General features: G+C 37.0%; 17 protein-coding genes and 3 pseudogenes across 23 annotated transcripts; 8 read left to right on the top strand and 12 right to left on the bottom strand.

Moving 5' to 3' along the window:
* The first annotated feature begins 1,253 nt into the window (after positions 1 to 1,253).
* LOC103955017 (protein-tyrosine-phosphatase IBR5) lies at positions 1,254 to 5,014 on the top strand. 2 transcript variants are annotated; one of them, XM_048578197.1, is made up of 6 exons: positions 1,254 to 1,396; positions 1,586 to 1,868; positions 2,586 to 2,685; positions 3,760 to 3,817; positions 4,185 to 4,291; positions 4,462 to 5,014. In XM_048578197.1, the coding sequence occupies exons 2-6, from the start codon at positions 1,632 to 1,634 to the stop codon at positions 4,776 to 4,778; spliced, it is 819 nt and encodes a 272-aa protein (XP_048434154.1). In that variant the 5' UTR covers positions 1,254 to 1,396; positions 1,586 to 1,631; the 3' UTR covers positions 4,779 to 5,014. The 2 variants fall into 2 exon arrangements, with proteins under 2 accessions (XP_048434154.1, XP_009365154.1); XM_009366879.3 differs by having other exon boundaries at positions 1,583 to 1,868.
* Positions 5,015 to 5,193: 179 nt separating this feature from the next.
* Positions 5,194 to 9,321, bottom strand: LOC103955016. The gene is made up of 12 exons (XM_048578462.1): positions 9,165 to 9,321; positions 8,538 to 8,786; positions 8,006 to 8,212; positions 7,835 to 7,915; positions 7,608 to 7,694; positions 7,415 to 7,510; positions 7,202 to 7,255; positions 6,673 to 7,106; positions 6,162 to 6,584; positions 5,862 to 5,910; positions 5,718 to 5,757; positions 5,194 to 5,537 (listed from the first exon to the last, which is right to left on the bottom strand). The coding sequence occupies exons 2-12, from the start codon at positions 8,778 to 8,780 to the stop codon at positions 5,392 to 5,394; spliced, it is 1,860 nt and encodes a 619-aa protein (XP_048434419.1). The 5' UTR covers positions 8,781 to 8,786; positions 9,165 to 9,321; the 3' UTR covers positions 5,194 to 5,391.
* Positions 9,322 to 10,331: 1,010 nt separating this feature from the next.
* On the bottom strand, positions 10,332 to 12,067 carry LOC103955014 (mitochondrial pyruvate carrier 4). Its single transcript, XM_009366876.3, has 5 exons — positions 11,880 to 12,067; positions 11,224 to 11,322; positions 10,907 to 10,959; positions 10,737 to 10,810; positions 10,332 to 10,589 (listed from the first exon to the last, which is right to left on the bottom strand). The coding sequence occupies exons 1-5, from the start codon at positions 11,932 to 11,934 to the stop codon at positions 10,538 to 10,540; spliced, it is 333 nt and encodes a 110-aa protein (XP_009365151.1). The 5' UTR covers positions 11,935 to 12,067; the 3' UTR covers positions 10,332 to 10,537.
* A 565-nt stretch (positions 12,068 to 12,632) lies between these two features.
* LOC103955015 lies at positions 12,633 to 14,581 on the bottom strand (annotated as a pseudogene).
* Positions 14,582 to 16,946: 2,365 nt separating this feature from the next.
* On the bottom strand, positions 16,947 to 18,693 carry LOC103955011 (mitochondrial pyruvate carrier 4-like). Of its 2 annotated transcripts, XM_009366874.3 has the most exons (5): positions 18,519 to 18,686; positions 17,865 to 17,963; positions 17,545 to 17,597; positions 17,363 to 17,436; positions 16,947 to 17,216 (listed from the first exon to the last, which is right to left on the bottom strand). In XM_009366874.3, exons 1-5 carry the CDS (start codon positions 18,619 to 18,621, stop codon positions 17,168 to 17,170), a joined length of 378 nt encoding a protein of 125 aa, XP_009365149.2. In that variant the 5' UTR covers positions 18,622 to 18,686; the 3' UTR covers positions 16,947 to 17,167. The 2 variants fall into 2 exon arrangements, with proteins under 2 accessions (XP_009365149.2, XP_048434155.1); XM_048578198.1 differs by lacking the exon at positions 16,947 to 17,216 and having other exon boundaries at positions 17,223 to 17,436; positions 18,519 to 18,693.
* Positions 18,694 to 21,265: 2,572 nt separating this feature from the next.
* On the bottom strand, positions 21,266 to 24,479 carry LOC125468266 (probable lipid-A-disaccharide synthase, mitochondrial). Its single transcript, XM_048578196.1, has 8 exons — positions 23,929 to 24,479; positions 23,574 to 23,673; positions 23,343 to 23,448; positions 23,036 to 23,259; positions 22,753 to 22,828; positions 22,229 to 22,467; positions 21,773 to 21,999; positions 21,266 to 21,646 (listed from the first exon to the last, which is right to left on the bottom strand). The coding sequence occupies exons 1-8, from the start codon at positions 24,183 to 24,185 to the stop codon at positions 21,460 to 21,462; spliced, it is 1,416 nt and encodes a 471-aa protein (XP_048434153.1). The 5' UTR covers positions 24,186 to 24,479; the 3' UTR covers positions 21,266 to 21,459.
* Positions 24,480 to 25,312: 833 nt separating this feature from the next.
* LOC103955008 (G-type lectin S-receptor-like serine/threonine-protein kinase At2g19130) lies at positions 25,313 to 27,802 on the top strand. Its single transcript, XM_048578461.1, has 3 exons — positions 25,313 to 25,919; positions 26,222 to 26,304; positions 26,417 to 27,802. Exons 1-3 carry the CDS (start codon positions 25,313 to 25,315, stop codon positions 27,800 to 27,802), a joined length of 2,076 nt encoding a protein of 691 aa, XP_048434418.1.
* Positions 27,803 to 32,691: 4,889 nt separating this feature from the next.
* On the top strand, positions 32,692 to 35,407 carry LOC103955007 (GDSL esterase/lipase At2g42990). The gene is given in 4 exon segments (XM_009366865.3): positions 32,692 to 33,274; positions 33,276 to 33,305; positions 33,614 to 34,106; positions 34,930 to 35,407. Coding segments are annotated over 4 exon segments (1,053 nt in total). The 5' UTR covers positions 32,692 to 32,938; the 3' UTR covers positions 35,124 to 35,407.
* An 18,090-nt stretch (positions 35,408 to 53,497) lies between these two features.
* On the top strand, positions 53,498 to 57,023 carry LOC103955005 (GDSL esterase/lipase At2g04570). Its single transcript, XM_009366863.2, has 3 exons — positions 53,498 to 53,926; positions 55,522 to 56,011; positions 56,596 to 57,023. Exons 1-3 carry the CDS (start codon positions 53,561 to 53,563, stop codon positions 56,787 to 56,789), a joined length of 1,050 nt encoding a protein of 349 aa, XP_009365138.1. The 5' UTR covers positions 53,498 to 53,560; the 3' UTR covers positions 56,790 to 57,023.
* Positions 57,024 to 57,680: 657 nt separating this feature from the next.
* LOC103955079 lies at positions 57,681 to 59,284 on the top strand (annotated as a pseudogene).
* Positions 59,285 to 63,261: 3,977 nt separating this feature from the next.
* LOC103955006 (GDSL esterase/lipase At2g04570) lies at positions 63,262 to 65,627 on the top strand. Its single transcript, XM_009366864.3, has 3 exons — positions 63,262 to 63,723; positions 64,118 to 64,607; positions 65,161 to 65,627. Exons 1-3 carry the CDS (start codon positions 63,355 to 63,357, stop codon positions 65,352 to 65,354), a joined length of 1,053 nt encoding a protein of 350 aa, XP_009365139.2. The 5' UTR covers positions 63,262 to 63,354; the 3' UTR covers positions 65,355 to 65,627.
* Positions 65,628 to 74,944: 9,317 nt separating this feature from the next.
* LOC103955003 lies at positions 74,945 to 76,187 on the top strand. Its single transcript, XM_009366862.3, has one exon. The coding sequence runs from the start codon at positions 75,126 to 75,128 to the stop codon at positions 75,825 to 75,827; it is 702 nt and encodes a 233-aa protein (XP_009365137.1). The 5' UTR covers positions 74,945 to 75,125; the 3' UTR covers positions 75,828 to 76,187.
* A 2,176-nt stretch (positions 76,188 to 78,363) lies between these two features.
* On the top strand, positions 78,364 to 83,228 carry LOC125474432 (centromere/kinetochore protein zw10 homolog). 2 transcript variants are annotated; one of them, XM_048578195.1, is made up of 14 exons: positions 78,364 to 78,947; positions 79,111 to 79,248; positions 79,422 to 79,595; positions 79,832 to 79,993; positions 80,207 to 80,440; positions 80,519 to 80,656; positions 80,831 to 80,923; positions 81,384 to 81,479; positions 81,779 to 81,907; positions 82,019 to 82,096; positions 82,216 to 82,374; positions 82,460 to 82,607; positions 82,722 to 82,804; positions 82,917 to 83,228. In XM_048578195.1, exons 1-14 carry the CDS (start codon positions 78,390 to 78,392, stop codon positions 82,995 to 82,997), a joined length of 2,271 nt encoding a protein of 756 aa, XP_048434152.1. In that variant the 5' UTR covers positions 78,364 to 78,389; the 3' UTR covers positions 82,998 to 83,228. The 2 variants fall into 2 exon arrangements, with proteins under 2 accessions (XP_048434152.1, XP_048434151.1); XM_048578194.1 differs by having other exon boundaries at positions 80,186 to 80,440.
* A 351-nt stretch (positions 83,229 to 83,579) lies between these two features.
* LOC103955002 (protein disulfide isomerase-like 2-3) lies at positions 83,580 to 86,632 on the bottom strand. Its single transcript, XM_009366861.2, has 9 exons — positions 86,405 to 86,632; positions 85,723 to 85,881; positions 85,412 to 85,525; positions 85,072 to 85,229; positions 84,843 to 84,942; positions 84,577 to 84,753; positions 84,349 to 84,494; positions 84,100 to 84,246; positions 83,580 to 84,011 (listed from the first exon to the last, which is right to left on the bottom strand). Exons 1-9 carry the CDS (start codon positions 86,534 to 86,536, stop codon positions 83,837 to 83,839), a joined length of 1,308 nt encoding a protein of 435 aa, XP_009365136.1. The 5' UTR covers positions 86,537 to 86,632; the 3' UTR covers positions 83,580 to 83,836.
* A 3,463-nt stretch (positions 86,633 to 90,095) lies between these two features.
* On the bottom strand, positions 90,096 to 92,872 carry LOC103954998 (triacylglycerol lipase 2). Its single transcript, XM_009366859.3, has 9 exons — positions 92,550 to 92,872; positions 92,337 to 92,447; positions 92,087 to 92,227; positions 91,880 to 91,990; positions 91,616 to 91,759; positions 91,469 to 91,506; positions 91,215 to 91,291; positions 90,979 to 91,074; positions 90,096 to 90,818 (listed from the first exon to the last, which is right to left on the bottom strand). Exons 1-9 carry the CDS (start codon positions 92,703 to 92,705, stop codon positions 90,499 to 90,501), a joined length of 1,194 nt encoding a protein of 397 aa, XP_009365134.2. The 5' UTR covers positions 92,706 to 92,872; the 3' UTR covers positions 90,096 to 90,498.
* A 796-nt stretch (positions 92,873 to 93,668) lies between these two features.
* LOC103955078 lies at positions 93,669 to 99,717 on the bottom strand (annotated as a pseudogene).
* Positions 99,718 to 100,555: 838 nt separating this feature from the next.
* LOC103955077 (triacylglycerol lipase 2-like) lies at positions 100,556 to 103,049 on the bottom strand. Its single transcript, XM_048578193.1, has 8 exons — positions 102,903 to 103,049; positions 102,679 to 102,792; positions 102,432 to 102,572; positions 102,225 to 102,335; positions 101,947 to 102,128; positions 101,522 to 101,607; positions 101,310 to 101,405; positions 100,556 to 101,029 (listed from the first exon to the last, which is right to left on the bottom strand). The coding sequence occupies exons 1-8, from the start codon at positions 103,047 to 103,049 to the stop codon at positions 100,710 to 100,712; spliced, it is 1,197 nt and encodes a 398-aa protein (XP_048434150.1). The 3' UTR covers positions 100,556 to 100,709.
* Positions 103,050 to 104,542: 1,493 nt separating this feature from the next.
* LOC103954997 (triacylglycerol lipase 2) lies at positions 104,543 to 109,675 on the bottom strand. Of its 2 annotated transcripts, XM_018649359.2 has the most exons (13): positions 109,426 to 109,675; positions 109,221 to 109,293; positions 108,434 to 108,498; positions 108,079 to 108,188; positions 107,833 to 107,956; positions 106,364 to 106,474; positions 106,140 to 106,280; positions 105,894 to 106,004; positions 105,636 to 105,779; positions 105,511 to 105,551; positions 105,313 to 105,392; positions 105,135 to 105,230; positions 104,543 to 105,013 (listed from the first exon to the last, which is right to left on the bottom strand). In XM_018649359.2, exons 1-13 carry the CDS (start codon positions 109,540 to 109,542, stop codon positions 104,700 to 104,702), a joined length of 1,527 nt encoding a protein of 508 aa, XP_018504875.2. In that variant the 5' UTR covers positions 109,543 to 109,675; the 3' UTR covers positions 104,543 to 104,699. The 2 variants fall into 2 exon arrangements, with proteins under 2 accessions (XP_018504875.2, XP_009365133.2); XM_009366858.3 differs by lacking the exons at positions 107,833 to 107,956; positions 108,079 to 108,188; positions 108,434 to 108,498; positions 109,221 to 109,293; positions 109,426 to 109,675 and adding an exon at positions 106,577 to 107,383.
* Positions 109,676 to 111,199: 1,524 nt separating this feature from the next.
* LOC103954994 (zinc finger CCCH domain-containing protein 12) lies at positions 111,200 to 116,060 on the bottom strand. 2 transcript variants are annotated; one of them, XM_018649358.2, is made up of 8 exons: positions 115,928 to 116,060; positions 115,425 to 115,615; positions 114,606 to 114,775; positions 114,341 to 114,394; positions 113,278 to 113,394; positions 112,875 to 113,168; positions 112,035 to 112,292; positions 111,200 to 111,877 (listed from the first exon to the last, which is right to left on the bottom strand). In XM_018649358.2, the coding sequence occupies exons 2-8, from the start codon at positions 115,570 to 115,572 to the stop codon at positions 111,530 to 111,532; spliced, it is 1,389 nt and encodes a 462-aa protein (XP_018504874.2). In that variant the 5' UTR covers positions 115,573 to 115,615; positions 115,928 to 116,060; the 3' UTR covers positions 111,200 to 111,529. The 2 variants fall into 2 exon arrangements, with proteins under 2 accessions (XP_018504874.2, XP_009365130.2); XM_009366855.3 differs by having other exon boundaries at positions 115,425 to 115,982.
* Positions 116,061 to 121,141: 5,081 nt separating this feature from the next.
* On the bottom strand, positions 121,142 to 128,519 carry LOC103954992 (protein argonaute 16). 2 transcript variants are annotated; one of them, XM_009366852.3, is made up of 23 exons: positions 128,353 to 128,519; positions 127,019 to 127,267; positions 126,730 to 126,935; positions 126,433 to 126,630; positions 126,202 to 126,338; positions 126,011 to 126,108; positions 125,821 to 125,918; positions 125,565 to 125,736; positions 125,327 to 125,443; positions 125,136 to 125,243; positions 124,922 to 124,984; positions 124,677 to 124,790; positions 124,425 to 124,590; positions 124,230 to 124,342; positions 124,006 to 124,143; positions 123,788 to 123,918; positions 123,526 to 123,591; positions 122,986 to 123,049; positions 122,513 to 122,624; positions 122,361 to 122,434; positions 121,950 to 122,044; positions 121,819 to 121,850; positions 121,142 to 121,695 (listed from the first exon to the last, which is right to left on the bottom strand). In XM_009366852.3, the coding sequence occupies exons 2-23, from the start codon at positions 127,235 to 127,237 to the stop codon at positions 121,520 to 121,522; spliced, it is 2,697 nt and encodes an 898-aa protein (XP_009365127.1). In that variant the 5' UTR covers positions 127,238 to 127,267; positions 128,353 to 128,519; the 3' UTR covers positions 121,142 to 121,519. The 2 variants fall into 2 exon arrangements, with proteins under 2 accessions (XP_009365127.1, XP_048434149.1); XM_048578192.1 differs by having other exon boundaries at positions 127,019 to 127,259; positions 128,353 to 128,518.
* Positions 128,520 to 136,625: the final 8,106 nt, after the last annotated feature.

Here is a 136,625-nt window from a genome sequence, read left to right as displayed (position 1 = left end):
AAATATTGATACTAAACTTATTGAATTGAACAATAATTCGAATATACAAAACAAAATAATATTTTTATGTTAAATTGACCAAAATACTGATACCAATAGTCATAACTCGTATTGTTGTAGTTGGATTATTGTTTAGTTTAACAATAACCCTAAACTCAATACTACAACAATAGAACTTGAGTCTTAACACAAAACGATTCAAGCAGAAATAATCGTAAAGTGTTGTTTCCTCTGTATTTATGATAAGAGCTCGACTCTCATGTTTTCATTTTGTTGAATAAAACTAACTTGCATCATAAATTACAATGCAAGAGAAACTGGTAATTACAAGAGAAGTGATGCAGCTAAAGGATTGGGGGCTTGAGGATCTGGGCTTGGTTGTGGGGATATAAAAAGTCCACCATCACTAGAGCCTTAGAAGCAACAAAAGAAGGAAAAAGCAAATTTGAGATAGTGAAAGAACCCACTATTTCTCATTGGAATATTTGAAAAGCTTTGGTCAATTACGTAAATGTCAAACCGTGAACAATAATTAACTTTGACTTTGTTACGGGGGAAGTACTTTATACACTTGGAATGTCGCGGTGAAAGAATTACTACCATGCGTAAAGATAAGCGTTGAATAAAGTTTTGTCATCATATAAGAAATCAAACACAAATAAATACATGATTAAGTTGAAATATGGCTACCGGGACATCTAATTCCAGGTAAGCTTCTCCATTATCCATGTGAGACTGTGAGTTGTTTCTGTCAAAAAAAACAAAAGACAATGAAAACACTAGAAGTTATCATGAGTCGTGAACAGAACAATCCACATGTCATCATGTTATTGGAGGAAAGTGTAAATGGCTCCCAAACAAGGGAAGGGATCATTAAATAATTCAGACCTTTTAAATTTGATCAAACGGTTAAAAATAAGAGATTGTTTTAAAAGTTATAATAACTTTAGCCGTTTGATCAAATTTCAAGAATCCGGAGTACGTGGTCCAAAGGAACACCATGATTGGGTACTAATATGGGTGAGGCTTTGGGGGAAATAAACCCTCCTGTGGATTGAATAATCAGAAGAAAAGGAAATCTGGGCTTTTCTGCGCGGCCTTAACAAGAACCAGGAGGAAGCAGAGCATCATACAAAATCAAACCAAACCATAAATTCTCTCTCATCTTTCTCTTTCCATTATAAATACGGAATGATATATAATATGTGCAATAAAGATAAACACGTACTGCAGTGATCTCTCTCTATCTCCTCTTTGCTTTCTCTCTCTTCTACTGTTTTGTCTCCCACCGCGGTAGGACAGCTTTGTCAGTGAGAGACGCCCAAAAGCCAAAAGCCAAAACGCGAATCCGAGCGGTCAATAACCTTCATCAATCTGATAAAATCGACGCTTCCTTGTAACGCCTCCTACTTCTCTCTCTTCCCATCTCTCTCTGTAACTCTCGCTCTTTTTTTTTTCCCACTTTAGGCTTTATCAAAGACGCAAATTTTGAATTGACCAAAAAAAAAAAAAGACAATTTTTGACGAACCCAATTCGATTTCTCCGGTTTTTGATCTGGGTTTTGCTTGTTTTGTGATTTAGAAGTCGTTTTCTCATCTGGGTCGGGGCGAAATCTCGCTGCAACTAGGCTATGAGGAAGAGGGAGAGGGAGAACCCATGTGGGGTTTGTGGGCACTATCACAAATACGAAGAGGGCGAGGTCTGTGGGGTCTGCGGCCATCGAATGCCGGCGGTAGCTGAGAGAACTTCGATCCAAGTTAGTGCTTTTCCGTCTGAGATCTTGCCGGAGTTTCTCTATTTGGGCAGCTACGATAACGCTTCTCGCTCTGAACTTCTCAAGACTCAGGGAATCTCTCGTGTTCTAAATGTAATATTTTGTACCTTTGATTTTTATGCCTTGGTTATAGAATTGTAGATACAAAATGCGTTTCTGGACCGGTTTTTCTCTTTGGAATGAATCAGTTTAGTTCAATGGTTCGATGTTTGTAGCCGAAATCGTTTTTAGTATGTTGGTTGTGCTAATTAGACTTTCATCTGGAGACTGTATTTAGGATGGATAAGAGATACTAAAGCTGTAATCTTATATATGATAGGGGATCGATCATATCTGCGAGGGGACTTGCAGTATTCGGAAGTGCATTGTTTATATAAATAATAGGGAAGTCAATGAGATAGCTACAAGATCATCCCTTGTTAAATTGAATGGTTGAGATCAAAAGTTATCTTGTCTATTAGATTGAAATGGTTGGCTGTTGAGATAGATAGCAGAACATGAAGAAGCGAATAGTAGCATTCAAGGATATGCTGCTTAGTGGTCATCGGGATGGGTAACTCCTCTGCAGTAGAAGATTCATAATTCAAGATGAGAAGTAAGAAAGGCGGATTAAGGCTGTGTCTAGGGTTATGAATAGATATGGACTTGGATAATGACTTAGTTGTTCACTACTTGACATCAACTGATTTATGATCTTTGGGTTGATTTTAATGATTTTTACCTTGTGTTGTGTTGGTTGAAATAGCAATTCAGTCTCCAACATTCGAAGGCTTGACGTTCTTGTGTGATGTTTTCTCCCTCTATGTGCAGACGGTTCCTGCTTGTCAAAATCTCTATAAGAATTCGTTCACTTATCACTACCTCCAAGATGACAAAATTTTGCAATTTGAGGATGCAAATCAATTTTTAGGTGTGTACTCTCTTTGTGACCATAATGACACATATGTTGTTTAATGTATTCTAGATTTCAGCTCGTTGTATGGTTTTGATTTTTGGATATTTGTCATAATATGTTTCACTAATACAGATTTGCCCTTTCAAACTCAGTCTTTATATATAGCTGTGGGGACCTACTGTTTACATCAGTAACTGACATGCACACATTTAACATATTGTTCACTGTCACTTTCATTTTATCCGAGTACATTGACAACTTCAATTGGTTCCTTGTTTTTCTATACATTTTCCTCCTGACATAGTATTTAGGTCAAAGAATATACGGAGCCACTGAAACTTGGTTATGGAAACATTAAATATTTGTGTTGATGGGTTATTCAATGCGGGATCTTCATAACTAAAAGGATCAGTTTTTAATGAATAGGATTATTAATAGTTTTTTTATTTTTGGTAATTAGATTATTGATGGTTGAATTTGATATGTTTGATCATTATGATAGCACGCCACCGAATGGTTTCTTGATTCGCATTTGCCTAATTGCCCCCCTTTTGCATTCTGGTACCTTCCACTGGTTCAGCGGATTTGCAACCTTATAGGTTTATGTGTCAGCTTTCCCAATAGAGAATTAGAATCAAGATATGGACAAAGGGCCATAAATCAATCTTGACTTATGGAGGATTGGAATAACGAGACAGGCTTTTTTCGTACTGGCAGTCTGGCACCTTTCTGATAATTTGTTGAAAGAATTCTTTCTAGTAATCTTAAATTGATCAATTTTAGATGAGACACATGAACCACACTCTACTAGGTTAAGTTAATACAAAAATTAACTAGTCCACGCTTTGCAGTTGCTGATCTATTGTGTTTTTTGGTGGCAAAACATCATTCAAGTGTATTTATAGCATTTAATTACTGTAACTGACCTGAAAATTTTAACACTTACTAGTGAAGCGCGAATGGCTTCACTATTGAATTTCAGAATTGCGATGCTAGCTTGGATATTCTTAGTATAATTAGCAATTCAAAATTTGCATTGTTTGCTTAATTTTCCTACTGAACGAAGTGAAACTGTGCTTAATCTTGCAGAGCAATGTGAAAGGGACAAAGCTCGCGTTTTAGTGCACTGCATGTCTGGGAAAAATAGGTGAACCACTGAAAATCAAGTTTTTTCTTTTTAGTTACTAGTGTACATAACGGTGCACTGACATGCACACACATGAGCTATAGACTGTTTCATAAATAGTGCATCACATAGCTTGTGCAATTAATATGGTGTAGTGCTATCCACACACCCTTTTTTACCTTCTACACACCCCCTGTTAATTTCTGTCCTTTGATCTTCTTGAATTCAGTCGATCTGATGGCTAGAGGGGTGTGTGGAAGGTAAAAAAGGGTGTGTAAATGGCACCACCCTTATATTTTGCTAAACCACCAGTCTAGTGGTTTTTAAGAAAGATAAATCATCTTTTTATGTTTTGCTTTTGAGATAATAACTATGTTGATTCTTACAGGTCTCCAGCTATTGTAATAGCTTATTTGATGAAATCGAGGGGATGGAGACTTGCACCGAGTTACCAGTGGGTGAAAGAACGGAGACCTGCTGTTGAGTTAAGTGAAGGTATGCAATGAAGATTTGTTGCAGCATTTCTTAGGAGGAGCAGAAAGCAATGGAATTCCATGATTGTCAAACCTTCTGAATATTACCTAGCAATATTCATGCATAAAGGTAGTGTCACTTCTTCTGAACAATTATACATCTCTGACTTTCATTTGTGTTTATGGATGCAGCAAATTACCGTCAACTGCAGGAGTACGAGGAAAAGATCTTTGGATCAACTGACAGTAGCAACCCAACCTTGCCAGCCTTCCCACCGGCAGCTCCACCTTCGTTTAGCTTTGGCTTCCCAAGAGCCAATGATCCAGTTCCCCTACCTGCATTTAACAATGTTGGCGCTACCTCCATTTTTGCCCGGCCTCCCTTAGACATTCCTCCTCAAGACTTTACATTCGGAGCCAGCCAGCCTCAAAATGTCATCTCAGGAAGCGCTTTCAGTGCAAACCTGCAGAATTCAAACCCCAGTGATATTCCAATGGATAGTTCTTGAGTTTCCTGTTTTCTTAAACCCCTTTTGCGGATCAAAGTGTTGGTGCATAGTATCCCGACTCGGATGAGTTTTATTAATATCTGGATGTAAAGTGGGAGTGGCTGCTCATACTTTTTTAGCTTATAAGATTTCACAGGGTGATAAAAGATGGTTTCCTTTTTCTGTCTCTAGTTTCAGTTCTGTAAGTTATATTTGTCCATGAACGCGTGATCCAATACAAAAGTTTTCTTACGGTATATGCACCTCTTTTTTGGTATGTTATTTTAAACGCAAATGCAGTTCGAACTTGAGACCTCTTTGAATAACATAAGTATTACTTCACCAAAAACTGTTGGTGGGCGGCGTTTGAATCTAAAAATGGAACAGCCGCACTATAATTGAAATGAGGGCGTTGGACCGGCAGTGAGTGGCGGCGGAGTCTAAAACAGCCATTTTTATTTACAATGTTGACCTGACATGATCTTAAGCCAAGTAATCATATATTCAACAATGTTCTACTCGGATATGTTACAATGTAAGGCAAAAAGTGCAGCCAAGCAGGCATTACAGGCAACGCAATACAGAAGAGATCACACACACAGACATTGCAGACTCTTTGCTTGGAAATGTGTCTTTAGGAAACAAATGTCTCAAGGGTGGACTTGGCAAGCCATAATAAGCCCGGATCATCTCGCTTCAGCACAAGATAAGTCTCTTGCTTTCCAACTTCATCCACGACGCTTTCGTTGAAGCCAATCAGGAGAAGGAATTCCATGGCAGCTGATATGGCAAAATTGAAAAAGGGCAAAAAAAAAAAAATGGTTATTACAAAAGCTCGATCATTAGATGTACAAGCATGACCGTCCCTGTGATTATTATCCAACCCTTCAGGGTTCCATTAAGGTTTTTCCCAAGCCAGGTCAATAAATACAGAATCCAAATGTACGGGAAGTTGCATACCTTTGTAGTTTGCCACATTCCTCTGGATTGCGGGGTTCGCCTGCAATGTATGTCCATCGGCTATTAGGAGAAATATTTAAGAGGAAACTCCACCTGTTGAAGCTAAATTTAATGAAAGACTATTAATGGTAACAATGTCCGTACCTTGCGAAGTTTCCTGTATTTCATCTCACCTGGGTGTTCAAGCACATTCCTACAAAAAAAGTGTATGGATAAGCCACAATCAACAACTCAATGCATAAAGGTCTACAGATGACCCAACAATGCATTTCTATCTACTTCAGGTGCTACCTGAGTTCTACATTGCTTCAGAGCAACAAGTTCAATATAACCGCGACCCTATCATGATGTTTCTAAAAAGATAAAACCAGCTGGTATGCACTGCCCAGAATTTTTTACGTGTATGGAGAAAGGCAAGAAGTTAACCAAATTAGATTACTGTACCTTATTATCTTAAAGAGTGTTTGGAGGACTCTGGTAGCCTGTGTGGGATTAACCTCAGCTTGCAGCATCATAATGTTCTCCTGCAAGCGTTTACAAAAAATTGTAACAGGGTCTTGAATTCTCTGAAACTCTTGATCATCTGGATCGGGTTCATCAATCTGCATTCTGGATGTATCCTGTGGATGCACCAAATTAGTATCAGGATCAAGATCTGCCTGATTGACTCCATTTGATTGAGAATCATCAGGATCAGGTTCATAATAAGCCTTCCTTGGATTGTCTTCATGTTTGATGGTTTCAGTAACCAAAGAACTGTCGTGTTTAGGTCTTATAATATTTCCAAATGAACCATATCCTAAATTATCTGCTTTTGCATCCAAGTCATCAGGATCAGGTTCATCCACATTATTCCTTGCTTGACCCCTGCTTTCCATAATATCCATATTATCAGGATCTGGTTCTTCACGAGACTCGGTCCCCGCTAACTCAGGTTGACAGATCATAGACTCACCTGAAATCTTTTCCAAATAAGGTCCCGCTTCCTGTAAATTGTGAGGATGATTCATTAGTTCCCTGAGAATCATCAGGACTGGGCTCAAACTTGTTCTGATTATCAGACTGGGCATCAGGATCAGGCTCTATATCAGGGTTCTTCTGAAGTTTGGATTCTTTTTGCATATTTGACCCGGAATCATCAGGATGTGATTCTTCATGTGCTTCAGAGACACTATCATGAGAAACAGTTGCCATACGGTGATAAGCAGCAACCACTGAAGCTGAACGAGCGCTTGGCAGCCGATCAGATATATTTCCTCCAAGCTTCTGAGAAGAATTACTTCTGTCTCCAACAATGAAGTCTTCTTCATACCGTTCCGGGTACCGCACTCCACTCAGTGTGTGACTTGTTGATCTCGTCCAATCTAAACTCTCAGCTTCTTGGTTCAACTAAACAGAGACAATTTTAAATTAAAAATGAAGGCAACTACACTGGAACATTACCATGGAAACTTAAAAGAACATGCATCCACTGTATTTGTTACCTGTTTATCCAAAGCATAAAAGTTCGCATCATGTTCAGAATATACCATGTGAGCCTGAAATAAATAGAAGAACGGTATAAGGTCCCTAAAACCACAACACCGTGTAATGTCATCATGCATATACTACAAAAAGCTTCTGCAGACATATAATGTACCAACAAAAAATGCGCGCACACACTGAAAATGTAGAGTACATAACTATAAATAGCTTACAAGTTCATGCAGAAGAGTTTTCTTGATACTCTCATATTTCCTGAAACCCTTGAGGTCATCTGTTCGAAGACGCAGAGATATCTCCTCTCCATGGTTCTGCAACAGTAAGCAAGCGACGCCAAGAAATGTAAAGCAAAGAAAATATACTTGTTCTCCTATTTTCATAATTTATTATGACATGTAGAGTGATTACCTTATTGAAGCCGAGGATGCATTTGGGACTTATGCCAACATAACCAACAGGGGCCATTTCAGTCATGATTCCCACACGCCAACGATGCTTTAAAAAGAACAATGCAAAGATAAATTATCAGCAGTGGCATCTGAGTACAAGGGAATTCAATTTATCAATACAGAGCAAATGCACTGCATACTGGACAGTCTGTTTATACGAGTGTGGGAATATGCATTCCATGGTACCTTGTTCATGACAGAAATAATTCCAGGATCTGCAGCAAGCATGTGCATTCTTTTCAACGCCTCTGAAGCCGGAGGGTTCAACTACAGACATTTAACTACAAAGTTGAAGTTCCACGCCTCTATCAAAAATTGATAAAGCAATAAATTTGGTCATATATAATGTTAGAATACCTCAATTCCTGGAAGTTGAAGTGTCTGGAATTCACAAAAGATATAAGGTCCTTGCGGTAGTTTCAGACTCTGAGGCCTGCCTGTCATCCGCTGCCTCAGTCTCTTTTCCTCTTCATCAAATCCAGCTATCCTTAAGTTTGCCTTTGCATTTTGTAAAACTTCATCAACCTCGTTTTCAGACACTCCCATCATTCTGATGGACTTCCCCTAAAAAAGAACAAATCAATCAGTTAGCATGCAAGAACTCCGAAAGTTCAGTTATAGAAATTTAATCAATCAAAGTCACATCCATCTTATCCCCTTTAATACATTCATTGCACATATATTCATTAATGAAACTTGAACAGAAATTAGAAGGGTGCTAAAGTTTCCTTGTCGTCTAAGTCGCTGACATAAAACTTCCGATAGGACAGTTCACGTCTTATAGACAAGTAGAACAACCAAACTCCAAAAGCAGTAGCAATATCTAGGTAACTATTTAAGTATTCAGAAGACATGAACCGAATACACAAACACCAACTAAATACGATACCTCAACGATGGAAGCTTCCTGTAAACTCAAGTTCTGATGCTCATCAGAGAAGGGAGACAACATTTTTGAGCTTTTATCCGAGAACTGCGGAATAATTAGCCTCATCGTATCTGCTTTAACATCCGTTAACTTTTGCAGTTCATGCCCGAGATCCTTAACAGTAGCATCCGAACTGATCTCCACATTAAACCTTTTACCTCTCCATATGACCCAAATATTGTGCTCCACTTGTGGATCTTCCATGTTATCCTACAAAGCCAAAAATTTCAACTTTTAATACGTAACAATGTATCCAGAACTACCAATAAACCAAAATTACCAGCCTTTTCAAAGAAATAATCATTTTTTCAGTTCCATCATCAAACTATTGAAATCACAAACAAAACCCACATCAAGTTTTCAACTTTATCCACTGAAAAAAAACCCCCAACAAAACCCACATACAATTAATATCAAATTTCAACGAAAACCAGCTCAAAGCTAAGAAATTTTAGAAACGGGCACACAGTTTTCACAGAAATGAACGAATTTAATTGAATTGCACATAGATTTTGGAACTAATCGTGGAGATTATGGAAGCATAATCCGTAATTGAAGTAACCCAGATGGAGAATTGGGATGACTTACTCGGATTATGATCGAGCTCTCTGGTTTTTTTGAGAAGCGGATTTTCTGAGAATCGCGTTTGTCCTAAATATCAGGTGAAAATGTTTATGCCGTAAGAAGGTAAAAGGATTTGGACGTTGAAGTATTTATATAGGCAACGGGAGGGTAGGATAAGAGGCGGCGCATTCTAGTGTCTGTGATTGGGACATATGCTAAAATTAACGGCAGTGGGTGGTTGACCGCCTGTTACGTATGTGCTGGCGTATCGCCATAGGGGTTATTGAGAAGAGAAAGTTCATCAGTTGCTAGTACAATGCAACCATGTTGACTTAGCACATTTCCTAGATTTTCTTTCTATACTTTTCTTTCGTTTTGATCAAATTTTCGAGCATTTTGTTGGGACGTAGGCGTAGCCCTTAATACTAAACCATCCATGAACTCTTATATAACAGTTGAATGATTAAGTTGTCTTTTTCGGAGGATGCTAACAACCTTCTCATTTGAACCTTCTCATTTTACTTATTTAACCTGTCTCTCTTTCTCATCTTGTAATATTGTACGATGATCTGAACTATCTATTTTCTAGGCGAGCCTCTAAAGATTATCTATGAAAAAACATAACTAAATTCGAAATTGTTTAGCCATCTTTAAACCATTAATTGACCGGTTAAACAATTTTTAACTTAGTTAATTTTTTGCAGCATTAACCTTTAGAAGGTAAACCGGGATGATCTGAGTGAGAAGGTTGTCATCTTCTTCTTCATGATCATCCTAAAATTTGACATACAAAAAAAAAGAATGTTGGGTTGACCACTTGACACCCTTCCCCTCCTCTTATTCGGGCTTGAGACCGGCAGCGTAAGATAAACCTATACATGCAAAATACCAAGTTTCATTCATCCCTAGTTAAGTCAAAATCTACGTGTTTCCAGGAATAGGTTTATGTAATAGGCAGATCATGCTGCGAGACAGCTTACAACGCAGCAAAATCTGCAAACACAGGACATGTACTGGAGGAAAGTACACGAAAATTGTTTTCCCTAGGCATATAACCATTTTTAGTACCTGCATTACTGCAAGTCCAAAGCTATACAAGCGGAGATTCGGTTTTGAGTGTGGGGATAAATACTCTCTATTGCGTAATTAGGCTTCTCTCAGTGGCTAGTAATTAAGCGCACTGAGTAAATGTGCCGAATGAAGATGTCGCTATTTATAAACAGAATTTATGCTACAATATATTTTTCATTAGCCTTAATTGAACCATGAGGTTCAAGCATAATCCAACGTTAATCCATGAGAACGAATATGTTTTACTGTAATTGTTACAAGATTGAATCGGAGTGCGCTTAACTCGAAATCAGCACGCCAAGTTTATTATGCAATTGAGGTTTTATTCATTCTTCTTCTACAACAGCAACTTCTTGGTTTTTTATAGACAAGTCATGCCTGGAAAATATGAAAATTGGTGATAGTCAATTCATTGTAATTACTTGCCACTCAAAATAAGACAGACACGAGAGCAGTTAATTGCGCTATAACGATTAATTTGAAATGCTAATAATAATTTTCCAATATGAGGGTACATGAACATACTGGATTTTACGCGAAAGTTGATACATGGCGGTTACAGACAAAGCGAAATTGACACTCACAAAATTCCAGTTCTTCTGCAATACCAAAATGGACTACCATGAGAAGGTGAAAATCTATCTCAAACTTATTTGCTGTAATTAATTATTAACTTGAGGTTTAGAATCACTTACTGGTATAATTACTGTGCCGTATCTTGTCCATATTAGTCCACTGCATGCAAGGACTGGAGATCATCAAATGTGGACGCCAAAAGTTTCTATCAGTAATCAATTAATGAAATAATCACCAACCAGTAAGTAAACTTTTCGGCAAAACTGACAATACGGAGATATATTCCTTTCTTCTTATATCGCTCAACACTCTCATTATGTGACAGTGATTAAGTCATGTGATGAGATATATAAAAAAATAAAGAATATATCTCTGACTGTATGTTAGAATCCGGGAAGACGGAGGCCATCAAACAAATTAGGGAGTCATGGCCAACCTGATTGCTGAGGATAGGATAGTTTCTCTGGTGGTGTTGCTGAGTCAAGAATATTTGCAATGGTTAGACCCCATTTAAATGTTGGGGCCCAGAAATGAACTGTAAAATTAGAACAAATAGCAAACCTTTTAATATATGAGAAAATGGTACATCAGGTACCAAGTTATAGTGTTAATTGAGTTTTTAATTTTTTATGAAACGAAATAACTTCATCATCAGATAAACTTCAACTTTACATCGAAGTTGGATACTGGACAAAAATTGAAAACATACCAAGTTAAATAAGACAACACATCCACAAGCTCAAAAAAGCAAAATTAGAGCGGGCAAACGCCACACAAACAACTAAACAGCCTACGGTACCATCAAATCATTGAGTTTCATCCTCAAAATTATCAGTAAAAGGCTTAATGATGTCATAATACTCTGAAGGCAGATATTTGCTCAATTTTCAGTAAAATTTTAGTTTTCATCTAAGAAATCAATAATCTCGATAATATGTTGTTTAATCTCGATAACTTTGATGCTAATCAAGAACAACCTATGGGATTAAGATTAACTCTACCAACAATATTCGATTGAGAAGTTGAGAACAATATAAGTAAATAACCAACAGAAAATTAACATGTATAAACTTATGGAGTAAGTAAACAAACTCGTTTTGGGGCCAGCTGGGTGGTTCCAAAATGCTTGCAGCTTGGAATTTGCCATGAAATGATTCTCGGATCCCTTCTGGAGATCTGATTGAATATACAGCAGAACTGAGGAAGAAGAAGATAAGAACTTACATGTGAAATCATTATATAGTGGTCCTTCCAATAATATGGGGTTGAATTCAAATAAAGTGACTGTATAAATATATAAGCAAAGGCATTTTGTGCAAGAAAAAGAAATCTAAGCAAAGGTATTCCACAAAAAATATATTTTAAAGGATAATGCTAGAAAAATCATCTGTTTAAAGCATATTTTGTAAATCATATGATATGATTATTGATTACTGGATTGTTACTTAAAAGTTGATTTACGTTTTTTCTTATAGGTGACACTTCAAATAGTTATATATGTGATCTAAAAAGTTAGTTTTTCGTATTATATTATTCTAAAGAGAATAAAATAAAACATTAAAATAAAATGCAGCCTCAATTTTATTGGCCACAGCTTTTATACACTTGTATATCCACTGTCAACTACTTTGAGTGACCATCCTTTTTAATTAAAAAAAAAAAATAGCCATAAGTTTTCATTTTTGGGTTTATAAATTGTTCCTTTTTCATGATCCAGTGGCTAGTAATACTCTCTACCGCGTGTGGGGATAAATACTCTCTACCGCGTAATTAGGCTTTTCTCAATAGCTAGTAAGCGTGCTAAGTAAATGTGTCGAATGAAGATGTTGCTATTTATAAACAGAATTTATGCTACAATATATTTTTCATTAGCCTTAATTGAACCATGAGGTTCAAACATAATCCAACGTTAATCCATGAGAACGAATATGTTTTACTGTAATTGTTACAAGATTGAATCGGAGCGTGCTTAACTCGAAATCAGCACGCCAAGTTTCCAATGCAGCAAGTGGAATTGAGGTTTTATTCATTCTTCTTCTGCAGCAACTTCATGGTTTTGATAGATAAGTCATGCCTGGAAAATATGAAAATTGGTGATGGTCAGTTCATTGTAATTATTTGCCACTCAAAATAAGGCAGATACGAAGCAATTCATTGCGCTATAACAATTTTGGAGTACTAGTAACAATTTTTCAGTACGAGGGTACATGACAACATACTGAATTTTACGCGAAAGTTGATACATGGCGGTTACAGACATAGCGAAATTGACACTCACAAGATTCCAATTCTTCTGCAATACCAAAATGGACAACCATGAGAAGGTGAAAACCTATCTCAAACTTATACAGTAAATTATTTGCTGTAATTAATTAATAACTTGAGGTTTAGAATCACTTACTGGTATAATTACTGTGCCGTATCTTGCCCATATTAGTCCACTGCATGCAAGGACTGAAGATCATCAAATGTGGACGCCAAAATCAGTAATCAAATAATGAAATAATCACCAACGAGTAAGTAAACTTTTTGGCAAAACTGACAAGATGGAGATATATCCCTTTCTTCTTATATTGCTCAACACTCTCATTACGTGACAGTGGTTAAGTTATGTGATGAGATATATAAAAAAAACAGAGAATATATCTCCGACTATATGTTAGAATCCGGGAAGACGGAGGCCATCAAACAAATTAGGGAGTCATGGCCAACCTGATTGCTGAGGATAGGATAGTTTCTCTGGTGGTGTTGCTGAGTCAAGAATATTTGCAATGGTTAGACCCCATTTAAATGTTGGGGCCCAGAAATGAACTGTAAAATTAGAACAAATAGCAACCCTTTTAATATATGAGAAAATGGTATATCAGGTACCAAGTTATAGTGTTAATTGAGTTTTTAATTTTTTATGAAACGAAATAACTTCATCATCAGATAAACTTCAACTTTACATCGAAGTTAGGTACTGGACAAAAATTGAAAACATACCAAGTTAAATAAGACAACACATCCACAATGTGACATCCCACATCGTCCAGGGAAGTGATCCTTATATGTATATTCCTATCTCTACCTAGCGCGAGGCCTTTTGGGAGATCACTGGCTTCAGGTTCCGTAGGAACTCCGAAGTTAAGCGAGAAGGGGCTTAGAGCAATCCCATGATGGGTGACCCATTGGGAAGTTACTCGTGAGTTCCCAAAAACAAAACCATGAGGGCGTAGTCGGGGCCTAAAACGGACAATATGGTGCTATGGTGGTGGAGCGGGCCCGGAAAGTAATCCGTCCCGGGCCGGGATGTGACACACAAGCTCAAAAAAGCAAAATTAGAGCGGGCAAACACCACACAAACAACTAAACAGCCTACGGCACCATCAAATCATTGAGTTTCATCTTCAAAATTATCAGTAAAAGGCTTAATGATGTCATAAAATTCTGAAGGCAGATATTTGCTCAATTTTCAGTAAAATTTTAGTTTACATCTAAGAAATCAATAATCTCGATAATATGTTGTTTAATCTCAATAACTTTGATGCTACTCAAGAACAACCTATCGGATTAAGATTAACTCTACCAACAATATTCGATTGAGAAGTTGAGAACAATATAAGTAAATAACCAACAGAAAATTAACATGTATAAACTTATGGAGTAAGTAAACAAACTCGTTTTGGGGCCAGCTGGGTGGTTCCAAAATGCTTGCAGCTTGGAATTTGCCATGAAATGGTACTCGGATCCCTTCTGGAGATCTGATTGAACATACAGCATAACTGAGGAAGAAGAAGATAAGAACTTGTATATAAAATCATTATTATAGTGGTCCTTCCAATAATTTGGGGTTGAATTCAATGAACGTGACTATAATTAAATATATAAGCAAAGCATCTTTTGCAAGAAAAATAAATCTAAGCAAAGGTATTCGACAACAATAATATTTTAAAGGATAATGCTAGAAAAATTATATGTTTAAAACATATTTTGTAAATCATATGATATAGTTGTTGATTACTGAATTATTACTTAGGTATTGATTACCGTTTTTTTATAGGTGACACTTTCATACAATTATTTATGTGATGTAAAGAGTTGGTCTACCGTATTGTTTTATTTTAAAGTAAGAGAATAGAATAAAACGCAGCCTCAATACTATTGGCCACAGCTTTTAAACATTTGCATATCCATTTCGAACATCGCATAAAGACCCTTTCAACTACTTTACATGACCATCCTTTTTATTTCAAAAATATAGCTATTAGTTTTCATTTTTGGTTTATAAATTGTTCTTCTTTCATGATTCAGTTAGTGCCATGCGGTTCTGCAAGTCTCCAGTATAGAGGAGGGGAGATTTAAGCTTGACTTTGAGTGTGGGGTAAACGCTCTCTACCGCTAATGTTACATGACCCCAGTATTTCAGCCTCTTCCGAAGGCATATAAATGCCGGGGGAAAAGTTCTACAAGTACCACATTTGTTGACCGTCATCCATTTGAGTATCACTTTCTTTTGTCAACACAAATTGAAATATTGCAGATTGAAATTTTGAAAACAGCAAATGAGGCTGCATTATTCATTGGAGATATGATATGTAACACAAAAATGGGTTATTTAACAGCAAGAACATATGATCACTTTGATCATCTGTAACATCGAGAAACATGCCAACTTGTCTAGATATGCACCAAAAATCTTCATCTTCCAAAGAACAAAATCAAGGATAATCCAGAAGAGTCTGATTCCGACCATTGCGGCATCGTTGTTTAGGCTGACATCCCCTTCGATATGAATTTACCATCTGTCTGTAGCAGTTTTCCGGATGCTAGCTTGAAGCTGCATCCAGGCATGCCATCTCTTAAAGTAACTCCATAGCCAATAATCCTCATGGCATCTACTTCTACTTCAACAAAAATTGCTGAGATGAGGAGAGTGCCAGGGGAGAAAACAGTCATTGCCTTGGACACATTCATTTTTGCAATTGCATAGGGTGAGTTTTCTGGAATTTTTATAGGGAGAGAACTGCGCGTGTGCAAAAATATGGTGGAAGGAATTGATTGATCTTAATTTTATTCTAATTACCTGTGATTAAGCTGATTAAGCTGATTAGGCTTGTAATTACTTTGATTGCTGCACTAAGAGAGAACTTTTTTGTAGGGATTGATAATTGAAATCAATCACTAATATGTGAATTAACTTACACACTGAGAGAGTACAAAAGGTTATCGTTAGTTATTTGTACCATATTTACTGACAATATTAGTGAACGTGTCTCTGTTTGAGATGAGATCTACGTATACAAATGAGTCTCATCTCTATTACACAAGTGAAAGGTGAGATTAAATGGGAAATGTAATTCAAATAGTGTGACTCGATCTAATGAGAAATAACTTGCACCTCTAGACCAAGTATACATATGTGATCAGGAGCTACTTCATCGTGAGTTGAAGAATGACTTAACCAACAAGCGACCAAGAAAGAAATTTTTTATGACAATGGACTCATCTCAAATTTGTTCATAGCTAAAATTAATTAAAACCAGCTCCTGAACAAGAAAAGAAAAACGCACTGCTAAAGCAAGAAATATACGAAAGAAATGAACCAAATGCGAAAAAGATAACCCTGCAGAGCACTGCTGTAACCCTAGCTAGCTAGCTAGATTATATCAGTGTCCCATTACAATGACATGACTCGATTCATTGTCTTCAGTGTCATCTGCGTCTGGTACTTCGTCTGCACCTGGCTCAACTTCGCCGGTTCTGGCCGAAAAAGTCACTGCAACCTTGTTCACAATCTTGTATGTGTCGTCCACATCATCATCCCCGACTGCATCAGTCTCATCGTCCCGGCATTGGTCCCCATTATTCGGGTCACTGTGGCAGTCGCCATGGTTCTCATGAGCCTCAGCCACCTTGACCAAGAACACACCGGCCAAGAGCGTCCCTAGGCAAAGCAAAAGCAGTCTTCTTGATACAGCCATTATAGTGACGAAACGGGATCTTTCGAGCTTTTTCGCAAGAGATTGCGCGTGGAAAATTGGGATTTAGGGTTTGTGTGGAGTTTGATAGCGTGAAGTGTGATTGAAAGGAGTTGTGGGGATTTTAAAGTGAGTGTTGTTTACTATAATAAGAAGTGGGTTTTGTTTGTAGCCTTGAGGAGTTTGTAAACGCGCTAAGTAAATGTGCCGAATGAAGATGCCGCTATTTATAAACAGAATTTATGCTACAATATATTTTTCATTAGCCTTAATTGAACCATGAGGTTCAAACATAATCCAACGTTAATCCATGAGAACGAATATGCTTTACTGTAATTGTTACAAGATTGAATCGGAGTGTGCTTAACTTGAAATCAGCACGCCAAGTTTACTATGCAGCAAGTGGAATTGAGGTGTTATTCATTCTTCTTCTGCAGCAACTTCTTTGTTTTTGATAGACAAGTCATGCCTGGAAAATATGAAAATTGGTGATGGTCAATTCATTGTAATTACTTGCCACTCAAAATAAGACAGATACGAGAGCAGTTAATTGCGCTATAACGATTTTGGAATGCTAATAACAATTTTCCAATACAAGAGTACATGACAACATACTGAATTTTACGTGAAAGTTGATACATGGCGGTTACAGACATAGCGAAATTGACACTCACAAGATTCCAGTTCTTCTGCAATACCAAAATGGACAACCATGAGAAGGTGAAAATCTATCTCAAACTTATACAGTAAATAATTTGCTGTAATTAATTAATAATTTGAGGTTTAGAATCACTTACTGGTATAATTACTGTGCTGTATCTTGCCCATATTAGTCCACTGCATGCAAGGACTGGAGATCATCGAATGTGGACGCCAAAAGTTTCTATCAGTAATCAATTAATGAAATAATCACCAACAAGTAAGTAAACTTTTCAGCAAAACTGACAAGACGGAGATACATCCCTTTCTTCTTATATCTCTCAACACTCTCATTACGTGACAATGGTTAAGTCATGTGATGAGATATATAAAAAAAAAACAAAGAATATATCACCGACTGTATGTTAGAATCCGGGAAGACGGAGGCCATCAAACAAATTAGGGAGTCATAGCCAACCTGATTGTTGAGGATAGGATAGTTTCTCTGGTGGTGTTGCTGAGTCAAGAATATTTGCAATGGTTAGACCCCATTTAAATGTTGGGGCCCAGAAATGAACTGTAAAATTAGAACAAATAGCAAACCTTTTAATATATGAGAAAATGGTATATCACGTACCAAGTTATAGTGTTAATTGAGTTTTTAATTTTTTATGAAACAAAATAACTTCATCATCAGATAAACTTCAACTTTACATCGAAGTTAGGTACTAGACAAAAATTAAAAACATACCAAGTTAAATAAGACAACACATCCGCAAGCTCAAAAAAGTAAAATTAGAGCGGGCAAACGCCACATAAACAACTAAACAGCCTACGTCACCATCAAATCATTGAGTTTCATCTTCAAAATTATCAGTAAAAGGTTTAATGGTGTCATAAAATTCTGAAGGCAGATATTTGCTCAATTTTCAGTAGAATTTTAGTTTTCATCAAAGAAATCAGTAATCTCGATTATATGTTGTTTAATCTCAATAACGTTGATGCTAATCAAGAACAACCTGTCGGATTAAGATTAACTCTACCAACAATTCTATTGAGAAGTTGAGAACAATATAAGTAAATAACCAACAGAAAATTAACATGTATAAACTTGTGGAGTAAGTAAACAAACTCGTTTTGGGGCCAGCTGGGTGGTTCCAAAATGCTTGCAGCTTGGAATTTGCCATGAAATGATTCTCGGATCCCTTCGGGAGATCTGATTGAATATACAGCATAACTGAGGAAGAAGAAGATAAAAACTTATATATAAAATCATTATCATAGTGGTCCTTCCAATAATTTGGGGTTGAATTCAAAGAAAGTGACTGTATAAATAAATATATAAGCAAAGCATCTTGTGCAATAAAAATAAATCTGAGCAAAGGTATTCGACAAAAAAGATATTTTAAAGGATAATGCTAGAAAAATCATCTGTTTAAAGCATATTTTGTAAATCATATGATATGGTTGTTTATTACTGGATTATTACTTAAATGTTGATTAACATTTTTTCTTATAGGTGACACTTCATACATTTATATATGTGATCTAAAAAGTTAGTATACCGTATTGTTTTATTTTAAAGTAAGAGAATAAAATAAAACGCAGCCTCAATACTATTGGCCACAACTTTTAAACATTTGCATATCCATCTCTGAACAGTGCATGTAGACCCTTTCAACTACTTTACATGACCATCCTTATTAATTTAAAAAAAAAATAGCTATAAGTCTTCATTTTTGGGTTTATAAATTGTTCTTTTTTCATGATCCAGTTAGTGCCTGCAGTTCTGCAAGTCTGCAGTATAGAGGAGGTGCGATTTAAGCTCGACTTTGAGTGGGGGGTAAACGCTCTCTACCGCATTTGTTGACCTTCATCCATTACAATATCGCTTCCTTTTGTTCAACACAAACTGAAATATTGCAAATTGAAATTTTGAAAACTAGAAGCAAATGCGGCTGCATTATTGATTGGAGATATGATATCTAACACAAAAATGGGTTATTTAACACCAGGAACATGCCAACTTGTCTAGATATGCACCAAAATCTTCATCTTCCAAAGAACAAAATCAAGGATAATCCAGAAGAGCCTGACTCCGACCATTGCGGCATCGTTGTTCAGGCTCACATCCCCTTCGATATGAATTTACCATCTGTCTGTAGCAGTTTTCCGGATGCTTGAAGCTGCACCCAGGCATGCCATCTCTTAAAGTAACTCCATAGCCAATAATCCTCATGGCATCTACTTCTACTTCAACAAAAATTGCAGAGATGAGGAGAGTGCCAAGGGAAAAAACAGTCATTGCCTTGGACACATTCATTTTTGCAATTGCATAGGGTGAGTTTTCTGGAATTTTTATAGGGAGAGAACTGCGCATGTGCAAAACTATGGTGGAAGGAATTGATTGATCTTAATTTTATTCTAATTACCTGTAATTAAGCTGATTAATTGATTAGGCTTGTAATTACTTTGATTGCTGCACTAAGAGAGAACTTTTTCGTACGGATTGATAAGTGAAATCAATCACTAATATGTGAATTAACTTACACACTGAGAGAGTAAAAAAGGTTATCGTTAGTTATTTGTACCATATTTACTGACAATATTAGTGACCGTGTCTCTGTTTGAGATGAGATCTACGTATACAAATGAATCTCATCTTTATTACACAAGTGACAGGTGAGATTAAATGGGAAATGTAATTCAAATAGCGTGACTCAATCTAACGAGAAATAACTTGCACCTCTAGACCAAGTATACATACGTGATCACAAGAATTGGAGCTACTTCATCGGGAGTTGAAGAATGACTTAACCAACAAGCGACCAAGAAAGAAATTTTTAATGACAATGGACTCATCTCAAATTTGTTCATAGCTAAAATTAATTAAAACCAGCTCTTGAACAAGAAAAGAAAACGCACTGCTAAAACAAGAAATATACGAAAGAAATGAAACAAATGCGAAAAAGATAACCTGCAGAGCACTGCTGTAACCCTAGCTAGCTAGCTAGCTAGATTATATCAGTGTCCCATTACAATGACATGACTCGATTCATTGTCTTCAGTGTCATCTGCGTCCTGGTACTTCGTCTGCACCTGGCTCAACTTCGCCGGTTCTGGCTGAAAAAGTCACCGCAACCTTGTTCACAATCTTGTATGTGTCATCCACATCATCATCCCCGACTGCATCAGTCTCATCCTCCCGGCATTGGTCCCCATTATTCGGGTCACTGTGGCAGTCGCCATGGTTCTCATGAGCCTCAGCCACCTTGACCAAGAACACACCGGCCAAGAGCGTCCCTAGGCAAAGCAAAAGCAGTCTTCTTGATACAGCCATTATAGTGACAAAATGGGATTTTTCAAGCTTTTTCACAAGAGATTGCGCGTGGAAAATTGGGATTTAGGGTTTGTGTGGAGTTTGATAGCGTGAAGTGTGATTGAAAGGAGTTGTGGGGATTTTAAAGTGAGTGTTGTTTACTATAATAAGAAGTGGGTTTTGTTTGTGGCCTTGAGGAGTTTGTAAGGAGTTGAGCTAGTCTTATGGCTTTGATGTGGAAGAATGCCCTATATGTCAGCCTTGTTTTTTGAATCAGTGTTACCATTGTCTTAGATTTTGTGTTTCTTAGGTGTGATTTGGTCCAAATTCGTTATCTTAACAAATCAAACCAGACTCCAAATTAATCGGGTTGATGATAATTCGATTCGACTTAAAATTGCGTACATGTCAGAGGACTTTAAGTTTTTGTATGAACTAGAAATATACCTGTTCATTTACTTGTACAAGTTCAAGCAAGCAAAGTAATTAGAGCTTATGTTTACGACATTTTTTGAACATAGGTCAATATTATCCATGTCCAATCTGTTTAGAAACAACGATTGTCAAAAGAAAAACCAATCAACATAGGGTTACTTCTTAAATTTGCAATTTTGGTGTTACATTTTCAGTTTTAATACACCTTCAATTGAGTGAAGAACTAAAGCGAAACTCTCTGCCTTCATTTCGAATGAAGTGAGATACAAACTTTTGGATAACAATTTGTGCATAAATAATGACATCCCACAGATAACAACTATGGCTTTGCTTGGTGCAGTATTGCAGTTGCTGCTATCATACTTGGTGTGTTATGGGGAAACCTCCCCCCTTGATGCTGCTCTACCAACTCATCTGAATTTCTGGCCGGAGCGCAAAGAAGTCTGATAACCTTACCAGCGGCAATAATCTGCTTTTCTCGGAGGCCATCGTCATGTATCAAATCCCTGCGGTGGATCAGATATACTTGGTTTACGTGCGAACTAGGGAAATATCAGGCTTTATACTTATAATATCCGGTATGCCAGTAAGTATGCTAAAAATTGAAGAGATCATGCTTAAATGAAACTTACAAAATCAATGACGCTAGGTTTGTCGGAGTGCACGCTTGAAAGAGAGCTTCGGGTATAATAGGTGAATCAATGAGAATATTTGGGAGGGAGATGTAAGGTATCTTGGCTTTATAACGAATAATCCACTCAGTTAGGAAATGAGCTCGATAAGCGACTACACATGGTAGCCGTGCAAGCTGCATCTCCAAGGCAACTGTTCCAGAAGCACACAATGCAACACTACTTGCCTGCAAGTTAATATAAGTAACAAGTTTGAGCAAGAACAGACATATTCAAATATGCTCAGATATGAACATCCAAAAACTTGGTTTCAGATTCATGCTCTGTTAGATGGTGATGTTAAGTGCATCACCGCTATCAAACGAGGAGACAAATTTCACTGTGTAGGAGGTAAAAGGATACACAAGCAAATAATTTATAGCATCCATAGTACTCTTTTAGGTTTTTTTCACTCACACTGAATGCATCATATTTTTGGTGCAGGGATCCTCCTGGAATCAATATAGCGGGCACCGGCCACTTGTTAGTGATTCCGGCAACATAGTTCTTCACATGCTGATTTGGAGCGACGTGGATGACTGTTACTAACTCAGGAAAGGACACTTTTAATAATCCCATAGCGTTTGCGAAGATACAAAGCATTCTGGTGACCTCTTGTAATCTGCTTCCAGGAAGCAAGGAAATGACTTTGGCTCCTTTGCAAAATAAAAATCACAGAATATTAATGAACGTTCCAATTTTGATAGAGAAAGAAACGTTTATACACACAGAAAGGAGCTCCTTGGCAATGATATGGAGCTTGGAATAAATTTATTTAAAAAAGGAGAAGAAAGGGGAAGAAATAATCAATTGATGGAGCAAGAAGATTTCAGAAACGGTTTCATTGTGGAACCTTGATTCTTAGGCCACTATAACAGAATTATTCTTAGGTACTGCCAAGGATAATCAAATAAATATTACAAATGAAGATTAAATTTCACCTGCTGGTATTGCATATCTCCTTCGGAAATCTTCACAGTTTCCTTCTATCTTCCATTCATGGGGTGAAGTGTCCTTCTAGAAACAAAATTGTGTATTAGTACTTGACACTTAAAACAAAAGTCGATTTTAAAAGCATCAAATGGTTCTGAACTATGTTTGTATTGTTTTCTACTGTTTAAAAGAACGAACAGTGAAGCTAATGATCCAATGAAATCTTAAGTATGATCTGTAATGAAAACTATCAAGTACATCTATTCCAAAAGGAGAACAAAAAAATCATACTGATTTCAGCTCCAAAACATCCTCCAAAATGGGGTGGCCCACAAAGGTTGCAGCCAGTCCATTTGATCTGCAAACTTCTTCTTCATTTGGAAGTATACACAAGACATGATCCACAAATCCAGCCAGGCCTCGGAGTCTTGCTTCACCCCCTTTCCAAGCCCAGAATGACGGTGCTACATAGTGGAAGTGTACTGGAGCATCGAATCGTTGCTGATTGTATCTAGCTGCAAAAAGCATGTCCCTATTTTCCAACACCATATGTATCACTAAAGTCTGATTATAACACCAAGAAGGTGGTGCATATTACCCCGTAACTGTTTTAAGAGGCGGAAAGAGAAACCCTTTGAATCCACTGTCACAACAACATGAGGTTGAAACAGAAGAACAGCCTCTACTGTCTCCAGCAGCTTCACCTGGCACAATACAATAACCAAATAAGATGCCAGAATGTAAAAACTTTTTTGCCCTTGTACTAAAAGATGAAACACTATTTGTCGTCAAATTTGTTCAGTAAAGTCTTACTGCAGCTCATACTCACTCTGATCCTATTCAGATGAGGCAATAACTCCAATAATCCCATCACTGCAATATCCTCCATTGGAAACAGCGACTTTAATCCTTGCTTGGACATCATCAACCTAAACACATTATAGACACAAAACAAACACCCTCCTGTTTAACCAATGTCATTCAAACAACAAAACTTCAAAAACCACAGTTTTGTCCAAAGCGTCTAAAATGTTATCCATGTGAAGATTGTATTCTCTTAAGAAAAGCAAGACAACCCAATTACTTAAATGCACAGACAGAGGCTGCTAACATAAACCTATGTAAAAGTACTTCTGCAAAGAATTACAGTTTCCAATAAAACCGCAGGGAAAGTAATAGATTACCCTCCAACACCGGAAAAGCGGACAGGAACAGGACAGAGATTCTTCAGAGATGCCATGAGACGAGAGCCAATGGTGTCCCCAGAAACCTCTCCAGAGACTACGAAAACCCTCAGCTCCCCATCTCTAACAGCCATGTCTATCACACTTCTGCTTGAACCTGATGCATTTCTTCTGATTAGCCTTGAAAACCCCACAAAATTCTCACCATTCACATTCCATAATTTTCTGAACCACATTCCTGAAGATCTCCTGAGCATTCTGGTTTATGTACACAAGAAAATAAGTATTTTAAAAATCTTGGGCAATGAACAAATTAGAGCTATCTCATAAATTAACATACACAATAAACCCCAAGATAAAAAGTGAGTGTGAAAATGAAACGTATCGAATTTAAGATCCCATGTAAGTGAAAGCAGCCATTAGAATTGAAGAAAATAATTGCTTTTCTACGACATTCAATGGAAAAAAGAAAAGGAAAATGCCCAGTAAAGTGTTGGTTATGAATTTAAACACAGAGCAATTTGAAATATTGAAACAATAAATGAGAAAAACAGTTGGAAAGGAAGAACTTACAGTTGAGCAGCCGAGGCAAAGCAGTAGGAACAAAGCAAAAGGGTTTCTTCAGAAAACTGCTGCAATTTTTGGGTGTACAGATCTTAGCTAAATTTGTGCAAGGCCCATATATTGATTTCTTTCTCCTAAAGGGCCCATATATACACACCAGAGTGGCCCAATAGGCTAAGAAGAGCAAAAAACACTGTTCTAAAAATTCCCGTTTGGACGCTAGGCGGTTGGCCACCGTCTCGATTGATGCCTAGACATTTGAAAATTAAGAAATAGCGCTTAGACCTATTGAGGTGTCCGCCTAGGTTGCGACTCACTTAGACAAAAAATAGATAACTTTCATTTTACATTTTATTTTTTTCAATAAATTGTAAGAAACTTGTTGAATACTTAAATAAACAAACATTATATGCTTATTCCCTATGTTTTCATGATGTTCCAATACTTCATAATATATATGTCCTTCTATTTTATGGTTTATGATGTAATTATATATATTTTAAGTATAAAAATATACTTATTTACATGAAATATAATAGATTTATTTAAATCTACCTAATCCGCGCACCCGCATCTTTGTCAACCTTGCAAAAAAGAAATTGAAGAGTCTCAGCAAAAGTTCCAACTAGTCAAAAAATTCATATCATCTTTGTCTGGTGCGCTGGTTGACTTGGTGGACTTGGCAACTTCCAACTAGTCAAAAAATTCATACTGGTATAATCTACAATAATTCTGGTTAAGCTCCGCTCATAGCAACAAAAACAGGAGAGGCAAAGTTAAGTTTGGCATCAGCTTGCAGAAAATCCAACTCTTCGAAGAGATGGAGATCATTAGCAACAATAACCTCATTTCTCAGTCTGTTGTTCTGCTTCTGTTATGTTTTACCTTCAATGGAACTTCCATGGCATCTGACACCATCTATGCAGGCCGCACTCTTTCGGGGACCCAGACAATCACCTCCGCAGGTGGCATATTTGAGCTGGGTTTCTTCACAGCAGGTAACTCTCGAAACTATTACGTAGGCATTTGGTACAAAACTCTCCGCCCTCGAACTGTAGTTTGGGTAGCAAACCGAAACCAACCTGCCTCTGGTTCATCTCCTTTGACACTGCAACTCTTCCGAAATGGAAGCTTAGCGTTGCTGGAGCAAACGAAATCTACAATTTGGTCAACTCAATCTATGTCAGCGGTTTCTGATTCCACCATGGCAGTGCTTCTTGACAACGGGAACCTTGTCATCAGAGATGAATTGGATTCATCCGCTGTTTTATGGCAGAGTTTCGATCACCCAACTGACACTTGGCTTCCGGGTGCCAAGCTTGGATACAATAAGCTTACGAAGGAAAAACTAGTTCTTACTCCCTCGAGAAACCCACAAAATCCAGCCCCTGGAATATTTTCTCTTGAGATGGAACTAACTGGAACAAGTTTTTCCTTATTTCGAAACGGTTCCGTCACTAGTGAGCAGAATGTTGGAACCACTTCTTACATTATTCACCGACAATTATGATGAGAAGAATGATATCGATATTCCTCTAGTAAATTTTACTTCTGTTGCAAATGAGAATGGAAGCTACGTAACTTATGTTACCACGAATCCTCATTCATTTATGAGATACAAACTTTTGATCAATGGTCGACTCAAGTTTTATGACGGAGTTGAGACAAAAGAGTCTTGGGGTGTTCAGCTTGGACAATGTACTGACGATGCTTCATGTGGTGCTTTTAGTATCTGCGACTCTCAGAATTTGCCTCGTTGTCGATGCTTGGACGGATTTGAACCCCAAATCCCAGAAGATTGGGATTTTGGAGGTTATTCTTATGGTTGTGTGAGGAAAACTCCTTTTCAGTGCAGTGATGTAGGAACTTACAAATTTTTGGAGTGCCTGATGTTTATTATTCGCAACATGCTGAGTCTTTAAAGGTTAAAAGCATTGAGGAATGTATATTAGCATGCTCAAGAGATTGCTCAATCACCGCCTTTCTTTACGATAACGACTGTAAGATTTGGAAAGGGGATATATTCAATCTGATTCAACTACCATCTTCTCTGACTAAACTAATAGATTACAGAAAAATGCATTTACGAGTTGCAGATTCTACCAACGAGGTAAAGAGAAAGATTACTTGGATTGCTGTTGGAGTACTTGCGGGGTTCCTTTCAATCTCAACCATTCTCATGGTATTTCTCATAAGGAAGCGGTCAAAAGGAGCATCGCCAATAGTTCAGGATTCCTTGGTGCTGTTCAAGTATAAAGATTTAAGAAGAGCAACAGATAACTTCTCAGAAAAACTTGGGGAAGGAGGTTTTGGTTCTGTTTTCAAGGGGATATTGCCTAATTCAACTGATATAGCAGTGAAAAAACTTAAATATCTGGAGCAGGGAGAGAAACAATTTCGTGCTGAAGTGGGAACCATTGGCGCTATCCACCACATTAATGTTGTTCGCCTTTGGGGTTTTTGCACAGAAACTTCAAAACGACTTTTGGTCTATGAGTACATGCCAAATGGTTCTCTGCAATCTCTTTTTCATCAAGAGAATGCACTAATGTTAGATTGGGATGCCAGATATCATATTGCAGTAGGGACTGCCAGAGGATTGGCTTACCTACATGAGGAGTGCCGAGACTGCATAATACACTGTGATATTAAGCCCGACAACATTTTGTTGGATGCAGAATACAGTCCAAAACTGGCTGATTTTGGTCTTGCAAAACTTGTCGGAAGACACCATAGCCGCGTTCTGACAACCATGAGAGGAACTGTAGGTTATCTTGCACCAGAATGGTTTTCAGGTGAAGCCATCACACCAAAAGCTGATGTCTTTAGCTATGGCATGTTGCTGATTGAGGTTATAACAGGAAGGAGAAATAGAGAAGGGTTAGATGAGGGGTTAGAAAACTACCGTCCTCTCATGGTTGCCAATGTAGTTAATAAGGGAGAAGATGTTGGTACTTTGTTGGATTACAGGTTGGAAGGCCGTGCTGACAAAGATGAACTCGCTCAAGCATGTAAAGTCGCTTGTTGGTGCATTCAAGAAGATGAGAAGGATAGGCCAACGATGAGGCAGGTTGTTCAAATTCTCGAGGGAGTTTCAGATGTCAACATACCCCCAATCCCACAGTTCCTCCAGCGCCTTGTACAGTGTCCATTAGAAGGTGTTAATCACCTGAAGACTACTTGCAGTTCAGGCTTGTGGTCATGCTCTGACGATCAAAGTGCATTTCAAGCCAAAATCAACAACCGTGAAACGAATATTCACGAGGATGCACCTGAAGGGGAACATTGTACATCTCTTTGTACGCGTTGAGAGCGCATTTGCTTCTATAATTAGAGGCTCACAGACTCGTAGAGTCGCTTGTTGAAGTGAGCACGATAAGCAGTTTGTATGTACTATTGAAGAAAAACCTCTTCGTCTAAATAAGATCAGTTGTTTTTTAAGTACTTTTTTACAGCATTCGATATGCAGGACTAGACTAGACTAGCTAAATGACTAGATTTCATACGCAATCAAGGAAGAATACAGATATTGTCTTCTAACTTGAAGGATTAAGACGGACAATTCATACGAGATCAAAATACACATTTAACATTACAAACCAACAAACTTGATAAAGCCCAAGAATTAAAATGTGAGTAAATGAAAGCAGCCATTAGAACTGAAGAAAAATAATTGCTTTATCTTCAAGAAATAAGCAGAACACAGAGAATCTAATAACAACATTCAATGAAAAAAAATACCCAGTAAAGTGTTCATTAATACATAGCAATTCGAAACATTAAAAGCAGTGGAGGAAAAAGCAGTAGGGTTTCTTCAGAACACACTGCTTCAATTTTTAGGTAATTTTTCACTTGATTTCGTGAAAATTTCAATTGGGGTTTAGGGTCTCTGTTTTAACCTAAAAATAACCTTTAATTTGTATGATTCAAGATTTAAACTTTGAGGGTCTCTATTTTAAAGGTTTAAGCTTTTTAGATAAAAAACAGAGCACTAAGGCGCATAAAAAAAATTCACTGAGGCATTTTGTTGAACACTTTGTGGGCTTGTTGTAGTTAGCCGAACCAAGTTGTGCACATGTCAACATGTATTGACATAGGTCGGAGTAATCTGATGAGTGTTATTGAGAGAATTGGTGGGCACAGAAAGGATGTGTACCAAACATTCAAGAGTCATCAAAAGACCTTCACATGCATATTTTTTAGACTCCATGTGATGTCGAGACCAGTTTGGTTCCAATATGCATCCGCCACTTATCTGTATGCATCCAATTGTTAACAGTAGCGGGTTGGGGAGCGTTGTGCTCCCTAAACACTTTGATTTTATTTCAATGAGATTTTCATTCCCTAGTTTTCTAATTCTGTTTTTGGTCTGAAAAATGTTAAGGACATCACATTTAAAAAGACATACTATTTATTTAATAAAGATGAGGCCTACTTTTATTAAAGAACCTATCTCTGTGGAGAAAGTTGTTCAATGTTATATATCTAACATCACTCAATAATTAAGCGAAAATTATAGATGCATTGGAATTTATAGATGTTTATCTACAACTACAACATTCATTATGTGACAATGATACGTTGTTAATTCCCGATCCAGTTGCGCGGTCTATAACCCTATCACGCAACCAATGATATACCGGAGGTGTAACATATGATCAAGTATTGATATACATCACTCTTTTCCCTTTTTTTTTTTTTTTTTTTTTTTTTTCAAACACTAATATACATCGTGCCACACATTATTTTCGACTCATTACACAACTAGAGACGGAGCAGGGGCGGACCCACCTTGGGATAAGGTTCCTAAGATTAGAAACCTTCCATGGAAGAGTTGGGTGTTACCCTTCTAAAATTTAAGATGCCCTTAAAAGCTGTCCTCCAACTAATTGACGAATTGTCTGTATGGGCACTAAGCAGGAAGTTGCTAGCCTCATGCCATTGTATGTGTTGGTATGGGCATCTGCCGATAGGCTCACTCGGCATGCTCGCTCAAAAGTTATTAACATTTGTCTCGTAAGTTGTTGGCATTTATCGATAAGTGTGCAATATCACTTGGCAAATAACCTCATATCTACCAAAGATCGATGAAATGCCAATTTGCACTCTATTTCGTTCACAAAGTTTTGCACCCTAATCGTGCTATTCTTGCTAACCATCTCCCAAATAATATTTTTTTGGATCCACCACTAATGACGTAACCTTGAATTTTTTCGCGGATGGCTGCAACTCTAAGCCACCAATAACTTGTGACCCACGGGCCACCAATAGTGGATCCAAGAATGGAAGTGGTAATTTAAGTGAGTAGCGTGAAGTTAACGGTGCAACACAACGTGATGCCACGGCTTGAATCAAGAACATAGATCAACTTAGTATAAATTCATTGTGGCATTTTTCCGAGCACATTGTTCGCGCTGTCGAGTTCTGCCCATGCCTACCGACTGATGCGCGCATGGCATGCCAAAAGTTGTCTACAGATGCGCAGTTGCGCAGGGGATCACAACTTACAAGAGCTGCCGACGTCTGTTCAGCATTTGCTCCATTCCATTTATATGCAAACATTCATTACAAAACCTAAATCATGTTTTCCAACATTTGGAGGTTAATGATCAACTAACTATGTGTCTGTGTCTTACACCATCGCTATTCCGATTTCTGCTTGGTATAGAAAATATATAATTGATGCTTTCACAGAAAGGGTTTTGTAATTAGTCTTACTACTCCGATGTAACAACAAATATACCCTTGAGTATTGGATTAACTAAGAATTTAATTATTGATTTATGTACAAGAGGTTTGATTCTGTAACTAACAAAGTTTATACCACTACCCACGAGATTTGTGTTCGATTTCTCTCTCAATATCGCTTGTATAAAACAATATATATATATATTAAAAAAAAAAAAAAAAGAGATGTTAATTTTTTTTTTTTTAAGAAACTTCGACAGTGCAAGAAATTTTTTATTGATAACGAAAAAAAAATGTTATACCTAGTCAGGAAGACATAAATTTTACTTCTCCTAAAACAAAAATATAAAATATAAAAAATACATGAAAAAGAAGGGGGACAAAATTTTTATCTCTTTAGAAATGAAAACAAGAAAGATATAAGGAAAATGGGAGACATAGAATCTAACTCCTCTAAAACAAAACCTAAACGATATAATAACCTGCAAAACAAACAATCAAGAAGATTAGGCAAAAATAAAAAAAAAAAAAAAAAAATCATCAAGAAGAGGAGACAAATCTGTATAGATTGGGATGCCCAAAAAATTCGTGTGCAGAAAAGGGGGAGTCTCCAATGATGGAATCGCATGCCACAAATGGAAGACTAAAGCAGCCCTAAATTTGCCAATTCATCAACGACCTTATTCCTTTCTGGAAAAATATGAGAGCAATAAAAAACCATATGCTTCACAAGGGAAAGGCAGATTTTCCAATGAACCCCGAAGATGCCGAGGAGAACAAAAAAAAGTCAGGATATCACCCTGGAAGAGTTGCTTTTGAGCCACAAATTTCGCCTAACTCCACGCATAGGCCAACTCCACAGCAAGGATGATAGCATGAAGCTCAACATAGAAGGAAGGTATGTTACCCCAAACTCTGAGAGAAACCACTAGGAAAATAACCCGTAGAATCACGAAATACTTCACCACAAGCCACGGGACTCAGGTTACCCTTAGCAAGCCCATCTATATTCACATTAACCCAATTATATGAAGGAGGATGCCAAAGAATGGGAACAATAGAAGGAACATTACATAACTTAAAGGGAATCTCAAAAGAGACTAAAAATTGCTCATCTAAAATCCGTGGACATGACAAAAATAGAAAGCTTCAAACTGCCTAATCCAAGTCAAAGTACAACAACAAAAGCAGATATAAAAAATATATTTGTTATTCATGTAACAAATTTGATTCATATATTTGTTAATCATGTATGATTGGAGTATCCCGATCACAGATATAAAAAATGAAGAGTCATTTATGTTCATATATTTTCTAAGAACAAGCAAATTTCTCACAGTTCATTGTGTCAATTTTCATCACCCCCGCGCATGTAACATTTTCATGTAAAGAGTGCTTCCAGTTTTTTTCAGTAAAATGCAAATCGAATCAAACTCCCAACCATTTTTTCACCTCTGACAAAGTCTCACCCGCAACATGTGTTCAAACTTGATCAATCCCATCCAAACAAAAAGAAACTCAGAAACTATAGAAAACTGGTTTACGATTTACTGAATCCTTGTAAATTGTAGCACCAATTCATAGCAGAAAACGTCCATAAATGAGCATCAAAAGAAAGCCAGCTTTGTTTTAGGGTTTCAGAACAATGTTACAGGTCACTTAACTAGGACCTGTCACTTTCTCAGCCCCCATTAAATGTATTACAACCACCACCTCTATTTCTTAAAAACTCGTAATGGGAGCATTTTTACGCATCACTATTTAATGCGGTGTATGGTCATCATCATTTAGTGTGGTGTATGCTCACTATCCTATTTATCACCGTTAGATGAGTTTGAATTTCGAGATTCGTGTAGTGGATAAGTACAAATCTCAAAATTCAAACTCATCTAATGGTGATAAATAGGATGGTGAGCAAAAATGAACTCAAAATTAGTTGGGAATTTATATTCAGTTACCTTCCTAACCATAAGGACCACATCTCTTGTTATTAATTCGTGTATTCATTTTTATACTATAGATTGCTTTTATATATCGACTTTGACATTCTTTGAAATTGTAAGCTATAAATTATTAGTAATACCACATGACAGTTTAACTTTTATACTACAAAATTGTTGCCCCCCTAAAAAAAAAAAAAAAAAAAAAAAAAAGCCTTGATTGGTACAAAGCGCTGAATTTATTAACGTGTTTACTGAATCCAAAACATTGTTTAAAACCGATTATAATTACCATCGCCTAAATCTAGATTGTTCTTAACATATAGGAATAGGAGACCGTGCAAGTGTGTTGCTGCTCCACGTCAACGAGAAATTTTTAGTTATGACAGGAACATGAATGGTACATCAAGTGTTTTTATGTAAGTGGTGAAAATTTTTAATTTAAGTTATTAACCTTTTAACACGCATAACCCACCATTTATATAAGATCACGTGGTGTACCACCTTGTGTGACGGTTACACTGAAAAATCTCTCCACATCAACCTATAAATAGTGCCCTCTTGGAGCCTTCTGGGATGGGTAATTGTCTGAAATCTTAAACCACCAAGGTTAACCAAACATAACTGACATAATTGAATACTGTCCTGCAGACTCATGGCCTTGCAGCTTGCTTGCTTCTAGGTTTTGATTGCTTCCACAAATCCCTCCAATTTCTCACATGATTATATTTATTACAATCCCATCTCTAAATCCATCTCAAATATCTTCCAACTTTTGCCAGCCACTAGCCACTGACACAAAAAGTAGCTAGCTAGCCATGGCATTCGTATACATTTCATGGTTTCTTTTAACTCAAATCCTGCTTCAAGTTGCAAAACATGAGGCTAAAGTTCCAGCAGTTATTGTGTTTGGGGACTCATCTGTGGATTCTGGGAACAACAATGGGATTTCCACACTTCTGAAGAGCAACTTCAAGCCGTATGGCCGTGACTTTGACGGTGGTCAGCCGACAGGGAGGTTCTCCAATGGCCGAGTTCCACCGGATTTTGTTTCCGAGGCTTTCGGGCTCAAAACTTCGGTCCCTGCATACTTGGACCCCAAGTTTGGGATTTCAGATTTTGTCAATGGTGTTTGCTTTGCTTCTGCTGGAACCTGGCTATGATAATGCAACTTCTGATGTGCTAGTAAGTCCCCTCTCTAACTGTATCATAATTTGGATTTGTCTAGTCATAATCCTGCATGTATGCACATATAATGCCCATTTATTCTTATATTTTGCTCAAAATGTAGTACGTTATATTATCAGACTATCAATCAAATTTCTTTGAAATCCTAAATTCATGATTCATACAATATAAATAACACAGTGCGTTCTGTTACCAACTTTCAATAATCTGTACAAGTTTTACCTGATTGACGCTTCAAAATTTGAAGCAACATATGTGGGTAAAGAAAATACACGATAAAAAAACTAAGCATGCTATATATGCAGAATGTGATACCACTGTGGAAAGAAGTGGAGTACTACAAGGAGTACCAGAACAAACTCAAAGCCTATGTTGGCCATGACAAGGCAAAAGAGATTCTGACAGAGGCCTTATACTTGATAAGCTTAGGAACAAACGACTTCCTCGAGAACTACTACGTATTGCCCCGCCGGCGATTGCAATTCACAGTCCGACAGTACGAGGATTTCCTCGTTGGACTTTCCGAAAACTTCATTAGGGAAATCTACAGTCTAGGGGTCAGGAAAATATCCCTAACCGGGCTTCCTCCGATGGGGTGTTTGCCATTAGAGAGAGCCAGCAATTTCATGGCAATTGATGAATGCATGCAGGAATATAACAATGTGGCTGTGGAATTTAATGGGAAATTGAAAAATATGGTGGCAAAGCTGAATCAAGAGCTTCCAGGGCTTAGAATGCTATTTACAGAAAAAATATATCCGCTGTTCTACCAAATCATCAAAACACCTTCATCATATGGTAAGTTTTATAGTAAATATTTGTATTTATCAACTATTGATCTACATAGATGCTTATAGAACTGCAATGATGCATTAGCAATATCTTGGCTTGCCTTAATTGTGTATTAACCATAAGTCATGACAGCATCTTTCTACTTTAGCAAAGTTCCAATCAGGGCACACTCATTGGAAGCTTTGTTGCCACACTTTCTCTGTGGAAATATCAGATCTTTGGTTTGGAACTTGTGGATACATACATGACACATCACATTATCATTTGTATTTATATCTCCTGAACTTTTTAGAAGAAAAACTATGTGTCGCATAAAACAGGCGTCTCACATTAGCACTTGACTTGAAGGTGTGAAGTCATCCAACAGCAAAAAACATCCAGAACTTACTAGCAGTAGATATGTGGTTATAAAAATTTAAAGATATCCTCAATTTTATTTTTATTTATTTATTGTTGAAATTTGAAACTCAATATATATTACAGCAGATTAAACTGTGATATATGGGATTATAAATAATCCTGATACTAACCAGATTACCAGAAACTGGTAATAAAGGGGAGCTATTGGTGAAAGCATGTATGCGTGAACTAGACATGAAAGTAGTTGAAAATGTTTGGTGGGAAACTTTAATATGGGATTTTAAATAAGCATGCAACCAATTAATCAAATCTAGTTGGGTACACATGGCTTCTGTGTTTGTTGCAGATAGCAGGGTCTGATTTTTCTGAAATTTTTAACTTCCCTTTTTGATAAAACATTTCCTATTAGTTCTAAATTAAATTAATTAATAATTTAATTATGATATATTGTTTGTTGTTTGATTGGAAGGATTTGAGTATGCTGACAAGGCATGTTGTGCTACTGGGACATTCGAGATGAGTTACCTCTGTAATCAGAACAACCCATATACGTGCGCAGATGCAAGTAAGTTCGTATTTTGGGATGCCTTCCATCCAACGGAGAAAACAAATAAGATAATCGCAGACCATGTAATTGGCGATCTTTTAGACACCTTTAATTGATTTATTATTGGAAAACAAACAAAAAGGCCAAATGGCACACGCGTGAGCGAGCTTTCTTTTTGAAGAAAAATCATTTCTTCGCTGTGGTAAAATAGTAATGCGTGTGGTTTCTAAGGGTAGCAGTCTAGTAAAGTTTACGGTAGATCATCCATCTATACAACCACTATCGTTACTATTTCATCTGAATTAATTATATCTCACAAATCGTGTGATGATCTTTGCTTGTATTGTATTAATGTATATTTCATTGAGCTTTCAAATGGTAATGTATGAACTAATATTTCTGTGGTGTGTTTTATTTGTAAGCAATCATGTGTTGTAAATTAGATATTCACCACAAGAAAACAAGGTTTATGTGGCGATAGTGATTTGGCCATGAATACAAAGATTCATCATATTTGATTTTATGTGACGAATTTTCAATGTAGTAGCTGCACCAAATCAAGTCTCACTATCATTAGGATTGTAGGTGCAGCTAGGACTTTAAATCAGCAGTGGAGGCAAAGTATAAACATGAAGGCTATAGCTAAAATCTTTTGTTGTTTCCCTTAACAAACATGCTTAGTGCGAGTCATTGCCGTTTCCCTAAACAAACATTCTTAGTGCGAGTCGTTTTCCGGATAAAACTGTTGACATATGTAAAACCCCCACCGTTTTATTTAAAAAAAATGGTTTTTGGGTCTTAATTGAGGAGGCAGATTGTCTGCCCTCTTGTTTGGGTGCTATTCCCATCTCCTCCTATTTGTACGATCACGGTTAAGCTACGTTAATATTTTATATTTCTATTGCTTTTTGTCTTATTATTTCTATAAAAAAAATTCAATATAAAATGTTGACGCGCCTTAACCATGACCGCACAAAATAGGAGGGGATAAGAAAGGCACCCAAACAAAAGGGTAGACAATCTGCCTCCCTTAATTGGTGAGCCTTTGGGCCCACCTCCTCATTTGTGTCCTCCGGATCAAGATCCTCTCCTGAGCAAAAGGTGAGAATCCTCCTGACCAAGCCCATCGATTCGTTGAAATTGCATCTAATGGTTACAAATAGAGGACCTTCTAAAGTTATAATTATTGTAGCCGTTGGATAAAATTTTAACGGCCCAATGAGCTTGATCAAGAGGATCGTCACTCTTTGCTCAAAAGAGGATCCTGATCCGTGTCCCCCCGGTCCCAATCTCTCTTCATCCTCTCCTTTTCTCTCATTTCCCTAACTCTCTCTCCCCGAAACTCTCTGCAACTCTCTCCTTCCCTCTTCCCCGAGACATACACACACACACAGAGCAACCATCACCACCATCACCTGGGCTTGAGACCTCAAGAACCTCAGGCCAAGCACGACCCTCCACCGTGGCAGCCATGGTGCAAGCTTTCCCGACTGAACTCCAGTGACTTTAGAGGAATTTGACGACGTAGGTAAGTTTTGAGACTCCTTTGATCTTCCTTCCTCGTTGTCTACATTACTTGGTTAGTGATTAAAATGGCTTTGGTGAAGGTTTTAGCATGAAAAACAACTCGAATGGCATTTTCCAGAAATCTGTAAACTTCAAAACCGTGGTCGTTTGGCTATCTTGCCAACTCCGGCAACTACTCGGTCCTCACTTGGTATGAATATCTTCTCCACATTCCTGACTACATTTTGGCTTTTGAATCACTCATTTTGGTTAAGTAACGAAGAAGTTACGAAGCTTTGAAATTTCTAAAACATTCGGCCAAAATCCAGTTTTTCCAATGAGCACCGCCTCTTTCGAGGCGTTTTCCGGAAAAAATACCATGATTTGGTCGGCGTACAGGATATCAATCTCTTCATCTCGTCGAGTACTACAACTGTCATTTTCATTTCACTTGATTTCGTTGAGTAACAAATAAGTTATGGGCGTTTGAAGTGGTGCCCAGAAACCGGCCGATTCATTGGCCTGAAAACGGGTCAACCTGACCTAAGTCCTTTGAAACCAGCCCAAAACCCATGGGCCTCCAGACCAACCCGTGACCCTTTTAAGCCCAAACCCAATTATTTACCCCAGGCCCTTTTATCAACCCAATTCCCTAACCCATTAACCCTTTATCCTAAGTCCAACCTACCTAGACTTAACCCTAACCCAAGTCCAAAACCCTTAAAACGGAACCCTTCCTAGATTAATTTCGACGTCCTAAATTCGTTTTCAACATCCATTTCTCCAAATTAAATCATTTTAATATAGTTTTATTAATTAGACCCTTTATGTGCTTAGGTGCATATATTATGGTGTTTCTGTTTTCGCTAGTTTGCGTGGCTCTCTACGGTGAAGTATCTGTGAGTGGCCCATTCTAAAATGCATGTTTTAATAGTAGAAATCCATACATGAAAAAACATGATTTAATGATTACGTTTTATGAGATAACATGCTTATTGAGGCTAGTTTGAATTATTACTATTTTTCCTACAACATGTGTTCTTTATATAATATCTGATGGATGACGATATCATATTTAGAACATGTTTCGAACATCTCTTTATAGTATAGATGATGGATAACTTTATACTATGAAGTTGCTTTTCAAATATATGTATGTTCAATGGTTTTGTACTTACCTAATGGTCCCTATTCCGTTACGGGGCAAGGGATAAATTCCGTCACGGGCGAGGTTACGGTGTTGGCATAGGCCTGAAGAAATAATCTCTAGCTACGGGCTGAGAGACACGAGAAGCTGGCACGGGGCCTGAATGTGATTTTTCTCTGACAATTGGCACAGGGACGGGGAGTTGGCACGGGGCCTGGAGTGAGATTAGACATTCACACTATATATGTACGAGAAATGTTTTGAGACATTGCGCGACATGCTAGGTTTCGGAAAGCCTATTTTATTTATCATGCTATATGAGTTTTCATTAAACTTTGGGGGTTAGTATGTTGATAACTATTTTATTATATATATATATATATATATCAATTTGGTCCACTCATGTTTGTTTTGCGCCCCCTCAGGACTTAAAATCGAGGCGTACAATCCTGGCATCAAGGCACTTCCGCATTGGCATCTTCGAGTCCTTTCGGTGTAGGACCCATCCTTTGTTTCATTCAATTTTATATTCTTTTTTTTAGTGTTCTAGTTAGTTGTATGCTCTTAACACGTTTCTCACTTGCATATTCATTATTTTTAAATTCACAAGTCTTATTCATTCTTGTTCTCATGCATTCTAAATGGTTTTTGTCATCCTTGGGTGTTGGCCAGCATGTGCCTATCTTGGTGTTCGGGGAATATCGAGATCGTGACGTGTCAAAATATCTCACATTTACCGTATCTTTGAGAAAAGAAAAGTTTAAATATCTTAACTACACTCCAACTAATACCAAGGTCTTTTAAGGTACAACCCCACACTTGTCGGACTGTGCAGGCGTTAGTTAACAAGTTGGGAACACTATCGGTGTTGTTGGAAGTGGGTCTTAGACTCGTCTCTCTGATAATTCTTCATGGTATCAGAGCTACGGAGTGGGCTTGTACTGCCACGTGATGGGTTGGGTTGGGTCTTCGGTCCGTCTCTCTGATAATTCTACATAGTATTAGAGACAGGGAGATAGCTCGAACTGCCACGTGATGGGTTAGGTTAGGTCCCACATGATGGGGCGTTTTGAAATTATCAGAGTTAGAGAGCAGGCCTGTATTGCCACATGATGGGTTGGGTTGGATTCCACATGAGAACACATGTTGAAATATCCCATATTGACCATTTCTCTGAGAAAAGAAGAGTTTAAATATCATAACCCTACTATTACTAATACCAAGACTTTTTGTGATAAAACCCCCACACCTGACGGATTGTGCAAGTGGTAGTGGGTTTTCGGTTTGTCTCTCTGATAATTCTACATAGTACAAGAGCCAGGAGCGGGCTCGTACTGTTATGTGATGGATGTGTCTCCTTGGACCCGCATGTAGTGTAAATTCCCTTAACTCCACGTGGTTGTCGATGTGCAGATCTCCCACGTATGACCCATTAATTTGATTTTGTGTGACGAATTTCCAGTGTAATGGTTGCACCAAATCAAGTCTTATTATCATTAGGGTTGTAGGGTGCAGCCAGGACCTTAAATCAGCAGTGGAGGCAAAATATAAACATGAAAGCTATAACTAAAATCTATTGTTGTTTTCCCTTACAAACATGCTTAGTGCAAGTCATTGTCGTTTCCCTAAACAAACATTCTTAGTGCGAGTTGGTGTCCAGATAAAATTGTTGAAATATCCTATAGTTACCATATCTCTGAGAAAAGAAGAGTTTAAATATCTTAATTTCGCTCAAACTAATACTGAGGCATTTTGAGATAAAACTCCACACCTGCCGGACTGCGCAGGAGATAAAACCTCACACTTGCCAAACTGTGCACACTTGTCGGACTGTGCAGGTGTTGTTGGAAGTGGGTCTTTGGCCCGACACCTACCAGATTGTGCAAGTGGTAGTTTATAAGTTGGGGATAATATCGATGTTGTTGGAAATGGGTTTTCAGCTTGTCTTTTTGATAATTATGTACGTTATTAGAGCTAGCATGTACTGCCACATGATGGGTTAGTTGAGTCTTCGGCCCGTCTCTCTGATAATTCTACATAATATCAGAGCTGGAAGCAGGCCTGAACTGCCACGTGAAAGGGTTGAGTAGGGTCTCATGTGATGGGGCATGCCTGTATTGCCATGTGATGGGTTGGGTTGGATCCCACGTGAGGGCACATGTTGAAATATCCCATATTGACTATATCTCAAGTTGAGGATATTATCGGTGTTGTTAGAAGTGGGTTTTCGATCGGTCTCTCTAATAATTCTATATGCTATTAGAGTAAAAGAGCGGGCCCGTACTGCCAAGTGATGGGTAAGGTTAAGTCTCTGATACTTCTACATGGTATCAGAGCTAGGGAGCGGGCCGAACTGCCATGTGAAGGTTTGGGTTGGGTCCCACGTGAGGGGCGTGCCTGTATTGCCACGTGATGGGTTGGGTCCTACATGAGGACGCGTGTTGAAATATCCCATATCGACTATATCTCAAGTTAGGGATAATATCGGTGTTGTTAGAAGTGGCTCTTCGACCCATCTTTGTGATAATTTTATATGCTATTAGTCTAGGAACGGGCTTATACTGCCACATAATGGGTTGGGTTGGGTCTTTAGCCCGTCTCTCTGATAATTCTACATGGTATGCGAGTCATGGAGTGGGCCCAAAAAAATTAAAGGGTTGGGTTGGGTCCCACGTGAGGGGGCATGCCCGTATTGCCACGTGATGGGTTGTGTTAGGTCCCACGTGAAGGAACGTGTTGAAATATCCCACATCGATCATATTTATGAGAAAATAAGAGTTTAAATATCCTAACCTCACTCCAACTAATACCAAAACCTTTTAATTCCCAAGTTAAGGACCCTCATACCTGATGGATTATGCAGGTGGTAATTACCAAGTTAAGGACAATATCAGTGTTAAGGACAATAAAGACCCTCATACCTGCATCCTAACCCCACTCCAACTAATACCGAGGCTTTTTAATTACCAAGTTAAGGACCCTATACCTGATGGATTATGCAGGTGGTAATTACCAAGTTAAGAACAATATCAATGTTGTTGGTAGTGGACTTTTGGCCCGTCTCTGATAATCTACAAAAGTTGTTTAAGGCCAACTCTACTACTTAATAAGTTAGGATTAAAGAGATTCGTAACTAAATTCACATCTTCAATTCATAACTCTATAAATATGGTACTCCCTTTAATTTGTTCACCTTGTGCATTTTGGTTTGATCATGCGAATTGGAGATTTAAGGTCTTGAAATCCTCAAGAACACCATCAGTTTGAGGAGTTCTCGCATCATCACCCACTAGGCCATTGTTTCACATTTTAACAGTTTTAATTAGGAGGAAGCTCATCTCTTTCTCATTAATGTAGATAATATCATTTGTTCACAATTAGGAGAAAGCTCGTTCTTCTACTGTAGCATTAGCATTATAATTACGATATAAAAAGGTTGGTCACTTAGTGTTTTTATACATTTAGAGATGTTAATTAGTATTAATAGAGAAGAATGAAAGCATTGCTTAAGCAGATTTAGAGAGAGATATTATAGAGAATACTATTTTATTGAGTTTCTTTAGAGAGAGAAGAAGACAATGGAAAATGCCTTCCAAGGTTTGTTTATGTAAAGAAACTAACTACTACAAAAGTACCATACTACCTTTTCATATTCTCATCCTTTCTAACAAACCCAATCCTACTTAATGCATAACCGACTATTATGATTATTACTCCCCCTTCAAACTAAGCATGGAGCAATCTAGCTTAGTTTGTTGCATAACTGGTGACAATCCTAGACCAAGATATTGTTGGAAGTATGCCCACAAAGCCACTCATTTGATGTAATAGCTTTTTGGAATACTTATTGTGTTAAACTTTTATATGTTTAATAGAGGGCAAAGCTTATTGTTAATCACTATTTATAGTATCTTGTGTTTAAGCAATAAGGGAATCCAAGGAATGTATTTGATCTAAGAGACAAGTGATTTAAGTTAGTTAAATTAACGAGACCTTTCTCTTATGTTCATTCCTAAAACGTTCCTAGCCATAGGATTGCCAATTGGGCATTGACAATCCGCTAAGGTTAGTATGTGTTATGTCGACTCAAGCGTGAGTATGAACTAGTCTCAAGTCATTTGGTGTTGGACACTAAGGCAAACACATAGGTGCTCGAAAGAGTAATCGAGTACACTGAACAACGATCAAACGAGAGTTCGAACATACATGTCATGTGAGAACTCAATAGTTGCAATATGCAAAGTAGTCCTTTGACCTGAGGCATCATTGATGTCTAATGGTTAGGTCCTTGATCTTTGATTATGTCAACGGCATTCCATTGGAGTGTCCACGGCATTGTTGGGGTCAAGCTATCTAGTTATGTAGGCATATGAATGCACAACAAGGGATCTCTAACCTTCCATGGTGGAAGGAGAATACTCTAAGATATGATTCGAGAGTCTTTGGCCAAAGCATATGAATATGACTAAGGAAGCTTGTTCCAAATCTTATTCAATTGAATCATATAGAGAAGTATCACATTGGATAGTAGACATGAAACAAACTATCACTTAAACAATGTGATTAAGAGTATTGTATTAGAGAAGGACCGTATTGCATTGTAGTTGTAACTGGATAGGTTCTCCAACCACTTCTACTTAGCTTGGGTAACCATGACATGCTGCTAGGCGTCACCCATGGTTTGTGGAAGCCCTAAAGATTAGCAAACACTAATTTTAAGGGAGAATTGAAATGTGGTTTCAATTCACAATCGATCGTTAAGAGTAACATCGCCCACTGCCTCGCTAATTGGAACCTAATGGATCGTACACCGAGTAAGGATATAAGTGAAGAAATTATATGAAATGGATAAGCAATTAAATGGTTTAATTGAAGAATGGTCAAGATTAATTAAATAGTTAATTAATTATACGAAACATTCGTATTGGGCGTTTAAGTTAGTTTTGGGCTTCGGGGCGCAAAAACGTTTTGGTCCACAAGGCCCATTATGTTTAAGTTGTATGACAACTAAAACAAAATGGGCAATTAAGCCCAATAACTACATAGAGGCCGGCCATAAGGGTGAAGGGTAGCAAACTTGTATTAATTACAAGTTTGCCACTCACATGAAATGAAGTATAAAATCAACATTATAGCTTTGTTTCAAATTAGGGTTTTCTAATTGAATTTGGGTGAAACATATTCTCTCATTTTCAACATAGAGGCCGGCCACTTAGGGGAGGAACATCTAGCAATCTTTTCTTCCCTAAGTCATCCATTTCATCTTCACACTACATCTTTGGTGTGGAGACTTAGAGACACCAAACCTTTGGTGTTTTGGAGAACAAATCCTCAAATCCTCAAATCCTCAAAGAAGAAAAGGAGCACTAAAAGGGAGGAAATCACAAGGAAGATCCAAGGAGCAAGGAGGTGACTTGAAGGCCCTCCACTTGGGTGAATCCCTTGTGCAATCAAGGATGAGTTTCAAGGGTAAAGAATCTCTAAATTCTTATTCTCTTTAATATTGTTAAAGAGTCTTATGGTTCACCAGATACTAGGCTTTGAAAGTCATGGGTTTTATGAATTGTTTTTGAATGCATGCCTACTTTAAAGTGTTATTAGTTTGCATATGTATTCAAATGTTCTTACATGTTCTTAGCTAGGACAAAATTTTTCCTTCAGATATCTGCAATGCTTCAAGAAAACAGGACTATGTAGTCCATTGATGAACACATCAGCAACCTGATCATCTGTTAGAATATAATGAACACTGATGTCACATTTTTATACTTTTTCACGAACAAAATGGTAATTTGTATCAAGGTGTTTAATCTTAGAATGAAACACCGGATTAGAACTTAATGCAAGTGCAGACAGGTTGTCACAATGAAGGGAATGAGGACTAGAGAGAAACTGATGAATATCTTTGAACACAGACCGAATCCAAGACACATCAGTTGCACATTGTGCCAAAGCTTTGTATTCAGCTTTAGTAGAGCTTCTGGAGACTGTAGATTGCTTCTTCGATTGCCATGAAATAGGATTGGATCCAATATAGACCACAAAACCAGAAATGGATCTTAGAGTGTTAATATCAGCAGCCCAATGTAAGTCTGAATAGGCAGTGACCTGAAAATTTGAACTTTTTGTATAATGTAAACCATAGTTGACAGTTCCCTGAATATACCGGAGTATTCTTTTGACCAAATAAAAATGTGCATCAGTCGGTTGTGTCATAAATTGACAAACCATATTCACTAAATATGCAAGATCAAGTCTGGTGAATGTCAAGTACTAAAGAGCACCAACAATACTTCAATATTGACTTGGATCAGACAATATGTACCTTCACCAACAAGAATTTGTGTGTGTGTGGCTTGGAAAGAGTATATGTGGGCTAACAAGACTCCATGCCTGCTTTCTTCAACAAGTCTTTTGCATACTTGGATTGGTTAATAAACAAAGAACCATCATCATTGTAATGGATATGTAAACCCAAAAAATAGCTCAGTCGTCCCATATCTTTGAGGTCAAACACTTCTGCCAAATTGTTGATTATGTCTTGTACCTTTGTTGGATTTGAACCAGTAAGGATGATATCATCCACATACAATAGCAACAAAATAATATCTCTATTATCAGACTTGACAAACAAACTTGTATCTGAAAGTGATGGTGTAAAATCCAGTGCTGGAAGATAGCTTGTAAACTTAGAATTCCAAGCCATAGGAGCATGTTTTAAACCATAGAGAGATTTCACTAATTTGCAAACATGAGTTGGATTCTTATCATCAACAAACCCTTGAGGTTGCTGCATGTATACTTCATCTTCTAACTCACCATGTAAAAATGCGTTTTTGACATCCAATTGTTGCAAGGGCCAACCAAATTGAGCAGCAAGTGCAAGTATAATCCTGACTATTATATGTCTAACAACAGGACTAAAAGTTTCAGACTAATCAAGACCATGTTCTTGTGTAAATCCCTATGCAACCAATCTGGCTTTGAATTTGGAAATAGACCCATCGGGATTCTTCTTAATCTTATAAACCCACTTACTACCAACAACAGTTCTATTTAATGGGTGTGGAACTAAAATCCAAGTACCCTGAGCTTTGAGGGCATCAAATTCCTCATGCATTGCAATTTTCCATTCTTTCGTACTTGCAGCACCTTTGAAAGTCTTTGGTTATTAGCAAGGAATGAAAAACTAACTTAATATGGATGTAAACATTGATTATCAGAATTACAATCCATTAGGTGTAAAGAAGACAACTCAGGTAGTAATGCCAAATAGCTAATATAATTCTTCCTTGTAATTGCACCTGTTTATAACTGAGTTTGCATCCCATGTGATCTTATAAGAATAGTATCTGATGCACTAGATGAAGGAAAAGTATTAAAAGGTAGAACTACCTGTAATTGTGCAGAATCGAGGACAGGAAGCAAGGGAGTAGTATCATTGTGAGAGGAAAGAGTAAATCCTGTTGTTGATGCTAATTCATCGTCCTGAGAATCTGATATTGATGCAATACCATTGTCTGACATAGATGGATAATGATGTCTACTTACATTGACCTCAGCTGAAATTGAAGCTTATGGATTTGGAGATGAGGATGTTGTAAATTGAGATTCATGAATTGGACCATCGATAGGCTCTTTGTGATATAAAGAAACTGGTATAATAACCGGTGTACATCTCTGTGAATCTTGACTTTGTACCCCAATACTCTTGACCACATTGTTTGGTTTGATAGTTTATTCATGTCTACTATCCAATGTGAGTCTTGTGCTTATATGATTACCTTGAATGTGATTTGGAACACATTCCTAAATCTCATTCATACTTTGGCCAAAGATTCTCAATCATATCATAGAGTATTCTCCCTCAAACAGTTTGAAGGTTAGAGATCCCTTGTTGCGCATTCACTTGCCTCCATGGCTAAGTGGCTTAACCCCAACGATGTCATGGACACCCTCCTGATGGAGTGACTTTGACATAATCAAAGATTAAGGACCTAACCACAAGACAACTGTGATGCCTCAGGTCAAAAGACTAATTTGCATTATCCCAACCATGAGTTCTCATGTGACATGAATATGAGAACTCTTCGTTGATCGTGTTCAGTGAACTCATTCTCTATTGGGCACCTACGTACTTGTCTTGATGTCACACACACCAATGACTCGAGACTAGTCACTCTCCCTGAGAGAAGACATAGCACGTACTGATCTTAACGGATTGTCAATGCCCAATTGGCAATCCTATGATCAGGAACGTTTAGGATGTGTCTACGAAAGAATGGTCTCATGAATCTAACTTCTTTAGATCGCATTCTCCCAATCACATATTCCTTGGACTTATCGTTTAAGCATATAACATTTATATGAGACGGCTCAAACAATAATGTTTGCCCTTAATATTAAACTAGATTAGTTTAACATGTGAAATGTCCATAAAGTATCATCATATGATTGGTTTTAGGGCACATTTCCAACAGGAAGCTGACCTTGATATGAGTAATTGCTTATTTGATAACAATCAAGAGTTGAATGTCCTATCTTGCCACATATTTGGCATTCAACAACAAAGCTTGAATTAGAAACATTGTTGTTCCTGTGATAACAATTGACTGCAGTATGCCTCTTTTTGTTACAGATTTGACATTTTATCACAGTATTTATCCTTGTAGTAGTATTCCCAGACCAAGAATTATTGCCATTCTGCCTTGAGTTACTTGAACCAAATTATTGCTTCTGTATCGATTGCCATGTGATGCTCGAGGTCCAAATTGAACTCCCACATTAGACTGTGCACCAAGATTACTTTGATCACTAAGATGACCAATAAAACCATATCCATAAGATTCACCAGGATACATAGCAGATGGTGATGGTTGAAAATATGTTGCAAGATGTTGTGAAGGAGCATGATAAAATGGATGTTGGAATGGTGGTAAAGGCAAAGACTGATGAAATGAATTTTGTTGACCCTGAGAAATGGAACCTTATGGTACTGCTGTAATTGTCCCCACAGTACTAGCAGTAATATGATTATGTGCCTGAGAATTTGAAGATGATGCTGAACTCGAACTAGCACTTGAATTGGAACCTTGAACATATAAAGCAGATAAGTTCTGAGACAAAACATTAATCTCTCATTCAATCTCCCTTTCTGCCCCCAATAGTTGTGCTCTAAACTCCTTCAAGGTAATAGAGGACTCCCTAGCCAAAATGATTGTACGAATACCCCATATTCCTTTGGCAAACCAGCAAGACCATCAATCATTATATCATTGTCAGATACAGACTCACTTGCAGCAGTGAGTTGATCCCTAATACCTTTTAGCTTTAAGAGATACTTATCAATCGTATCAGTTCCTTTTTGAATTGTATGTAACTTGGTTTTGAGATGGTTGACCCTAGACTTAGAAACAGATGCAGATCTATCAACCAAATTGACCCATGCCTCATGAGCAGTCCTACAACCAAGAACATACTCCATTGCCTCATCAGTTAAAGTGGCAAGAAGCAAACTGAGCAACACTATATCTGTAGACTCCCAATCCATAAACAACTCAGTAATCTCCTTTGTCACCCCAGCTTTTGTACCGACCATATACTTTGATGGACACACAATTGTGCTATTGAAATGCCCAAACAATTTATACCCCCGCAAAACAAATTGAAATTGAAACGCCCATTTGGTAAAATTATCATCTCTCAGTTTGATTGTAAGCATACCCAATATTTCATCAATTTTAAAAGTCGAACTACTCATGATTGTCCTTCAAACAATAGCAACTAATCAGCAATGGAGAATATACATAGAGAATGACACTTTGGGAAGAAAGAATGACACTTTCTTGAATCTACAACTTCTTGATTGCGAAAGAATGACACTTTCTTGAATGCATGAAAGAATGACACATTCAGCAAAAAAATAAATAACAAATCACAAATTATCCCCAATCAACATACAGATCAACATATAACCCAAATCATGAATTATCCCAAATCACTAATCTACAGATACCAATATGCTTCAAATTTACAAGATTAAGTAATCAGAAAAGAACAAAACCACCTGAAACTCCAGTAAAAATCAGAAGTATCCTCGCACAACAATCGCACAACACCTCATTCATCAATCGCACAACAAATCCTCAGCACCCAAATCGAACCACCAGCGAAACAGCGAACAGCGGAGCTGATAGGAGCATATTCATGCGACTTAAATGGCTTGTTCTCGTGCATTTACGTTATGTTTCTTTAGTTATTTTAGTCCTTTATGCTTCTTTTGTGTGTTTTCAGGTTCTAAGGGCAAAGTATGCAAAAGGATGCATTTTGGAGCATTTTGGAGCAAAATTGGGCTTGGAATGGATAGCTTACGTTTGGAGCAAAAGGAATGGACGAAATTGAAGAGGATTCCTAATCACATGAGTTACATCCTTTCCTAAACTAAGTAATAAAGCCTTAGGATATTTTCTGCCCAAAATTCCCACCATAGCTGCACCCACATGCTCTCCCATCATCATTCCACACCTCCATTGCAGCCACCAACCAACCTAGCTGTCACCCACATGCTTTCCCATGTGATTATTCAGCCACATCCATGCACTCTTCATGATGGCAGCCACCAACCAACCTAGCTGTCATATTCCCTCTTTAATCATTCATCCACCTATAAATAAACATCCATTGCAGCCACAAAAGATTCATTCATTCACCATTCACGCCAGAAATTCATCCCCTCTCTATAACACATCCATACTTCACAATTCTTCATATTTTCTGCCCAAAAATAAGCCTTGAAGTCCCCTACATCCATCCCTATCCTAAACACATCATTCTACACCATCCATAACCCCCAAAACCTATCCTTAGACCTTGTGCCGCAACAAAGAGGAGGAGAAGGGCCTAAACGTTCATACAATTCAAGTTTGAGTTGTTGGAATTTTTAGGTGTTTCTTTTCCTTGATTTCAATGTTTAATTTCAATTCTCTTTGTTTTGTGCGTATGAGGAACTAAACCCCCCTTGGCTAGGGGGGGATTCGAAATATATGTTTATGCTTGCAATATGATTTGATTACTTCTAATTACGTTTCATAAGTTGTGGATTCAATTTGTTTAACTATTTGATTGATAACCTATTTATGTATGTTTATTGAGAGTGTACGCTTAATCTTCATGCATGAATATGACGCTAGAATATAAGTGAGTTTCACCTAATAGTTATGAACTTATATTCACAAGTAGTGGAGGTTGCTTATAAACAATCGCGTTAAATAAATTCTTGGCATGAGTTTCATGCAATCATAGTAACAAGTGCTTCGTCAATGCTTATGGTTTTCAAAGAACTTAATGATTCTTGCTTGTATCTCTATTATGCAATCATGTGGGGGACTTGTGGGAAATGTTTTGGGTTGTCGTATGCAATCATCCAATTCAATAACATTAGGAAAATCTGAGGGTTAATTAGTGCAATCACGGTTAACCTGGGGCGTTGAGAATTCATGGTTTATTGAAAAGCAATTAGAAATCGTTTTGTATGCAAGTATGGCATGTGTGGAGATGAACCCCTTAGCTAGCTTCCATTCCATTCATTAAATCCAAATTCGTTTTAAAATCTGTTCGTTTTACAAAGTTTTAAGTTTTGTTTTCAAATTCGTCAAAAACTCAATCCCCCTTTGCTTTAGTGTCCAACTTAGTTAGAAAGTGTCTTAGTTTGTGTTTTTAAGTGTTTTGATTCATTTTATTACCCAATTTCGTCCAAAGTAGTCAAAGTGCTCAAAACTGCCCAGAAAGTGTTTTTAAGGCTGTTTTGAGTGTTTTGGGTGCTGTTTGAGTCTTTTGGTTTGTTTTAGTGTTTTAAGTGTTTAGTTTTGCATTCTTTGAGTCTAGTTTAGTGTTTTAAACTTTATTTTACGTTTTTGAGTCAGTTTCCAAGTGATTTTGCAATCCCTCCTAATCCCCGGTTAAGAACAATCCCTACTTACATACTTACTACAATTGATAAAAAGAGGGTTAATTTGTGTGCGTATAATTCTCGCATCAGGAGCAAGTCAGGATCGAAATCGGTGTTAACCAATGCTGGCAATGATACCATATTAACAGAGAAGAATGAAAGCATTGCTGAAGCAGATTTAGAGAGAGAGAGATTAGAGAGAATGCTGTTTTATTGAGTTTCTTTAGAGAGAGAAGAAGACAATGGAAAATGCCTTACAAGGTTTGTTTATGTAGAGAAACTAACTACTACAAAAGTACCATACTACCCTTCTCATATTCTCATCCTTTCTAACAAACCCAATCCTACTTAATGCATAACCGACTATTATGATTATTAATTAGTTTGATTTTATTTTAATTTTTTTCCAGTAGAATTTTGGGATATTTTTCAGCATTGATCCACAGACTAATTAATGTTGTGAAAATAATAAGCTGCCATATTTGTTGGTCTTTGACAGTTGCATAAAAGGATTGAGATCAAAGAATATCTTTGGGTGATCCATTATCGTTTTCATAATGTGATACTAGCATATGGGCATACACTTTGTGTGTGAGAATTTTTATTTTTATTTTTTATTGAAATAGAAGGAGAAAGGAAGAGAATGATAGAGAATATGGGAGTGGGAATTTTTTTTTAATTAGAGATATGTTAGGATTACATGTAGGTGAGGCTTTGAAAAAAAAAAAGCAAAATTTGGTTGTGTGAAATTACGTTTCTGCCCCATATTTCTTATTCATGTTTGTTTTAATTAGAGGATTAATGTCACATCCCGGCCCGGGGCGGACCACTTCTCGGGCCCGCTTTACCACCGTAACACAATATTGTTCACTTTGGGCCCCGACTACGCCCTCACGGTTTTGTTTCTGGGAACTCACATGAGAACTTCCCGATGGGTCACCCATCCTGGGAATGCTCTCGCGCGCTACTCGCTTAACTTCGAAGTTCCCCTGGAACCCGAAGCCAGTGAGCTCCCAAAAGACCTCGTACTAGGTAGAGATGGGAATATACATATAAGGATCACTCCCCTGGACGATGTAGGATGTCACAATCCACCCCCTTAGGGGCCCAACGTCCTCGTCGGCACACCACAGCCAGGGCTAGGCTCTGATACCAAATTGTCACATCCTGGCCCGGGCAGGACCACTTCCGGGGCTCGACTCCACCGCCGTAGCACAATATTGTCTGCTTTGGGCCCCAACCACGCCCTCACGATTTTGTTTTTGGGAAATCACACGAGAACTTCCCAATGGGTCACCCATCTTGGGAATGCTCTCGCGCACTACTCACTTAACTTTGGAGTTCCCATGGAACCTAAAGCCAGTAAGCTCCCAAAAGGCCTCGTGCTAGGTAGGGATGAGAATATACATATAAGGATCACTCCCCTGGGCGATGTGGGATGTCACAATCCACCCCCCTTAGGGGCCCAACGTCCTCGTCGGCACACCACGACCACGGTTAGGCTCTGATACCAAATTGTCACATCCCGGGCCAGGACGGACCACTTCCCGGGCCCGCTCCACCACCGTAGCACGATATTGTCTGCTTTGGGCCCTGACTACGCCCTCACGGTTTTGTTTCTGGGAACTCACACGAGAACTTCCCAATGGATCACCCATCCTGGAAATGCTCTCGCGCGCTACTCGTTTAACTTGGAGTTCCCATGGAACCTGAAGCCAGTGAGCTCCCAAAAGGCCTCGTGCTAGGTAGAGATGGGAATATACATATAAAGATCACTCCCCTGGGCGATGTGGGATGTCACAGTTAAACTGGTAATTTCATAGGATTTTGGTTGACAATAAGTGTTTTATTAATTAGTAGAGATATGTGAGGATTAATTGATAACGATAACTGTCCAAATCTTCTGTATAAACTAACGTAATTAACATATCTCACAGATGAAGCTCAGGCAAAAGCACTTATACAACACTGCACATCAAATATGTATGGCCAAAACTAAACCCTAATAATGATAAGTATATCGCTTTGAAGGACACATAAATGATGTATTTAATAATCAAGCTTAGCACCTCCATTTCTGTTGGGAAAGCTTCAGAGAACTAAACCCTAGGCTGGAACTAGTCACTTTCATGGGAGGTAGCAACCACATGGTTTTAATCTCCAACTCTCTCTCTCTCTCTCTCTCTCTCTCTCTCTCTCTCTCTCCCTCTCTCCCTCTCTCCCCCCGCATTTGGCTGTATTTTTGGTGTAGTAGTTGTGAAGGCCAGCGTAATCGTTAAAGTGAGTGACATGAAAAAAAGTTAAGGCTTCACCATTTATTGGCAATTGGAAGTAGCCCAACTTACTTATAAGTTCATATAGAGTCCTTCTTTTTATCATTGTGGGTGATGGGAAGCACGTGTGACCGTTGGCTTCAAACGTGGGATAATCTGCTTTGATACATTAAGGAAGTTGAAACTCTACTATAAAACCAATTAACAAGATGTAGAGTAATTCAATCGCTTATAAGTCCTTACACAATTTAGTGTGTGGAATTTCGCCCTCACATTCTCACATCACTAATGATTTCTTAATCGAAATATTCATATGATCTTTTGGTACATGCCTGCCATGATAATGTGCGATCAACATGATATTTTGAAAACTCGGCGCCTATTGAGAGAACTTTCTTCGTACGTACATGGTTTACGCGTTTGCATGGTTAATTGCATTTGGTAGATGTCATTCAACGTATCTTTACACCCAAAGTCTAACCTCGTGAAGGAAAAAGAAGCGACGACATTAATCGTCGCAACATTTATTGGTACAACAATGAGGTTCCTCTGTGCATACGTTGCTTGCAAGACGACTCGTAAATGTGTATGGTACAAATATCACGTTATTGAAACAAGAAAATTAATAAGGGTTCTCTTCGTTAGATAAGGTCTAGGTTCGAATTTTACTGTCGGCAATTCTTTTTTGTGGGCGATCTATAAAAATCGAAAAAGAGACTAAGACCCCTTTGTAAGCCCTCAAAGAGACTTGTTATACGACCTGCCCTACGATAGAGTAGTTTCCCCTCTCCCTGAACATTTTCACACACCTGAGAAAGTTAATAAGGGGAAAATCTTGAGAAATATTCTTTTTGGACGCGAACCTCATCAAACTGAAATATTTTTATTTATAATTTTTAGCTTTTACATTTTGTGTTTGAAATATGGGAGAAATGAGAGATGAATAAGAGTTGAGGAAGGAATGTAGGAGGAAAGGTACACAAAATGAAAACTTAAGGAAATTATTATTGGCAGTCCAAAAATCTAATTATGCACAATTATCAGTTCCCAAACTTGAAAACAAAAACTGTTTTAAGTTGTTTTCAATTTCAGGAATTTGTTTTCATTCACTCATCTTTATTTCTTCACCTCCCCTCCCACCAACGTTCTTCAACCATCCTTTTTCTCTCCATATCTCTAACACCAAAGATGAAAGTTAAAAACTAAAAACGATATGATTATCAAATTAACATCCGTCTAAACATACATTGTACTAGAAGTTTGGTCGTCTACAACAAATATAATAGAAAATATAGATAGCCACCTGCCTTTGCTGTTTGAATCAATTGGTTGTATCAGCACTCGGCAGGAATATATATTGCTTTAAATATATTCTAGAACCAATTTGACAATTTGTATTTTAGATTATGTAGGACAGTGCGTGTGCAGTGGTTCAATTAATGGTACATCCATATCTCTTGTAAAACAAAGATTTTTTTTTTTTTTCCAGTTTAGAAAATTAGATATCTCCTTGCAGACCAATCAGAGTGTAGTACTAGCGACAAAATTAAACTCCCAACAACTTCTCCACTCTGACGCCTGTAATTTCGAACTTATATTTATGTTCCAAACAAGGTTATTTATACGCGAGAAGCTCCCCTCCTCACTCCATGTAATTCTTAACAGGCAAAGCAGCTGATCATGGCATACATGCACATTTCATGGCTTCTTCTAATTCAATGCCTACTTCTGGTCACCAGAATTGGTGCCAAAGTTCCAGCAATCATTGTGTTCGGAGACTCATCGGTCGATGCTGGGAACAACAACCAGATTCCCACAATTGCCAGGAGCAACTTTCAGCCTTATGGCCGTGACTTCGCCGGTGGCAAGCCTACTGGGAGATTCTCTAATGGCAGAGTTCCCACGGACTTCATCTCCGAAGCTTTTGGACTCAAACCATTCGTACCTGCCTACTTGGATCCTACTTATAACATATCAGATTTTGCAACTGGAGTCACCTTTGCTTCTGCTGGCACTGGCTACGACACTGCAACTTCAGATGTTCTAGTACGTACTATATATTTAGCATAAAGATTCCTCGTATAGTTATTTATTTGTTCATCTTCTAAACATATAGAGAATATTTTCTGCAAAATTTGTCCTTTTATCACCATTGGCTACCATAATGTGTCTATTACTCTCCTCACATTACTAATCATATATGTGATTCGTCACTAACAACAGAGATAAACATATGGTTGTATACAACTGGTGACATCCAAAAATCTTTTCTATTGATTGTCTAATACAAAATTAAAGTTCTGTCTACTTCGTAAAAAATTGTTTGGTATTGAGTGTCAATCTACAATATGTTATTACATTATCAGTATTAGTCAATATATTTTTTGTCAATACTCTACTTATTTGGTAATTAATAGCAACAAAAAATTAATGGTACCCCATGCCAGTCAGTCAATGGCTATCAACAAGCTACTAACAAGGCAAAATATCTATGATGTTAAAAAAAAAAAAATTAGGGTTCATCAGATATTGGTCCTGAAAAATCATGATTTCTAAACAGAAACCCACATATAATTCAACATCCAACAAAAACCCAAAAGTTAAATAAATTGCCGCATAAGAATATAAGTAACCTACTAATACAAATTATTTACAATTTTTGCCACAACCCACACTTGAAAATTAGCTTCAATCAAGGGTTTTAAAATCTGATTAATCATCCTGACGTTTTTTTTCTATTTATTTATTTTTAATTTCTACAACAATCTAGTTCATTACTTTAAATCATGACTACATTATCATTCGGTGTAAATTATTCTCCTTATATATAATAGTTAAACGTCCCTACTTTACCTATATAAATAATATCGCCCTATAGTCTGTAATTTACCTACAATATATAAACAAAATATTCTCATATTTCTTTTGGCAATTTACCTATGATATATGCAAATAATATTCTCATGTTTTGTTGGCATTTTTCCTATAATATAATAGTAGGTAAATTATGCAGGTAGGTAAATTAATATATTAGTAGGTAAATTATGCAAGTAGGTAAATTTCAATAATAGTAGGTAAATTATGTATGTGATTTACCTACATTTTTTATGTGAATCAAATATCTAGACTATATATGTGAATAACTTACCTATAGTTGGTTCTTTTTCTTTTCTTTGTCCTAAAATAATTTACCCGCAATTTTATCTCCTTTTATTTATATATTTTTACTTTGACAACAAAATTTTTTTATATATTTTAAAGTACAATAATTTACCTATGTATAATATGGACACGTTGTGATGGTAAATTGGAATTCGAGAGCCAAACTAACCAACAAATCCCTAATTTATATGCAAAATATTATTTTTGTAAAATCATTGATCCCCTTACAATTTGCATAGAATTAATTGTGTACAATAAGCGTGTTTTAGGCATCCAAAAATTTTTAAACGGGTAAAGTCAAACATAATTAATGAATTTGCTTATGTGGAGTCTAGTTTATGTGAAGTCTAGTCAATGGGTTTTATTCGAGCAAAAAATTTCATATTTTCAGACAAAATTATTTCAAAATCTGAATTCATCATTGTAGGCCTTGTAATTCAACATGCTAATGGTTTTGCACCCCCTACCCCTGTTCGCAGTCTGTGATACCACTATGGAAGCAAGTGCAGTACTACAAGGAATACCAGAGCAAACTGAGACTTCATCTAGGAGGAAACAAAACAAGGGAAACAATCCATGAAGCTTTGCACATGACAAGCTTAGGAACCAATGATTTCCTTGAAAACTACTACTCATACCCCGGCCGGTCGAATCAATACTCTATCGAACAATACCAAGATTTTCTCATTGGAATTGCAGGAAATTTCATCAAACAACTCTACGGTCTCGGAGCTCGGAAAATATCCTTAGGAGGCCTACCTCCGATGGGGTGCTTGCCATTGGAGAGAACCACCAATGTGATGGGTGGAAATGACTGCATTTCAAGTTACAACAATGTGGCCTTGGAGTTCAATGGCAAGTTGAAGACCTTGACTACAAGCCTTAACAAAGAGCTTACTGGGATCAAATTGGTTTTTTCAAACCCGTACGATATTTTCATGCAGATGATAAGAAGGCCTTCTTCGTATGGTAAGTGATTAGTGACTTATGAAGTGTGCTCTGCTTACAAGAAACATCAATAATATGAATTTCACCCAACCACTAGACCAAAACTTTAGAGCCCCATTTTTCCCACTTTAGCATTTAAGTTGTCACATATTAATTACATTCTTTGGGTGGTGGATATCATGTGATAGTTAATTTTTATTTTTACAATTTGACATGTATAAATAATTGTAAATATACCTAGCATATGGGCACACATAAAGTGTGTGAGAAAATTTTTTATTTTTGTTTTTGAACTAGAATGAGGGAGGAAGATAGTGGTAAAGAATGTGGGAGTGAGAAGTTTTTTTATTTTTTATTTTTTAATTAGAGATATGTTAGCATTACATGTAGGTGAGTTTTTGAAAAAAAAAAAATTGGTTGTGTGAAATTATATTTATGCCCCATATTTCTTATTCATGTTCTGTTTTAATTAAAGGATTAAATTGATAATTTTATAAAATTTTGATTAACAATAAGTGTTTTATTAATTAATAGAGATAAATTATAATTTGTCTATAAGAATGAATGACCATCTTTGGTTATTAAATTTGCTTCGTGATTGACAGGACTCGAGGTGACAGCGGTGGCTTGCTGTGCTACTGGGATGTTTGAAATGGGCTACGCATGCAATCGAAACAACCGGTTCACCTGTACGGATGCAAGCAAATACATATTCTGGGATTCTTTTCATCCAACCGAGAAAGCAAACCATATAATCTCTGATTATGTGGTGAAAAATGTATTAGCCCAGTTTCTTTAATTCTCTTTAAATTCAAGAGCACTGTACACCTTATATGCTTAATTAGTGATCATATATATATGTTCTACAAAACACTCGGTTTAGCATGTTTAATAAATCCAAAAAATTGTTGAACCCCCACAACTTTGGTGAGTAACTTTATGTGATCGTCACACATGCAGTTACTTGGTACACGCGTATTGATGTATTTATTAAATTATATCTTGGTCCTTAATATATCAATCTTATTGTTTACTTACAGTATTGTAGGGCATGGATTTGTAAGGCGCCATGTTAATTTTAACATGAAGTTAAGTCTTAATTACAAGAAATGTAAGATTACATTATAATTATTGGTTTATTGTCCAATGTCACGTTACGTAATAATAGTAAAATTATGAAATGATATTTTGTATTACATTAACAATACTCGTTGTTACATAATAATGTGCAACTTTCATGTTAAGACTTTTACAACATGATATTAAATTTCAAAGTCTAAATTACAAGAAACATAAAGTTATATTATATCATACTTGTCAAACTTTACTTTCCAAGGTTCAAGGATGATGTGTGGTTACAAATGTCGACATTGTCATATTATTGTAACAACATTAGTTATTGCGCCGTGGATTACTACACTATCAACGTAGGCTTAATACTGGTGAAATGATAGAATAATATTGTTATGACATTAACTATGTTGTTACGTAATAGAAGCAACTTTCATATTAATTAAGATTGTTACAACATGACATTAAGTTTCAATGTCTAAATTACAAGAAACATAATCAAATCTTACTTTCCATGATTCAAAGATAATGGTGAGGTTACAAAAAGTCGACGTTGTTGTTAGCGATTACGTCCTGGATTATTACACTTTGTCAAACGTAGGGCCTACGCATGGATGCGATGGCATTACAGACGAATCATGGTTCAAATCTCGTAGATTATTACACCATCAAAGTGACTAGTTATTCCTTTAACTACATTTCAATGAAAGTGACTAGTTGTTGATCTATGTGTAACAATTAAACGAACATATATATATATGGGGATAAATCTCAGTTTACTACTCTCAAATTTCGTAGTTTTCAATATTTAGTACATGAAATTTTTTTCGTTCTAGAGTCACACCTAAAGTGTTAATTTTGGGATAGTCTCATACATTTGTTAATTTGGCTATTAAGTCTCCAGTTAACTGATGATGTGGCACATATGTGGACAATAACTGAACATCACATGTCATTAAGGGGTCCACATGAAAATTAAAAATTAAAAAAAAAATTCCGCGCAAATTTAAAATATTAAAATAAATAATTAAATTAAAATTAAAATTAAAAAAAAAAAAAAAACCCAGAACCCCCTTCGTGTTCCCCACCCAACACCCCTCCATCCCTAAATTCAAAGTCCCCAAATTCAACGACAGCATGCAGGAGAATCAGCTCTACGGACGAGTCACCGACTATCTCAACTCGCTCACCTCCATTGAAGAATCAGACTTCACCAACCTCGACACCGGGAAAAAACCCAATGAAATTGTCATCCAGCTTGACCCCAATCAGACTATTTAGGACGATTTCCTCGGCGCCAAGGTCATATGGTAAACAGAAGGCAGCGGCGCCGATGGGAGTAAGAACTTAGTGTTGAAGGTTCGGAAAGCTGATAAGCGGCGGATTCTGCGGCCTTATTTACAACACATCCACGTCGTTGCCGACGAGCTCGAGCAGAAGAAACGGGAGTTGAAGCTTTACATGAACGTCGACGCGCCCGACTGAGCGTGGAAGCCAGTCCCCTTCATTCACCCGTCGACCTTGGAGACCATATTAATAGAGTTCGACCTTAAATCGAAAGTCAAATCCGATTTGGAGTCATTTCTCAAGACGAAGCAGTACTATCACCGACTGGGTCGAGTCTGGAAATGGAGCTTTCTGCTATACGGGTCGTCGAGTACCGGAAAGTCAAGTTTCGTGGCCGTTATGGTGAATTTTCTCGGGTACGACGTGTACGGTATGGATCTCTCGCGTGTCAAAGACAACTCGGAGCTGAAGATTCTGCTGTTGTAGACGACAACAAAATCGGTCATTGTGATCGGGGACTTGAACCGATATATCGCTGAGAAACCCGCGGGTCTGAGTTTTTCGGGTATATCGAATTTCATGGACGGGTTGCTGAATTCGTGTTACGACGAGGAGAGACTCATAGTGTTCACGATGAATTCGAAAGACCACATCAACCCGGCCTTTCTTCGACCGGGTCGGATCGACGTCCACATCCACTTTCCACTCTGTGATTTCGTAGCATTCAAAAATCTGGCGGCGAGTTATCTCGGGTTGAAGGAGAACAAGCTCTTCCCGCAAGTGGAGGGCTGTCAGGTGGGGAAGGCGAATGGGGTTCTAGGGTTTTTTTTTTTTTTTCACCCCAATGTCTTATCTTCTCACCCACCTTTTAATGATTTTTTTTAATTACAAATTTGTTCATTTACAAAAAGACTGATAAGGACATTAATTATCTTATTTTGCTTTTTTTTTTTTTTTAAAGGTTGGGCGTGGGAGACGATTTGTCTACCTTAAAATCCTAATTCATATTTTCATCTCTTTTCATTCAAAGAAAGTAAAAAAATATCAATGGACTTAGAAGATGACTTTTTCATTGAACAAGTGGAAGATGACGCTTTTACATAAGAGGTAGAAGATTATGTTTCCATTTAAAAGGTAGAAGAATAATTTGTGTGTAGGTCATTTGAATTTGTTCATCATATTTTTGAATTTGTCGTTGTCAAATTCTTTTGAATTTGGATACATCTGTCGTTTCCGTATGAATTTGCAGACTTCAATGGTTTTCATTTACATATTATTTGTTATATTTTTTAAGGGACAATTTTATAATTTCATATGTATATATTAAAGGTTATTTTGGGAATAATAGTGGGTGGGGAAATAACGATTTAATTTTTTAACATTTTAAGGTGAGTGGGATTATAATGTGGGTAGGAAAATAAGACAATGTAGTGGGTCTAGTAGCTCTCTTTTAAATTTGGGCGGAATTTTTTTTTTTTAATTTTAATTTCCACGTGGACCCCTTAATGACACGTGGCGCCCAATCATTGTCCACATGGGCGTCATGTCATCAGTTAACGGGAGACTTAACAGCCAGACTAACGGATGTATGAGACTGTCCCAAAATTAACACTTCAGATATAACTCTATGACGAAAAAAACTTCATGTACTAAATGTTGAAAACCACGAAACTTGAAGGTAGTAAACTGAGATTTACCCTATATATATGTCAAAATCCAACCATCTTATCCATTGAACTAGCTAGAAGCTATCATTTCAGGTCAAAGCACTAAAAGAAAGGGACCATAAAACGCGGCGGCATAGGAACCACGGGACCCCCTACTAGTAAATGGAAGACGGAAATGCGCTCTTGTGCACTAGCTGATAAGGCCCATTTCCTTTAGTGCAAGCACTTAGTAAGCAAGTTAACTGCAAAAGTCAAGGGTTTCAATCGACTTGATGCCAACATTGGCAGAGCCAACACGGAGATATTAGATGCAATTGACCCCAACAATTTCAAATATCTCCCTTTTAAATTTTTATATGACCTCTATAATAGTTAAGGCAAACAAAATAATAAGTTTATAATTGAAACATACCAAAACTGTTACTTTTTCAAAGCAGGGAGAGCTTTTCCAGTTATCAATATTGTGGAAGAATTCACATCGTATAAAAATTAATGGTCAAATGATAATTTAGTTATATACAATGAGAAATATATATTTGATTCTATTGGTAATGATGTTGTGGTACAGTGTTTATAAAATATGAGAACATGTCATAGACAATAAATGAAGTGAAAGTATGATTAATTTCCAAAAACTTCTCGTTTATGATCCCATTGTTGTAAATTCCGAGCTCTGTCGCTGGAAGCCGACCTTCGTGCATGATTTCTTTATGAAGATGACAAATTCCCATGGTTTCACATAGAGGAGAGATGAGACTTTTTATCAAGCATTACCATCCTCGAAAAGCTATTACTTATGTGAAACCAAGGTGCCACACAACCACTGGCGAAGCCAATGCAGAGGCATTGGCATCCCTTGACCCCAATAACCTTGTCAAGTTATCCCTTTGAAAATTATATGAACCCGTATAGCAGCACTGCAATAGCAGCATTGCAGCAGCACGCCGCCTTGTAAACTTATCCCAATAACCTTTTACTTGTAAACTTATCCTTTTCTAAACTTATCCCTAAAAAGCTAAAAAATAATTTTTAATTAATGTCTTTTTAATTTAACAAAGCTACGTGGTTTGCATAATGAGTTTTCTGCATTGAAAGAAATAATTAGTAGGCTTGCACAAAAGTTGGCGGAGACAAAGAGGAACATACAGTATCCCTTGGTGTACTTGCTAGTGAAATTAGCATTGATTTTAATTGTTGCGACTGATTCAGTTGAAAGAGTTTTTTCGGTGATGAAAATTATGAAGAATCCACATCTTAATAAGATGGGTGATTAATGATTGAATGATAGTTTGGTTGTGTACATTAAGAAAGATGTAATTGATTCTATTGATAATAATGTTGTGATACGATGTTTTCAAAATATGAAAACACGTCGTGAACAATTATAAATGAAAGTATGATGGATTTTTTAAAGTTATTTTTTGACCCCATCACTTTAAATTCCTGGCTCTGCTACTGCACACAACTGCCACTGCACACAACCCTAGCTAGCTTTGTGGCTTTACGCGGATCTTACTACTTACTACTAGAAAACCGAATTAAGGAGCAAACAAAGTAAACGAAGGGACTCATCAAGCGACCACTACTTTGTTGTGTAGGCAGAATCTAGTTTCAAATCATCAGATGACGAAGTGACTGCACCAATGAATCAAGCTGATGAACACTTTTTAGTTTGATAGTAAAAATATTTATAAACCTAAACCAAATTTCCCACTACTTTGAGGTTTTTGCATATTTTCTTTTTCTTCACTATAAATTTGGAGGATCGATTTTGTTATAGATAATACCTGTAATCAGATTTTTTTAACTATGAATTTGAAACCAAATAGTATTTACTTATTTAATTTAAAGAACGACTAATCCTATTGTTCTGTATAAACTCTTTATTAACGAAACTGACTGTACATAAATAAATAAATAAACTCTTTTATTAACGAAACTGCATATAATTCAATATAAAAAAAGCCATTAAATATAGTTGGGGACGGATTACTGTGCTAAACTTTAGCTAGAGAAACAGATTAACTCATCTGTCTCTTTTATGAAAAAAAAACAAGCCACAGCTTGCAAATCTGTCCCTTAATGAAGAGTCCCAAAAAAGGGTTTTTCTTGCGGTGTTGCTAAAAATAAGTCAACATAATATACCAGATGAAACTCAGATATCATTACACATCGATCAAATATGTATGGCCAAAACTAAAACCTATTTATAAAAAAATAGGCTAATATATAGTGGAACCAGAAGTTAATTTTAGGGGACAATGCAACTCGTTTTCTAAGAACACATAAACGTGGAATGTATTTAATCATCAAGCTAAGCGCCTCCATTTCTGCTGGAAAAGCTTCTAGAATTAAACCCTAGGTCCATTTTCAAAGGCACAACTAGTCACTTTCATAGGCGGTAGCAACCACATGTTTAATCACATTAAACTCAGCCTCTCTCTCAATTACCAAATTTGGCTGTATTTTCGGTGTAGTATCTCGTAGTCTATCGTAATTTCTCTCAGCTTCAACTTAAAAGTTGATCAGGGGCATATCTAAAGGTTTGTTAATTGAAATATTATGATCTTCTTTGGCATGTGAAACTACCTTCCGGCTGTGATACGGACTAAGGTAATTATGTTCACCCATTATTCGATCTTAATCCATCGGTAGGTGGGTATATTATTTTTTATGTACTTTCTCCTCCACCGTTAGATTAAGATTGAATGGAGATCGAGGATATTTTTTCTGGTCTAGCAACGGGACTCGATACCATCCTATCAAAATGATATTTAAAAGATTCAGTGGCAATTGAGTGAACTTGGATTTCAATAATTTGCCACCCTGTACGTGGTTTATGCGTTTGTGTCCTACATGTAATATACCAAATGTATACTCGTGAAGGGCAGTGTGGGAATGACGTTAATCCTTACCACATTTATTGGTACAACAATGTAGGTCACTCTGTTCAACTGACTTCGGCTACTTCTACATTTTATGGGTCAAATCATGATTTTAGTTTTTGTGGTTTCAACTTTTGCCATTTGAGGCTAGCTAGCTTGTAATTTACTAGGGTAATGTTAGAGAGAATAAATTTTAAGACCAAATTTTATAAATTATATAATACATGTGTTATCAACATAAAATAAACAACATTTAATGTCTTCATTTTGTCAAACTTATTAGAAATGGCATATGAACGTATTTATGTTCCAACAACTTCTATACTCCAATTGCCTATAATTCAGACTTGTATTTATGTTCCAACCAATATTGTTTATACATGAGAATCCCCCTCCCCCCTACTCTCACCACACTTCCAAGGTTCTTTTGCTATAACAAGAAAAACAGCTGATCATGGCATACCTGCACATTTCATGTCTTCTTCTAGCTCAATGCCTCCTACTACTAGTCACAAGAATTGTTGCCAAAGTTCCGGCAGTCGTGGTGTTCGGGGACTCGTCGGTGGATGCTGGGAACAACAACCAGATTTCAACAGTTTTGAAGAGTAATTTCCAGCCCTATGGTCGTGACTTTGACGGTGGTATGCCAACTGGGAGGTTCTCCAATGGCAGAGTGCCTACGGACTTCATCTCCAAAGCTTTTGGACTTAGATCATCCGTACCTGCCTACTTGGATCCTGCTTATAACATATCAGATTTTGCAGTCGGGGTTACTTTCGCTTCTGCTGGCACTGGCTATGACACTGCAACTTCAGATGTGCTAGTATGTCCCAAATATTTATTATAAAGCTTCTTTCTCCACAGATAAATATAGTTACTATTAGCTTGATCGATTAATTGGTTCACTTTCTATTGTGTTATAATGATTATCTAATATGATATTAGATATCTAGCTAGTGTTGCACCGGCCTATTTACTTCACTTTCTACCAACAAGGGAAAATAATAGCGTTTGATGCCAAGTACCAATTTACAGTATCTATTACATTTTTTATAATTAGTCAATATTTTATCACAATTTATTTACAGTATATATTAATATGAAAAATGTATTATGTATTGTAGATATCACTCGATATCAGTTCATGATTCTAATTAAGCCTTGTACTAATTCAGTATATATATCACACTAATGGACTGTACTACCTTACTTTGTAGTCAGTGATACCACTATGGAAGCAGTTGCAGTACTACAAAGAATTTCAGAACAAGTTGAGACTTTATATGGGAGGAAACAAAGCAGACCAAACCATCCATGAAGCTTTGCACATAATGAGCTTAGGAACCAATGACTTCCTTGAAAACTACTACACATACCCCGGCCGGTCGAATCAATACTCTATCGAACAATACCAAGATTTTCTCATTGGAATTGCAGGAAATTTCATCAAACAACTCTACGGTCTCGGAGCTCGGAAAATATCCTTAGGAGGCCTACCTCCAATGGGGTGCTTGCCACTGGAGAGAACCACAAATATCATGGGTGGAAATGACTGCGTTTCAAATTACAACAATGTGGCTTTAGAGTTCAATGGCAAGCTGAAGATCTTGACTACAAATCTGAATAAACAGCTTCCTGGGATCAAATTGGTTTTTTCAAACCCATATTACATTTTCCTGTACATGATAAGAAGGCCTTCTTTGTATGGTAAGTCAGTTGACTTGTTAAGTGTTCCTTGTTGCCATGGTTTGCTTCTTTCATGCTTACATGTAAAATCATCAATGAATTTCACCCAACAACTAAACCAAAACTTTCTCACTTTAGCATTTAAGTAGTCACATTATCTGGGTGGTGGATAATATGTGATATTATTTCTGTTATTGTTTACCAATTTTATTTTTTTAATATTTTACACTAGGAGTGAAAATTTAGACTAAATTACACAATTAGCCAACTATAATATATAACATGATATTAAATTCGTTATTCACAAGAGTTGAACTAATACCTCTCACTTAGTAATAAGAAGGATATTTAGTGACATTGTTTTCCAATTTAAACTGGGACATTTGTTAAAGGAAAGTCCTACTAGTACTCCGAAAAATTCTTCTTGCACTCCTTTTTTTTCATTCAACACTAGTTAAAGAGGCATGCAAGATGATTTTTTTAGAGCGTTAATAAATGTGTCGTATAAAACTATAATTTATCAGTGAAGAGCACCGACTAACCATTGATGATCAAATTCTTCTGCAATTGACAGGATTCGAGGTGTCATCGGTGGCGTGTTGTGCCAGTGGAATGTTTGAAATGGGCTACGCATGCAATCGAAACAACCTGTTCACTTGCACAGACGCAAGCAAATACATTTTCTGGGATGCCTTTCATCCTACTGAAAAAGCAAACCATATAATCTCTGATTATGTGGTGAAAAAAGTACTTGCCCAGTTCCTTTGATTAGCTTCAAATTAAGAGAAATGTACTCGCCATATATATGCTTTGTGATCATATATGTATTCTACGCGATGCTGTGTTGGTAGAAGAATATGATGTTTGCAGAAAAATGGAATTAAAGCCTAGGATCTTATGAACCTATGGTGCCTGTGATATTAGTACACATTCCTGTACCCATTTCTGAGTGACCCAAAACAAAAATTAAATGTTGTGTGAAAGGACATTTGTGGCAGCGTCTGATTATTAGTTATGAATTTGAATGGTTTTATTATTAAAGTATTGTAATTCGAATAGGCTATGTGAAATCCCGTTCCTGGATTTCACTGAGATTTTTTATTATTTTTGAGAAATTATATTAATTTATTTGAATTTAGATTTTAATTAAATTAGTTACGAAGTTTGAAGTTTGGAAGGTAATTATTTAAAATTTGTTGACCTTTTGAGGTCACAATTAACGTATTCGAATAGATCTTAAAACTACGAGCGCATAGGCGAAAGCTGTTTGCCCGGATTATAACGGTATAAATACGAACATTTAAAGTTGTGTTACTAACCTATAGATTTTTAAATTTATTTTCAACTCCCATCTTGTGGGAAAGAGGCAATCATATTTATGTGGGATAAGGAAACCAATAAGAAGAAAAGAAAGGAGGGAAAGGAGGAAAGGGAGAGGGAGAGAACCAGCCAACCCGGTTTCTCCACCCGACCTGCCAAATTGACCCGCTCATATCTCCTTCATATGAACTCCATTTTGGGTGATCTCTGTGTCCGTGGAAAGCCCTTGGTAAGCCCTACATCTTTGTAGTGTTACATTTCCCAAATTCTTTCCCATTTTTCCAGTTCGAAGCCACAAACCCACGGGGGTTCCGGCGGCTTTATCCCTTTTTTCGGGGGCTTCGGCAAGTTTCACCATCCATGACCACCACCAAAAGACTCCCCTCAACCCTAGGAACAAAGCCCAAGTAGTGTTGGAGGCGTCGGAGTTCGATTGGAAGCCGAATCAAAGCACACATTTTTTTAGGGTTTTGGCGAGTTTGAGTGAAATTGAGATGTTTCCCGGCCAAATTGGACTTGGCCACAGGTATAAAGTTTGCTCTATCTTTGAGATCTTCATTTTTGTAATTTTTGGTAATTTTTAAAAATAGTTGAATTTTCCGACGAGTCCGGACGACCGACCGCCCCTTGCGGCGATTCATGCGACGGCGCGTGACCAGTGGGCCTATATTGGTTAGATAGTGACTTGAATATATGAGATATGTTTATTATCTTAATTTCTTATATTGGTATCAATTGTGATTAAGAAGTGATATTATAAATATTGCTTTTATTGAAATGTGATTTTTATATATTTAGCTATAGACCTATGCTTATTAAATAGGATTTGGCTTGTGCACTGATGATGTTTGTGACATATATGTGTTTAATTATCTTTTTAATAATGTGATTGATAATTATGATGAATGTTATGACAATTATGGGATTTAAATATTGTTTGATAATTATTTGGATATGATTGCCAACTGAATACCTATTTAAAATTGGCATTACTACCTAGCATGAGATGTAGATGGAGGAGTTAGGTACTTTATTAGATTTTTAGTAAAAATAGTAATTAAGGGAATTCCTTGAGTTGCGCTTCATATGATTAGATGCTGGTTGATATGTGGAATCAATAGATAGCTTGTATGCGCATAATTATGTTAATGTGTGATGATGAGATTGCACCACGTAGTAGTGGTACATGGATGGTCCTGCTTGGTATATCCGCGATGGGGGACCATATGTATTCAAGGGTGATCATGCTTGGTATATCCGCGATGGGTGATCACTGCCTGCACGATGAGTTTATGCCTATGATCCTGCTTGGTATATCCACGATGGGGGACCATACGCATTCTAGAGGTGATGATGATTGGTTGTACATGGTACATTTTATAGGCGATCATATTTGGTTTGGTTCCGTTGAGTGGTCCGGAACCCGAGGTTGTTGAATTTCGTGGAGTGGCCTAAAATCCCATTATTTAGAGAAGTAGGTTTGGCCTAATTGTGTCACTCTAGCCTTAGTTTTATATATATTTGTGTCAATGGTTTCGAGAGTCTTGCGAATTGAGTTAGAAAATATGTTGAACGTCTGAGTGACTCCTTTCGGATTTCTATGATTCGATTATGATTTCATAAGGTATAAATTTAGAAGATATGTGAATGATTATTTTTACGTTAATCAAATTAATTAATTAATGCGGCTAGAGAATGGTTTTGTGTTTCGTCGGCGCTTAAATATGATGTGTGTTGTGAATTGCGATATCATGATGAGACATAATGATTTATATGTTGGATGGGAAAGAAATCATGTTTTCATGGGGATTGGTTATGTAGCTTGAGTCCAGGAATCACATGTTGTCAGGTTATAATAAATTATTGAGGAATGCTATGCTTTTCTGCTTGAAGTTAGTGGAATAAACGTCTGATTTTGTGATAAGTGAACTACTAATGGCTTGATCCCTTTTGAGGGTACGTAGGAAGTCTAACGAGGAGGTTAAATGCAACTATAAGGTAAACGAAAAATTTCTTTGCAATTTGATTCTCGAATTGTGATTTGCCATATTCATGAAACGGGGTATGTAAGATATACGAGTAATTGGGTGAGGGTGACGTCACGTGTCGATCCTAGACGTATGTCGGGATTGGGGCGTGACAACTTTAATGGTATCAGAGCAAATAATCCTACTCTATGGTACGCAACCTTCTCGAGTATTGTTGGCGTGAATTACGATATGCATTGTGGTTACATGATTTCACAATTTTTATGCATAAAGATGCATTCATGTGATATATGTATATATATGGGAATTATGATTTTTATTGGTATTACATTGGCCAACGGGTCTTGAACCATTTGAATTACTAAAATTAGTATTACTAGAGGCTCAGTGAAGCTTTGCGGACTTGTATCGGTGTGTGACTTTAATATATGTGATATTGGTGATTACCCTGTTTTCGTAATTGTTATCCTATGTGGATATGACTTGGTTTTATAAATGTGTTTTCTATTAAAATGTGATTCTTTTATAATTGGCCATCGATCTATAATTATTAAATGTGATTTGATTCACGGATTGGTAATATTTATGGAAAAGTGATTCGAATTGCATATTGAAATATTTTGTAAATTGAGGGCTAGTAGTGGACTATGACCCTACTTGGTTAATCCGCATTAAGGGGTCACTAGTGGTCTTGCTTGGTTAATCCGCATTGAGGGACCATATTATATACATGGATCGTGCTTGGTTAATCCACGTTGGGCGATCCTTATGGCCATGTATGCTTAGGAGTGATCATGCTTGGTTAACCTGCATTGGGTGATCACTTCCTAACAGCTGTAGGGGTGGCTCTGCTTGGTTAATCCGCTTTGGGGGGCCACTTTTTGTTTGGTTACTTATGTAGACTTCGGCCTAACTGCATCCTCTAGCCCTACTTTTCATTGTGTTGTATAAGATTATGGTTGTGAGATATTGTGATTTGTTTTAGATGTACTATTGGATGTCTAGGTGACTCCTTCAGAGTTTTCAAAGGTTTGGTGTTGATTTCTTATGAATGATTTATATTCAAGGTTTATAAATTGTGATTAATGGTTGGTTTTATTAATTGTATCACATGCTTGTATTATTGTCGCTCACCCGAGCTTTGCAGTTATCCGAGTTTTAGTTAGCCAGTGCACCATTCTCATGATGTAGGCACTGATTATGCATGTGATAGATTTGGGTAGATTACGAGAAACCACTGGATATTTTGGATTTCGTTGAGCTGTTCGAAATCCTTGCTTTTGCTTATTTTCATAAGGTTAGTCTGACCCTAGATTTGAGTGAATGGGGAGTAATCATAGTAGACCCTGTGAATATAAATGAAATGCACCATGTTATTACTTATAATCCAAGTGGGGATCTATATAGAGTTCCTTAATTAAATTTGTGAAATGATATGTTGTTTCATTGATAGATTGATGTAGTTAGACACTAATGTCGTGCATCTTTGATTCATGGAAATGAGTAATTGAAGTGATTGTGGAATAATGTTGGATGTGATTGTTATTATTATGAATGGATTAGTGGATTAATGTGGCTTGAGAATAAGACTATGCTTCGTTGGTTCTTTGATATGTTACATGCTATGAAGTAAGGTATCATGTCGAACCATAGTGATTTATCTAATTGATGAAATGGAAATCTTAATGTCGTGTGGTTTGTTATGTAGCCCTGAAATCTAATGATTCATGCTTGTTGAATTCCATGAAGTGTTTCTGCAACTCTGTGTTTTCTTGTTGGATAGCCAGTGGTTTTGAGTTCTTGTGATTGATGGCATGATATTAGATTGACTAACAAAATTTAAAGTTGTACTGGTAGGACGAAAGAATTTAATAAGTGTTACATGGTTTGACTAAATGTGAGATTCTTTGATCAGCTTGCAACGGTTTTTGGGTTAACATAATGTGTAACTCTGACAAGACGCTACTTAACTGTTTGATCTGGTTGGTTTGAAGGCTTGTGTTGCTTGTGTGACATTTCTTTTGGTTGGTATCGATATGTTGAGCTCATCAATTCTACTAACTTATTCCAAAGCAGAGTTTCTATCGATGAATGTTGATAGTATGTTGAATAAGTGGTTCGGCTAATTTCTATTTAATCTTAGGAAATGTGGTGAGAAATTCACATGCATCTTTGTTACTTCAAATAGTAGTTAGAATGCCTTTCATTTAAATCATGGATTTGGATGATTGTGAAATGGTTGTGTTCATATGATTGAATGGGAGATTTTATTTTATTTATTTATTATTTATTTAATTTTTTTAATATCATATTTCATGTTATAGCTTCAAAGATGAGTGTTGAATGAAGTCTCGAATTAATCTTGAATTGGGTTGACATTATGTTATGCGATATTAAAATTTTGATCGTTAAGATGATTGTGCAATTGTGATAAGTAGATAGGAATGTCGTATTATATCTGTGCAATTGAGAAATGTTGAATCGAGCGAAAAGGTCGTGGAACGTGAGAAATGGATGAGTGGACACTAAGACCCAATATTTATGCGGAGAAGCCTTATGTGTGGGCTGCAAGAATAAATTATCGAAGTGATAAATATGTGTGATGTGCATAGGCCAGGTACATTATAATCTTTTACAGACTACTAGTCACTTATGTGGATAAAAGAAAAAGATGATGAAATCGTTGTTCGCCAATGATGATTATGGCTAGACATTTTCAAATCTTATGGCCATGATAATTATGGTTGAAAATTTTAATATTTATGAAAGTCATGATGATCTATCCGTTAATTTATTTATTTTGAGCTTGAATAAACTCATAGACTAAGGTTATGATTTTATTCACTATAAATGGAATGATAGGGAAAGTTGTAATTATAAATTTGGTTGGTTTGGTTGCCAGAATCATGAGTATATTGATGAATTCTTATTAAATGTGGAATTCTTTGTGCTTGTACCAAGATTTGGTGTTGAGATCGTCCTGAAACGAAGATAATTGAAATTGTGAGTTGTGGTTCGATGTTGTCGAACTTGATGATAGTCAAATTCAAGTATAATGAACATGTGAATGTCATTTTGGCATCGTTATCTGTTAAATATGTGGCATTGGTGAATATGGAATTGATATTGAAATTTTGAGGATGAAATTTTATAAGTGGGGAAGAATGTGAAATCCCGTTCCTGGATTTCATTGTTATAATCCAAGTATTTGAATTATTGAGATTTTATATTATTTTTGAGAAATTATATTAATTTATTTGGATTTAGATTTTAATTAAATTAGTTACGAAGTTTGAAGTTTGGAAGGTAATTATTTAAAATTTGTTGAACTTTTGAGGTCATAAGTAACGTATTCAAATAGATCTTGAAACTACGAGCGTATAAGCGAAAGTCGTTTGCGAGTCCGGATTATAACGGTATAGATACAGACATTTGAAGTTGTGTTACTAACCTATAGATTTTTAAATTTATTTTAAACTCCCATCTTGTGGGAAAGAGGCAATCATATTTATGTGGGATAAGGAGACCAGTCAGAAGAAAAGAAAATGAGGGAAAGGAGGAAAGGAAGAGGGAGAGAACTGGCCAACCCGATTTCTCCACCCGACCCGCCAACTTGACCCGCTTATATCTCCTTTATACGAATTCCGTTTTGGGTGATCTTGGTGTCCATGGAAAGCCCTTGATGAACCTTACATCTTTGTAGTGTTAGATTTCCCAAATTCTTTCCCCTTTTTCCAGTTCAAAGCCACAAACCCACGGGATTCCGGTGGCTTTATCCCTTTTTCCGGGGGCTTCGGCAAGTTTCACCATCCATGACCATCACCAAAAGACTCCCCTCAACCCCAGGAACAAAGCTTAAGCAATGTTGGAGGCGTCGGAGTTCGATTGGAAGCCGAATCAAAGCACACATTTTTTTAGGGTTTCGGCGAGTTTGCGTGAAATTGAGATGTTTCCCGGCCAAATTGGACTTGGCCACATGTATAAAGTTTGCTCTACTCTTTGAGATCTTCATTTCTGTAATTTTTGGTAATTTTTAAAAATAGTTGAATTTTCCGACGAGTCAAGACTGCCGACCGCCACCTACGGCGGCTCATGCGACAGCGCGTGACCAGTGGGCCTATATTGGTTAGATAGTGACTTAAATATATGAGATATGTTTATTATCTTAATTTCTTATATTGGTATCAATTGTGATTAAGAATTGGTCTTATTAATATAACTTCTATTGAAATGTGATTTTTATATATTTAGCTATAGACCTATGCTTATTAAATAGGATTTGGCTTGTGCATTGATGATGTTTGTGACATATATGTGTTTAATTATCTTTTTAATAATGTGATTGATAATTATGATGAATGTTATGACAATTATGAGATTTAAATATTGTTTGATAATTATTTGGATATGATTGCCAACTGAATACCTATTTAAAATTGGCATTACTACCTAGCATGAGATGGAGATGGAAGTCAGGAAATGAGTTAGGTACTTTATTAGATTTTTAGTAAAAATAGTAATTAAGGGAATTCCTTGAGTTGTGCTTCATATGACTAGATGCTGGTTAATATGTGGAATCGATAGCTTGTATGCGCATAATTATGTTTAATGTGTGATGATGAGATTGCACCATGTTGTAATGGTACATGGATGGTCTTGCTTAGTATATCCGCGATGGGGGACCATATGTATTTAGGGGTGATCACGCTTGGTATATCCGCGATGGGTGATCACTGCCAGCATAATGAGTTTATGCCTATGGTCCTGCTTAGTATATCCGCGATGGGGGACCATATGCATTCTAGAGGTGATGATGATTGGTTGTACATGGTACATTTTATAGGTGATCATATTTGGTTTGGTTCCGTTGAGTGGTCCGGAACCCAAGGTTGTTGAATTTCGTGGAGTGGCCTAAAATCCCATTATTTGGGGAAGTAGGCTTGGCCTAACTATGTCACTCTAGTCTTAGATTTATATATATTTGTGTCAATGGTTTCGAGAGTCTTGTGAATTGAGTTAGAAAAGATGTTGGACATCTGAGTGACTCCTTTGGGATTTCTATGATTCGATTATGATTTTATAAGGTATGAATTTAGAAGATATGGGAATGATTGTTATTACGTTGATCAAATTAATTAATTAATGCGGCTAGAGAATGCTTTGTGTTTCGTCGCTCTTAAATATGATGTGTGTTGTGAATTGCGATATCATGATGAGACATAATGATTTATATGTTGGATGGGACATAAATCATGTTTTCATGGGGATTGGTTATGTAGACTGAGTCCAAGAATTACATATTGTCAGGTTATGATAAATGATTGAGGAATGCTATGCTGTTTTGCTTGAAGTTAGTGGAATAAACGTCTGATTTTGTGATAAGTGAACTAGGAACGGCTTGATCCTTTTTTAGGGTACGTAGGCGGTCTAACGAGGAGGTTAGATGCAGTCATAAGGTAAACGAAAAATTTTGCAATTTGATTATCGAATTGTGATTTGCCATATTCCTGAGACGGGGTATGTGAGATATACGAATAATTGGGTGACATCACGTGTCGATCCTGGACACATGTCAGAATCGGGGCATGACAGGCTAGTTCCCATGAAAGTACTTACAAAAAAATAACTTAACGGTACTTAAAAATGTTACGTTTTTCTCATAATAATGCATGCGTGATTAATTTGAATACTACTATCATGACATCCTAATCATATGAGGAAAACTTGCATATCTCATGTTGTAGAAAATTATCTCTGCAAGTTTCTTATCACATAATTAGTCAGGTGAGAGAGCTTCTCTCTAATTGCAGGGAAGTTTATTTCCCCTTTAGGGTAATATTTTTATTTGATTCATTTCATTGTTTAGATTTTTTTTTTTTTTGGGTGACGTAACAATTCATCATATTTCCTAAACTTACCGGCTTGCCTTATGTTTACTTCTTTTTAATCATGGTTGTGCTGATGGATAGCTGAGGGCATTGCCGAATCCATGTATAGTTTTCCATTAATTTAAGAGAGGTTTAACAAAACACTTCCGATACTATTTACTTTTAACGAAAAACCATATTCATACATTTCTCTGATACTATTCACTATACTTTTAAAAAAAAATTTCATTAAAAGGAAAGTTTTTTTGAACTTTTCGTTAATTTTCCTTTAATCCAACTCAGTATATCCATTAATATTTCAAAAATGGGTAAGATGCTTGATTGGCTTATAGTATTTTCATGTCCCGACAAGAACAAAATATTCTCGGTTGTTGAGGATCCAAATTTTCGTATTAAAAGTTAAATAATGTCAGGACAAGCGGAGTGATAATCTTCACTAGTAGGATTTTGATGAATTTGGAAGTTTAAATATGTTCCATCCCGAGCCTTGGCTTCAAACAAATGAAACTTTAACGAAAAATTTCTGGTACTGTTCATTTTAACGAAAAATCATATTTTCATATTAAAAAGTCAATCCTGATACTATTCATTTTATCCTTTATTTTGTATTTATCGTTAAAATTTAAAGTTTTTCCGTTATTTTCATTAGTTTGTCATAAAGCAAAAGGTAGGGAAAATACGATAAAATCAAAGTGTCACCACATTATATATTATACACGCACTTGGTCCTAGGTCTTACCTAGCTAAGCTAGAATAATGTCCAAATTGAACAAAAAAATTATCTACCCACCTTTGTTTTATTGCTTTTGGACTTGTCGAAAAGTTTGAGAGGATACAATAATGCTCAGTTCACATGGTTAATTGTTATACTTTATTTGCTTAAAGTATGGTTAAAAAAATTCCACTTTCTTGCAGCTTAAATCGATCTATGTTTGTAGGCGATGAATTTGAAAAATGTTTAGGTTCTATGATAAAATTAATTGATAATATATGATAAGTAGTTAAATAATTTATAAGCACATGTAAAGTTACTTTTTCATTAATTTGGGATTCATAAATACGTAGACAACATAACTCGGATGATTTGAAGCACATGTTGCCATTAGATTTTACACGTGAATTGCATCACCGATGATACTTATCCGCAAACGGCAAAATACGTGCATTCCCTTATTTGACACGTGTGCTCCTAAATTTTAGATTCTTATTCGCCACGAAACAGTTGTACAGATATAAAATGTGAAAAGCACACCCGACTCCAAAGTGGAACGAAATCATTTTCTTTCTGTAAGCAAAAAGCTAAATACCAGAAGAAGAAAGGAAGAGCAACACCAACAACCAATATGAAGAAGCTCTACAACAAGAAGGGCAAAATCCACCCGTCACCGTCGCCGCCTTCCGTAGCCGACCCTCTGACCCTTCTTCCGGCAACCATCCTCGCCTTGGCCATATCCCTTTCCGCCGAAGACCAAGAGGTCTTGGCCTATCTCATCTCCTGCACCAACAACAACTCCTCAGGCGGTTGCGCGACGAACCAGCTTGGGCCCACTACTAAGTCCAATCCTGCACCGCCGACAAGACCGCCGCAGGTAATATCCATGCCTTGTATAAAGCCACACAATCCCAACGCGGACAAGACCTGTGGCGACCACAAGGCCCACCAGAAGTGCGACTGCTTCAGGTGCTACACGAGTTTTTGGGCACGATGGGACGCCTCGCCGAACCGCCAGCTGATCCATGAAATCATTGAGGCTTACGAGGAGAGGTTGGTGGAGAAGAAGAGGTTAAGAAACTCAAAGGTGAAGAAAGAGAGAAGGAAGACTAACAAGGGCAGTGGTGGTCATTTGGGCTCTGGGGAATTAGGGCATGTGGACACGAAGGAGGTGGAGGTAGGCCCACAAATGGTGGATGCTGGTGTTGTTGTTGGTGAAGTGATGAGAGCTGGTGAGTCTGGTGATGAAGGTTGTGAGGTTGGAGTGGAGAGGGGGACCATAAGGAGGCTGGTGAGTTTCATTGGGGACAAGATTTGGGGTGTTTGGAATTAGGGTTAGGGTTGTCCTCAACACAGATAAGTTTCCAATTACCAATTCTTTGTGTTAGCTAGATTTTATTCTTAAATCGTTTTCCCTTGGTGTACATTACCCATCTTGTTGAAGAAAAACAATGGGGATTTTAGTGGCTTCTTTGCCATTTGGGTTTTCATTTTAGTTTATTTTTTTCCAAGATGGTTTTACTAGATTGGATTAATTTGGATTTAAGTTCCAAGAATCCAATTTAGTGCTGAATTTTGGATTATGGAATGGAGTTCCTCTTGTAAGTTATCTATATGGTTTTGCTTAAGCTGTGAGATTTTTAATTCATCTACAAAAACAATTTGTAGCATTAATTAAGTTGTCTTTCTGTTATTTTTTGCTTTATTAGTAAAAATTTTAACTCAAAATGTAAATTCGTTCACACAATCGATATTTCAATAGATTCGTACGTTTTTAAAATTAACATATTTCGATCTCAACCATTAAGTGATTGCCACGAATATTGCAGGCTGCATCATCAAACTAACATAATAATTTAATAATTATATTATTAGTTCAAAGTCTTGTTAATTTTTTTTTGTCATAATCGTGTTTAACGCCAACATAAAATAACATGACTGTGTAATTGGGTTGAAGTTGAAACGGTCAAAGTTCAATGTTCATCAGCGTTGAATATATGACGAACTAGTACAGTCTACAGACACAAATATACGACTGACTACTGTTCAACGTTTGAAAGTGCCAATTTTCTTCTGATGCTCTTTCTTCTGTTTTTCCTCTCATCAAGTGGGATTAAAATTAAAAAATTATATGGAAATTAAACAGAAAAAAGAGAAGAGGAAGAGGAATCTTTCATAGTTAATTGTTACCAAGGAAAAGAGGATTGCTATGGTCTAACATTTTAGGTCATTGCCTATTGGAATATGTTTAATACATAATGATCTGGTTCACACACCTTTTCTTAATCTCTCACACACTTGTGTTATTTTTTGTTTATTGGTTTTTTTTTTTTTTCTTTTCAATTCATTTGATATGAAGACTGGAAATTGAGAGGAATTTGTAAGAGGTAAAAATGGATGCGTGGATAGCACCACCTTTTAGTAAATGCTATAGTGTGATAATTAAACTGCATAGTATAAACTCAATTTCATTTGACACTCTTGGATGGTGTATTGTGTTTTCTGTGAAGCACATGCACTGTTACATATCTAAACAAAAGATGTTTTAAGTTCAAAAACTCAATAGTTATTGCATGTTTTCTTTTTTTCGATTTGCGAAGTCTCAAAGTTCGGTTCTCCTCGGTCTCGAGTTCGGTTCTCCTAAGTCTCGAGTTCGGTTATCCTTATTTATCTATTTAAAAATGCCAACCTCATTTTCATAAGATTTAATGGAGGCTGGAGTGGGAATTGTCTTACGGCACTTGACAAGTTTAGGTCAACTAAACCTAAATTCCACACTAAACATGACTTGTGTTGACTGATTTATACGCATGCTGTTCTCTAAATACACCATATTGTTAGTCCATGAAATGACGAACAATGCCTAGGTTTATGGACAACCTTCTTGCAATGTCACCTTCAATGTTGCTGAGGTGGTTGCACTTAGAGAAGCACTTCAATTTGCTGAAGTGGCATGGGTTCTTTGGTGTTTTTTAGTTGTGAATACAGTGCTAGGTTAAAAATTGTGAGTTTTAATTAGGGGTGGGCAAATAGACCCTAGACCTGTGAGTTAGGGTGAGTCCTAACAGTTCGGGGCAAGTCCAAAACTTTTAAATATGAAACGGGGTGAGGCGGGTTCATGATAATGGCGGGGCAAGGCGGGTCCAAATAGTTGAGGAAACGGGGCGAGGCGGGTTCATGATAATGGTGGGGCAAGGCGGGTCCAAATAGTTGAGGAAACGGGCCCCCATCCCGGCCTGTATCCACCGTCCAAAATCAGTTATTTAATCTCTTATAGTGATTTCTCCTCATAACAGAGTCATGAGACTCTCAGTGACTCAGTTTAATAGTAATCTTGAGAAATTGAGCCACTTAGATGGGGGTTTTGGTTTTTTTGTTTTTCGTGCTTAAGTGTTTTTTACGGTTTGGGATGGCCCAAATTTAAAAACAAATTGTAAATAACCTAAAGAGCTATGAGACGTTAGTGAAGCTAACACCTCCACCAACCTAGTTGACAAAATGAGGTAAAATAGAACGCAAAGGATACATGGATTAAAGTACGACGTAATAGGGAGTAAAGTGAAATTTCATATAACGTACTAGGAGGTATAGCAAATTTAAGAAATGTTGGGATTTGGGCTTGACTATATTTGAAGTCATTAAATTTCAAGCAAAAGCGCAGCCCATTAAGCACCAATAAGCCCAAAGCCCATATTCGTACAAAATAATTCCCCGCGAATAATAACAGCCCGCCCCAAAATTCAACATCAACGCTACCCGGCGCACGTTATCACACCCCGCCTAAAACCTCCGTCAGTCCCCGTCTCTTCGTTCTTCATCCACCATTCTGATACAAACTACACTCCTCCGGCTGAGTCTCCCCAAACGGCAGTTCCTGCCGTCCGATTCGCCAGAAATGGACGCCCTGTTCGACTCAATCAACGTTCGAGAGCTCCTGTCGGCGCAGGACCTCAGCGACCCCACGACCCCTCTGTCCGCACCGGATCTCCGCCTCCTCATCCAACGCCTCGACTCCCACTCGCTCCAAATCAAGTCCAAAATCCAATCTTACCTCCTCTCTCACCACCAGGATTTCGCCAACCTCTTCTCCGTCTGCAACGACGCCGTTACGCGCTCCAATCAAATCTCCGACGACGTCGTTCAGCTTCTGAGTTCGATTTCCGACCGCCCGATCGAGGCGGAGATCGGGCAGGTTATTAAGAAGATGAGCGCCACGACGAAAGAGGCGAGGGAGAAGAAGGCATTGTTGGAGTTGGTGAGGGCAATTCTGGCAATAAGTGAAAAGTTGAAGGGCGCGAGAGAGGGGTTGAGGAATGGACGGCTGAGATTCGCCGCCGAGGAACTGAGGGAGCTGAAGAAAGCTCTTAGGATTTCTGATGATGATCGTGTCGATGAGAGAGAGCCCGTGGTATACAGCTTGCTGAGGAAGGAGTGGTCAGAATGCTTTGAGGAGGTAAAGGAGATTACTTTCTGTTTGGTTGCCGAGAAAATGAACGAAAATGAGAGAAAATTAAATAGCTAGTTCATGGAAAAAAAAATCTATTGTGGTTGTTTTTTGCTGATTTTTATTTGAGTTTGTGATTGTGTTTTTAGAGGAATTCGGTTTGGGTTTGTAGATTCAAGAAGTGCTTGTGAGGTTCATCGGAAATGCGGTGCGGTTTGAGCGGGAATTGAATAGAATCCGTGTCAAGTATGTACTAAACATTGATGGAAACGATGGGATTGAGCTCCGCACAGTTTTGGAAGCTTTGGATGTAAGTGAAAGTTAATATGTTTTGTTCCTTCCCTTGCCATTGAATTTGAATATAAATTCGAGTCCTCATCTTACAGTGTCAGTACAAGTAGACACATTGTTCAAAACTACCCAAAATTCAATTCAATGTTATTGTAATGAATTCAGTTTTCTGATTTTGTTATGGGATTTTAGGTGGTTGGAATTTTGGATTATGGTCTTGCTAAAGTAGCCGACTTGATGATCAAGCATGTCATCTCCCCGGGTCTAAATTTTGGAGCTCCTGTCTCCTTTGTAGCTGAAGTAAATCAAGACTCTAAAGTACTGACTGAGGCGAAACTGAACATTGTGCCATCAAATGATCCTAAGGTAGTTTTTCCATGTCAATCTTGTCTAAATTTTTATCAGTCTTATTGTTAATGTTTAATGGTAGAACCTGTAATCTTTGAGTTAAAAAAAAAAAATGGGCTCACCTCAAGTTATCGTACATGATTAATTCGTGGGACTGACTCTTTAAGTTATCAATTCAATAAAGGGTATTCTGCAAATTTGTACTCACTGGATTCTGATAAGCGTTGCATTGACATTTTCCTTTGGAATTTCAGATTGAAAAAATGGATGGTGTGACTATCTATTCAGGGATTATTCAGGTTATCAAGTTTATTAGCAACTATATCTGCCTTCAAGATGAATCTTGGATTCGATGCTTTGGGAGATTGACATGGCCAAGGATTTCAGAGTTAATTATTTCTAAATTTCTTTCAAAGGTTATTCCTTTTTATCTCTTTGCACCCATCCCCTTCTTTTTTAATTAGTTTGTTTGAATTCTATTATAAACATAGGTTATCAAACAAGGATAGGAATTTCGGTGAATTCTCAAAATTATCTCGTCATTAGCTGCCTTAAAATTACTGCCTGCTCATGACATTTGTCATTTTGCATATGTCTATGTAATGGAGACATACGTTTTGTTGTTTCAGGTTGTTCCTGAAGATGCTTCAAAACTTACTGACTTTTTGAAGATCATTAGTTGTACTTCCGAGTTTGAGACTGCTTTAAGGGAAATGAAGTTTATTTCAACATCTGATAACAAAGATAACCAGTTGAGCAATTTTGCTGAAAATGTCGAGGTTCACTTTGCATCCAGGAAGAAGACAGAGATCTTGGCAAAAGCCAGAAATCTGCTTCTACAATGTGATTTTTCTACTCTTCATGTAAGGTTCTATATCTGTCTTGAATGCATTCATAGCTATTCGACAATGCCAGCCGTTGAACAGTATATTTTCACTCAGGAGTATCCAAGGAATAACAAGAATGATCGGGATGCTGCCAAATCTCCAGAGCTTGTTGACTTGCTATTCCTGTCGGGGAGGTGTGTGGTGTCCAAAGCAGCAATTGAACTAATGAAGCTAGTGCACCAGACACTTCAGGTATCTGGATTAAAACTTATAAAATGTTTGATTTTCCCCTTTACTGAGGTAGTAAAATAGAAAAGCAACCTTGTGTTTAAAACTTAGTTTTCATGATTAATGCATTTTTTCTCAAGTTTCAGTTTTCTCGCTTCTCTCTTCTTTTAAGGCCACAACTGTGATTGGAATGTGTAGGATGTTTGCGTATCATCCCCCAGAGTTGCTTTGGAGTTCTATCAGGCTGCTAGGGATGCCCTACTTCTATATGAAGTTGTGGTTCCTGTCAAGGTTAGTACTTGGAAACCAGTTATAAACTTTACCTACGGACCTTTTTATACATTTGCTAAGCCAATCTAAAAAAGTGCAGGTGTGATGGTTATGTCTGTCCTATTGCGCTGTCTATTGTACTAAATTTTTTGAGAATCCGAACCCGGCTACCTTCTCTCTGTCCCTTTCTAAGTTTTATTCATGAAAGATACAAAAGAGGTCGCTGACGACAGTTGATGTTACAGTATCATTATGATTTTTATGTCATTTTTCTGATGAACAACCACGAAAATCATTTTAATATTTTAATTGTAGCATTTTGTTTTCCTATGCTTTAACATCATATCTCAGTTTATAAAACTGCTCTGGCAAATCTTTATCAAGTTTACTTTCTGGCTTGTTTTCACCTCACTTAAGTTTTTCATCACTATTGGTGATTTTTGCATGCCCTATAAGTGATCTTCTCTCTTGACTTGTGAAGCTAGAAAGGCAGCTTGATGGAATCAACCAGGTTGCTGTTCTTATGCACAATGATTGCTTTTATCTATCTCAGGAGATACTTGGGCTTGCTTTCGAGGTACGCAATGAACAGTCATAATCGGCTCATGTTATCAATTTTGTAGATTCTATTCACCACCATCACCAGTATCACATGCATGTTTGCACCTATAATCACTCTAGTATCATGTACCACTATCTAATAAAGTACGTTCAAATGTGCCAAAGAATCACAGTTCACTATTTATAGGATACCTAACTTAGATCCCAACAAAATGCTGATTTGCTATTCTGTCAATAATGGAATCCATTTAATCTATACTGCTTCTAAAGTTATAAAAATAGTCGAATTCATACATTTGTACTCTTTTGTCCCAGTATCGCTCAGACTTTCCAAGTTCAATCAAAGAACATGCTATGTTTGTTGATATGGCTCCAAGATTCCATCTTATGGCAGAGGAAATACTGCAGAGACAAATTCAACCTGTTATTCGTAGTTTGAGAGAGGTATAACCGTGCAGAAATGTTTCAATTCGTATAAGAGCCAGAAATTTATGTAGTTTATTTTAGAAACTTCGAGCTTTTTATTTAACTTCAAAAATTTTTGTTTTTTACCAGGCTCTAGATGGCGCTGATGGATTTCAGAATACCCATGAAAGGCAACAATTTCAATCTGCAAATTTGAGTATAGATCAGGTGGCCTGCTGTTAATTTGAATGACGAACTTTTGTTTCATACTATATTTGTTAAGGCCTTTTTAGTACCTTTGTTTTTCTACGGAGGTTTGTCTATAAGGCTAAACATATCTTGTTCAGGTTGTTTTTATTCTGGACAAAGTACGTCTGATATGGGAGCCAATCTTATTGCCTTCAACTTACAAGAGAAGCATTTGTGTTGTGCTTGAATCAGTTTTTTCTAGAGTGACAAAAGACATACTCCTTTTAGATGATATGGCAGCAGAAGAAACATTACAGGTATAATCTTTTGATTATATTTCCGGTTGTTGTACTTTTGATGCTTATGTGTCTGCTAACTATATCGTTGTATTTATGTTCCTAGCTTCAAAGTCTGATTCATTTGATGCTGGAAAGCCTAATTTCTTTGCTGGAGTCCCTTGCTGCCATCCAAGTAGAGAAGTCACAAGAGGGCATTGCTTGCACCATTGATGATTTCATACCTTCGTTATATAAAATTCGTAAATTGGCAGGCATGTTTGATTGTTTTCTGTCCGATGCTGAAACATTAGTGTGATTCAGTAGAGAACTAGTAGATGTCTTGCAAACAGAGACCTAATTCTCATTTTTGTGTTCAAATTCTTCAGAATTATTAGATATGCCCTTAAAATCCATTACAGCAGCTTGGGAAAGTGGAGAGTTGCGCAGTTGTGGTTTTACGTTGTCAGAGGTATGATTTCAGTTTTGTTTGTCCGTGGCATGATTTCACTTGAGCCCATATTTTGTTCAGCTTTCTGTGCTGTTCATTTCTCACTGTTTTACAAGCTCTTGAATTTTTGCAGGTAGAAGATTTTATCAAGGCGATATTTGCAGATTCACCTTTGAGAAAAGAATGCTTAGCGAGGATAAAAGGCGACTGGTAAAACGCGCATATGATTTTCCGACTTCAGCAAATGGAATTCCGAATGTACTTAAGAAGCTATAGCATGTATTAGGTGATTCACAATTTTTCGCTGTGGATCCGTTTCGCGGGATTTGGTGCCACTTAGCTATAATTTAAGAGAACCGAAAAGTTTCTGGTACTGTTCACTTTAACGAAAAACCACATTTTTACACTAAAAAGTCAATCATGATACTATTCATTTTTCTCTTTATCTTGTCTTGATCTTTGAAACTTAAAATTTTCAAACTATTTTTATTAGTTTTTCTATAATTTAATGCATCATAACTCTTTTTATACCTCTTTTCTGTAATATTTCGAATCTAGTGGATCTTTACAAAGATGTTTTTAAAAGTTCCATTCGCTTCAGCACGTTAAATTTAGGGTATGGCTTTACGTCTCACATATTCTTGTTAATTTTGTCCATTGATTTTTTTAATTCATTCCATCAGACTGTCTGATAATTGAGAGAGGTGTGTAAGAGGTAAAAGATTGAGAGAGGCGTGTGAGAGATAAAATTAGATACGTATATAACAGGACTCTTAAGTAAACCAATTCAAGTCGATACTCAAAAAGATAACTTTTTCAATAATGCAGGAAAAATTATTTTCTCAGTTATACCAAGATCAGAAGCATAAGAAACGTTTATGTGAAAAGACGTTCCTCATAAGATAGCTCTCTTGAGCTCTGTCGAAAACATCGTTGAAAAAATAGAAACACTAGAACGATCAGCAACGCTTAACATTGCTCGTAACGTCCTCCAAAATCAATCTTAGCCTGATACACGTTTCCTCTATCTATTATGATAATGCTTTAAATTTATCACAACTCGTCCTTGTTCGTAGTGTCTTCTCCCATCAGTTCTTCAAGGGAGAACTCGTCCTCTTCAAGAATCTGTCCGTCTTTACCATCCCAGGGTTCGATCTTCACAATGCTCGGGATGCCCTCCAGAGGCAAGTTTCCCTTTCCTCCACGCCCGGCTTCCCTCACAAATTCTCTGGAAAACGAAATTGAGTTGTTTTAATTTGTTTTATTATCACAGGGATCAAGGGTGGTTCAAGATAATGTGGAGGCAGAAAACTTACGTAATCTGATCAACCTCGAATGCACTCTTAAGTGGTGCATAAGCTCCCTTTTTCGCATTTAAGGCCACCAATGCTGGATATCCGTAACCTCCGACACCTACTCGGTTCTCGAGGTCTGGCTGCTTACCAGCTGCTGCCCAGACATAGCTGCAACATACATGAACATTCATTGTCAGTGACTAGATTCTCAGCTTCTCAAGCCTGCGAGGTTTCATCACAAGTAATTTATGCATTTTCCCAAAAACTTGCCTGTAGGGACTTCTCTTAAACTTCTCTGCAACAGATAGTAATTGCTGAATGTACTTGTTCCTCCCTTCTGCCTTGGAGTCCAAGATATCAGGTAGGAAAGCCACAAAACAGATGGCAGCTGAACCACATTTCTCTTCCATGGCATCCTACAAGGGCACGGAAGCTTTAGTCCCCTAGGTTACTTACAATCTCACACAGCATAAGCATTGGAAGGAAATAAAAGCTTACAGGGCCAGTTAGCTCGGTCACTTCAGGAGGTGCAACGTTTGTTTCCAATTGTTCGAGAGCAAATGATTCAATGGCTGAAGCACTCCTCGCACCCTCATAGGGGAGTGGGCTCTCTTTGTCAGCTCCAAATACCAATATGGTCGGAAATCCTTGAACGTTGAACTTGCTCATCAGAGACTGGTAATGCCACCTCGTTAGAACCATATAGTACACAAAATAAAAAACATGTAGACCGAGCACTTATAGAGAAGTGAAAGCATTGTTACCTTCTCTGCATCACAATCAACATGTCCCAACTTCACCTTCCCTTGTAAGTTTTTAGCGGCCTTCTTCCACTCAGGTGCCAATTTTTTGCAGTGCCCGCACCTTAAAGGTAAAACAAGCAAATTAGAAAGAAAAGTTAGTCAATAATTTTCTATAATCTCGTATAATAGACTGACTGATCACAATCGGAAAATAGCTTATACGATCATCATACCAATAAAAACTACTTACCAAGGTGCAAAGAACTCAACAATCCAGAGTTCTTTACTTTTAAGCACCAGTTCATTAAAATTCTGGGAGTTTAATTCTACTGAAGCACTAGGTTCAGATTTTTCACTTGATCCTCCCGTTGTCTTTCCACTTAAACGGTCTTTCAACAGAGCCTTTATCTGTACAGGACCAATAGTCACATTACTAATACACGAATCCAGTTTTGCAAGAGCATTATATGACCAAGCGACAACAAAGGATAATCGCATCCTATGATACAGAATTCTATTCCAACCGATTTTACAAACAAAGAAATCAACTAACAAAACAATAAGAGTTTGAACACAAGATTATGACGAACCTGTTGGAGTGCAAATTCTGCAACGGGTTTCACATCCCTTGCTCCCTGATAGTCAACTGGAGGCTTTCCAGGTACAAACACCTTTATTGTTGGAAATCCTCTGATCCCGTATTCCTATAGAACAATCAAACATCCCGACAGTCCCACACAAAATTAACATAGTAAACAACCTGAAATATTCATATTGCCTTGTACAAATTCGACAAGACTATGACCAAATTACTTTCAGGCAGAGGGGTGTTGTTAATCTACTTTTGCTACTTCAAACTTAAATGTCAAAATTAGTAATTACAAGAGTAACTATGGGAAACCTGAGCGAGGGACTTGTGCGCATCAGCATCAAGAGCTGCCACGGTAGCCACACCCTTTAAGACAGTAGCTGCCTTCTCCCATATCGGTGTTAGAGCCTGACAATGCCCGCACCATGGTGCAAAGAATTCAACCAGAACAACTCTGTTCGAGTCCAGAACCTGCCACCGTTCCAAAGGATTCAGTTCAAGAAAATACTAGTCATATTTTGGTCTGATCCAATGTTTTACTGATCGCCTTCGATGTTCACAAACAAAGATAACAATCGCATCATATCCAAACAATTTCTTGATAATGTAACACTATACTAGGAATCAGTAGTTAACCCAATAATCATCGGAACTTACTGATCACATTTCTATTGCTAGGAAACGAAAATAAGTAAATTTATCAAACAATTTACACTCAGTGCAAAATTGACTAACCTTTTCCAAAACAAATATTCCCATGAAGCTAAAAGCCGGATCCAAAAACTAATAAGCTCATTAAGCAGTAAAATTCTAAAAGCGATACAAGAAAGCACTTTGCTTTCAACAGCAATAAAATAGCTTCTGAATTGAAAAAGCCAATCAGCACCCAAGTGCTTTTCAATCAAAAAGGTGACGAATTTCAATAGATTAGTGCAAAAAAACTGAAAATCTGAAAAGGGCACGTTGCAATTACTGGTGAAGTTTGAACATTTACCTTGGACTTGAAGTTGGAAGGAGTTAGCTGAAGAACTGGCGATGAAGGTCCGTACAGTGCATCACAGACATTGAAGACGAAGAAAAACAGGAAGAAGATGATTGGGACTGCTCGAAATTGGTTCTCTCTCATTCTCTCTCTCTCTCTCTCTCTCTCTCTGAGATTTGTTGTGCGAATCAGTGAAGAAACCTCTCGAGGCACAGAGACAAACCCCGTGTCTTCTCTTCTGGGCTGGGCGAGCTACGTGTGAGGGCCAACCAGAGAATTACACGTCAGCTGGCCATGGTTTCTCGTTGAAATTTTATTGGTGTATTTTGTTCTTTATTATTTGTTCGTAGGAGGTTGGACCAATAAAGGAATAATAATGTATTATCAGATGAATTCGCATAAAAAATTAATTAAATGCTATGAATCTATGCTCTCTGGTTAGGATTTGGGTAATGGATAGTCATTTTTTTTGTTAGTACATCATTATTTTTACGCTAGGGAGGGAAGGAGAGTTTGATTAAACCCACAATAAGCAGTCTAATTTGGTATCAAATTTGCTATCCACGAAATTCAAACATAAGATCTCTCAGTTCAAAGTAAAGAGGAATATCATCTCTTGAATTATTACTCAAGTTGAAATTGCCTTCCTTAAACTATTTTTTTGGTAAATTGACCATCTAAATTATTTGAAATTAACCAATTAACCAATTAACCTTTTGTCGTTAGATTTCATCCACTATTTAGTCAAATTCAAGGGCATATTAGTATTTTCATCATCAATTGTTACTTGTTAGCTATAACCAGTTATGACATATGAACACAAAATAATTCAAACATATGAGATTAAACTTTACATTGATGCTTATGATGGTTAACTGTGGTTTTGTTTAAATTTCTTCACTCAATTATAAATGAGTTTGTTCTTTTGTTTTTTGGTAACGTTATTAGGGAGTTTAATTATTTTTCTTTTAATAAACCATTTCTAAGTATAGGTGATTAGGTCAATTCCAAAAATTGTTTTCCGTATTGAATTATTTGCTAAAAATATCTATTTCCTACATTTAGTTTGTGATTCTCACATATATATTCAGTAAGCAATTTGACCATACTCGATAAAAAGATAACAATGGCACCCACAAAAGATCAAGAAAATTAAAAATTAAACATCAACTATTCATTCAATATCTTTATATAATGAAAGATGACTATAACTTCAAGCAATCCAAAGGGCATTAGAGCACATTTAAATAAAAATATGAATTGATCATAATCTCCATAAAATTAGTTAGTTTTTGACAATTGATGAATGAGATCAACTGCCTGAAATGCTCTCAATCCTTCTCCCACACAATGCCCTTATAATCATGAACGACAATGGCAGCCGTGGGATCAACCACCAACTCATTTTTGACGAAAATCACAATCCAGTAATTGATGCCCCCATCGCCACCTCAATGTCGCCCCAAACGATTGTCGATAGCATGGTACTAATCTTTCCCTATTCCTTCTTTTTTTTTTTTTTTTTTTTTTTTTGCTTTTTTGTTTTTTCCTTTGAGTTTTTTTCTTCATATGTTACTTTATTTGAGTAACCACTATTAAATTTAAGTTTTAAATCGTTGATTTCAAGTATTTAAATATGAATTATAATAGATTTTGCAGGGAAAAATATATCTTGAAGAACATGAATATAATAGTTTATTGTTATGGTAAGAGAAATAAAATATAAAATAAATAAAGAGGAAGAGAAATTTGAAAAAAAAGAACATGAATATAATAGTTTGTTGTTATGGTAAGAGAAATAAAATAACTAAAGAGGAAGAGAAATTTGAAAAAAAAAAAACATGAATATGTTGTTGTTATGGTAGGAGAAATATAAAAAAAAAATATCTAAAGAGGAAGAGAAATTTGAAAAAGAAGGGATCGGTACAACTATAGCGATTTATTTAACAATATTGTCGCTACCTGCCTAGCAATAGTTGTGTTACAAATCGGTAGTAAAGTATCGAATGTATTCTTTTCTATTTTATTTATTTATTTTCTGCTTCTTCTTTTTCCATTGAACATTTTTTTTCTTCCTACGTTACTTTGTTTATATTCAAATACCTTTAGGCTTAGATTTATATTCTTGTTTTTGAGTGTTTTGATATAAATTATAAGAATTTTTTCACCGAAAATACATTTTTTAGAACATGAAGAGGATAGTTTAGTGTTATGGTAAGAGATTTATTATTAATTTATTTTTTATTTTTATAAATAAGACACAACGATGAAGATGATAGTTTGGTGTTATGGCATGATATGTTTATTTGCGTCTTGCCTTTGTCATGACGTGCTTGTTCGCATCCAACCTTAATAAAAATGCACAACTGTCTGTAAAGGCACAACGAAGGGAAGACGAACAAGTGTCTGATTCCATATATGACCAAGCATAACATTCCTTGCAAGGGCACAATATTTATAAACCACGCGCTTGCTAATTTATGTCATTTGATCTTCTTCAATTCAACGGCCAAAAATTGATAGAAGTGTGTGAAAGATAAAAAGAGGTGTGTGAATAGCACTACCCGTTCACAAATGCCACGCTTATCTTGTACAACCTTGCACGAAATCTGTGTGATGCCATCATCCCAGCACACTTTGATCAACTCCTTTCAACTCCCCCAATTCTCTATATAAGCTTCTCCAGCCCCAGACGCCAAACTCGCCATTGCTAACTTCAGAGATGGAGGATTAATTGAGATAACGAAAGATTTAGAGGTCGAGGATGGAGAAGCTCGTCAATTTAGTTACCAAGCTGAAGAAAATGGTGAGGTCCTTGTCAATTCTTGGGAACCTTGATCGCCAAGTTGGCATTGGAGGTTCGCCTCATGCTGTTTGCTGCGAGGAGCTTTTCTTGCCATCTAAAAGGGTGAAGGGCTGTCAAACAAGAAACAACGATGTTGATCCGTTTATAGCAACTCATGCTGCAGCCTAGAATTATTTTTTACTCTTAGACAAAACATTTATATTTGAGAGAGAGAGGTTCACCATTATTGATGCTAATGTACAATGTGAACAAAAGTCAGGTACTTGCATTCTCATCGCAGTGCATGCTCCATCCGAATGTGCAAATAATCATGTGATTTCGGTTTTGTAATTTATTTTTGATCGAGCAGTATTCTAATTTAATATCAACTAGGTTAATTTTAGTGCAGAAAGAGAGTACGTTGCCACTACGCCTACGTTTGCTTATGTTTTTGTATTTAATTTGTGTTTGTCAATCATACAATTAACCTCCAAGGCTTGCACATAGTAGCATTTGAAAATTAAGCATCTTCAATCTAGCCACTGCAATGCTATAGCTTCTGAGTCCAGCAGTAACTTTTCTCCAAAGTAGAAACAACAGCATATACAATATAGGAAAGCTCAAATATGTTGATGCATAAATGATAAATTATACACAATCAATGCCTTTCTTAAATCATCTCCGGAATTCAAATCCGACCCCCTATTTATGGTTTCTTTTTAAATAACTTCTAAATTTTGATGACAAGAAATGTCTTGCACCACAAGAAATCTCACATGTAGGAGATGCGTATTACTATAGCTTGTAAAGTTTGAATTTGTACGTAGCTCATATAGAATCTGTTAGTGTTTGTGTGATTTTGATATGTATTTCAATGGAGGACCTGTGCAAAGGACCAGAAAATGGTCGAGAGGAAGATGAAGGAAAATGCTTCTGAAATTTCACACACTAAACACGCATACATTTGTTACCGTTATACATGGAAGGAAGGGAGATCCTTCACTCTCCAACACACAATACAATCTCAACCATTCATTGGTATCATCCTATGAGATGATGCCACTTGTCTTATTCTATTACTTAAACTAGATACATCATTGAGTAACCATGTGGACTATGATCCAATGGCTCACATTCAAACTGAAATATAAAGCATGTAAGTTGATCTCTGCCGCCAATCTTTAGCTGAAGGGTTACATTCCAACAGAATCAGTAGTTCTTACAGTTCATGATAGTTCAGTTAACAATTAAATTCAGTGGGAGTTCTGACTCCTCATGAATTCAAGTCCTCCATGACAATTAAGGAATAGTAAACATGACATTAATGGAGCTTGAAGAAGGCCAGTAGAGGATCATACACAAGTTGATTGGCATTCGCGCTCATAATAAAATCCATATGAGCATAATCCTCTATGTACTCTACCACAAGCTTGTCCTTGTCATGATCTTTGAGGTTGTCAAGCAGAAGCCCCACGTCATTAACGTCAGAAAGCGCATCTCTGCCCCCGTAGCTGAGGAAAAGAGGAACGTCTTTCGGAATGTTTGCCATGTTGTACACAGGAGGAGTAGGCTGCTTGTAATGTTCCATGTTCGTGTCTTCGTTACCATAATTGTACATTTCTAGGGTTCCCATCCTGACCACTATCCAAAATCCATAAACCGATATGACCAAACATTAAAATTGTATGGATTAATATGCTGACTAGATAGGACTTCTGGGAACTTAGTGTTCCAGAATTCAAATATCACAACTTACATAACTTTCCATTAACTGATAAACCAAGAAATGAATGAGACTCACTCTGAGACAGATGTATCATGTTCTTTGTTGCCGTAGACTGGGGAAAATTCTTAAATAAAGCAGCCTTGCTTGCAGAACTGAGGCAGCAATTTGGGCCTATATATGGGTTGCGAAAAAGTAATTCATATTAAGTGTGAATGAAGAACCCTAACATTGTTACTATTGAGATTGTGAATCCCATGCATCGTGAAACTAAGGCCATGCATAACAGTTTAAATGATTTTTGGCCTCTCAACCTGTTATAGTTGCCAATAAGTCGGAGCAGTCGACGCCTGGTGTTTTGCAGATAAACTCCACAAGTTCTTGTGTCTCACTGTTGAGATTTTGAGAACAAAAAACTGTTATAGCTGTCATTTTTCAGAAATGTGTCATTTGTTAAAGAAAATATCTAAATTTCTTTAACCAAGTTTAATCTACTTTATGCTATTGTCGTCATGCTTGTGTCTTTATTATTACTAGTGAAGCAAAACTTCTTAAGTTGCTATCTCACCCGTTTGGAACTTCATGCATGCCCAACAATTTTAGTTTCTGTAAAATGAAAAAAGTCAACAGCTAGTCAGTTAATTCCATTTTTGCAACAGTGAATTTCTAAAATTCATATTTTTAAAACAAAAGAGTAGTCACTGAGTTGTGTTACTTCTGATAAAAATAAGTCCATAAGAATCCTTATAAACAGCGAGGACATCTGACCCAGGTAAGCGATTGGGGTAAGCAAAGCAGCCGATCTTAGCAAGTTTAACAGTTTTTCTTGGGAGAAAGCAGCGAGGGCAGTCAGAGTTCCCTATGAAATTCGTATGGTTAAAATATGTTAATCACAACTGAGTGGACAAAGAGGTGTACCCATGGAGTGGACGCTAGTATTGTCCAACTTTAGATATGAGCAAATTAGGTGAATATTTACCAAGGAATGCCCAACATAGTGTAAATTCTGTCCTGTTTGATTGTTCACATACTTGAATAAAGCCGGAAGATCATAAGCAGCTAATTCATCCCATGACCAGTCCCAGTAAGCCTACACGTTATAGAAGATTCAACAGATATGTTTCAGTAAAAGATTATGATCTGCAGATGGCATGATGTAATCAACATTTGACAAGGCAACGCTAACCGGATCATTAGGAGTAAGTGATGTGTGTCCGCGACTAGAACGTGTCGCGCGAGTGTTAGCAAGCCATACATCAAACCCATTGTCTGCCAAGATAAATGCCAAAGCTTGATCCGGCGGATTGAGTAGCCATGCTGAAGCATCCTGTTTTGTTCACACACAGTTGTTCTTTAATTAGTTCATGCATGTTTGTCTTCCACATGTGTAAGTGTATGCATATGCATGCTCACAGATATGGTGCTAAGGTGAAAACCATTAAGAGCCCATGTTGTAACAGAACAGGCTTCTTGTTTGGTGTTTCGTCACCAGACCGTCCCTTTGGAATTCTCTGCAAGCCGATGATGTAACCGTCTTCAGTTGTTACCTGAAACTCATCATAAATTTCATGAAAAAACACAATAAAAAAAATGATCTTTTTCGCATGACATAAGCTGAAAAAGTAAGGCATGCACTTTCTGATGCTTACTTTATGTTCTTGGCAAGTGTAGCCCTGTGTCTCCAACATTGATTTGCAAATGCCGCCATCGACATTTTCGATGGATTGCAGCTTAGTTCTTGTTGCTGCAACTACTGAAACCCAAAGTAGAGCCACAACAAGTATAATGGTCGAAGGATTTTCCATTTGAAGCTAAGGTGTCTGTGAGTGCAATAATTTTCCCCGGTTTTATTATTTATAGTAGACAAATGCATATAAAACAACCAAACAAACGTAACAGACTAGTATTTTTCAGTGTGAGTGAGTCACACCACCACTTGGTGTTACTAATCTACTTGTATTATAACACTTATATATTGAAACTATATCTTAAGTCTATGACATATCAATAATGTCGTTCACCCGTATTATAACATCTAAAATGATAAAATACATGGCGTTTGATGGTTTCTAAGCTTTTGTGAATGCCATGAGCTGATTGCGTCAGACATAATTAATGCATCAACTAGCATATGCCAAATCAAAAAGAAAATCTATGTCACGTCAAGAAATGACCATCATTTCAATAAAACAAAATTTCTGGCAACTAAAATTTGGTTTTTATAGATAATGATAACAAAATAAGTGGTTTGCAATGAAACTAAAATGTGTGGTTTTCTTTTGGTCACGCGCTTTGTTCCTGTCTATTATTGGATTTGGAGTTGAATAGTTTAAACTATTGACATTTTTACCAATATTCTTTTAGTCAGTATTAATGTTTGTTTGGGAAGTGATTTTCACATGCTTCCTTTAACCTCTCGCACACCAATATTAATTTAACCTCAACTATCGATTTGGTTTGACTTATTCAATCCGATGACCAAAACTAAAAAAAGGTGTGTGAGAAGCTAAAAATGATGTATGATTATCACTTCCCGTTATTTTTATGTATAGGTTTATGTTACACCAACTTTTGGAGGGGAAACGACCTCCAACATTTTCGGTTGGCAGGAAACGGGTATAATTTTCGGGGAAGGAAAGCGTCTGATATTCTACGGGTGCTTAAATATTGACAAAGTTGACTGCAAAATGTTGGATCATGCAAGTTAGGTATCAATTTTCTCTACTTTATTCTAAGATAAAAATCAAGTTACGACAATGAGAGTGAAAGAAACCAAGAAAAAAAAAAGCCTTCTAAAATTTAACAATTGCAAGAAAAAAGAACTACAAAAGTAGCTGAAGTCTCAATGGAGCTTGAAGAAATCCAGTAGTGGAGCATAGACAACTTGGTTGGCACTCTCAGCCATAAGAAAATCCATATGAGCGTACTCTGCTGTATATTGTGCCACCAGCTTGTCCTTGTCATGATCTCTGAGGTTGTCCAGCAAATACTTCACATCAAGCACGTTCGAAAGCGGGTCTCTCCCTCCATAGCTTAGGAATAGAGGAACGTCTTTTGGGATGTTTTCCATGTTGTACACAGGAGGAGTAGGCTGATTGTAGTGCTGAATGTTTATTGCTGGAAAAACATAATCGTACATTGCTATGTTTCCCTTTGTGACCACTTTCCAGCATCAAAGAAACAAAAAATTTGAAAGTTTGTCAGTACTGAATTTAACCAGAGTGGATATATATGAACTAAAAGTTTCAAAACGAATACTAGCTTTTTTTTCCTAATTTACTTTGGGAGAACGACTTCACAGGGTTGCATCATGACAGTGTTTGATTAGCTTGGGATACAGCTACGGTAACATGCCCAGTCTGGATAGCTTTCTTTCGTACTTCAGACACCTCGCAGTTATAATGCACCAATACTGAACCCGGAATTGAAGGAGACTTACTCTGAAACAGATGCATAGCATTCTTTGTTGAAGTGGACTGGGGCGTATGTTGAAGAAAAAAAATTTATGCTTGAAGAACCGAGGCTGCAATTTGGCCCTATCACAAATTTCAAGTTAGAAGGGTAAATGACAAAGACTAACATTGTGAAAAGGACTTTCATGCAACGGGCATCCTTGATGTGGGTAAGTTTCTCTATAACATGTTGTCACTACCTGTTGTAGCTGTGAGGTAGTTGGAGCAGCCACTGCCCGGTCTTGCACAGATATACTGCAGAATTTGCTGCACCTGCCTATTGGGATTTCGATGAGATCAGATAAAACTGGTTATCCAAGTATAAAATGAGCGATCAAGAATAAAATGGATTAAAATTTCAACCAACAAATTTCATTTTGCTTTGAATAAATCGTTACTTGAAGCACAAGAAATCCTCTTCATTTATACAATGAAAAAAATTACAAGACATACTTAAAATCTTCCCATACTTTTTTGTGCCAGATTGAATTTAACTCAGTGTATAGTCTGCATTTTTCTTTACAAATTATTTGAGCTGCAATCTCACCCGTTCGGAAATTCAAGGGAAAAGAAGAAAGCCGGTCCCTGATAAAGAAAATAGATAAAATTTTGGGTCAGTTTTCTATGTTCATCACATTGAATTTAGAAATCCATACATGAAAAACCAAAATGTTCATTGAATTGTGTTACTTGAGCTAAGAACGCATTGACAGCAGTTCGTGCAAAGGGTGAGCGCATCTGACCAAGATAAGCAATTGGGGCAAGCAATGCAGCTGATCTTAGTATGTTTACCAGTTTTCCTTGGGAGAAGGCAGCTAGGGGAGTTAAAGTTCCCTATGATTCAATACTTCCAAGTCTTAGTCATCAATTTTCTCTTTGTCAAAATTTTTTCTAAAACTATAAATTATGAACAAAGTACAAATTATTTACCAAGGAATGCCCGACATAGTGTAATTTCTGTCCTGTTTGATTGTTTACATACGCAAACAATGCAGGAAGATCATAAGCAGCCAATTGATCCCATGACCAGTCCCAGTAAGCCTACATTATTAGAAGAAAATACGTACTTTTAGCTTAATTAAGGTTATGATCTGCAAATGGCATGATGTAATAAGCATTTGAGAAGGCAAAGCGAACCGGATAAAGCGGAGTAAGTGTTTTGTGTCCACGGCTGGAGACTGTGCCGCGACTGTTGGCAAGCCATACATCGAAACCATTGTCTGCCAAGATAAACGCCAAAGCTTTGTCCGGCGAATTGAGTAGCCATGCTGAAGCATCCTGTTAATTACAAAAACGTAATTGTTTCTTAATTCGTTTGTACGCTACGTCACGTAAATGTGTATGCATGGTCAAATATAAGGTGCTAAATTAGGTATAAATTTACCGTAAGGATCCCGTCGTGTAACAAAACAGGCAGCTTAGCTGCTGTCTCATTACCTAGCAGACTTCCCAGCTGGCATCCTTTGCAAACCAAGGATGTAACCATCTTCTGTTGATCATCATCTCCATAAAATTAGTTAGTTTTTGACAATTGATGAAATGAGATCAACTGCCTGAAATGCTCTCAATCATTCTCTCACACAATGCCCTTATAATCATCAGCGACAATGACAGCTGCGAGATCAACCACCAACTCATTCTTGACGAAAATCACAATTCGTTAATTGATGCCCCGCCACCACCTCAGTGTCACCCCGAACGTTTGGGTGAGGATCGGTAACGTGATACTAATCTTTCCCTATTCCAATTTATTTATTTGTTTTTTGCTTTGAGTTTTTTCTTCGAGTGTTTTCTTCATACGTTACTTTATTTGAGTAACCACTATTAAATTCAAATATATTTAAATTTAAGTTTTAAATTGTTGATTCCAAGTGTTTAAATATGAGTTATAATATATTTTGCACGGCAAAATATATCTTGAAGAACATAAATATGATAGTTTGTTGTTATAGTAAGAGAAATAAAAGAAGAAAAAAACTAAAAAAGAAAAGAAATTTGAAAAGGAATGAATCGGTATGATATTAGGGATTTTAATATAATTTCAGCTGCCGCCTCCGTAGCGATAGTTCTATTGACAATCATAGTGAAATACCGAACGTATTCTTTTCTATTTTTTTATTTATTTATTTTCTACTTATTCTTTTTTCATTGAGCTTTTTGTTTCTTCCTACGTTACTTTGTTTATATTCAAATACCTTTAGATTTAGATTTATATCCTTGTTTTCGAGTGTTTTGACATAGACTATAAGAATATTTTCACCGAAAATACATTTTGTAGAACATGAAGAGGATAGTTTGGTGTTATGGTAAGAGATTTATTTTTTATTTTAGATATATAACAAAAATAGGACACAACGATGAAGATGAAAGTTTTTTTTTTTTTTTTTTGGGAAATGATGAAGATGATGGTTTGGTGTTATGGCATGATATTTTTACTTGTGCCTTGCCTTTGTCATGCCGTGCTTGTTCGCGTCTAACCTTCATAAAAATCCACAATTGCCTGTAAAGGCACAACAAGGGGAAGGCACGAACAAGTGTCTGATTCCATGTATGACCAAAGCATAACATTCCTTGAAAATGCACAATATTTATAAACCACACGCTTACTAATTTATGTCATTTGATCTTCTTCAATTTATTCAATTTAACGACAAAAATTTGAAAGGAGTGTGTGAATGATTAAAAGAGGTATGTGGATAGCACCACCCATTCACAAATGCCACGCTTATCTTGTACAACCTTGCACGAAATCCGTGTAATGCCATCATGCCAGCACAATTTGATCAACTCCTTTCAACTCCCCCTATTCTCTATATAAGCTTCTCCAGCCCCAGACGCCAAACCCGCCATCGCTAACTTCAAAGATCCAGGATTTGTGATAACGAAAGATTTAGAGGTCGAGGATGGAGAAGCTCATCAATTCAGTTACCAAGCTGAAGAAAATGATGAGGTCCTTGTCAGTTCGTGGGAACCTTATCGCCAAGTTAGCATTGGAGGTTTGCCTTGTGCTGTTTACTGCGAGGAGCTTTTTTTGCCATCTTAAAGGGTGAAGGGCTGTTGAACAAGAAACAACTCATGCTGCACCTGGAATCATTTTACTCTTAGACAAAACATTTATATTTGAGAGAGAGAGGTTCACCATTGATGCTAATATACAATGTGAACAAAAGTCAGGTGCTTGCATTCTCATTGAGAGCATGCTCCATATATCCGGATGTGCAAATAATCATGTGATTTCGGTTTTGTAATTTTTATTTGGTCGAGCAATATCATAATTTAATATAAACTACGGTAACTTTAGTGCAGAAAGAGGGTACGTTGCCACGTGGCTACGCCTCCGTTTGCTTATGTTTTTGTATTTAATTTGTGTTTGTCAATCATACAATTAACCTCCAAGGCTTACACATAGTAGCATTTGAAAATTAAGCATCTTCAACCTAACGACTGCAATGCCGTAGCTTCTGAGTCCAGCAGAAACTTTTCTCCAAAGTAGAAACAACTGCATACCAGGCTTAAAATATAGGAAAGCTCATATATGTAGATGCATAAATGATAAATTATACACAATCAATGCCTTTCTTAAATCATCTCCGGAATTCAAATCCGAACCCCTATTTATGGTTTCTTTTTAAATAACTTCTAAATTTTGATAATATATTTTAAATCCGAACCACAAGAAATCTCACATGTAGGATGCGTATTACTATAGCTTGTAAAGTTTGAAATTGTACGCAGCTCATATAGAATCCATATTGTTCCTACTCCAGTTCCAGATAGTTCGGTAAACAATTAATTAACTTCTGTGGGAGTTCTAACTCCTCATGAATTCAAATCCTCCATAACAATTACGGACTAGTAAACATGACATTAATGGAGCTTGAAGAAGGCCAGTAGAGGATCATACACAAGTTGATTGGCATTCACACTCATAATAAAATCCAAATGAGCATAATCCTCTCTGTACTCTACCACAAGCTTGTCCTTGTCATGATCTTTGAGGTTGTCAAGCAGAAGCTCCACGTCATTAACGTCAGAAAGCGCATCTCTCCCCCCGTAGCTGAGGAAAAGAGGAACGTCTTTCGGAATGTTTGCCATGTACACAGGAGGAGTAGGCTGCTTGTAGTGTTCCATGTTCGTGTCTTCGTTACCATAATCGTACATTTCTAGGGTTCCCATCCTGAGCACTATCCAAAATCCATAAACCGATATGACCAAACATTAAAATTGTAAGAATTAATTTGTTAATTAGAAAGGACTACTGGGAACTTAGTGTTCCCGAATTCAAATATTACAACTTATATAACTTGCCATTACTGATAAACCTAGAAATGAATGAGACTCACTCTGAGACAAATGTATTATGTTCTTATTCGCCGTAGACCGGGGGAAGTTCTTAAATAAAGCAGCCTTGCTTGCAGAACTGAGGCAACAATTTGGGCCTGTATATGGGTTGCAAAAAACTAATTCATAACCCTAAAATTGTTACTATTGAGATTGTGAATCCCACGTGAAATTAAAGCCCTGCATAACAGTTTAAATGATTTTTGGCCTCATAACCTGTTATAGTTTCAAATAAGTCGGTGCATTCTACGCCTGGTGTATTGCAGATAAAGTCCACAAGTTCTTTTGTCTCACTGTTGAGATTTTGAGAACAAAAAACTGCTTTAGATGTCATTTTTCACGTGTCATTTGTTAAACAAAATATCTAAAAAAAATTTACCAAGTTTAAGCAAGTTTATGCTATTGTCTGCGTGCATGTGTCTTTATTACTACTGAAGCAAAACTGCCTAGGTTGATCTCACCTGTTTGGAACTTCATGCAAACCCAACAATTTCTGTTTCTATAAAATAAAAAAAGATAACAGTTTCGTCAGTTTGTTCCATTTTTGCAACAGTGAATTTCTAAAATTCATATTTTTAAAACAAAAGAGCAGTCACTGAGTTGTGTTACTTCTGCTAAAAATAAGTCCACAAAAATCCTTATAAACAGCGAGGACATCTGACCCAGGTAAGCGATTGGGCTAAGCAAAGCAGCCGATCTTAGCAAGTTCAACAGTTTTTCTTGGGAGAAGGCGGCGAGGGCAGTCAGAGTTCCCTATGAAACTCGTATGGTTAAAATATGTTAATCAAAACTGAGTGGACAAAGAGGTGTAACTGTGGAGTACACTTTCTGATGCTTACTTTATGTTCTTGGCAAGTATAGCCCTGTGTCTCGAACATTGATTTGCAAATGCCGCCATCGACATTTTCGATGGATTGCAGCTTAGTTCTTGTTGCTGCAACTACTGAAACCCAAAGTAGAGCCACAACAAGTATAATGGTCGAAGGATTTTCCATTTGAAGCTAAGGTGTCTGTGAGTGCAATAATTTTCACAGGTTTTATTATTTATTGTAGACAGATGCATATAAAACAACCAAACAAACGTAACAGACTAGTATTTTTCAGTGTGAGTCATACCACCACTTGGTGTTACTAATCTACTCGTATTAAACACTAATATATTGAAACTATATTTCAGGTTCATGACATATCAATACTATCGTTCACCCGTATTATAACATCTAAAATTATAACATACATGGCGTTTGATGGTTTCTAAGCTTTTGTGAATGACATGAGCTGATTGCGTCAGACATAATGAATCAACTAGTATATGCCAAATCAAAAAGAAAATCTATGTCACGTCAAGAAATGACCATAATTTCAATAATACAAAATTTCTGGCAACTAAAAATTGGTGTTTATAGATAATGATAACAAAATAAGTGGTTTGCAATGAAACTAAAATGTGTGGTTTTCTTTTGGTCACGCTTTGTCCCTGTCTATTGGATTTGGAGTTGAATAGTTTAAACTCTTGACATTTTTACCAATATTCTTTTAGTCAGGATTAGTGTTTGTTTGGGAAGTGATTTTCACATAGTTCCCTTAACCCCTTGCACACCAATATTAATTTAATCTCGACTATCGATTTGGTTTGACTTATTCAATCCGATGACCAAAACTAAAAAGAGGTGTGCGAGAAGCTAAAAATGATGTATGAATATCACTTCCCATTATTTTTATGTATAGGCTTATGTTACATCAACTTTTGGAGGGGAAACGGCCTCCAACATTTACGGTTGGTAGGAAACGGGTATAATTTTCGGGGAAGGAAAGCGTCTGATATTCTACGGGTGCTTAAATTGACAAAGTTGACTGCAAAATGTTGGATCATGCAAGTTAGGTATCAATTTTCTCTACTTTATTCTAAGATAAAAATCGAGTTATGACAATGAGAGTGAAAGAAACCAAGAAAAAAAAAAACCTTCTAAAATTTAACACTTGCAAGAAAAAAGAATTACAAAAGTAGCTAAAGTCTCAATGGAGCTTGAAGAAATCCAGTAGGGGAGCATAGACAACTTGGTTGGCACTCTCAGCCATAAGAAAATCCATATGAGCGTACTCTGCTGTATATTGTGCCACCAGCTTGTCCTTGTCATGATCTCTGAGGTTGTCCAGCAAATACTTCACATCAAGCACGTTCGAAAGCGGGTCTCTCCCTCCATAGCTTAGGAATAGAGGAACGTCTTTTGGGATGTTTTCCATGTTGTACACAGGAGGAGTAGGCTGATTGTAGTGCTGAATGTTTATTGCTGGAAAAACATAATCGTACATTGCTATGTTTCCCTTTGTGACCACTTTCCAGCATCAACAAGAAACAAAAAATTTGAAAGTCTGTTAGTATTGAATTTAACCAGAGGGGATATATATGAACTAAAAGTTTCAAAACGAATACTAGCTTTTTTTTTCCTAGTTTACTTTGGGAGAACGACTTCATAGGGTTGCATCATGACAGTGTTTGATCAACTTGGGATACAGTTACGGTAACATGCCCAGTCTGGATAGCTTTCTTTCGTACTTTAGACACTTCGCAGTTACAATTCACCAATACCGAACCCAGAATTGAAAGAGACTTACTCTGAAACAGATGCATAGCATTCTTTGTCGAAGTGGACTGGGGCGTATGTTGAAGAAAAAGATTTATGCTTGAAGAACCGAGGCAGCAATTTGGCCCTATAACAAATTTCAAGTTAGAAGGGTAAATGACAAAGACTAACATTGTGGAAAGGACATTCATGCAACGGGCATCCTTGATGTGGGTAAGTTTCCCTATAACATATTGTCACTACCTGTTGTAGCTGTGAGGTAGTTGGAGCAGCCACTGCCCGGTCTTGCGCAGATATACTGCAGAATTTGCTGCACCTGCCTATTGGGATTTCGATGAGATAAGATAAAACTTGTTATCGAAGTATAAAATGAGCGATCAAGAATAAAATGGATTCAAATTTCAACCAACAAATTTCGAAGCACAAGAAATCCTCTTCATTTATGCAATGAAAAAATTACAAGACATACTTAAAATCTTCCCATACTTTTTTGCGCCAGATTGAATTTAACTCAGTGTATAGTCTGCATTTTTCTTTACAAATTATTTGAGCTGCAATCTCACCTGTTCGGAAATTCAAGGGAAAAGAAGAAAGGCGGTCCCTGATAAAGAAAATAGATAAAATTTTGGGTCAGTTTTCTATGTTCATCACATTGAATTTAGAAATCCATACATGAAAAACCAAAAAGTTCATTGAATTGTGTTACTTGAGCTAAGAACGCATCGACAGCAGTTCGTGCAAAGGGTGAGCGCATCTGACCAAGATAAGCAATTGGGGCAAGCAATGCAGCTGATCTTAGCATGTTTACCAGTTTTCCTTGGGAGAAGGCAGCTAGGGGAGTTAAAGTTCCCTATGATTCAATACTTCCAAGTCTCAGTCATCGATTTTCTCTGTGCCGAAATTTTTTCTAAAACTATAAATTATGAACAAAGTACAAATTATTTACCAAGGAATGCCCAACATAGTGTAATTTCTGTCCTGTTTGATTGTTTACATACGCAAACAATGCAGGAAGATCATAAGCAGCCAATTGATCCCATGACCAGTCCCAGTAAGCCTACATTATTAGAAGAAAATACATAGTTTTAGTTTAATTATGGTTATGATCTGCAAATGGCATGATGTAATTCGCATCTGAGAAGGCAAAGCGAACCGGATAAAGCGGAGTAAGTGTTTTGTGTCCACGGCTGGAGACTGTGCCGCGACTGTTGGCAAGCCATACATCGAAACCATTGTCTGCCAAGATAAACGCCAAAGCTTTGTCCGGCGAATTGAGTAGCCATGCTGAAGCATCCTGTTAATTACAAAAACATAATTGTTTCTTAATTCGTTTGTACGCTACGTCACGTAAATGTGTATGCATGGTCAAATATAAGGTGCTAAATTCGGTATAAATTTACCATAAGGATCCCGTGGTGTAACAAAACAGGCAGCTTAGTTGCTGTCTCATTACCAGCAGACTTCCCAGCTGGAATCCTTTGCAAACCAAGGATGTAACCATCTTCTGTTGTTACCTTCGAAATTACCAGGACGAAAGATTAACAACATTTAATTAGTTAATGCGAAAGAGTGATGTATAAAACCCAAAAAAGAAAGGCTCGAAATTTTGACACTTGATCATTACTTTATGTTCTTGGCAAGGGTAGCCTTGTGTCTCCACCAGCGATTTGCAAATGCCGCCGTCGACATTGCCGATTGATTGCGGCTTAGTTCTTGCAGCTGAAACACAAAGTAGAGCTACAAAAAGAAAAATGCTGAAAGAGTTGGCCATTTGGAGCTGAGTTGTGTAGTTTCTGAGTGCAACAAAATCAGGGTTTGCTTTTTATAGTGAACAAATCCATAACACAACGGATGAAGCCATTAATTAAAAGAAATATTTATGATGATTTCTCATGAAAGTAATATTTCATAAGAGTTGACCTCCCGAACCTCAACTGGTGGTGACTGGTCAGACCTTGACATATTTTCCTGAAAAATAGAATGTGTGTAATTCCTAATAAATGCAATTTCTACGTTTCATTTGTACATGTAAATGTAGGGACTCGCTACAGTTCATGTATTTACTTAACACATTTACCATATATTAATTATTAAGTAAATCCATGTATTGTAAATTTGTAGTTAAGTCCGTATACTATGATTTATTAATTTAGGATACAACTCTCATTTCCTTGTCAACGCGCAAGAAAACTGTTAATAAAAAGTGTTGGTATGTCCACTTGCCTACCTTTATTGTTGCTCGCACCTTATAAAACAATACAAATAACAAATTAATATAAAGTAAACGAAAAAAATAAGACAGGTGAGTGAGCACAGTATTTGCCGTCTTTGGCAAAGTACACCCACATTGGAATCGGTCATGAAAACGTAATAGTAACCCACAAACTTACATTTTCCTACCGGTTTATGGTAGTAGTGTTTCTAAATGGGTGAAATATATGTTGCTTGGGGTCCCCAACGGCCAACGTCCTTTTACAAGTATTTTTTAGGGTACGAAACTGCACTTCTTTCAGAACCTCCGCGCCTTGCACTAAGTAACCTTTCCCGTCATTGGATTTAGCAGATGCAAAGTCTAAGGATGACATTACAATTACTGGTTCTGATGAGAAGATTCCAATCTGTTGTTAGTGACGTGGGTGAATTCTTGAGATGGAAGACGGGGGGTGCCCCTACTTAGGGTTGCGGATTTCTCTTACTTTAAGAAAGAAGTTAGCACCTTCGTGAATCAAGGAAAAAATGCTCAGGAAATCGTTGCGAGTGCAGTCATCCACCTTCACTCCTCCTTCGTCGGCGTCCTTGTAACCTACATTACTCACTTCGTTCAGTAAAAGGGCTGATTTCATGTGATTCTGAAACCATGGCGAAATCATCTTCTTCACAGATGATTCCATGGCTGGATTACAGCCATTCTTCTTCAAAGCAGATGTCGTGGCTGGATTACTGTTACTAGTCAAGAGGTGGATTGATGCAAAGGAGGAATCAAGGCAGCTGTGACCCGTCCCGTGACGGCATGTTTACTTACAAAGAATGAGTATCTAAATTATTCTCGATTTTTAACTTCCCTTGGTTTTACCCGTGAATTAGATTGGTTAGAGTAGTTAATCCGATATATTCACTCATTCTCATTGATATTCCTGACTTTTCCGATTCACGATTTCCCTTAATAACACGCAACCGTGTAGAGAATCTAGAGATATATAGATAATAAGGCATTGAGTTTTGATCTAGACAAACTACGGTAAAGGTACAAAGGAACCATAAAAATGGTAGTAATTATACGAATTTTGTTGGTAAAAGGAAGATCCAGTACACAGTACGGGTAAATACAACTCTGCCCTCAGGGTTGTCAATGAGAAATATGATGAGGGAAAAGAAAAGAACATAAAAGAATTGGCATTACTTCTGTCACAAGTAAATATTCTCATTGAAGTCTAAGGAAAGCCATGAGAGGATCATACACATCTTGCTTAGCAGTTTCACCCATCACAAAATCTAAATGAGCGTAATCGTCTAGATACTGAAGCACAAGCTTATCTCCATCATGGTTTTTGAGGCTCTTCAGCAGCAGCTTCACATCTTTGATGTCGGAGAGGGCATCTGCCCCACCGTAACTGAGGAAGAGAGGAAGCTCATCTGGAATGCTTGTCATGCTGTACACGGGAGGATTGGGCTGCCCGTAGTGCTGCATGTTCTCGTCCTTGTAGTCAAACATTGCAACTGTTCCGTCCCTTATCACTGTTGAGAAATCGCAGGATTGAATTCGAGTTAATTTATTATGGTTTCAATTTAAGCGTTGCAAAGGAGTTCGTAGCATTCAAAGGACTGGTGGTTTGTGAATGAGAAATTAAGAACTTACTCTGGGACATATGTACCAAGTTTTTGGTTGAAGTTGACTGAGGCTCATGGTCTAGAAGAACATCTACTATGGAAGAATTTAAGCAGCAATTTTTCCCTTCATTTTCCAAAAGTTTCCAAGTCAGTACATAGAAGAATGATTGAAATGGTAGTAAGAATCTTAGGAACATATGCATTACCGGTGAATGCAGTCAACCAATGGGTGCAATCAACGCCTGGTTTCCGGCAAACAGCCTTCAGAACTTCGACTGCCGCCTTCCTATTCAGTTCAGGCAACAAAAATAAACAATAGCATGCAAGTTCTGATCTTATAATTGGGAGTTTAAGGTGAATGCTAGATTGCGAATTACAAGGAACAAGTGAATAAGAATCGTTACCGTTTCAGATTAAATTGTCTTAAATCTGCATTGTATAATGCCTGTTAATAGAAGATAATAGGTTGTCAAAGAGTTGAATTCTGTTAGGAGACTAAAACAGCTAGAAAAAAGGAATTTCTATTTACCTCGGCAATAAAGTTTTCAGCAACAGCTCTTGCTAGGGGTGAGGACATTTGGTCAGCATAAGCAATCGGACTAAGTAAGACGGCTGATCTCAGGTTCTTCAGTTGCAGGTCTTTGGAAATTGCAGCGAGAGCAACCAATGTTCCCTGCAAAATAAATCCGTCGCTTGCTGTGTTTATACTTTAAAACTCCGCCAAAAGTTTAATACACTTTTTAAAATGTTTGCAGAAGAGAAGAAAGCTGCTGAGTCTGAAATTCACCAGCGAATGTCCAATATAATGAATTTTCTGTCTGGTTTGATCTCGCACATACTGGAAAGTAGCCGGGAGATCATAAGCGACAAGTTCATCCCATGACCATTCCCAATAAGCCTGAAAATGAGCAAAGTGACTCTAATGTGAAATACAAGATGGTGATTGTGTTTTTTTGAGTATTTTCATGTTGTTAGATGCAACCAAACAAAAATTTGCAACAAACATGAGATTCAGGAGAACAAGAGTAGTTACCGGATCATCAGGACTGAGTGATGTGTGACCGAGGCTGTATTTGGTTCCGCGGGTGTTTCCAATCCACACCTCATACCCGTTGTCAGCTAAGAGGAAAGCCAAAGATTGGCCTGGACGTAGCAGCACCCATGTTATCCCATCCTGCCCATTAAACCACATAAACAAAGTGTTACATTTTCCCAATTTACTGAACCTACTGAAAAGAACTGCACAGAATTACTGACCATCAGAAGACCGTGTTGCAGAAGTACCGGTACCCTCTTCCCTGACAGCCCCCCTGACTTCCCCGCTGGAATTCTCTGCATGCTGAGAATATATCCATCTTGTGTTGTCACCTACACAACCCAAAAATGCAACCAAGTCACTTCAGTCAATGTTTGCCAGTGACTCGAAATTATTGACAAACAGAAGAGCGAAAAAAAATTTAGGCATGTCACCGTGTGTTCTTCACAAGCATAGCCTTGTGTTGCCACCATTGTTGCACAGATTCCGTCATCACCTGGAGACGGAGCGAATGCAGAAGCAGCATCCTGCACATTATTAGCCGAGAACAACTTTGTTCTGGTTCCAACTGCTGACTCACAGAAAAGCATAACTACAATAATAAAGGTTAAAATCTTATTAGCCAACATCTTCATATGTTTAATAATTGTTTCCTGGTACAAATCACCTTTTGAGGTTCCCGGCATTTTTATAGTGCAGAAAAAAACCAGATAAAAACAGAACTGGGGTGTTCACATGAGCTAATAGCCTAATACAAATTGCTTAATGGATTAAACTAAGGTTCAACTAAGGCATCTAATGCTGATGGGTCCTACTTTTCACTAATTAAAAGCAATTAAGAAATGTATTAACCTCAGATTTCGTCCCTGCCACGATTCCATAACTTAACAAGAATTTCCTGGATAAATCCAAACTCTAATCCAAGTATGTAAAACCAAAACATGGACATGTTGTCACTGTTCCTTTTGTCTAATTTGTAAAAGACGAAGGCGTACTTCCAATGAAGCCGCAGAAAGTAGTACATTTACGGATGTAAACTACCAAACCAACAAGAGCTCCAACACTTTTTCCCGGTTTGGCCAACCAGAGTAAGAAACCTCGAACGGTTTATTTCGCGGGGAAAAACTTTGGTGTACTGGTTGTATGCACCAGTTCTTTGTCTCTCCAATGAGGAGACACAACAAAACGAGTGTATACAACCAGGATCGACAAGTTTTTCTCCAATTCGAAGCATCCATTCTCTGCATAAACCACGGATACCTGTATCAAACTCGCTGTTAACATACCATGGTTTCTTAAGCAAAGTGTTTCTTTCCTCATCTGACATTTCTCAAATAGTTTTTCATGTGCAATAACTAGGAAAAAAATTAGATTCAGTGACATGATTCACAATAAGAAGGACAATGATGAATCCAATTCCTTCATACGATTATGATAATTCGATTTTCACATTCCAATAAGTACCGGTACAAAAATCAACCTTGGTATAAAATTATATCAACAATCTGTTTTCCATCAGGATTTCTCAGCAAACAAAAACCTACCATGATGCTTGCTTGCTAACAAGATTGATAGGATCCTCCAAATTATGTGAGGTACGAGTGTCCTTTATCTTTTCCGATGTTTTGACAGGATTATCTTCTGTTCTCGGTCTGGTTAGCGGTCTTCTGAGAAATTGGAATTGCCACGCTTTAGGTTCTATCCGCCTAAGCAGTGGCCACCTTTTCGGTTTAATTTGCCCTAGCAATTTCATCTGCTCCCTTCTGAACTTCCTATTTGCATACCACCTTCCACCTCGCCAACCCAAAGCGTAGCTGCAGTTCGGTTATAATGGTGTAAGTGTATAATGCATGAACAGTTTGATATTTGTAGTTTCATAACCAGAAAAGCAGGAATTATATTTCGGACATGGATATTAAAATTTAAAAGTACAAACCCGATAACTAAAGTGGTTCCCGCAGTAGCTATGCATGAAGGAAGACCAATAGTTCCAGAATCCATGATGTTTCTGATTTCCGACTGTTCCAGATTATGATTGTTTTTCATCTGCCACAAAAACAGAAACAGATATCCAATTGTAACAAACATTGACAGATAATTAAGAAGGGGCCTTAATCTAACCAGCAATAGCATTAACCAAAATTTAATTAGAAAAATTGAGTGACCCTTGCTCACATGATGCCTCATCTCACTGTCAAAATCGTTAACATAAATAGGATGAAAACAAGAATACAAGACATGGATAATAGTATTGTCGTTTTCTTTTCCTTTCAATGAGACTTTGTCCTTACCACTTCTTCAATTGATTCGAGCCTTTGATCAACTCTTGATTCATGTAGGTGACGTAAAGTATATCCTGCACCCACAACAGATGAGTATTAGTCTATTAGATAAGAAAATGTTTTCTAACATATTACTGAGAGAGACAACAGTAATAAGGTTAAACCAAAACTTTCGAACCTTAATGCATTAGTGAACCAAACTCTTTATATTACAACGAATCTTTACTTAGAAGTAAACAATTTAGTCAAAGAGCAACGTAAACCACAAATGATTATATCATAACTTCAAAAGTTTAGCACCTCACAAAATCTAGAACTAGAACGATTGTGTTTTTCAAATTTACATCCTACACTATATCTAAAATAAATTGTCTGTGTTTACCCCAACTTATACTTCGGATTACAAAACATATAATGTGCTCTAAAATTTGCACATTATACCTTACAACTTATTGGACTAAGATGCGAATGCAATGAGTTTGTAGGGTAAAGTACAGGTGAGCAAATTGCAGGTTACATATATATGCCTTAGCTTGAATCAAGATTTCAAACAAATTATACTGCATCCACCGTCTGCGAATATTTCAACCCGCAATTGAAGTGGAGTGCCAAATGCCACTCCAATTACGATATAGTTAGCTGAACTTATATTCATCACAATAAATTTGTTGCAAAATACTAATAATTTGCTCACACCCTTTATCAATTTGAAGATTAATGGATGATAATAACCAAACACTCATGCAGAAAGCAATGCAAAATTGAGAAATTAAAGAGCTGCCAAACAAGAACTCACCAAACCATGCTGTGGCGACTGATGCAATAGAAGTTCCAACTGTAAATACAACCTTATGACTTTCAAATATATCCTAAAAGCATTCACCAAAAAAAAACAAAAAACCCATCAAAATTAAACACAACCCATGAAAAAGCAATCCAACGCACAACCTCAAACTCTCAGAAACCCCCAAAAATGTGAAAGAAAATCGAAAAGCAAGCACCTTTGTCGAAAAATAAGTGTCCTGAACGGCACCCCATGATCTGAAAGCTTTCTTCCTCAACTGGGTTATGGCCTGAGAGCACGAAAGTAAGGACCCCGAGCTTCTAAGGCGCTGCATGGCGCATTCCAGGGATGCCCACCGCGGAGTTTCTGGGAGGGAAAAATGGAGGCAAAAGTTTGAAGCTGCTGCTCCTTTTGTTGCATTTTTGTGTGTTTTGTGTACTTTATTGGTCAGATCAGATGGGATTCCGTAGAGTTCACAGCTTGGAGAAATTTTTCAATATAACGGTATAAACCACTTTCATTATACAAATGATTGAATATATAGGTTCAAATATTAATAACTTAAAAAGTAAAATTTTTCACAATTTCAATTAAAATACTTGGTGTACCATTTATTCTGTCATAATTAAAATTTTCCCTATAACATAGGAAAAAAGCAAAACCAGTAGGACTTGGGCTCGAAAGTTTAGAAGATTTACAAGATTCGGTCTGGGGTGGGATATTGACCCTTGTCAAGCCCAATTTGTTTGTTTAACCACAACCAGAGGGCAACTTGAATCCAATTCATGTCTCAACACAAGGGAATTGTAGCTTAAATAGTGATATTGACTTGTTAGTACACATCGGTTGTATTTCTTATTTTGAATTAAACTTAAAATATTTTTAAATTAAGTGAAAATTAAGTGCCGTTAAACAAATCAATTATTTGTCGGTAAAATAATAGTTATGCTTGGGTAAAATTCATGCGTGTAAATAAGATTGCAAACTTGCGAGCTTTACTACACTTGGTACCATCAATGGCCAACTGAAAGTACATGTAAAAAGTGGAAAACTGAAAAAAAATAAGAACAAGAAGTCTCTAACAAACAAACCTTGGCTGCTTAAAAAAAAAAAAAAAAAAAAAAAAAAAAAAAACCAAGAGCTCTTGCTCTCATCCAATAACAACTTAACAAGTGTCAGTGTTAGTTAAAGTTTTAATTTTTCAATTTTTTGGACACTTTGTCGAGTTGTTATTGAAGGAGAGCAGGAGCTCTGCTAAATTGGCCTAAATTTATTTTTTTGCACAAATGATATTATCTACATCAAGAGGTTAGAGAATGGGTAAAGCCTCACAATGAATCAGTCATAATAATGTAGTTCAAATTCATATATAACGAGAATCGAATATAAGATTTCTCACTTACAAATAAAAAAGAATATCAATATATCATAATACTAAAAAACAAGTTGGCCTAAATTTTAAACTCACTACATATGTGATTTGCATTAAAAATATTGACTACAAGAAGCCAAACAACGTCCCGATCAAAAACTCCGCACTGTGGGGGCTCTCGACCACGCGGCAAGTGAAGAGAGGACAAGCGCAAACCAAATCACGCGGGGAATGCTTCTAAAATAAGCTTTGGGTGCGTAGAAAGTTAGAAACGCACCGTGGCCTTGTTTGGTTTTCGGCTTCCGCAGCGTTTTCGATTGCATTGGGATTGCCGCCAGCGCACGTTAGCAGCCAGGCCCCAATGTCATCAAGGACCATATCCAAGTGTCCAAACTCTGTTTGTTGTACATTTTCTATTCATCCATAATCCAATTAAGGCATATCTTAAAAAGAAAATACAGGCATTTCTCGTTGCAAACAAATTATAATTTAACATGTGTGAAAAGTCTTTCTTTTTGTGAATGTTAATGTGTCAGACTATATTTTTTTAATCAACGAGCATCTACTCCTTACACGTAAGAAGTCAAGCCGTGCTCTATCTAACAAGAATTTTGCAATATGGGTCACAAAACCAACACATTTTTCACATCCAAATAAAGCATCATTCAGTGAGCCAAAATGGGGAAAATTGTATCATCCAGATTTAAGAAAACCAAAAAACAGTTTGAAAGATGGAGATAGTGAAAAAACAAAAAAGGGCAACTTACAATTTTCCACCTGCATTTTATTCACCACTACCCAAGTTTTTTTGCTCACCAAATCAATCTCCAAAGAACCCTAAATGCCACTCCGCAGATTCACAGACTCTATCCAAAATACTCCCTACAAGCATATTTCACCCCCATCCCCCACCCACCCCCACCACCAAAGCAAAAATTTCTGGCTAGTTTTAACCAGACTGGTCTTGTACAGGTTCCGAGGATGTTGGAGAAGGTGACATGGAACCCACTTGTTCCGGGGAATCTTCTGAAATCTTTGTATCAGAGTTTTCATATCTGTTGCTCGCCGGTTTTTTGGCTCCATCGGTGAGTTTTGATGGTATGGAGGGGGATGTCTCTAGTCCATGAGCCACTGACCAGCCTCTTGGATAACTTATGAGAGATGAATCGAGCATGGGCAATGCCTGCATTCCGAAATTATAGCTAGCAGATTGTTCCATGAAGGGATGATCAAATCGGCAAGTTGGTCCGTACTTGCAGATTCCATACATAAGGTAGTATGAGCATACAGGTTGCCCCTGCACATACCCAAACATTAGCACGAGGCTCGTTAAATGAACAAAAGGAGTAATGGTAGAAGAAACATTGAAGCGTTCTCTTAATAGTTTATAAGAACTCAGCTGAACACTGCACTGACTGACGTAGGTATCACTGTGAACTAGAAACAGAACTTACAGGTCTCGAGGGAAGCCCGAGTGGGGTTGTAGCAGATTCTGCAATCCTTTCTTTTGGGTGGTGGTACTTGCAATCTATGCCATATTTGCAAGTCCCAGTGCTCATAAAGTACCGGCATTCAGGTTGATCAGGCCTCTGGGGGAAACTTGGACTTGACAAGTGAACCTGCCCGTTGGAAGCTGACTCCCCCCGAGTACTAGAGTTGTATGTGAGGTTGGATCCAAGAATACCAGTGGAAGATACAGGGCTCAGGTTTCCCTATTAAACAGATAAAAGCATAATTAAACACAAACAAACATTTAATGCACCAAAACCTCTTTAGTCCACTGTAAATCAACTGAAATCAACAAACGAGCATCCATATCAACTTAAAGAATGAATCTTACGGATAAAGGACGTATAGATGTAAAACATGACAATGTTAGCCTGCAAGTTACTTTAATGAGAAGAAAAAGTTCTTCATAGCTTGGGATTGAAAGAAACAGCAAGAAGCAAGGTGCAGCAAAGAGGACAATGCATCACGGTATACCACTGTTTTTGACAGATGGCTAGTCAACGTACATTTAAGACTAAAGACTCTACGTACTAATCAACACATCAGTGTCAACTGAACAAGACCATAAATTTTAAAGCTGAAACTTGGACAATCTTATTCAAAAAGACAAAAAAAAACAGGCCATATCCAAGTCTAACACAACTTAATATACCAGACAAAACATGTTCCTTGTTTGACCCAAAAAAAGAGACAAAGCATGTTCCTCGCAAATGTACAACAGTTACCTGTGAACATAATATATGTAATGTAAACCTTCTATTATATTGAAAAGATAATAGACTGACCACATATGTGTTCCATCCATGGGCAGGTACAATGCCTTGGGGAGGAAGAACAACAGGCATGTACGACTGCGGAGTTTGTAAACGTGGGCCCGATATATATGGCACTCTTGGAATTGACCATGTAGAAAGTCCACCTACATAAGGAACACCAGAAGAAGGCACAACTGTTGAACCCGCAGATCCAAAAGCAGGTAAGACAGTGCCAAGTGACTGAGGCTGAGGATGATGAAACTTGCAGGCAGGTCCAAACTTGCACGATCCAGTTCGCATGTAATAAGGACATGATTTTTCTTCCTGAAAAAAGTCAATGTAAAATTTGTTAAACGAAGAACTCTTCTATTGGAAGCCTAGCGACAAGTTAAATAACAATCAGGGAGTTCAGGGACAACATAAAGGAAAGGACCTGATGCATAGGGAGTCCCAAAACGTTGAATAAGACTGGTCCAGCTCCACGCCTGTCTCTTGGATGATGGAATTTACATGTTGATCCATATTTGCAAGTTCCTGTTTTCAGAAAATACTGCAACACATGTTTGCCATAAAGGGAAGTCTATCAGGTTTACAGTTAAGGGATGGTAAGCAATTCCTTTATTTGCATTTATATATTTGCTGTTCTCATTTACACTGATACTAATGCAAGTAAAAAAAGTTCTTCTATCCAATGGAAACCAACATCTCACAGATATTTTAAGGAACTAAAGGAGAAAAAAAAGTTTTATCTTTTAAACCCATTTTAATCAAACAAAGAATTATGCCTACTAATGGTGAAGAAATTTAATAAATACAACCTATATAGAGAAAATAATGATCGAGCTCATAACCAAATACAATATTAGATGACGTCCCTGAAGAAGCTCATGTTGGAAAGAAAGCATGTGCAAGAACCAATCAGGAAACAAATCCGAGGTCTTCCTGGATGGACTGACGACTGATTTACTCAGTCCCTTTCCAATTGACTTCTTCCTTCATTCAGAGAAGTCACCAGGAATGCAACCAGTGGAGAGTTGTAGGAAACAACTTACTATAATGGGAAAATCTTTAGAACAAGCTAGTTACAGATCCTCACACCTAACAGTTTCAATAATAGCCCGCACTTGGATAATTTACATTTTTTTAGAGGATTAACTTGGTTAAATCTTGTGCAACAACTGACCACTCGAATGCTCAGCTTGTTTCACAAGCCCACACCACAAGGATCAGCAGTTGATTTGCTAGTTCTAATCATATGATTGTTCAAATCGCCAATTACATAACCTGTATAATAAACATATATAAACTCAACTCAAAAAAGCTTATCCAATGAACAAAAAGAATACCCCATTTTCCATCTTATCCATATTCGTAGAACTTCTAATCTTATAAGACATACCGACAAAGGAAGCAGACGAAAGAAGGAAAGGACGGAGAAGAGCGAGTAAGAAAGAAGCTTCTCATTCAGCTCAACCTGAACTAAATGAAAATCTTACCCCACAGTCAGGTTGTCCAACTCTTTCAGGGAGTTCTCCATTGTACTGATTACCCTGCAGATATAAGAATGTACTAGAAGGATTAGTTCATTAATACCCTTCGAACGAAACACTGTATTAATACCCTTCGAACGAAACTCTGTATAGTTAGAGCCAAAAGACAAAGAAGGAAGCTGTGTAGAAGCAACCGATGAATCTCCTCACAACACTTAATCAAAATGCAATCACTCTATAAAAACTATGCACATCAAGTAGAAATAATTACCTGTGAAGCATATTTAGGGTGATTAAAACGACAATTACTTCCATAACCACACAAACCAGTCCTCAAATAATATATGCAGTCAGGTTCACCAGGTCGATCAGGGTACGAGTTTGCCTGAGCCACCCCGCCCCGTTCTTGATTGTCATTGATTGTCAACCGCCAAAATGCCTCTGCAATGAATACAAGAAATAGATGTGTAAATTACATATGGAAATAAAATCTTCAAAGTTAAAGTCTCACTCTGCATTGCATAATCTATCAAAACTCCTCAAGAGCATTAACCCTAAATAGAAAAAAGATAGCAACTTCTAAAACAAGATACTAATAAAGAACTACAACTCAGGATCGATGAATCGAAGCGCAACATGAACACCAAAAAGGAAACTCTTAAGGTAAAATTTTCCAAACAAATCAAAAAGTTTAGTACAAAGCAAAATTCTTCAAAAATTCAACACGAATTCGACTGACACCGACATCATAGTTCTTACCAACTAAACACCCCCATGTCACAAAATTAAAAGGTAAAGTTTTTAAAAAGCTGAAGATAAAAAATTCTTACTTTCCACAAACACAAATACCCAGATAAGCCACAAATATGCATTGCAACCCAACCTACCATTAAAGCACTCCAAAACCATGATTACAACAACACATCACCAAAAACACACAATCGAAACAACTCAACACAATCCCAAACTAAATCCACACATAGCACATTGCGCCTTCATGATCACAAAATCTCACGAACACAATATTCCAATACAAAACCATCATCAGATCGTTAAACTCCCAACTGGGTACACCAAAAACAGGTCATACCTTCCACGTTGCCATCGGATTGACTCGGAACAGCATTCTTCTGAGCCTGCCGAGCGTCCGGCATCGGTGGTAGCACAGAGTTTGCGTGCACCTGCCCTTTGTGTTGCTTTCCTCTGCTTTTCTTCTCAGCTTCACCAACCAAAGTCATACAAAAAGCTTCAAACTTTCTGAGGAAAATCGCAGCAACCCACCTCCCAAATCCCACAAATTTGCAGAAAAACAAAACCCAAATCAGAATTAAGGGGCTGTAAGGAGGCCTGTGAACGTGATGATGACAATCAAAGACTGAAAAAACATGAGGAGATGAAAGAAAAACAAAAAGCTTTCTGGAGCATAAGAAAAAGGGACTGAGAATCAGAGAGAGAAAAACAATCTCTGCAAAAAACTAAATAAAATTATGGCTGTGACAATGTGTGAATCGGAATTTGATATGAATTTTTGCCGATTTTGTTTAATTTTATTTTTTTGCTTGCTTTTTTTTCTTTTTATTATTTTTCAATTACCAAAAGGGCTAAGGAACTGTTGGGGATCTTTGAATGTGAACCCGAGCAAAGCAAGTTTCTTCCCTCGTGTACGAATAATTAAATAGCTCTCCTGTAGTGAAAAGACGTTTATGCCCTCCACGTGTCGGGCCTAGAGGTTGCGTTTATTCGGAGTAATTACGTGGGTTAATGACTTTGATTATCGCACAAGAATGTTGCCAAAATTAAAGCGCAAAGGCCCAGGCCATTGTTTATTGCATGGTTTGCTCAGGCGGCAATTATATTATTGTCTAATAAGAATGAGTTGAAGGAGATTGAAATTCAATAAATCATGATGGTTGATTTTAGGAGGCTTTGATTTGATGTTGGTTGTTGGATTTGGAATCATAACGGGATAGATGTGGAGTTTCCTTCGTAATGGTGGATGAGATTTGATTTTATTAGTTTTGCGTTTTCTTTTTCTAGATTTAGACAATTGTGAAAAACTCATGTTTTCAACTAATGTGTGTGTTTTCAATGGGTGAAATGTGGTGAAAGGTTGACACGGATCGGTGACTCGAATTCGTGGTATCAAGAGGTGTGACGCACGATTCTGTTTTATTCACTCAACGTGTTAACTCTCCATCAGATCATCGTCTGTAACGGTCTCATACGGTGCATGAAATGAAAAAACGACATGTTTATTAAATTTCTATTTTCTTTTGTTGGATTAGATAAATGTGAAAATTTGCGTCGTCAAAGACGCGTGTGATTTCTAGAAAAGTAACAGTTGGATTAGATGATCTAGGATTTACGTGAATCATATGAATTCTTCTCTTGACCACCGACTGTAACTGAAAATATCTTTTGAAACAGGAAAACAACATGTTTATTTCTTTCTTGAATTGAAAGAAACGTGAATCGGCATTGTGAAGCAAAATAATGCAAAATCTTAAAGCTAACACGTAGACTTTTACACAAAAAAAACTAGAATGCCCCTCATTAAAATTGGCGAGGCTTAGTAGCTCGCATTCATTCCACAAGTAGTACAACCACCACAAACCCAGCTTGAAATCTGGATGAACAAAAGTTCCATACTTTCATCTCAGAAAAAGAAGCCATGTTTCATCTCATATGGACAAGATCTATAAATTTCTCAGGAATCCTGGATTTTCAGATGAATAAAAAAGTACTAGTGTTTCTAATCTAATTTGTAAAAGTGCGCACGAATGTTCTCATTATTTTTATGAAATGGCAGAACTGAAGGGGTTCAAAACAATAATAAATAATCCTTCGTCAAATGGTTTATGTGACCACCATAGCAATCGCCAATCTAGCACTTCAAAAAAAAAAAAAAATATTCAAATCTTCTGTAATCAAGGGCCTATGTGGCTTTTATGTGGTCTCTTTCACTACTAATTTAATTTTGTCTTAAGTTTAAATCTCGTAGATGATAATTTTTTAAATTAGATTGTTCAGTTTATAACTTAGCCAAACTTCTCATTCCTTTAGCGTAAAATATATCATTGTACTTAAAAAAAAAAAATTGGATCCACCCCCATCGCTCTCTCAACCCCACAGAAACCCTAGCCCCTCCTCTTCTCCCTTCCCTGCCATCTTCCCCCCTACAACCTATCTACCACAGCTTTCCATTCGAATTCCAAATTCATAGGACATGGGTCCCAAGCATTCCAAGTGGTGGTTTTGTACGTGTACTTAGATTAAAGCCCTCCAGGGTTTCTACCGGGAAAAGCCCCATCAATGGCGGCTAAGGGCTTCGATTTCTCGTAACGCCGACTGGTCTCCGCAAACAACATGGATATGCCGGGCCTCTGTGAAGTAGGTCTGTAGTATCGGGAATCTGGAACGATACAGTGAGATTTTCAGTAAGGAGGCCGAGAGGAATGATTGTGAGATCCTTTGGTGGTGGTCGGCGTTCAAGTGGGAGAGATAAGGGATGATTTTTCTTTTGTTTTGCCAAATGATACATTTTGTTAATTAGCGTGGAGTTTGAATTCATATCATCGTACAAAAGGTCAATACATTTCCACAACTATAGTTACGTTTATTTCATTTATCAGAGTTTTTATTTTTTTAAACAAACGGCATTATTTATGAAATTAGTCTTAAACAGGTGCCGAACTCTGAGATAGGTCACATGGAAATTACAGAGATTTTTGGGGGCAGAAGATCAGAATTCCGATTAAAAAAGTTCCCCGTGTCAAGGGCTCCATCGTCCAATGAGGTTAATTTTGGCTCAAGAAATCTCTTTGCACAATTCACACTACACTGACAAGTGTGGGCCACCGAGGAAGGTGTAGGCAATTAGATTCGACCAAATAGGCCACCACCATTGGCAGTAGAAAGGTGTGGAATTTTCAGCAACCGAGAGAGGAAGCTCGACTCAGTTGCAGGGAGATTTTTCAATATGATCGGCATACATGAAGATATATTATGTGTTATTATATAAATTATGGATTATGTGTGTTAAAAAGTTAATAATTAAAAAAAAAAATTTCCCACTACTTACATAAAAACACGTAATATAACATTCATCCGTGTTCCCGTTACAATGAAAATTTTCTCTCAGTTGCAACTTGTCTGTGTACATAGCAGCGGCTAATTGGCTGTGGAGAAAATAATAAGTTTATGAAAGGAACAGATTCCTTCCTAAGCCTCTTAAATAAACCACACGAATTATTGAATCAGTTACAATTATTATAACTTTTATAAAAACCGTTTATTTGTAGCGCTCCTAATGGCCAGTGTAGTCCAGGCTTTGATTTCTTAGGTTTACTGCACCGCAGCAAATCCATGATGACTGTTGACCAAAACTTCAACTTGTTTTCTTGCAGGAAGCCGTGAAATTCTCAACTTTTGACCACCTGTTGGGAAATGGGGCTTATGATTGTTTAATTTTCTACTTCCACAATTTGTAATTAATGTGAAAAATTAGTTTCGGGAGATGGAATTAAATATGAGAATTTTAATGAAAAGTTTTTAGTGTTGTTTATTTTAACGAAAAATCATATTTTTACATTAAAAAATCAATTCTTGTACTACTTTACCCTTTATTTTATCCTTATCGTTAAAACTTAAAGTTTTCAAGTCATTTTCATTAATTTTCCTATTAAATATATCACCATGATTATTTAGAGGGCAATGAATACGGTTTTGGTGGCAATCACAACGGGATAAATGTGAAATTTTCTTTTGATGATAGTAGAGATTTGTTGATTTATTGTCTATGAATTTTGCATTTTTTTTTTTTTTGGTCGAATTCAGTGGTTTTCTCAAAGGGGACGTGTGATTTTGACAAAGAGCAATCTAGTTAAACGCAGTGACTATTGATCACGTATGATCTAAGATATTAAGGGAATTTGTGCGATTCAAAAATTTGAATCTAACACCCAAATTTGTGCTGTCAAGAAACAGTGACACGACTATGTTTTATTTTTCCTGCGTGTTTACTCTCCATTCAATCGCTATACGTAACAGCCAAAGCATTGCTTAAATTTGGAAAACGACATGTTTACTTAACTGGTATTTTTTTTTGTTGAAAATGAAAGAAACATGAAAGTTTTACTCTATTCAGCGACGCGTGTGATTTGATGAAGAATATTTCAATGAAACGATTAGTTTAGAGAAGCGTTTTTCGTCGTAATTATATAGAATAAATTATGGTTATGTTTCCAAACTCCCTCACTTCGCTTTTTGATTTATGACTTCCACATAACATGACCTTTTAAAAGCTACCAAGTTAGCTAACTGTCACTTTTGAGGCTTAACATCTTGACATTCACAAAGCTGAAACCCAGAATGCAAGTGTAGGACACCACGCGTCATGTGTTTGTGGAAAGACCCATCAAGGCGTACAAATTAGTCCTTTGGGGAGGCCAAAAGGATCATCTCTAGATTTTTTTGTGAGATTTAAAAAATTTGTGAATCGTGTTCGTTTATCATACATTGTGCAGTTAGTTTTTGTCCGATACTATTTGTGTTTAATTTAAAAAAAATTTAAAATAATTTTTGATTGCACAATATACAATAAACAGACACGATTTATGAATCTCTAAAATTATCACAAAGAGGATCTGGCAAGGATCTGAATTCCTGGGTAGGTACCTTGGATGTGGAAAGAAGTGAAGGGTATGTCAAGAAAAGGCAGCAGCACCGTATGGAAGAGGACCATGATAAAAAACATAGAAAAGAATAGAAATGAAGTTGGCGGTTGGTCAAGGCAGTTATAGCCAACTTAAATTATTCAAAGTCATCGGTAGGAGCAGGAGAGCGATTTATAGGACATGGATACACCGTTATTATAACATTTTTTGTGAATGTAATATTATGTGGTGTCAAAGATGCAATGTAAAGCAGAGAAAAACTTCAGTGACGCGAAACATCACAATGGCGGTGTATCCGCAACATAATTTATAAGACACGGATACACCATCACTATAGCGTTCTGTTCCATGTCAATGGTATAACGTCATGTGATGTCAAAGATGCAAGGGTATGCGGAAAAAAAATTTACGTATGTGATTATATCAGTAACACGAGACGATACAGTTGCGGTATATATGCGGTATGACTTAGTGGGCAACTTTAGAATGAAGTTGAACATCACCTTCATAGAATTAAAAAAGTTAAATCACCTTCACATTGGTCGGCTTTGGTGACACTGGGTCAATTATTAAAATCTTAAGAAACCTCAATCATTATTATCTCCGACCTTTTAGACCAAATGTCCAAGAAAACTAGGAAACAAGTCAATATTCAATCTTGCTTTGGCAAAAGTAAATCATGACTAAACTCACGTTTACCAAAAGAATTTGACAGAGTTAGAAGCTAACTTATGATTTTCGTACACATTCCCCTGTTTAAACAAAGCTAATAAATAAATAAATAAAATTAGAAAGAAGCAAAAAATGTGAAATCATACCAAACATAAATCTGAGCCTCATGAAGCTACAAGTCGACCGTACACCTGATTATGTTGGCCCACGATCACAATGCTTAAGATCAGAACCACACAAAAGATGGCGAGAAAAAGGACAATACTTAGGTCCGTGACCATTCAGGACCTCATTTCATTACCGAATGACATAAACTGATAATACTGCAACACATGTCCTCTTGTTTTTAAAACTCGACGCTGATTGAGTTTCCATCTATTTCGATCAAAGTTTAAAACCAAGAGGACACGTTCGCAAAAGTAAATGATTCTCAAAGATGGTTGTTCCATAGAGATAAATATGTAGAAAACTACCAAGTTGACAACTCGATATGGTAATTACAACAGCATTTTCAATTTTTCAGGTCAGGAATCCGGAATTTAAAGCACATTCAGTCCTTCTCAAACCAGAACAATGGGAGACAAAATTAATTGTCGAGATCAACCAACATACCTCGATAAATATCCTCCGTCAACATATAAATCCCCGAAAATAGTCCACAAACCAGACTAAGAGGTTGCTGATCTCTCCGTATATATAATTCTCCGCCCCACCAAAGAGTAAGCCGGGATTGTCTTTCCTAAATGTATTACCCCTGTACCCGCCAACGTAACTAGAGTAAAAAAGCTAATCAGATTAGCAGTATTCACAAAAAAGGTAACAGCAGCATTGCAGTGACTCAGCAGAAGAACATTGAGCCCTGGACATTCTCATGCAACTTAGGGAGCTCTGGAACCGGGACACTTTCTGATGAAGTGACACTGCCCTTCCCTGATGACGTTTCTGACAGATCCTCAAACTTCATAAACTGCCCCACTTGTGCTGCAGCAAGGTGGGCATAACAAATGGGCGCCACTGCAAAATGGTTGTTAAGAGTGAGATGGAGGCAATTCATTCAAGACTTGCAAGATTTTATTATTTCGACTGAGAAATTAATACAGAATAAATAATTTAAGAGAACAAGTGTGCTTAATTTACCAATAGAGATTGCAGTTGTACTCCTCTGGTACCTGAAATACGCAAATATACATCAATACATACAGATAATATCAATTAAAAGTTTATTTCGACTAAGTCATATGAAAAGTGGTTGAAAATGAAAAGCTTACACATAAGAAAGGGAGTGAATGAGGTTTTGCAAGTCATCAGGAGAAAATCCAATCTCATCAACCAAGACATGATAGTGCGCTGGCCTCGAAGTTCCCTGTTATAGGAAGCAAAACAAATGATGATGAAGATGATCGTGAGTTAGGAACTTGAGTTGGAAAACAAATTAATCTGATCAATTGAAAAAGATAAATAACGCAAAACACTATCATGCTTGATGAACATTTATGCTACTTTACTAAAACCAGTTTTCGTATTGTCAATCCCATAGAGTTCCATCCCATCCCATCACAATCAGCAGTAAACAGAATTCTTTTCAAGAACATTTCCTTTTGGAAATGGTAAATGGCATTCTATACAAGAAGCATAATTTTGGATACTATCTTCTTTTCGTTTCAGATGGGGAAGCTTACTATCATTCCTGCTTGAGCACACATGTAGAAATCATAATTCCTTGGATGCACAATCTCTGAGTCCACAACTGTCCCTGGAGAGAGAGCGAGAGCATCAGAACAATTACGTAAATGATTAAAGTGGATGTAAACCAAATCAGAAAGTAGCAGACCTGCTGGAACATTATCTGGGGAACCCTGTTGAAATAGCTTCGTGTGATGATTCTTCTGTGCAATAATCAAAGTAAACTTTGGAACGTTAACCTCCCCGAGGTGCTGGTAAGCCTGTAATAATAAAATTTGACCATCTCAATATTAAGATAACAAAAAACAGCACTCCAGTCCATTAATGCTCTTGGCAGAAAGGGGACCATTCAGGAATGAGGCAGTGAGTGATGAAATTCTGGGTTTTTCATAATTCAATGCAAAACTGGATTATGTACTGTAAATTTAACTGAAGACACGTATTCATCATCTCCTAGAGCGAGTGTTTCCAGTAAAACGCTTTACTTCATTTATATGTAACTTCCTAGTGAAATTAAAAGAGACAAAATTGGGCATGTAGCTAAATGAGAGTAATCATTCTTTAATCAAGGACTAAAATGAATGCCCACACAGAAAAACAAAAAAACTTGAATTGCAGAACCTTTATGATTTGGTCTAGCTCGATATTCAAGACTTGATTGAATTGTGACTCGCTCACTCCATCCCTAAAATAAAAGAGAGAAATCTTTACAAGTGGCAGAAGGAAAAACAAGACAGATCATATTTTCTGCTCCAATTACAAAAGTTCTAAGAGAGCACCTAGACGGTTATACAAGCATAAACCACGCAAGGAACAACATTCCTATTTAAGAGTGGTATAGAAAGGATATACATCTTGCAAGTTAGAAAAAATTGTATGTATTTATATGTGCGTATACATGTATAAATTTGATGGAAGGGGGTTAGTTATTAAAATTATAAAAGATGGAAGACGCCTTTTCAAAAAGCATTATCTTAATGGTTAATCTCTTTAATCCCCTCCTTGCTCAACAGAATTTATGATAACAAAAAAATTGTACATACGAAAATATTTTGCAAGTTTCCCTTCTAAGTCTCTTTTGAAAGACCAAAACAGGGGCATTGGAATTCAATTTTCAAATACCAAAATAGCTAGAAAATTGCCTACACAATGTCATGATACCTGAAGACAATAATCTGAGTTGGTTTGCGTCCATTGCTTGTTTTATAGAAGTCCACAAGCAGTTCCCTGCAACACAAAGAATGACCCGCCTTAAGAAGTATTGTGGAATTGATAACTTCAAATAAATGAAGTTCACAAGTCTTTCATAGTTCTCCTTAATTACATCACACTTTTTACAAAATAGTGTAACCAGGTCTCACTTAAAAGTTATAATTCTTGATATGTGATATACTGCTGTGAGATTAAATTCCATGTTAAATACCTGATAATACCAGCATCAGTTCCATTTTCCAGTGGTTTGTATAGAGCATCAATCATCTCCATCTTAGGAGATTGTGTTCTAACAGCTGCTCTATACCTTGAAATAAGTGGCCAACTTCGAGAGCTAACAACCTAAAACTCCAACAAAATTGAAGGATTAACAAAATGACCATTCACAGATTGATAGATATTTTAAGCGAAACTAGAAGTTGTAATTACTGCAGCAACAGAAGGAATATCTGATCGACCAGGAGACCCATGAGAGACATCCATCCCCAAAATCATTGTAGGAGTATCCTTCACCAGAGGAACACGTGAGGAGTGCTCTATTGCCAACAAAGAATTTATTCCTCCAAGCTATAAAAGTAACAAACAGAAGAAATCAATAGGGTTTGTAAATTATTAAAGAAGATATCTCCGATATTCAACCTTTAGTTTCTTGCCTTAGTATTTATCTTAAGAAGTACATTGGTAAGGTATTGATCACTGATCTTAGTAGGGGAAATGCATTGTGTGGCAATCCCAAACTCAGTAAGACTTTGTTTCTTCCAAGGCCCTAATAAATGTATGAGCACAAACTGATTAGATTAGCGAATCAAGAGGTAGTTGGATGGTCGTCTTTAATAACATAGACATACCATAAATATCACTATTTTTTTTCTCTGGTAAGACACAAAGAATGAATTGAGGTTCGCCTGGAAGCTTAGCTAGAATCTGTTCAAACATCTTGTCAACTCTTGCAACAGGGGTCAGTCTTCTGCATTGTGGATCTTCCTCAATTAATGTAAAGGGGCGCTCAATAATCTGCACATGTAAGAGAGGAGGAGAGGGATAGAGATCAGAATCAGCAAAAGTAAAAAAATAGTAAATTAGTAGATGGTTTAACATACAATGCCCTTCTTCCTCCCACAGTTGATAAGCTCTCGTGAGAGGTGACTGGTATCACAGCGTGCAGAGAAGTTGACAACAATCCAACGGTCAATGCGAGTAGGGTTTAGCAGTGTCTGGCACGTGTAAGCAGCATTAAGCTCAGTTAGCATAAATCAAAATTAAATTGTAGCAAAGGAAGCAAACATTGTAACCTTTTTCTCAGAAATAAACTGATAGATGATTTTAGGAGGCATACGAAAAATACCTTGTTGTTAAAGTTCCATCGTCCATTACGAGGGATGCAGTCATCACTGTTACCAACCTTTAACTGTTCACCAAAGGATGTAATGAATTAGAATGAGGGCTGGTAGTTGGTTGAGTGAGGTCCTCACCCACTCTTATTCCCTACCTCCCCCCTCCCCCCCCCCCCAAAACCCCCCACCCACCCCACAGAGCCCATATATAAAATGACAGTTTACCTTCGGAGTCTCAAGAACACGGCCCTTGACCTGAGTCAATTCCTTATTTATAGAAATACCACATGTAGCAAGCACAGGATCATCATCATACTGGTATTTTTTCATAGCCTGCAATAGTAAATCAAATGAGCAAGAAGAATTATTACAACATTTGGTAAAGAAACTAAACCTTTCATGACCTGCAAACTTACATCAGTCACAGTTCTTATTCTTTCCTGGGGCTTCTGCCTTGATTTTTCAACTAAGGATGCCCTCTGCTTTGAAGATAATGCTTTTGTATACCGCTGAAGCGAAACTAGTGAACAAAGCTAAAACACCAAGAGAAACCCCATAGGGAAGCACAAATCAAGATTTCAGACAGAGGAGTTACAAAAGATAGACTAAGAGTCTAAGAAAGAATGATATGATAACCAAAAGAAACTTGCATACCTCCAGAGGCAGATAGTTAGGCCTTTTGGGCTTGCCAACATCAAGGCATGGCATGTACTGAGAAGAGGTGATTTCTACACCACAGTGTTTAGTGAAATACTCATAAACAGTAATCTCCACAGTCTGCTCCTCACTCGTGCCATTGTCACCACATTTTAACTTCATAGGAAAACTTGAAGCAAGACAAGTAAAGGTTAGGATGTTTTTCAGATGAGAAGAATCAGGAAACAAATTTTTAGAATATACGAGCACGTACCATTGCTGATTACATGGCTTCTCACTTAAGCCTATTATTTTGAATTCCATGTTACGGTGTCTTGCATTAATCCTCATATTTTTCAGCATTCTCTTGGCCTGTATTTTAACATGAAATTGAAATTTACGGACTAAACTTGATGCTGAAATCTTGAACCTTTATTATAAGATTTAGCAGCGTTCTTTTTTACCTTTACCCAGTCTATGTAGCGAGGTTCTCTTACATCCTGGTTAGCTAACAGAAAATCAATCACAGGTCCAGGTGTTAAGATCATTGTTGTAGATACATCTGCACAATGAAAACAAAAATATCAACAAAACTAGTGACAGCAATACTAGTGAGTTTAAAGGACTAAAAACACCAAATTGCAAGATCCAGTACCCATATTCAAGGATAAGCCACCCTGAGTTGGACGAAAACTAGAATGAAATCCCCGAACACCTTTTACACCTCCTCCAACATCAGTAAAGTTTCTAGAGTCATCATGGAAGAATGACTGTCGAACTAGAAGGCAACCCCTGTGCATGTTTTAATGGCCATAGTTAAGGACATTTAAAGATCAAAGAATACAGTTGAAAAAGACTGTAGTCAACATATGAGAGAGACAGGTACCTGTTAGCTGCTTGCTGCCGCAGAATAATATCAAGCACTCTCAGTGAATCTTGCGTATTTTCTACATCGGCTCCCTTGAGGGCAAGAGAAATTGGTTTCAGAGGTATTTTGGCAGCATAACTTATCTCTAAGCTGAAAGTTCTTGACCGAAAAGAACGTCTTGACCGTTTTTCGGTCCCATTGGTGCTCCCATTTTCACTAACACGAAAAATGGAAGTTGAATCATACAAATGAAGCATAAGAGAAATTAAAAATGACCTTTTTAAACCAAGAACTAGGAATAGCAGAAGAGCATACTGCTTTGCAAACGTCTCCTCCAGAACAACTGTGAACTCAAGCTTGTTCTGTGGCAGAGGACCCACTGTGTACAGTGCTTTCTCCCCATCGTATGCAAACATTTTACAACCAAGTTCTGAAGAGTATGTTTGATAAAGCCTGTCAATAAGTTTTCTCCCGATTCCCTTGCCTTCAACAACTTTCTTATCTTCAGAAGTAATAGAAACCTGCAAATAGTACGGCACTATGAAATTGGTACTGAATATTATATACAATACCTGTCATAAGAATAGGGAGGAGGTAAACGTACAGAATACTGGTAAAATACAGCATCTGGAACATTCACAGAAACTTTGAAGTGATTTGCGAGCAAATTTATCTCTTTCCCAGTTGTTCCAGTTCCACGCCTACTCATGATAGAATATTTTGGAGTCACTACTTCTTGCTTCAGTTTAGGTGGTATGGTTGGAGAGGGTGGGGCCGGTTGTGGCTCCCCGTCTGCAATTCCAGCACTAGCTACATCTTCCATTACTTACTTGAATAAATATGATCTGAAAGACTTTAAAGCAAGATTGAACTAATTACATGAGTAATGGACTAATTCCCATCTTCATGGAAATTGAATAGGAAGAATGAAACTTAAGCATATAGTAAGACTGCGAAACTATCTGCTTCGGCTAAGGCTACATGCCAAATTGCCTAAAAGCACCATAGCAGAACCATAAATTTCCAAATATGTCATTAAAATTCATTTAAAATCAATTGGTGTTTTATCTTATGCTATCATTCTATGTTCAGTTAAAAGCTGAAATTGCTCGGTCTGGGCTCTGATGCAGAAAGTACCGATTCAATCAGTACTTATACACTAGGAAGTTCATAAATCGACAGTTTAAAATGACCGAAGCAAATCAAGCTAACCACTCAACCATAAAGTATGAAATCCAATGTGCATTATAATCAGATTTTTCTCTCAGGATTAAGAATACGACTCCCGTGAGGTCTTTGTCCTCCTCGGACATATGACACAGGGTAAAGAGTTCTCTAAGATGCGGTAATGACTTTTCATACACACTATCTACATTAGGTGCCATTATATAAATTTCAAGGGATAAATAAACAAATATACTGAAATAATTACAGAGCTTGAAATTTCGCAAACAACTGAAAATTACTGGCACCTGAAGATGAAAAATCAAGTCACCATAATCGAACATCAAAATCTAAAAAATTAATAAATAAATAATTTGCTAAATATCTGCTAGAAATCGTTGAACACTTGCAGACTAAGAGTACAATGCATGCAAAATGCGCGTGCGATAAGTAAAAAATTGAAAAATTAAACAGAAAAATTAACAAAAATTAACAAAATCAACACTAAAGCAAGCACAAAGCACTGATTAAATTAACGAGAAACAAAAAGTTCTGGACATTTCTAGATAGCAATGCAGCAAGAGATTCTAAAATTTCCTCCAAATAATCACGCTCTAAGCCGATTTAAGCAACAATAATACTTAGAAAATAGACAAAAATCCCTATAAATTATTTCTGAGACGAAATGTGCACAGATACCGAAACATGCACGAAATCAAAAAATGCAGCGCGAGAAATGGAGTTCGAAAGCAAAATTCCGAGAGAGAATCGTACCGTCAAAGCTCGGCTACGAGCTCCGCCTAGGGTTTACGGAGGCAGTGAGGGTTTAGAGCGAGAGAAGACGAAGCGTCCGTCCCTACTGGCTTCACAGAGAGAGGGAGAGAGACTGAGTGAGAGCGTGGAGGGAACGAGAAATAGACGGGGGCTGTGTTGCTGCGGTCGTTTTTTATATATTCGAATTTAAATGATTTTCCGAAAATTAATTCGACGAGGAAAATGTGAAAATGCGATTTTATGGGAGTTGACTCATGAGAATTATTCCAGCCGTTCGATCTGATTTAATCGGGAATTTTGGCATCAGCACCGTTGTACGATGTGTATCGGTTGAGACATGGTTGGGCCTACTCTAATTAAGTGGACCAAAAACCAGCCCACCAAAATGTTAGTGTAGCTTTTTTTAATACTACAGAATAGTTTAGATGAATTTACCTGTAAATTATCTATCGTTTGTCTTTTTTTTGACAAGCAACGATAGATTAATATTTCATTAATCATTTCAAACATACATAAGTGTCAATTGGTATAAAACTCCAATGACTAAGAAAATGAGCTAGAGGTGAATTTGCTCAAAACAAGATAACATAGTAAACTCCTAAGCAGCTATCACATGTATGAAAACTTCCCAAGCCACCCATAACAAATTGTCATAAGACGATAGGTATAACAGACTTGTATTGGCAATTGTAAAAAGGTAATCGCTGAATAGTTAGGCCACATAAAGTCGCAGAAACGAGACCACATAAAGTCATTGTAGGTAGACGAGACCACATAACACATCAATGCAAAAACCATATCCAACCATCGTTGCAGCAAGGCCACAACACTCGCTAAGCGAGATAACATAACTAACTAAGCAAAACTAAATTAAACTAAGCTAAATCAAACTAAACTAGACACTCCGAGAACAGAACCACATATCGGCTAATTCGTGGAGGGATACGAAACTCAGACAAAAGCCAGCTGCAATGGCACAAAATGGGTTTGCACCCTCGACAATTCAAAACAAACGGCAGAGCCGCAACCATATAAACTCAGGCTGGAGATTTTATATCTGAAATCCACAAGCGACGGGGCTGTCAGAAGTGGTGCAAGGATAAATTTTTAAAACATGAAACTGCAACAGAACTGATGGGCTTGCTCAGTTATGGGCTTTTGTGCTGCTTGCGCTCGCTCCAGATTAAACCCATTCACTTCCTTTCCAATATGTTCTTCAGTTTTCTTCTGTTTCTTTGAGCCTGAGGGAATTTAAAGTTTGTTCATATATTTTTTTTTCCTTTGAAACAACAATGTTCTACTTGAATTAGTGTTCAGCCACATAATGCGTCAATCATAGTAATTAGGTATGAAATTCGCATAAGTCAAACATGAGATACACGAGTTATAGGTTGAAAGAAATATCTGTTGAGTTGGCGTGAATATGAGTTATGAACCTGTTTTTAAGCTAACACAATCACGATGAAATTTTAAGGGAGGTAGAATATGAGTTATGAACTACAAAGCCGAAACATAGGGTAACTTTGTGAGGGCAATTTTGGATGATGAAATTGAATTGAAAATTCGATACAATGTTATGATTTTGGGTAACTGGTGTTTAAAACGCTAAAAAAATTTGTAACTGGTGTTTAGAAAGGTTGAGAGAGCACAAAAAGTATAGAATGTGAAAGGGTAATTTATATTTTTAGTTGAAGCAATTTTTCATCGCAAAGAAGTTGAATGAGGGCCACTGCCTCCAGTAGGTATATGCTGCCTCCGTTCATGATTGCAACCCTAACCCTTTGGATAAAGTTGGATGAGTTCTATAACCAAGTTGCTTCGCAGCATTTAGCTATTTGGGTTTTTTGAGAAGAAAAAAAAAGGATTTGAATTGTTTTCATTGAGGTTCTGCATGATAAGGATCGAGATCGAGATCAAACCTCTAAACAACTTGACTAATTTTGATCAGAAAAAGGTTAGCAAACGAAAATAACAAGTATTATTTTAGACTTTAGTCCATCCATACAGAATCACGTTCTAAATTAAACAAACAGCAAGTTAATTCCACAGTTTCACACAAATATTACCCAAGAAATAGAAGACCATTCAAGGCTTTCATTATCTTACAGGACAAAGAAGTTCATACATTGTGAAAAATTCCTACATTTGAAAAACGAAAGAAATTACATCTTTGCAACTCAAGCAAGACCGGGCAGTTGGAGATACATAGCTCAGGAGGGATAGAACGGGGAGAAGAAGATCCACGAAGTGGAGACGGGATGTTTGCATATTGAGCTATCTTGACTTGCATTTTGACGTTGTCGGGCTTGCAAGGTCAAGAAAACTCAAACATTCTTCGTGGGGTGTCGAAAAAACAAAAAAATACATAAAACAACTAAGCTCAGGAGAGATATCGCCAGGACTTCTACCACCATATGACTCTCTTTTCTTCTGCTGTGCTGCAAACTACTTCACCAGCTGGATTAGCCATGAGAAGCATGAACCGAAGTAGTACCAAGGTTCCATCCACCGGTTGAGCCATGGTTAGAGAGAGAGAGAGAGAGAGAGAGAGGGGGGGGGGAGGGAGAGGTGTTAGGGTTGACTAGAACCACTGCTGAGTACAGTGCCATGAAGGTATGCAGAATGGGGATATGGATGTGATGCTATTTATATCGAGGGAGTGGTCATCGAGTGGAATAAAAGCTGATGGGTATAATTGGGGTCTTCAGTGGAAAAATAAGGTGATGTCGTTTTCAAGCTAAGGACTAAGGAGAGACAATTTGCATATAACGAGAGTTTGTTTTCTTGGGATTCAAAAATCAAATCAATTTCCAGATTCAGGACTCTTTTGTGCTTTTGTTCTTGTATTTTTTATTTTAAACAAAATTTCCCTCTGATGTCAAGGACTAATTCTACTGCCACAACCGTAAATTTGTTTTAGTTAATTTACCCTTTTACTTTAAAACTTTTTCTCTATATTGAAATGGACTCATTGCACCTCAAGTAGTTAAAAACGTTTACTTCGATCTGCACCCTAAATTAATTACTGTGTCGGAATAAAGTAAATTCTTTTTACAAAATTAAGGGGGGTGTATTCAATTGGGATTTTGAGGGATTTTAATTCTTTTAATGAATCTAGGGGTGTTCAATTAGGATTTTAAGTGATTCTCTGAAATTCAATGTATAGTCAATCAGGATTTTAAGATAGTTTATTAAAATTCTTAGAAATTCGGTTGTATTCAATTAGAATTTTAAAGAAGTTTATAACATTCCAGGTGTATTCAATTAGAATTTGAATTTAAAGAATTTGGAAAAGTTGAGGAATTAGAGGGAATTAGAGATATTTTGTAGTGTATTTTAAGCATCCACAAATCTCACATCTTCCCATGAGATTTCAAGGGAATTGAATCAAAATTGTACATGGAATCTCTATAAATCAGTTAAACTCCATAAAAATCCATTAAAATCTCTCAAATTTCCAATTGAATACACCCCCTAATATATATTATTTATAACTGAACTTGAAAGATGAATTGGAAAAGTACATAACAAAAGATAAAAAACAAAAAAAAAGGATGGAGATGATAAACACGAACCGAAGGAGATAATAAACACGAACTCTTTTTTGCTTTTCACATTTTATTTTATTTTAACCCTTTTTTTTTCTTTTATTTATTCAATCTCACAGTTAAAAACAAAGAAAAAAAAAGTGTTTGAGAAAGTTTTTATTATTTTTTGTAAATTTGGTGCATTTATTTTATGCGGTTGGCTACTTGTATCACCTCTCTCTGGCTAGCCTATCAGAAAAACTTGCATTACAAATTTACATGCATGCAAAGGTAGCTTTGACCATTGTTAGATAAAACAAAGAAAAGAGCGTTTTGACCATTGAATTTCACTTGCTCTTCTCACCATGCAATCCATTTCAAGCAAATCTCCTTGTAATTCAAACACACTCTCACTCTCTCTCTCTCTCTCTCTCCTCTCTCTGCTGCTGATACAGGTACAGATGGAGAAAGAACATGAACAAAGCCCAAGGAGTTTTTACGGTCTCTACAGCAACCGACACTTTATTCACTGTGCCTTTTGTCCCTCTCCGCAACCTTTCCAAAATCCCACAAAACCAAAACCCCCCTAACTCTAATTCTCATGTCTTATGTAATTATTATACCCTTTCCTGCTTCTGCACTCTCATCAGAACTGGCCCCTCCTGCGATATTGTAAAGTCAATTTCAGATATTACTATGCCTTCCTACACGTAAATTTTTCAAACCAAAAACACATCTTCCAAACTAGGGTTTTGCATTTTTTTTCTGCTGAAACAGTTTAATTTCTTTTTATTTAATTGAGCTGGTTTTGGTAGATTAACAGTACATGGGCATTGGCCAAGTGAATACTGGTGACGAATCTCTGGCCATTCCTGGAGAGATACTGATCTGCAACTATTTATTCCATATACTCGAGTGCTCCAACCAACCCAACTTGTCTGTATGCATATCTGATTCAAACCCGTGAAGACTGCTAGGAGATCATCATCATGAAACCATTACGTCTTACTATGTCACTTGCATTGATGTGGGGGACCTCTCTTTATATATTTCATCGACTTTGTTGGTATAATTATATGTGTAATGGTGGATGCACGTCACTTATTTGAACTTAATTAGTATTTACTGAATATTGTGTTTGGGAGATTATTTACATGCATGGCACGAGTATGAGTCATCATGTTATCATGTGTCAATGATATACAACGTCACATGAACAAAATCATACACATATCAGCATGGAACGCCACAATCCCGCCATGTAATGGGGCTTGCAGCATGATTTAGTTTAAAACCTACATTAATTACCAATGAATTAGGGTTTTCTTGACACTGGTTTCAAATAATTATAAGCGTTTTCGGGTATGTTTCAACCCCATATACAAATGAGGTGTCTACCGAGCCTAGAAACAACGACAACAGCGCGAGGTTTGTGAATGTCTATAATTGGGGTGTTTTGATTCATGTCGAGTCAACAAAGTAACTTTTTTGTTTAACTCCGTATTTATGTAGTTTCAATTTGTTTGTGCATTTATTTCTTACTTGTATGACTATTTTCATCTTAATAATAAATACAAAATTAAATTGGAAATTCCTAATTATATACCATTATTAAGTGTATTATTATTTCTAAATATAGAAAGTTTGGAGTGCAAATTGAGAATTTTGAAGTGTTAATAACAATTCTCCAATTATTTACCTATAATAATGATATCTAGAACACTTTTTTTTGTTAAAATAACATATATTACAATGGGAAATTTTATTTGAACCCATGTAACCTCTTTCTACACCCTACTTACTCTTTTCACCCTTATTACTTTTAATTAAACTATTAATATCTTTTTTAAACCCAAATTTAATACCTAAACTACCCTCACAAACCTAATTCAATTTATAAATTTATATCTACACCCATATAAAAAAATACAAATCCAAAATTTACAAACAGAAGTCCATTTCAAGTTAGGACTACAAAAAAGTAGACAAATTCACAATCTACGCAATATGATCGTCCTTGCAATCATATTATGATAAGGTTACCAATTAATAATATTTCAACTTCTGTTTCACTAAACTAAATTGTGAAACTATAAGAGCATGCAATGGGTTTTTATGGAGAGAGCTCATCAAAGTTGAAATCAAACCACCTACTGAAGTATGGCCCTTTTCTCCATGGATATGACATAGGGCTAATTCAAGTTATTTTGTAATTGTATGGGATACAACATATTTACTTGAATTTAGTAATGTTTGGAATAGTGTTTATTTGATTTAATGTGTGTTCATATCTTTCCTCAGGGTTTAGTCAATAATCATTTTTCACAGCTTCAGACCTTGAAGACTAGTGTAGATCCCAAATGCCATGTACAGTTGATCAACACTTACTTGAGTGAGGTTAACACGATCATATCCAATTGACAGGGGAAAGGTACCCCTCTATCCATACCAGAAGCAAATGATGTTTAGGGTTTAGGTTTAGTGATTGCCAGTTTCATGGCTTGAATGAATCTTGTCTCACCCTTGGTACTGTATCGAAAGAACCATGCACTAGAAGGCCAAATGAAACCATTACATGGATTACTTGGATGAAATAAGGGGTGATAGTAAAGTTTAGTTATATAGTGTGGGTTTATCGATAAGTTTTAGTTTTATTGTTAATTTCATTTCGTACTTGATGGTAATTATGCAATAGAGTGAAAAAGACAATTAAAATTAAAATTCAAGTTAGGTGTAGAAATAGGTTATATGGGTTCAAATAATATTTTCCTATTACAATTCAATATCTACGAAAATATTGACTTAACATATTCAGTTACCTATACAAGAGATACAAAACAATTATAAGTATGAAAATTTCACCATCTACCTTCAATAAGATATTAATGTTGTAGGCATAATTTATTGAACAATTATGGAGACCACAGAGAGAGAGGTGCGGCACATAGAGAGAAAAGAGAGAGATATGTAATTGTGAGGTGTGTTCTATTCCACCTCATTGTGCCTTTATTTATAGTAGTATGGAAGGTTAATTCCTTACCCTAATAAGATTACAACTCTAATAGGATATTAACTACTAAAGGGAATATTCAAAGATATCCCTAGATACACTAGAATTTACACAATCACATTCCTAATCTAATAAGACTGCAACACTCCCCCCTTGAGTATGTAAATACCCAACTAAATGGCGCATCAGGTCTTCAACGATGAAGTAAGTTCAATTGATGAAGTCGTTGACACAATGAGCAAATGTGAGTCTTAAAACAACGGAAGAATGCATAAAAGGTAAAACTCACAAAACCTCGTTATGATAAAACCCAAAGTGGGAGAAAACCCATAGACTAAGGAAAAAAGTGAGAAGTTGCATTAAATCAAAACTATACGTCTTCTAGACAAAAGTAGAAGAGCTCACAAGGGTATGACTAACCCAAGATAGATGCCTCGTCAAAACCTAGTTAGGTAACAAAAACCCAGTGGGAAAATTGCTCCTAATCGTAGGAAAAAAGAGTACATTAAGATCAGGTGAATATACTTATGGATACTCCCTCTGAGTTTGACAGAACATCCAAATGAGAACTACAAGCACGCATATGAATAATTAGGCATACCCATTCCTCGGACAAGTTTTTGGAAGGTTGACTTTTGCAGTGACGTTGTGTAGAGGTCGGCAAGGTTGTCTGGGATTAGCTTTCATGACTTCAATCTCTTGATGCTTTGTTAATGTAGATATAGACACAATATGTCTTGGTCGAGTGGATACATACGGCATAGTCTTCATAGATCGTCGTTGAGATTCAACAATGGATGAAAACAACAAGCATTTTGAATATACTTAACAAGAACTCCTAACCATGTCTCACTTGTGGCATAGTGAAGTGAGGTAAATCTTGGAACATTTTGAAGATTTCGCAACTAAGGTCATATCGTGGACCTCCAAGATATTGCGATATCCCTTAACGGTAAAGACATAACCATTTGAGGATTTACCTTGTGCGGGTTTGATAAATAACCTGTGTCAACATAACAAACAAGGCCAGCATCATTATGAGGATCAAGGGGGTTGGATCCGCATAAGATGCGTTGGGATTTGCCCAAATTCATAGTACCTTTTAGGGTACATCTTTAATACCAATTCAATGGTTGCGTGTAAGCACAGTGCTGCATCTTTACCAATAGATTTACAACGAATGAGATGTCCTATCTAATACAATGAGCTAAGTACAACGAAGCGCAAAGTTGAACTCAAATATGGAATTTTGGATTCCATAACCTCTTCAAGGGTCTCATTTGCATATAACGTATAGACGATCACAAGTATACTCAAAGGTAACACCTTTGAGGTGTAGTTCGACTGGTAGACCAAAGTACCATCAGGACAATGCTTCAACTTCAGGTCAAGGTATAAATGAGTTTTCCCAAGATCCTTAATCTCAAATTCCATCTTCAGGTGCAAGACAGTTTTCTCAAGCTCTTCTAGAGTTTTAGTGAGTTTTATGTCAACAACATAAATTGTAACTCCAGCAATCAGAATAAGACTTCATATTTTAGCACGCAAGGGCATAATTCATATCCCTGACTGATCAAATAATCACTTAGATGGGTATACCACATTCGTCGGATTGTTTCAATCTGTAAATGAACGCCTCAAACAAGTTGAAAGGGTGTTCCGTGGTTTGGAACTATTTGAACCAGTCCATGTAATTCTTTGGGAACTTACATGTAAATCTCCGTATCTATATCCCC

The sequence above is a fragment of a genome, unplaced genomic scaffold (genome assembly GCF_019419815.1).
Source record: "Pyrus x bretschneideri cultivar Hongxiangsu unplaced genomic scaffold, Pyrus_bretschneideri_v1 Contig12, whole genome shotgun sequence".
NCBI classification, from domain to species: Eukaryota; Viridiplantae; Streptophyta; class Magnoliopsida; order Rosales; family Rosaceae; genus Pyrus; species Pyrus x bretschneideri.
This window is presented reverse-complemented; position numbering and strand designations above follow the sequence as displayed.

What these genes read in the sequence shown, in the direction of transcription:
- LOC125468266 (XM_048578196.1), bottom strand. Translation starts at nt 24,185, where the DNA reads ATGCTCAGGAGATCTTCAGGAATGTGGTTCAGAAAATTATGGAATGTG. An exon ending in CGCTTTTCCGGTGTTGGAGG is followed by an intron (nt 23,674 to 23,928) that starts GTAATCTATTAC and finishes TAATGTGTTTAG; the next exon opens with GTTGATGATGTCCAAGCAAG. An exon ending in ATGTTTTGGAGCTGAAATCA is followed by an intron (nt 22,829 to 23,035) that starts GTATGATTTTTT and finishes TTTTGTTTCTAG; the next exon opens with AAGGACACTTCACCCCATGA.
- LOC103955017 (XM_048578197.1), top strand. Translation starts at nt 1,632, where the DNA reads ATGAGGAAGAGGGAGAGGGAGAACCCATGTGGGGTTTGTGGGCACTAT. An exon ending in GAATCTCTCGTGTTCTAAAT is followed by an intron (nt 1,869 to 2,585) that starts GTAATATTTTGT and finishes CTCTATGTGCAG; the next exon opens with ACGGTTCCTGCTTGTCAAAA. An exon ending in TGCTGTTGAGTTAAGTGAAG is followed by an intron (nt 4,292 to 4,461) that starts GTATGCAATGAA and finishes TTATGGATGCAG; the next exon opens with CAAATTACCGTCAACTGCAG.
- LOC103955077 (XM_048578193.1), bottom strand. Translation starts at nt 103,049, where the DNA reads ATGGCCAACTCTTTCAGCATTTTTCTTTTTGTAGCTCTACTTTGTGTT. An exon ending in ACTATGTTGGGCATTCCTTG is followed by an intron (nt 102,129 to 102,224) that starts GTAAATAATTTG and finishes ATTGAATCATAG; the next exon opens with GGAACTTTAACTCCCCTAGC. An exon ending in TGCTATGCATCTGTTTCAGA is followed by an intron (nt 101,030 to 101,309) that starts GTAAGTCTCTTT and finishes GATGCTGGAAAG; the next exon opens with TGGTCACAAAGGGAAACATA.
- LOC103955005 (XM_009366863.2), top strand. Translation starts at nt 53,561, where the DNA reads ATGGCATACATGCACATTTCATGGCTTCTTCTAATTCAATGCCTACTT. An exon ending in CTGCAACTTCAGATGTTCTA is followed by an intron (nt 53,927 to 55,521) that starts GTACGTACTATA and finishes CCCTGTTCGCAG; the next exon opens with TCTGTGATACCACTATGGAA. An exon ending in AAGAAGGCCTTCTTCGTATG is followed by an intron (nt 56,012 to 56,595) that starts GTAAGTGATTAG and finishes CGTGATTGACAG; the next exon opens with GACTCGAGGTGACAGCGGTG.
- LOC103955002 (XM_009366861.2), bottom strand. Translation starts at nt 86,536, where the DNA reads ATGAGAGAGAACCAATTTCGAGCAGTCCCAATCATCTTCTTCCTGTTT. An exon ending in CAGAATTTGCACTCCAACAG is followed by an intron (nt 85,230 to 85,411) that starts GTTCGTCATAAT and finishes GGTCCTGTACAG; the next exon opens with ATAAAGGCTCTGTTGAAAGA. An exon ending in GTTGAGTTCTTTGCACCTTG is followed by an intron (nt 84,943 to 85,071) that starts GTAAGTAGTTTT and finishes TTTACCTTTAAG; the next exon opens with GTGCGGGCACTGCAAAAAAT.
- LOC103954992 (XM_009366852.3), bottom strand. Translation starts at nt 127,237, where the DNA reads ATGGAAGATGTAGCTAGTGCTGGAATTGCAGACGGGGAGCCACAACCG. An exon ending in TTCTTAAGATAAATACTAAG is followed by an intron (nt 124,144 to 124,229) that starts GCAAGAAACTAA and finishes TTACTTTTATAG; the next exon opens with CTTGGAGGAATAAATTCTTT. An exon ending in TACAACTGCAATCTCTATTG is followed by an intron (nt 121,696 to 121,818) that starts GTAAATTAAGCA and finishes ACCATTTTGCAG; the next exon opens with TGGCGCCCATTTGTTATGCC.
- LOC103954998 (XM_009366859.3), bottom strand. Translation starts at nt 92,705, where the DNA reads ATGGAAAATCCTTCGACCATTATACTTGTTGTGGCTCTACTTTGGGTT. An exon ending in TACAACATGGGCTCTTAATG is followed by an intron (nt 92,228 to 92,336) that starts GTTTTCACCTTA and finishes TGAACAAAACAG; the next exon opens with GATGCTTCAGCATGGCTACT. An exon ending in CATGATACATCTGTCTCAGA is followed by an intron (nt 90,819 to 90,978) that starts GTGAGTCTCATT and finishes GATTTTGGATAG; the next exon opens with TGGTCAGGATGGGAACCCTA.
- LOC125474432 (XM_048578194.1), top strand. Translation starts at nt 78,390, where the DNA reads ATGGACGCCCTGTTCGACTCAATCAACGTTCGAGAGCTCCTGTCGGCG. An exon ending in TTTCTAAATTTCTTTCAAAG is followed by an intron (nt 79,994 to 80,185) that starts GTTATTCCTTTT and finishes TATGTAATGGAG; the next exon opens with ACATACGTTTTGTTGTTTCA. An exon ending in GTGATTTTTCTACTCTTCAT is followed by an intron (nt 80,441 to 80,518) that starts GTAAGGTTCTAT and finishes ATTTTCACTCAG; the next exon opens with GAGTATCCAAGGAATAACAA.
- LOC103955014 (XM_009366876.3), bottom strand. Translation starts at nt 11,934, where the DNA reads ATGGCAAATTCCAAGCTGCAAGCATTTTGGAACCACCCAGCTGGCCCC. An exon ending in CCCAGCTGGCCCCAAAACGA is followed by an intron (nt 11,323 to 11,879) that starts GTTTGTTTACTT and finishes CTAATTTTACAG; the next exon opens with TTCATTTCTGGGCCCCAACA. An exon ending in ACGGCACAGTAATTATACCA is followed by an intron (nt 10,811 to 10,906) that starts GTAAGTGATTCT and finishes TTGGTATTGCAG; the next exon opens with AAGAACTGGAATTTTGTGAG.
- LOC103955016 (XM_048578462.1), bottom strand. Translation starts at nt 8,780, where the DNA reads ATGGAAGATCCACAAGTGGAGCACAATATTTGGGTCATATGGAGAGGT. An exon ending in AGGAAGCTTCCATCGTTGAG is followed by an intron (nt 8,213 to 8,537) that starts GTATCGTATTTA and finishes GTTCTTTTTTAG; the next exon opens with GGGAAGTCCATCAGAATGAT. An exon ending in TTTATGCTTTGGATAAACAG is followed by an intron (nt 7,107 to 7,201) that starts GTAACAAATACA and finishes GTCTCTGTTTAG; the next exon opens with TTGAACCAAGAAGCTGAGAG.
- LOC103955006 (XM_009366864.3), top strand. Translation starts at nt 63,355, where the DNA reads ATGGCATACCTGCACATTTCATGTCTTCTTCTAGCTCAATGCCTCCTA. An exon ending in CTGCAACTTCAGATGTGCTA is followed by an intron (nt 63,724 to 64,117) that starts GTATGTCCCAAA and finishes CTTACTTTGTAG; the next exon opens with TCAGTGATACCACTATGGAA. An exon ending in AAGAAGGCCTTCTTTGTATG is followed by an intron (nt 64,608 to 65,160) that starts GTAAGTCAGTTG and finishes TGCAATTGACAG; the next exon opens with GATTCGAGGTGTCATCGGTG.
- LOC103955011 (XM_048578198.1), bottom strand. Translation starts at nt 18,621, where the DNA reads ATGCTGTATATTCAATCAGATCTCCCGAAGGGATCCGAGAATCATTTC. An exon ending in CCCAGCTGGCCCCAAAACGA is followed by an intron (nt 17,964 to 18,518) that starts GTTTGTTTACTT and finishes CTAATTTTACAG; the next exon opens with TTCATTTCTGGGCCCCAACA. An exon ending in ACAGCACAGTAATTATACCA is followed by an intron (nt 17,437 to 17,544) that starts GTAAGTGATTCT and finishes TTGGTATTGCAG; the next exon opens with AAGAACTGGAATCTTGTGAG.
- LOC103954997 (XM_018649359.2), bottom strand. Translation starts at nt 109,542, where the DNA reads ATGCAGCGCCTTAGAAGCTCGGGGTCCTTACTTTCGTGCTCTCAGGCC. An exon ending in ACACTTATTTTTCGACAAAG is followed by an intron (nt 109,294 to 109,425) that starts GTGCTTGCTTTT and finishes GAATGCTTTTAG; the next exon opens with GATATATTTGAAAGTCATAA. An exon ending in AGACAATTTAATCTGAAACG is followed by an intron (nt 105,393 to 105,510) that starts GTAACGATTCTT and finishes TGAACTGAATAG; the next exon opens with GAAGGCGGCAGTCGAAGTTC.
- LOC103955003 (XM_009366862.3), top strand. Translation starts at nt 75,126, where the DNA reads ATGAAGAAGCTCTACAACAAGAAGGGCAAAATCCACCCGTCACCGTCG.
- LOC103955008 (XM_048578461.1), top strand. Translation starts at nt 25,313, where the DNA reads ATGGAGATCATTAGCAACAATAACCTCATTTCTCAGTCTGTTGTTCTG. An exon ending in GATGGAACTAACTGGAACAA is followed by an intron (nt 25,920 to 26,221) that starts GTTTTTCCTTAT and finishes TGGTGCTTTTAG; the next exon opens with TATCTGCGACTCTCAGAATT. An exon ending in AGAAGATTGGGATTTTGGAG is followed by an intron (nt 26,305 to 26,416) that starts GTTATTCTTATG and finishes GAGTCTTTAAAG; the next exon opens with GTTAAAAGCATTGAGGAATG.
- LOC103954994 (XM_018649358.2), bottom strand. Translation starts at nt 115,572, where the DNA reads ATGACTTTGGTTGGTGAAGCTGAGAAGAAAAGCAGAGGAAAGCAACAC. An exon ending in ATCCGATGGCAACGTGGAAG is followed by an intron (nt 114,776 to 115,424) that starts GTATGACCTGTT and finishes TATTCATTGCAG; the next exon opens with AGGCATTTTGGCGGTTGACA. An exon ending in TGGGACTCCCTATGCATCAG is followed by an intron (nt 113,169 to 113,277) that starts GTCCTTTCCTTT and finishes GACTTTTTTCAG; the next exon opens with GAAGAAAAATCATGTCCTTA.